This window comes from Mustela putorius, unplaced genomic scaffold (assembly GCF_011764305.1).
Source record: "Mustela putorius furo isolate JIRA1106 unplaced genomic scaffold, ASM1176430v1.1 tig00000407_pilon_pilon_pilon, whole genome shotgun sequence".
Classification (NCBI taxonomy): Eukaryota; Metazoa; Chordata; class Mammalia; order Carnivora; family Mustelidae; genus Mustela; species Mustela putorius.
The window spans coordinates 11,534,552-11,678,730 of record NW_025421373.1 but is presented as its reverse complement, the minus strand read 5'-3'; the positions used below and the strand labels follow the sequence as shown (position 1 = coordinate 11,678,730).

The 144,179-nt window shown below is 42.8% G+C and overlaps 1 protein-coding gene across 2 annotated transcripts; it reads left to right on the top strand.

The window, feature by feature from the left end:
• Positions 1–66,823: 66,823 nt before the first annotated feature.
• Positions 66,824–143,420, top strand: LIFR (LIF receptor subunit alpha). Of its 2 annotated transcripts, none has more exons than XM_004737990.3 (20): positions 66,824–66,939; positions 90,184–90,344; positions 92,357–92,471; positions 94,893–95,032; positions 100,887–101,050; positions 106,195–106,369; positions 108,188–108,442; positions 112,659–112,788; positions 113,227–113,396; positions 115,267–115,412; positions 116,615–116,777; positions 119,340–119,410; positions 121,960–122,173; positions 125,047–125,226; positions 127,921–128,022; positions 128,607–128,774; positions 132,491–132,652; positions 133,747–133,840; positions 135,817–135,895; positions 136,266–143,420. In XM_004737990.3, the coding sequence occupies exons 2-20, from the start codon at positions 90,203–90,205 to the stop codon at positions 136,887–136,889; spliced, it is 3,294 nt and encodes a 1,097-aa protein (XP_004738047.1). In that variant the 5' UTR covers positions 66,824–66,939; positions 90,184–90,202; the 3' UTR covers positions 136,890–143,420. The 2 variants fall into 2 exon arrangements, with proteins under 2 accessions (XP_004738047.1, XP_044935424.1); XM_045079489.1 differs by lacking the exon at positions 66,824–66,939 and adding an exon at positions 67,694–67,822.
• The last annotated feature ends 759 nt before the right edge of the window (positions 143,421–144,179 follow it).

Below are 144,179 nucleotides of genomic sequence, written 5' to 3'. Positions count from 1 at the left end.
TCTGCTTCAGTAGACTAATATTGCAGTGAGGGATTGCTTCTGAAAAAAATACTTCTAATACTTCATTTAAAAATGTGGCTAAGAGAGAAGTGATGGTCCTCAAGTAGTATGGATTCCAACTAGCTCCAAGTTCTAGGCACTGACAGCCCTTTAACCCTTCTCAGACACTGAGTTAAATATTAAAATGACATGAGCATTTGACAGAAGAACTGTTGGTTCAAGACATCTATATCTGTGAAATCTCTTCATAGTAGCTAGTCTCTAAAATGACCCCAACGATCTTGCCTTCTGGTATTCGTACCCTTGTGTAGTGTCTTCCCACAGTAAGCAGGGTCGCCATGCATATATAGAAAGAACAGTGTGTAACTTCTCGGGTTGAGTCATCAAAACATTGCAGCTTCTGCCTTGCCCTCTCTCAGATCACTTGCTCAGGGATCAACCAGCTGCTCTGTTATGAGGATTCTTATAACAGCCCTGTGGCAATGTTCATGTGGCCAGCAACTGAAGCTTCTTGGCAACTGCCGCCACCAACTTGCTAGCAGTATGAGGGGGCCATCTTGAAAGAGGATTGCCCTGCCCCAGTTAAGCCTCCAGATGACTGCAGGCTCAGCCAACATCTTCACTATAGCCTTGCAAGAGACCTTGTGCCAGGCCAACCAGTTAAACTGCTTCTAAATTCCTGATCCACAGAAACTAAGTTTGGGTGGATTTCTTACATAGCAATAAATAAAACTTGAACCTGAATTAGAACAAACTGATGATCTAACGCTCTAGTGGATACTGTGGTACACTTCTGAGATTACTTCCTCAGGACTGACATAGCCATAGCCCAGCTCCTAGAAATTTTGTATCTTGACAACACACAGTTGTATCCCTCACTAGAAACTGCCTTCCCCCGAAAGTATGTCTCATCCCAGCCCTTGCCTGGGATAGTTGTGGCCAATGACTAACTGATGTGGGTGTAAGCCTACTAGCCCCCTTGCTTCTTTCTCCTCAGTCTTGTTTCCTTCAATTCTTTAACGATGTATCTCCTGAATGCACTCGAAAATAAATCTTTCACGTGCACCTCTGTATCTTAGAATCTGGTTTCCAGGGCACCAAACCTGAAATAGTTGGCAACTGGGTTAGTCCTTGGAAGTAGAGCCTATGGCAGGTGGCCTGGTTGGGTTGCTGGGGCCCGCAAAGAGAACAGTTAAAAGATTGGGGGCAAGTATATCTGGGGAAGAGGCTCATGGGTGGGCATGACCAGATAGCCTACACTACAGAAGACTTAGTAACTATCTGCTAGTAGGTGTCAACCAGCCTCTGTCCCCTTCAACCCCAGTGCTTATACAGTGGATTCATAAGCAGAGCAGCTATGATGGTAAAGGTGAAGCCTTATCCACTGGCCAACAAAATGCTCACAAAGGCTGATTGGTCAACAACATGACACAAAGGCTAATGATGCTATTGAATGCCCATCCAACCTGCCAGTAACGAAGAATAACGCTATTGTCTCCAACATGGCACCCTTACCAGTAATCTGGTAGCAAATCAATTCTTTTTTTAATCATTCCAATCCTGGGAGGAGCAGTTTACCATGACTAGGATTAATATACATTCTAGGTATATGGGTTTGCCTTTCCCGCCCGCAGGGACTTGACTGGACGTCTTCTGGTGCTTGTATTCTGGACATAGTGGTTTATGCACAAGCATGGCAGCCATGGCCTGAGAGGGAAAGAGGGTCTAGGTCACCCCCCGAAGCTAGCTATTTCGATCAATAGATCTGCTGGTTGAGGCTGAGAGAAATCTAGGTTGAGAAGCAGAGAATAAGGACGTCCTTGTCCCGAGCATCAATTATAAATGCAAGGTCAAGTACAACAGAAGGGCTACAATTCATCTCACTAGCACTTCTATCACAAGAAACGAGACTAGCCAGGACCCTGGAGAAGCCGTTTCCAGATAGGGCAAAACTACCATTGGGTGCAAGGGGATGTGAGGAGCTCACCGTGGCTGCTGCGGAGCTCTGTGGAGGTTTCCCCCTTCAGGAACACGTACTCATACCTCGCCTGCTGGGACTAGCAGCCGATGCCAGCTTGTAGCTACATGGCTCTCTGGGAATTGCCCTTGGCTACAGAGAACTGCTTCACCCAGGGTAACACTTTCAGGGACAGCCGGTAACTGGCTGATGCGAGGATACGAGGATACGAGCACATTTGCCTCAATTAGGACCTCTCTGAAGGGACTGCTCAGCTCCTGAGCCTCCCACAGGAATGCCTGAGGCCTCTGTTGCAACTGCCCTGTGGATTGGCTCCTGCTTTTTCCCCAGTCCTGCCTTCCTCAGGTCCTTATAAGTACATCTCCCAGGACACTCTCCCAGTAACCTCCATACAATTCTCTGTCTCCAAGTCTGTTTCCAGGGAAGCTAACCTAACAGAAACTTCCATGTAGGGATTTTAGTCTTTTTTTTTTTTTTTTTAAGATTTTAGTTATTTATTTGACAGACAGAGATCATAAGCAGGCAGAGAGGCAGGCAGAGAGAGAGAGAGGAGGAAGTGGGCTCCCTGCTGAGCAGAGAGCCCGATGTGGGGCTCCATCCCAGGACCCTGGGATCATGACCTGAGCTGAAGGCAGAGGCTTTAACCCACTGAGCCACCCAGGTGCCCCGGGATTTTAGTCTTAAATCAACTCTGCTCCCCAAAAAAGCCAGAGGGGAGTCCATGCTCTTTATTGTTAACCCCATTGATAGAAAAGCTAAAAATTATAAATTTTGAGGTAGGAAGTTAAGAAAAAAGCTTGAGTAAAAAAGATACCACAGAACGTACTCTTGGTTCTAAAATCTTGCTTACGAATTAGTTTAGTAGTTTCCCAGAGGAACATGGTCTCTGGGTAAGTAAGTTTTGATGAAGGCAAAAAGGAGACAAGTCTGGTGTCAGTGAGTCTGACTGACTTGCCAGGGGCTGCAAAGAGAAGCTGAACGTGTAGTGAAAGCATTTAGTAGCTGCGAGATGGTGTCTGTTTCCTTTGTGGATGGGCGTCAAGAGGAATAAGGTGTTGAGTTTTCTGTATCTCAGTTTTCTTAGGTTTTCTAAGTTTAAGTTTTCTATCTAAGTTTTCTTTGCTTCTGCAACTTGGCTCTGATCGCTGTGCAGAGTTTTGTTGGTTGTGATTACTCTGCTTTAACTATTTCTTATTTGTAATTTTCATAATGTATTACTAAACAACTGGTAGCTTCTTTAAAAAGAAGAAATCGTTCCATGGAAATTTGCTGTTTTGCTCTGAGGCAGAGAGAGAGAGAGAGAGAGTGAGGTGGGGGGCAGGGAGAGAAGTTAGTAACAATTAGTAGGTTGTAGGCTGTGAGGGTGAGGCCTCACCTATCTGGGTTTCTAGAGCTTCCATGGGCCATCATCGGTGCCATCCAACTGTGTGTTCCTGGTTTTTCTCCCCAGACGGTCTTGTATTCGATTCGCCGGAAGTTCTCTTCCCCCTTCTTTGTCCTGCTCTCTGCCCCGGGAGGGAAGGCCGAGCAGAGGGGATTACCACAGGGGTCTCATGCCCTCCAGCTTCTGGGTGGTTCAGCCAGTGGGGAGCAGGGCCCGGGCAGGAGACATGAGGAGGGAGGAGAGTGAGGGGGGTATTTTCTGTGAGGTTGCCACAGGCTGGATGCAAGCATCCTTAGCTCCCATCAGAGAGTCCTTCTGCAAGGTTCTTGGAATCCATTTTCTAGAAACAGCCCCCTCACCTGGCCCCTTTAGGCTTAGGGGTGTGAGCTTACCCCCACCCCCCACACACACCTTTCCTTTCGGGCTTCCACACCATCCCTTCTGGCTTCCCTACACCCTGCCCACGTCTTTGCTGATAGTCCGCTCCCCAAGCCCTCACGTCCATTGCCAGCGCACCACGGCTTACTCTCCTGCCCCTGATAGGATTCTCCTTCTATTTCTTTCCTGGTTAGGAGACCAAATCTAGACCTGGTTCTCACAGAAATAAGCTAAGCACCCATGTGCCAACTGCTTCATCAGTCTAGGCTAGGAAATCCCTGGGAACTGGCCTTCAACCATTTACAACGTAACTCTAAGTGGAATGAGGAAACTCCTGCCTCATGTCAGTATAATGGCGTTGTTTTCTTGAGGGAAGGGGCAAGGCAGGAGACGGGAGCAGAGAAGGATTAAAAATACTAAGCTGCCATGAAGAGAGGGTGGTGAACACTAAGACTTGGCATCAGAATGGCAGCAGGTAGGAGCAGGCCCGGGCTGAGAGGAGATTGAAACCAGAGGCTTCGGCAGAGCGATGCCAGGAAAACAATTGTATGTAAACTCGGGCTCCCGAGAAGCCATGGCAGGGGGGCCAACGAACTGCCATTTCTACCATCATCTGCCATGTCTGTGTCCATTGCTCTAGTGACAGCCTCACTGATGACATCTCTCCCGTGTCCCAGGCAGGATGCTTTAGACTCATTTGGATGTCACAGGACGGACACAGCTGGTGTGGGAAAATAGACTGAACCCAGGGACCCAGGGCTTCCAAATGCCAGAGCCAGGATTCCAGTCCTAGAATTTAGCCACCCATTCAATCACCTTCTTCTAGAACAGATTCGGCCTGGTTTTAAAGATGCACATCAGGCCAGAGTAGAGACTGGGGAGGTTCAGCACACCTCATTTTACCTCTTGGAGATCATTGAAGCAGACTTAAATTCATGGTGAATCTGGTACCCATCCACTCTGTGGGAGTCAAAAATTCTGCAGAACCGGAAGAAGCCTAGGGTGGTCTGTCCTGGATCCCGGAGCCTGTTTCCTTCACCACCTCTCCTTCTACCTCGCCCGCCTGCCCAGGTGTGGCTCCTCACTTCCACCGGGCCAGGTCCAAGCTCTGGGAAGCAGGGAAATGGGACATAGAAAGGTATTTGTGTTTGTGGATTCTCCTCCGTGTGTGGGATTGCCCTGGGAGAGCAGGGTGGAGGAAGGCATTCCTCGTGCAGTAAACAACCCAGACCAATTTGCACCCCAGCCGCTGAGCTGTAATCTTTTCATTATGCTTTGCATATTTATAACCAGGAGTTCTATTGCTCTGGTACAAACAAGATTGCAATCAGCCTGCCAAAGGATTTTCTTTAAACATCAGTCTTTATGGGAGAAAAATTGGTCGGCCACATTGGATGCCCCTTTAAAAAGCAAACCCCCTCCATCTCTTTATATGGAAGACAGTGTGCAAGCGTGGTTCTAAGCAAAGGCGACTTGCTTCCTTTAAACTACAGTGGCACCCCCTCGTCTGCAGGGATACCTTCCAAGACTCCCCAGGAGATGCATGAAATCGCGGACGGTACTGAACCCCCCATGTTTCTTCCTATACGTACATACTTACGATAAAGTTTAATTTATAAATCAGGCATGCCAGAAATGAACAATAACTAGGAATAAAATAGAACAATTAGAGCGATATCCTGTAACAAAAGTGAGGTGAATGTGGTCTTTTTCTTAAAATATCTAACTGCACCATCCTCTCCCTTCTTCCGTGATGATGTGAGATGAGAGACTGCGTGAAGGCGTGCGGTGAGGGGACCCACAGAAGCATGAGCCTAAGGATGTAGCCTTAGGCTCCCATGGACGGGACTATAGGTCAGAGGGAGGATCCTCTGTTTCCAGCCCCCCGCTGACCGTGGGTACAGCTGAAACTGCAGAAAGCCAAACTGCCGAGGAGGGAGGACTCCCGTGCCCTCGCCACGTGTTCTTAAGTTGGGACAGAGCAGTCTCGACTCGTTCTAGATGCTTTGCCTGGTGGATGCCAGCCCGATTGAGCTGCTCCTGAAGACGCCAGCCTTTCGTTTGAAATCTGAATCTGAAACAAGCGGCCCTACTTCAAGTGCATGTCCTGAGGGCCTCTAGTGCTTTTCCCCATTCTCTTCAGCGAATAAAAGTAACCAAGCAGCAGAGTGCCTCGGCAGAGTGGTGCATAAGGGAGCAGACTCCCAATATGGGTTCAGGTCCTGATCTCGGGGTGGGGAGATCGAGTCCCTGCCTGGGGCTCTGTGCTCAGCAGGGAGTCTGCTGGGGATTCTTTCCCTCTGCCCCTCCCCCTGCTCTCTCTCTTTCAAATAAAAAATTAAATCTTGAAAAAGAAAAGCAACTCAGTAGCTTAGACCGCTGACCCCATTCCAGGGAGCGATCTTTTGCTACAAATATGCTTGCCCATGTCCAGACCCATTTGTTTTAAGGAGAAAATGGAACAGAAAGGGGGTACCTCCTACCTCTCCTATCTCCTCTCTCCTATCACGGCCAGACACGTGTGCCGCGCCGGAAGCGTGCCCCACTTCCATTCCAGTGTGAGAGGAGCAAGTGAAAGAAGAAAAACCCAACTGTTGCGGGTAGATTCCTTACTCAGCTTGGCAGTGCACATCCTGGGGTCTTACCAGCACCAGCGATGCCCACTGAAATCATAGGAACAGTGTTGCCGCATTGTCGCCGGTGGAAGAAGCATCTGGAATGTTGAACTGGATTGGAAAATCCTAGGCTCTACGGGGTCTTTCCTAAGTGTGAAAGAAGGCTACTCTGAGACGGGAGGGTCCTTGAGTATCCCTACATTATCCCCAGAGAGGCCCTGCGGGGGGGGTTCCTGCCCTGGCCCTCTGTAGGTCTGAGACTGTGCGAAGCCCAGCCATGAACATTGAGATCCCTTCTGTGGTTCCTTTAGAGCCTGTTTTGGGGAGAAGCAAGTCAAAGAGTGCATTTCTGCTACTATTCTTGCTCCTTCACTCAGCCAACCCTCAGTCACCAGTGTTTCTCAAACCATAGTTTAGCTGTGAATACCCGAGATTTTCTTCCTGTGCTGACCACAGTCGCCCTGGTGGTCATGCCACTTTCTGGCATAGCCTGGCAGAGGACCAGCCGCCTCAGAGCCTCTGAGAGGGAGGGAGAGGAAGGATGCTTTCCCTTCACGGCCCAGAGGGACTGTGGGTCCCAACCATCCGACGCTCAGGGTAGAATCAAGCTGAACAAATTATAGGGAGTAATTTAGGGAAGGGGAGGGGGGTGGGGCCAAGGAATGCGCCTTCATCCAGGCCAGTGTTTTCAAAGGTCTCTCTTTTGGGAAGGTGTTGAAACCAAAACTTGGCTTTCTCTTTGTGAATGAACCCATTTGTGAAAAATTCTGAAAAAAGCAGCAGCGGCAGGGGAGGAGGGAAGAGAAGGAGGGGGTGGAGGAGAGAAAGAGAGACGAAATGGATCTTTTCAATGCTAGCTACTGAAAATACCCGACAATTTCAGAGCTTTAATCTCCCCTGAGTATTCTTTTGCAGTTTTAAGCAACTTTGGTTCCCCCACATCTTTTTACCAGATCACTGAGATGGCAATCATGAAACTCTCCGGTCCCAGAGACTTGCTGTGGAGGGAAAGAAATTCAAGCCCAGCCACTGGGTAACATTTACTGAGCAAGGAATCGACCTGATAAACTTCCATATTTGAGACATTAGACATGACCTTACGTCCATCTATTAGTAAGGCTGGTGGATACAAGATAGAAGAGGGAATTTAAAGCTAACAAAAGACAACTATGAGGTGAGGCTTGAGAGAGAAGGGAAGTTAGGCAGAGGATTGAGAGAAACATCGTGTGAGGTTAAAGATTTTGAGTGAATAGCACGTACTTTACTTATCAGCATCTGCTTGCCCTTCAGTCTCCTTCCCCCCAGATACACACACATACATACACACACACACACCCCTTCCCAATGTTCTTCCTTTGTTCCTTCTTTTACTGAACTCTTATTCATCCTTCATAGCCTGCTTACTCTCTATCTTCTTTACCTAGACCTCTCCACCATCACCAACCACCACTGGTTCCCCTTTCTAGAAACTCATCTTCCCCTTATTGGCTAATATCATCCAAGTTATTCAGTTTCTATTTATTTCAAGTCTGTGTTTTGTCAGTCTTGATAAATGGTAAAGTCCTCGAGGACCAGAATCATGTCTTCCCGTGGGATCAGACATAGGAGGGAACAGTGGGACCACATCACATATGATGGTTTGACCGATGAAAGGCTCAGAACCTTTTGTTTCTCCGGGAACATGATCATGCCAAGCCTCCCCTTCCGGACCAGTTTTCCACGTCTTGGCCATGTCATCGGCACCACCGCACAGCCTGCCTTAGACTTCTTAATAGCTCTTCCGTTTCTCTTTCCAGCCCAGGATTGGGAGCACACTGGTTCCCTGTAAAACATTTGAGAAGAAGAGTTGCATTGTTCTTAAAAGACTAGAGGAGAGCAATTGCCTGCTTTTTGTACTTAATACGCAAACATTTGTTTAAGCTGTGATAAAAAGCCAGACTTGAGGACTGCCACTACATACTCATCTTGGAAAGGAGGGCAGGTCAGATGGTGATATTTTTCAGCTAATACTGAAGCATCAATTGCCATTTCAAGAATAGCCAAACTTAGTTAATCAGTATGCGGGTGATCCAAGACCTTTGCTCTGGCTCAGATCCCTCCTGACCTCTTTTTAGAATTTTGAGTTTCTAAGATTTCTTCCCCAGGGGCATGAATGATAGGGAAGAAGAACAGGGAAGACAATTAACAAAGGCAATGTTGTTAGTGGTTACACAAACCCTGCTTGGAGACTGGCTGGAGAGAGGGCTGAAGGCTGATGCTCAAAAGTTTGAGGGTTTGGATCATCCCAAGACTTAGGAGATAGAGGCCGGCCATGTCCTTATTGCGCTGGAAATACACAAGGATAGTCTCAAGGTAAAGTGGGTCATGTGCAGTATTTAGAATGTGCGTCATAGCTTTGCCTTTTGTTTTAATTTTATTCCAAGATGTGATCATTAATGCTATCATTGAATGAATATGGATTAAATGCCTGACTCTTCATGTACAAGATGATCTCATTAGTAAAACAACTTTTCGTGGTGAAAATAATCGCCTCATTTATACAGATCAGGAAACCGAGGCTCAAAGAAGTTAAGTAAATTTCATCTGTTCAACAAATATTGATTGTGAGTCTTTCATGTGCCCGGACTTAGAAACTAAAAGTGGCAGAACTAGGGCCCAGGGGTGAATATATCTCGATTCTAAGCCTGTGTTCTGTCCCTGGAACTGTGTTGCTTCCCTTAAGGAGGAATGTCTCCAAAGGGCCTTCTCTTTCACCCTCATTTTAAAAATATTCTCTTTGCTATCTGGAAGCTCTTAGAGTACGAAGTAAGGACTATTAACTATGTTCACCCAATGGTAGTGTTGATACTGGAATATGTCTGCTTTATTTGTTGTTGTTTCTTAAAAAGAGAGGTAGACAGAGACAGTTTGGGGACTAATTTTGTGCTTCTTAATTTACGAGTAGATTAGGGAAAGAATATGAGAGCCAGTATCTCCTAAAAGCAGTATTTTGGCTGTGGGAGCTTCTGGAATCTAATCAACTAAGCGGAAGGAATCAAGGATGGTTTCATTAAAGGGACTCAGAGTGACACTTAAATTACATTCCACTCCTCCTTCCTCTAGGCTCTGCCTCAGAGATTCTAGCCAGTTCTCGAAGCCATGTATTATAGTCAATGTGGCCTCCCCCAACCTGGTCTTACTGAGGGGGTCTACCTCTTCAGTATGGCCACCTCCTCTGTCCACACTGCCCTTCACAATCCAGATCACAATTGTCTCTTGCCTACATTTCTCCCGCTAATTGATCTCCAAAGCTCTGGTCTTATTTCCCTCAAATCCATTTCCTGCATAGCTGCTGGGGAACTTTTCTGACATGGAAATCTCTAATGTGTAAATTTGATCCTATTTCTTCCCATTGCTCTTAGATAAAGTCCAAACATTTGGGCAGGGCAAATAAGCTCCCCCATAATCTAGCCCAGCACTGTTCACTGCGATGTGAGCCACATACAGAATTTGGAATTTTCTGGTATCCTTTTTTTTTTTTTTTTTAAAGATTTTATTTATTTATTTGACAGAGAGAAATCACAAGTAGGCAGAGAGGCAGGCAGAGAGAGAGAGAGAGGAGGAAGCAGGCTCCCTGCTGAGCAGAGAGCCCGATGCGGGACTCGAGCCCAGGACCCTGAGACCATGACCCGAGCTGAAGGCAGTGGCTTAACCCACTGAGCCACCCAGGCGCCCCTCTGGTATCCTTTTTTAAAAACTAAAAAGAGGTAAGGGAAAACAATTTTAATATATTTTACTTAACATAATAGATCCAAAATACTATCATTTTGATATCCAGTCAATATTTTTCAAATAGCGATGAGATATTTTGCCGTCTTCTTTTCTTATGCTTTATCTGCAAAATCTAGACACCAAATTTTTATCTGAAATATTTACCTGTATTCAGATTTCATAAAATTTACCCTTTAAAGAATAAATTCACATATCCAAATTGTTCCAAGCATACTTAACATTATTCTGATAATTAAGTCAAGTGTGGGTTTAAATTAAATTAATTAAAATTAAACAAATTTAAAATTTAAACTTAAAATCAAGTTATTCTGTCCCATTGAGCCCACTTGAAGCCCTTCATAGCTGCATGTGCCTGGTGGCTACCATACTGAATGGCACAGATCTAACTCCTGGTTCAATCTCTCAAAAAGACCTTGAGGACATAATGTTCAGTGAGATAGTCAGAGACAGAGACAAATACTGTATGATTTCACTTATATGCAGAATTTTAAAAAGTCAAACTTGTCAAAGCCGAGAGCAAAATGCAGACTACCAGGGGCTAGGGAGTAGGGGAATAGGAGAAAAGCTATTTAAGGGCACAAGCCTGCAACTCGTAGTCAAATATGTCTAGGAGATCTAAGGTACACTATAGTGATTATAGACTCCACATTGTATTATAATCATCAAACTTGCTGGAGACTACATCTTAATTATCCCCCCACAAAAAATAAATGATAATTACACAACATGAGGGTGTGTTAACTATCTTACACTGGCAGTCCTATTACAATATAAAAAAGGTATCATATTAACATGTTGTACACCTTAAGTTTACACAGTGTTGCACGTCAAACATATTTCAATTAATAAAGAAGGAATAATAGTAACCAAGACAGGTGTATGCCAGGCACCGTTCTAAGCGTTTCCGTATATTAACTTATTTTAATTGAGTTGTCACAGGACCATAATCCTGTGACATAGATACGATTTTGTCTCCATCTCACAGAAGACAAAATGGAGGCACGGAGAAGCTGAGTCATTTGCCCAAGTTCACACAGCTAAGAGTAGCAGAACTGAAGTTGGAATTGAAAGTCATGCCCTAGAACTTGTGTTCTTAAGCCAAAACAATCTTGACTGCCTCAACTTCCGGGAGCAGCAAGAAGCTGCCTCTCACCTCAAGGCTGTGGCATCTGTTTTTGCCTCATACTCTTAGTGATTCTGCAGTCAAGGCTAGGGGGATGCACACTGGCTCCTTCAGACTGGGTGGGCGCCATTTCCCACACTGCAGCATTATTTTTCTAGCACTTATCTGTGTGGACTGTGGCAGTCAGGATACTACTAAGACAAATGTCAGCGTTCATAACATATTCCCAAGCAGAAAATATTTAAGCAAATGTTCTTATCAGCTCTTGTCCCCCCTTCAGAAATGTCCAAGCTGCTCTTCAGCCAATACTGTCCTCCTGTCCCGACCAAAGCATTCGGTGGAGACAGCGGTTCTCCGAGCACTGACACGAACATTTCCTGTCCTTCCTGGCTAATGAAGAACAGCCTTTCCAGGAAACATGGGCTTTGTGAAGTCTGACATTAACAGTGCGCTGAGATAGCCTAAAATGGGGTGCAGTTAAATATGATTAAAAGTAGAAGATTGAAGATATTATAAAAATATTACAACAGGAAATGGAAAAGAAGGAGAATTATGAGCAAGGCAGCTCTTACAGCACTTTGACCTCAAGAAGTTACCTACTTCTATGGGAAGGTAAAGGGATGCTGTTACCATAAATCACTCTTAAGAGTCACATTAACAAAATTACATTTAAGAAATTAGATGAGAAAAGAGAAAGCTAATTGGATTCTGGTTTAGGCAAACTGATCAGTATTCTTTTCACAGGCGGAAGATAGGATTCACACAGAGGTGCCTCTGACATATTAATGGCCACTGGTGAGAAGCACCAAATGGTTTGGTGTAACTGCTAGATAAGAATCAGCTCCTTAATTTCCCTCATAGATATGAACCTAGAAAGATGATCTTCTAAGGTACTTGTAGCCAGAGTGCGGCCTTCACTTAACGCCAGGTTCTAAGCAAAAGATTTGAACATCTGTGGGCCTCAAAACCGTGGGTGGATAGCCCATGACAGAAATCCAGTGACAGAATGAGAGATAGAAGAGTTTTGTAAAAATAATGTGTGGGTGGGGTTGTGAGAAGCAGCTTCTAAACTTGGAGAGAAAACCGATCCTTTCCTTCTCTCTTAACCTGTCTCCAGCCACACTAGGGTTTCTCCCATGTCCCTAAGCCACTATAAAGAAAGAATAAATAAATACTGGTGTGCTGTTTCAGCAAGGGTGCTGATGTCCACTCAGAATGTTTTCCCTGGAGATCAGATCTTTGCTTCTAGCCAAATGGAGTTACAAGGACAAGAATTACCCTCCCTCTTGAAACAATCAAGAACCTAAAGTGTATATGAAACAGTGGTGTTGAAGACACTGAGTATCAAGCAAAAAAAGGATAGTGATCCTCTCTGAAGGCCAGAAGAAGCAGCCTTCAAAAAGATATGAGGGATGATGCCCAGCTCACATTGTAGGGCCAGGAATAATGCCTATTTTTACATTATAGACTGAATACCATTGTGATTTGCAGAGAACTGCGTGGGGTACACAATTGGCTCTTGCCTCAGTACCGGGGAATAATTAGCCCTAATTATCGAACACTGAACATTTTTTCCATTTCTACCTAACAAAACTTAAAGCATACCTAAAAAGATTGAACCCTTTCCAAGTAACTTAGCTCTATTCCAAAACAACAGGTGTGGCTGCTGTTTATAGGAATACAAAAATATCCACTATCCAACAAAGTAAAATTCCATGTGTAGCATCTAGTAAAAAAGTACCAAAAGACAGGAAAATATGGGGAGAAAAATAATCAATTGCAACTGACCCAGAATTGAGATAGGTGTTAGCAGCAGCAGCAAAGAACATTGAAACAGTGATAACTTATTCCATATGCTTGAAAAGTTAAGCAGAGATTTGGAAGATATAATGCAGACCCAAATTGAACTTCTACAGAGGAGAAGTATAATGCCTGAGATGAAAAATGTACCAGATTGGATTCACAGCTGATGAGACATTTTAGAAGATTAATAAACTTGAAGACATTGCAAGAAAAATGATCTACAGTGAAGTACAGAGAGAAAACTGGATTGAAACAGCAACAACAACCAGAGCACAATTGAGCTGTGACGACTTCAAGGAGCCTAACAGATGTGTAACTGTTCTTCCCAAAAGAGGGGTGGGAATAGCATGCAGCCTCTAAGGTGGTCCCACCCCCCATGGTCTTTGCCTGCTGGAATTCATGATCTTCTTTAAGCTCTGTGTCTCAAGTGTGGGATTAATTTATTGACTCATTTCTAATGAGGAAAGTATGGCAGAAGTGACGAAATATAACTTCCAAAATTAGATTATAGAGAGATTCTGGTTTCTGTCTTGGATGATTTTTCTCTCACTCTCTCCTGGATCTCTTTTCTCTGGGGAAGAGATGCCATGCCCTGATGTAGTCCTGTAGAGAGGTCTGTCTGGGAAGGAACCAAGACTGCCAACAAGCATGTGAATGAGCTTGGAACTGGATCTTCTGAGATCTACCAGTAGCTATAAGCCAACACCTACCCTGCAACCTCGTGAGAGCTTCAAGCTAGAGGCCCCTAGCTAAGCTATGCTTAGATTTCTGACCCACAGAAAGTGTGAGACAATAAGTGTATGTTGTCTTCAGCTGCTAAATTTTGGGGTAATTTTTTACACAGCAATAAATAATTCAGAAAAAATATTTGTAGATATAATGGCCAGAAAATTTCCAACTTTGATGAAAACCATAAACCCACAAGAAACTCAATGAATTCCAGGCACAAGAACAATGATGAAAATCACACTTAGACACATTATAATAAAGTTATTATAAACCAGTGACAATGAGAAAATCTTAAAAGCAGTCAGTTTAAAAAAAAAAGATACTGTAACAAAGCTAAGGATGAGAGCAAATTTCTTGGAAAAAATGGTAAGCAAGAAGACATTGGAACAATACCTTAATGTTTGGAAGAACAAAAGCTGTCAATGGCAAAATTGTCTTTCCCAAACAAAGGTGAAATAAAGACTTTTTCAGACATAGAAAAGTTGGAAGAATACATCACCAGCAGACTAGAACTTCACTACAAGAAGGGCTAACAGAAGTCCTTCAAGCAGAAGGAAAATGATACCAGGTAGAAATATGCATCTACACAAAGAATAAAGAGAACTGGAAATGGTGACTACCTGGGTAAATTTTTCAGATTTTAAAAAATATTTAAAACATTTAAAAAGATAATTGACTATTTAAATAAAAAGACTAACAATGTAGTAGGGGGGTTTATAACATATGTAAAGGTAAAATGTATGACAACAGCAGCACAATAGCACAAAGGGTGGTAAGGGAGAAAGGATCAATTAACATTAATATAAAAGGATTAATATATGGATTAATATAAAGATTCTTATACTATTCATGAAATTGTATCATATCTTTAAGATAGACTGTGTTAAAGATGTATACTATAAACCCTGAACCAACTACTAAAATGACAAAAGGAAGAGTTAGTTATTCAGCCAGCAAAGAAGAATACATGTAATTATAAAAAATACTCAGTCTAAAAGGTGGCAGAATGGAGATGAGGGACACAAAGAACAGATAGGACAAAATATAAAAGAAACAGTAAGATTAATGATTTAAATCTAGATATGTCAGTAATCATATACAATATAAATGATCTACATGCCCCAATAAAAAGACAGAGATTGTATAAAAAAGTAAGATTCAACTATATGTTGACTATAAGAAACCCACTTTACCTTTTTTTAAGATTTTTTTTTTTTAATTTCTTCATTTGAGACCGAGAGAGACAGAGAGAGAGAGAGCACATGCCCATGCATGAGCAGGGGAGAGAGGCAGAAAGAGAAGGAGTAGCAGACTCCCTGCTGAGCAGGGAGCCTGATGTGGGTGGGGCTCTATCCCAGGATCCAGAGACCATGACCTGAGCTGAAGGCAGATGCTTAACCATCTGAGCCACCCAGGCACCCCAAGAAAATCACTTTAATTAGAAAGATAAAAATTGATTAAAAATAAAAGAATAGGATAAGATATACCAGGCTAATACTAATCAAAAGAAGGCTGGGGCATATCAATATCAGACAAAGTAGATTTGGAGCAAAGAATATCTCCTGGGACAAGGAGACTCATTTCATAAACATAAAGAGGTCAGCTCACCAAGAAGACATAACAATCCTAAACTTTATACATCAGAATTTATGAAGCAAAAACTGATTGAGGCCCAAGGAGAAATATTAGCTAAATATTTTAGTATTCCTGTCTCAATTATTGATACAAGTAGACAGGGGACTTCAAGACATGAATAATACTATCAAATAACTTGATGTAACTGATATTTGAAGAATACTCAAATGTGATAATGGAAGATACATTTTTTTCAACAGCATACAAATCCTTTACTCAAGACAGATTATATTCTGGGACATAAAGCAAGTATCCACAAGTTGTATATTCTATGACCACAGTGGAATTAAATTAAATTAAATTCACTTAAATATTAGTTGAGTAGTAATGGAACACCTTTGGAAAATCCCCCTAAGTATTTTGAAATTATATAACACACACACATATATGTGTAATACATGGTACAAGAAGAAATCAAAAGCATTAGAAAGTATTTTTTGAAGTGAGTCAAAATATAAAAACAGCATATCAAAATGTGTGGGACATATCTGAAGCAGTACTTAGAGATATTTTTATAGCACAAAAATACCTGCATTAGAAAAGAAGAGGTCTCAAATAAGTGATCTCTATTTCTACCTTGAGAAACTGAAAAACAGGAGAGCAAATTAAAATTAAAACCAAAACCAAAAACCTTGAAAACTTTGAAAATTTCAAGACTTAAAGCTACAGTAACTAAGATAGTGTGGTGTTGCTACAAAGATAGACAAAACAGGTCAATGGAATAGACCAGAGAGTCCAAAACAGATCCTTACATATATGGATAACTGATTTTTGACAAAGTTGCAAAGGCAAGTCGCTAAAGAAAAGCTAATCTTTTCAACAAATGGCACTGGAACAATAGGATATTCACATGCAAAAACAAAAAAAAAATTAAACAGTATGATCCATATCTCACAAACCACAATTCTCACTTCAACTACCTATCTCCAAAATTACCTCAAAATCACAGACCTAAATGATAACACTTCTAGAAGAAAACACAGGGAAAAATCTTCCTAGCCTGGGCTTAGGCAAAGATTTCCTAGATACAATACCAACATCATTATCTATAAAAGAAAAAAATTAATAAATTAGACTTCATCAAAATTAAGAACTTCTGCTTTTTGAGAGAGACACTGTTAAGGGGATGAAAAGACAAACCCATGCTTTGGAAGAAAATATTTACAAGGCATACATCGGAATCTGCATCCAGAATACATAGAAAACTCTTAGGACTCAATAAAAAGCACACAGTTTAAAAAAAAGTGAACAAAAGATTTTGGTGACACCTCACCAGAAAGGAAGTACATGTATGGCCCAGAAGAGCATGAAATGATGCTCAACTTCATGTGTCATCAGGGAAAGCAAACAAAAACCATGATGAGCTACCTCAGAACACTGATTCAAATGGCAGAGGTGAAAAAGACTGATTAAAGCATCCACCGAGCAGGATGTGGAGAAGCTGGGACCCTCATACACTGCTCTTCGGGATGCAAAATGATACAAACGCTTGGGGAAATGGTCTGGCAATTTCTTTCTCTCTCTCTCTCTTTTTTTTAATGTGTAGTTTTTTCGACTTACGGAGATAAAACTGACCTACAACACTATGTAAGTTTAAGGCACTGATTTGGTGCACTTAACAGGTTGATTTGATATGCTCACTGGCAGGTTCCTGTGTTGTTAATTTTAACCATTCTGACAGGTGGTATCTCATCGTGGTTTTGGTTTATATTTCCCTGCTGATGAGTGATGTGGAGCATCTTTTCATGTGTCTGATGGCCATCTGGATGTAGGAACATTTAAGATCTACTCTTTTCAGTTTTCAAATATATAGTATATTATTGTTAACCACAGTCATCATGCTATACAATAGATTACCAGAATGTATTTATCTCATAACCGGAATTTTGGATTTTGGACTAACATTTCCGCATTTTCCTCACCTCTCAGCCTCTGGTAACTACCATTCTATTTCTCCATATCCATGAGTTCAGCTTTTTTTAGATCCCACCCATAAATGATCCCATACAATATTTATCCTTCTCTGACTTCCTTTGCTTAGCATAACGCCTTCAAGGTCCATCCATGGTGTCACAAATGGCTGGATTTCCTTCTTTCTCATGGTTGAATAATATTCCGCTCCATATTCTGCATCTTCTGTATTCTTTCATCCATCAGTGGACACTGAGGGTGTTTCCTATCAGGGCTAGTGTGAATAATGCTGCAGTAATCAAGGGAGAGCAGCTACCTCTTCGCAATTCCTTTCATTTCCTTTTGATATACACCAGGAAGAGGAATTTCTAGATTATATGTAGTTCTATTTTTAATTTTTTGAGTAGCCTCTATGTTGTTCTCTATAGCAGCTGTACCAGCTTATATTCCCACCAGCAGTGCACAAAGGTATATACTCAAGAGAAATGGAAGCATATGTTCATACAAAAACTTGTATACAAATGTTTGTAGCAACTTTAACTGTAATAGGCAAAAGTTAGAAACAATTCAAATATCTATTAACAGTTGAATGGATGCACAGACCTTGGTACAACCATACAACGAAATACTACTCAGCTATAAAAAGAAACGGAGTGTTCATACCGGTGAAGTATGAATGAACTTCAAAATCGTTTTGCTGAGTGAAAGAACACAGACCCCCCCCCCCAAAATGAGTACACAGTCTATGATTCCATTCATCTAAAATTATAGAAAATGCAAACTAATCTATAGTGATAGAAAGTAGACCAGTGGGGCAGGAGTTCGCGGACAACATGGGGCAGGAAGGGCAGGGTTACAAAGGGACACAAGAAAATTTTGGATATGATGGTTTTATGTCCATTATCATGATCATAGTGAGGGTCCCACGGGGATATACATACACCACAGCTCATCAGACTGTCCACCTTAAACTCATGTAGTTTGTCATACATATCCCCTCAAAAAAGCTTAGGTATCACTGAAGCTATTATCAAATTTTGTAAAATAATACTTCAGTGAAGTGTTAATAAAAGAAAAGGAGATCAAACCCAGATGTAGACAAACCCGTTTCTCCCTGTGAAGAGCTGAGATGGTAGCATAGTGACTAACTGACATGATGCCTGCAAAGCAATACAAGTTTCCTTTAAGTTATCATTGTTTCTTTGTCACCCAGGAGGGCCAAGGCCATACTGTGCTCATCACAGATGTTGCATTTGCAGGGTCCTTGAGGCGCTGCTATCACATGTCCCGGTGCTCTTGGTGTTAGAAGAATCTCTCTAGTCTTTGGAATCTCTCCATTTCACTACCTTCCTTGATTCTTTGGGCATGGAGGTTATTAGGGAGAACATTTGTCATTAAAGTCAAGCTTTAGGCCAATTTCTGGACCACGGACCCATGCTATATACCATGTCTGGTTCTTTTCAGCATTCCCTATGAGGTGCAATTTAAAGAAAACAGACAAGAACTTTATCGAGATTTAGGATCATACTGTGTCTACCAGTCTTGGAATGACATTGGATGTGGCACCACTCCTGGTGGCAGCGAGCAGGAGAGATAAATGACAGGTTTCCATGAGGTAGAAACATGACATGAGAGGAGAAATGTTGCCCAAACCTGGGTTGGCTGGTTTACAGCCATTGGGTGGGAGAAGGCACCCACCTCAGCAGGGAATTACTCCTCTGCGCTGGGCCTCTGCTAGTATTTCCTTACTCTTGATATCTACGTATACATCACTATTCCTGGATTCTTTGTGCAAGGCTCTGGACTAGGCACTTGACATCATATTCTTCACACCAACCTTGTAGTGGCTCAGTTAGGGTTGCATTTGGCTTCATGTGGCTTAGCTTTGCAGGCTGCTGCTTCCTGTCCCTCTTATCCGTTCTCTTATCACAAGGAATCCAGGGGTGGACAGTCCAGATATGTGTGACCATTCAGGGAGAAATGGTTCTTCACTTTTTAAGTTTTTATTTTTTAAGTCATCACTATATGCAATGTGGGACTCGAACTCATGACCCCAAGATCAAGAGTCACATGCTCTACCAACTGAGCCAGCCAGGCGCCCCCAAGGAGTAATGCCTCTTAATCCTACTTACTCCTTCACTCTTGGGTATGTGGTACATTCTACAGTGGCTGCCCCATCTCTGGGTCCTGGAGCACGTTCTGGGTGGGAACAGGGGGGATGTGAAGAACAAAATCACATGCCTGTGGAATCCATCTCTACCAGGACAGTCCCACCCAATGACATCTGCTTATCGTTTGTTTACCAGAAGCGGGTCCCATGGCCACCCCAGCTCTACCAACATCTGGGAGATGAGTGTTTCTAACTGGAACTATCACAAAACAGAAGAGAGTTATGGTTGTGGGAAAAAGGAAGAAAGGGACCAGACATACTGAGTAGGAAACGAGTGGCCCGTTTCGAGGATAATATTAATAACCCTAGTTTACAGATGAGGAGACTGATGCTGGGGAGTTAGCAAAACTAGAAACTAAGAGATGAGATTTGAGCCGGCTGCCCAGTTCCAGCCCCTGTGCCCTTTCTTGCCAGAGCAGAAGCCACCTGCTCTGAGAATAGTGTCCTTGCATCACGTCATCAGTAGTGACATTCCCCATCAACAGACGTGAGAAGGCTATTCTGGCCTGCTTTTTTTTTTTTTTTTTCAAGATCCATGAAGACTTTCTTCCAGCAATTTCCTTCCTGTAGGTAAGTCTGCAAACTGATCTTCATACTATATATAAACTCTAAGAAATGGATGCAAGATTTACTGAAATAAATATTGAGCTTTGTTTATGTCTGGTGTGTGTGGTGTGTACTATTTGCTTAAGAAATGCAGGCTTTCCATGCATTTCTGAAATTAGGAACAAGATCTCAGTTGTGTCTTATTCCTGCAGTGGGCCAGAACACATCAGCCGGCTGTGAGAGTAACCTAAATTCCATGTTCACCGAACACGGCACACCTGCTCTTTCCCCACTGATGGTGGGCGGTTTCCTCACCTCAAGTGACCGAATTTGTAGACGTGCTTGCTGCTTTCAGATAGGGTGATGCGTGAAAGAGAAGATGCCAGTTTCCACCTCCTCCATTCTCAGGAAAGGTACCAGAACCATGATCCCATAAGCTCTCCTGTTAGTGGAAGCCCTGAGTTTCGTGTATGTAGATCAAAGCAAGTGACAAACCCGTTTCGCCAGTTTCAAGGGCCACGGAGTTGGCACAGGCGCAATGCGGGCTCAATTCCAGTTCTGGGTATTGATATAGCGCCATGTCTCCTTGGTGATAATCACGCCAGATCCACACATACTTTAGAATTCACATATCTGTTATCTCTGGGACACGGGAGTATGCAGGTCCTACTCTTACTCTCCTTACTTAAACATCATAAAGACTCAGAACACCTCAGTGGTTGAAACTTCTGTTTGCTTAAAGTCCAATAAATAATTTGCTTTTTAATAAAAGGATTCTTAATTGTGCTTTATAAAATATGTAAATAGACAAGCATGAATGATGATAAGACAGCGTTTAAGGGACTCTGAAGACTACTGGCAAATCACAAGCTAATTCTTATCCCTTACTGGATTTTTTTTTCTTGGCCTCATTTGTAATGTGGGTGTCCACTGTGCTCAAATTAGATAAGTAGCAAATCTCCCTTAACTTCGTGTCTCCCAAGTTAGACACTTCCTTTCATGTTAAGGAACAACATGAAATCAGTATTTGACTGAGTCTGGTCTTAAATTTCAGGATTTCCTTTCCTCTATTGAAGATGCCATGTGGACGAACTGTACCCTTTCAGCTGAGGAGATATTTCTTGTCTCTGGTTTGGTTTGTTTGGATATTTTTGGCAGTGAACACTCGTGTTTGTTTGCATGTTTATAAAGAGTCCTTTATTTCACCCTGTGTGAACTTGACATTTCACTTTTAATATAAATAAATTACAAATAAAGCAGTAGTCATTTAACCCCGTGCCAACCGGAGTAGCTAAATACAAAAACCGAAAAGTCTAGAAGCTTCCAGAGCTGTCTGCTTTGGTTGGAATGACAACCTCCCTGAGGCGGCACAAGGCTAAATAGCTCAAGGAAATGGTAAGGAACAGAAGTGTTTTCAGTTTCCTATTCACCCTCAGCTGTGCAACAGCAACAGTAATGAAGCCATTTTAACATTCTGGCTTTATCAGATGAACTTAACGATGGAAGCCCAGTGTTCCTGCCTCTGACAGATACTTACTTGTGCAATAACCTCTGGTCTCTTCCTCCCCAGAGCCCACACACATATACCTGTATGTCTCTGTGAGAATAAACTAAGCTTTTTGAGAATTTTTTGCACCTGTGAAATGTCGATAATGCTATTTCTCTCACAGAGTTATTTTGAAGGTAAAATGAATTGTGAATGGATTGTACCCTGTATTTGGAATATAGTATGCCTAGTGGATGTTGAGACCCCTGGCCCTAAGTTTTCTCCTATCCCCAGGACTGACTTCATGGGGTGCAACTGGTGGAGCCTGAGAGGGCCCCATGCTTAGAAGAGTCCCCACTCTTGGTCTCACATCCTGCAGGCACCATCTTGAAATTGTTGATACTTTTTACATGAAGGACACATCCACATTTCCAATTTGCACGGGGCCCTACGTATCACGCAACCAATGTTCCTATCCATTTTTACTCTTTTGCTTCTTCCTCAGACTTTTTGGGTTTGAAGAACCAAAGGTTCTCTTGGTCAGCCAGGTGGTTCATTCTGTCGGATGTGTACAAGGTGTTGTGGTGGCCAGAGTGATGCCTGTGGCTGAGCTCCAGTTTCTCAGTCTTGACCTAGGCCTTACCCTTCTCCTGTACGGTGTTGCCACCATGCTTCTGGTTAAAGGGCATGTGAATAGATCAGGACATAGCTGTGAAGGATAAAGCTTTCCTTGTAAGAGTATGTCTGCTCACAACTTCTAGTTGACCCAGCACAGAAGTCATTCAAAGAGGCCCATTGGCAGCCAAAGTGTCAGGTCATTGGTGGGTTTTGATTTTATGATCTGTTTCTTAATTTTCCCCTCTAGGAGCAGACCCAGATTTTATGAGACCTGAACTTGTCTCATTTGGGGCCCTGTTTTGAAAGAGAAGTACAAAATTAGAAAAACACCATTATACTCAATGCCTTTCCAGGGCCCATGCTAGTGAAGGAGACCAAACGAAGTCTGTGATTACTTAATTTCCCAGCAGACCTGCCACTTCCTCCCCCTTTAGAGCAAGGAGCTTTCCGCTTTCTACTCCTCTGCTTATGAAAACAGAAAATGATCCCTCCAATACCCTGGCCCATTCTTTCATACCACGTTGCTTTCTGTACATGGGTGGTAAGAAACTGTGTAGGGGATCTTGAGGTTAACATTGTTTAGTTCCTGTGAATGGTGGACTTACTCAGGACAGGGCCCCTCTCTGTTTAATTCTGTGAGCGTCTTCATCCATTCCTGTCCTTTGATAATACACAGTTGCCAGAGGCTTGTTGACTTCTGTTCCCAGCCCTGAAGTCTTCCCTGAACTTGTGTGTACAGTGGCCTCTTAGACACTTTCCTGGGGGTCTTCTCTTCCCTCATTCTCCCCCATCTGTCATAGCCCTATTGCTTCTTTCTCCAAAGTAAACCTCAAATTCAGCCCCTCCTCCTTTTTTAAAAAAATTTTTTTTTTTTTTGCATTTTCACTGCCAACAGCCTAATCCAGCTCACCTCAGGCTCCTATATGGTCTCCCCAGAAGCACAAATATTCTGCTCCAATACAGTCTCTATTCAGCATCCAAAATAATGTTCCAAAAACTTAATCAGATACATGGAAAAACCACCTGTAACCTGCCTAAACCATTGCCATTCCCAATTTAATATCCCTTAATGGCTTCTCGTTAGGTTTTAAAGAAAATTCCTGATTGTGGTCCATACAGTCCTACATGATCTGCCTCCAGCCTCATCTCCACCACACTCCTCTTTTAACAATAGTGCCTGTTGCAACCCCCCCCCCCGCCCCGTCTCCAAGCCTTAGCCCATTCTTTGTCCCCTTACCCGGGTGCCCTCACCTCTGCTGTTTGTACTCTGGATCTTCAGTTTATCTCGCCACTAAGACACCAAGAAAGCTTTCCAGGCCACTTCAGGAGTGGAAGTCCACCCCTTCCATTGTCTCTATGCCCTATTTGCTTCCTTTAGAGTCAGAACCTAGTATTTTTGGAAATGACATACTGTTTCGTTGTTTGTTTGTTAATTTGTTCAATGTCTATTCTTCCATAAAGCTGCAAGCTCATGACAAGGGTAAGGACTGTGTCTGTTTTCTTCCCTGATGTCTATTACATGCCTTTGGATAGTGACCAGGGAAACTGGCACTAAACCCGCAGCTGTTAAATGAATGAATGAATGAGCTGCCTCCAAACATGGAATGAATGTTATTAAATTTGTCACAGTAAATTTAACTATTTCTATGTATTTTTTCCTGCTTGACTATGAACTCTATAGGAAGGTTATAAATAATAGCTATTTCCTGGATGTATTGCCAACATTTAACACAGTGCTCATGATGCACACATCCTACTAAGTACTCAATTAACGCATATTTAATTGAATTAGCTACCAAATTATTGATGACCACCAGCTCTCCACTTAAAATATTCAGTGGAACACAAGAGAGATGATCATCTCAGCTGAAGGAGCAGATCATAGGGAGAAAATTTTTAGAATTACTAAGGAATCAGATAAATAAATGTTAATTTCATAGTAATAAGTGTGAGAGGTACCTGAGATAGTAGATAACACCATGCCCGTAGCTGAAGTGTTAATGTAGGTGTATTACTGAAGTTTGTATAAAGGAAGAAAAGTCACAACCCTTCCCTGAGCATATCAGCATGATTTTCTGTGATAGTCATTATTAGATTAAGGTCTGACTCACCCAAGAGTTGTCCAAAAAATATTTGTGTATTTAATGAAATGCCAGTGGTCACTTTTGATATGATGAAACTGTTTATCTGTCCAACTAAATCATAACCTTACTGAAAGTAAAACCTTGGAGATAGAATTGCTATTTCTTTGAGTCTTCCATAACAATGCCCCATAGTTTTTGCAGAGAGAATGCTCAGTAAATGTTTGTTGGGCTAATACATACTGTATTTCCACTTTTTATGCCAGAGCATAAAACCAGGTTCCTCACTGCTACTTAGGGGTATCAAAGTAATAACCTGCCTTCTTGATAAGTCTCAGACCAGAAGGGGATCTTAGGTGTCACTTGGTGACATCTTCACTTTCCCCGCAAGGAAGCAGTCTAGAGAAGATAAGTGTCTTTTTGAAGTGGTACCAGGGCAGGAACTAGACTCTGGGCTTCTGAACTTGGGAGCCATACTTATTCCACGGTACCATGCTGAGGGTGTGGCTACAGAAGGATAAGAAAAGAAATGGAGGGGCGCCTGGGTGGCTCAGTGGGTTAAGCCGCTGCCTTCGGCTCAGGTCATGATCTCAGGGCCCTGGGATTGAGTCCCGCATCGGGCTCTCTGCTCAGCAGGGAGCCTGCTTCCTTCTCTCTCTCTCTCTGCCTGCCTCTCTGCCTACTTGTGATCTCTCAATGTCAAATAAATAAATAAAATCTTTAAAAAAAAAAAGAAAGAAAAGAAATGGAAATTAGATACGATTTACTTAAGTTACAGATTATTTAATGAGATTCTTGAGCATTGAAAAGTATATTTATTTTATCACTGTCATCAGTGAAAAGCACAGTGACAGTTCCAAGGTTAATGGTAAATTAATTTGCCTCATAAAGACTCTATTGTATTGAAACAGGGAGGAAATGTACAGAATTAGACTGGTCATATTTCATAGAGACAATGTTTGTGATTTATGATACTGTCCCATTATTTTTCATCAGACATAATTCATCTCAAAGCTTTAATTTACAATTATTTTATCTTTCTATGATAGGAAAAAGGCATTTCCCCCCAAGACAAATAAATAGCTAGCAGAAAGTGCTTAATTATAAAGATAGCTTTTAACCCTTGATTTACCCTTTTTTCTTGATATTGATAAATATTAAAAATTAGTGTAAGCCCCAGATCAAGGTACGGAAAGACTGAACAAGGACCCTCAAATAATTTGAATTTTCCCAGATGACCCAGACTGGCCACACAGTTAAAAGACTTCTCTCCTACTGGAAAGTTGCATGTCTTACAGTGCTAAAGGGTCCCCCAAAAGTAATATCCTACAGCTCTTTGGGGAGATCTCTTCTCCCCCCCACCACCGATCAGGCTGCTAGAATAGGGTGTGATTAACTCTTGCTGATGTTATCAGCTGAGACTTTCACAAACATATCACCCAGACCTCACCCCAGACCAATCCAGTTTGAATTCTGAGTATTTGTATTCTAGGTATTCTACGTATTTTAAATATTTGAAATGACATGATCGTGATGTGTAGCCAGGGTGGAAAAACCACTGGTCTGAATGGGTTCTTCTGCCTGGATGGAACCGCTCTGTCCCAGCCCCGCCGCACAGGGAATGACAAGGCTGGTTCTACCAGATGCCATGTGTGTTTTCCAGTCCTGAGCTGAGGAGTGGGGAAGAGAGTGGCAGCTCCAGGTGTATGCCTGGAGGACAGATCTTGTTTAGTTCTAGTCTTTCTGCCAAAGATGAAGGAAAAAAAGAGAAACAAAAGCCTCCACTCTCCCTGAGAGCAGAGTTTTTTTCACCTCAGCTGTATCAGCATGCGGGGCAGGAGACTTCTCTGTTGTGGAGGGTGCCCTGTGTGGCAGCCGCCGCCGGCCTTTGCCCATTAGATGCCAGTTGCTCTCCCGGCCCGGAGCTGCGACAACTAGAAAATGTCTCCAGATGCCCTCTGACAGTTTGGGGAATTGCCCCTGGTGAGGGAGCCTAGACCCACCCAAAAGCAGAAGCTCTGTTGGAGGATTTGGTGGTGATTCTGTGGGCGTGGCTTCTGTTCCTGTTGGCAGCGGAAGGCAAGTATGGCTTCCTGCTGAAGACACTGGTGGAGATAGTGGTTTTGGCCAAGGTAGCAAGGAAAACCCTGAAGGTTGTCATAATGCCCATGACTGTAGGCCAGCAATGGGTGGCAAGAGGGACTTCAGCTGGTCATGCTAGGCTCCAGAAAAAGGGAGCCAGGAGGTAGGGGAGCAGTTGCAGACTCTTCAAGAAGAGGTAAAGTGTTGGTTGAATTTTGGGTCTGGTGGAGGGAAACATGAAAGGTGTGTAGAAGTATAGGCAGGGGACTCGAATGCCACTTTTGAAGGACTAGCATGTCCCATTTGGGTCAGACTCTTGAGAATAGCCAATGAGAAGCAGCTATTCTTGATAAGGTAAGCCTCCCAGGTGGTAAGTCAATGGATTGAAAAGAAGACTTGGCTTTGAAATGTTCTCAAGATTTATTTGACACCATAATTAATGTCTCATTAGTCATAGGTATTGAAGTAGGACCTGAGAAGTTACACTACGTTTCCTTCTACTCTCATAAATTCAGTCAGATTTACCTACTCGCTCTCCCTCCTTTGATGAAAGAGGAAAGGGAGGTTAGAGAGGACCAAAGGGAGCAACTTCCAAAGCCTGTGATTAGCCCTGACTCCATAATTTAAGTCATGTAGTTCTACCATTTAGGCTCAGAAGGGAACATCATTATATCACATACTTTTCTGGGATGTTCTTCCACAAAGGATCCCTCCTTATGTCTATGCTGACAAAAACAGTTATAGCTTTTGATAAAACAATGGATAACACTATATATATATATTTTTAAAACTATATGTTATTATATATGTTTATGTATGTGTTATATATATATACACTATATATGTATTTTATATATTTACAGTAAATTCTTTTTTTTAAAAGATTTTATTTATTTATTTGACAGAGATCACAAGTAGGGAGAAGCAGGCAGAGAGAAAGGAAGGGAAGCAGGCTCCCTGCTGAGCAAAGAGCTCGATGTGGGGCTCGATCCCAGGACGCTTGGATCATGACCTGAGCTGAAGGCAGAGGCCCCAACCCATTGAGCCACCCAGGTGCCCCTGTACAGTAAATTATTGAAACAAACAGAAGACAATTCAGAAACATTTTCCAGAGTCAGTTCACATAATTCATCAGGTTTTTCTGGGTTTAGGGAGCATATGACTTTCCTTTTGTAGAGAATTATAAATTTTAAAGCAGAAAGTGATGTTAGAGGTTACGGTTCATCAAATAGCAGTCTTTTTTTTTTTTTTAAGATTTTATTTATTTATTTGACAGGCAGAGATCACAAGTAGGCGGAGAGGCAGGCAGAGAGAGAGGAGGAAGCAGGCTCCCTGCCGAGCAGAGAGCCTGATGCAGGGCTCTATCCCAGGACCCTGGGATCATAACCTGAGCCGAAGGCAGAGGCTTTCACCCACTGAGCCACCCAGGTGCCCCCAAATAGCAGTCTTAATAAAAACTATGGACTATGAAAATGTTGTACGAACTGATTCTAACTTTGAAAATGCATTTGGCTGAATGCTAGAAATGTTAAATAGAACTCAAGGTTCAAAGTAAAAAAAAATATATATATATATATGTATATATATATATATTTCCCCTTCAGACTTAGAAACTGCCCTTTTACCACCACTTATTCAATAGTTTAGGAAATGTACTGTTAATTCGGCATCTTCAAGTGTTTCAGTGGAAATAAACTACTTGCCATTTGGAAAAATTGTTGAAATGTGTTTGGAGAACACTACACCAAGGTTTAGCTGGTCACAATCCAGGTTCCATATCACATTGCAAACAGGCTGCTTTTAGACCAGCTCAGCCTGTGCTTACTTTTTTTTTTTAAGGTCATGGAAGCTGAAGGTTGAAAAGCAAACAGAAAAAAAAAAAAAAAGAACACATTTTCTTCAGCTCAGAGATAAGCAGGAAACCCAAAGAACATGTTCGTAACAATAAGACCTCAGTAATAATACTGAATAGAAAGTCAACCAAGTAGATCTGACAGAAGTCCAGGCAGATATCCAAGAGATTCTTGTGGTGAGCTGCTGAGTCATTCCCCAGGCCTCTCTGCCTCATCTGTACATTGGGGATATAAGCCATGAAGCTTGTATCACTATGAAAAGTCTGATCTCATTGGTTTGTTTTGAAAAAAAAAAAAAGTTTACAAATGCATAGATCATTTCTGAAAGACTCCTCCTCTTGAGACAGTTAAGAGGTAGAGTTAACACACAGTCCCATATTCTGAATGATGCATTGAAACATGCTGTTGGGATCATCATGATCACCTCCAAGTTCATTACACTTATAATCTATACTACTGCATATAGCCCCATGCACCTGACTTTACCTCTCTTCAGATAGTCCTGGTTCTGTCACTGGCCTGCTGTGGGCATTAGGGGCAGTTACTAACCCTCTCTGAGCATTGCTTTCCTTGTCTGTCAAATGGAGAGGGAGCAGTAGGTTCATCTCCGGGGCCTCCCACTCTCCCATTCAAGATGAGTTGGCTGTCGTGTCCTGATGCCTTGCTCCACTCATTCTTCTGTGAGAGTTTCTACCCTGCTAGAAGTAAGAACTTATGGGAATTTCCCATGCAGTTGGGAGAAAGGAGAGGCTCTAAACTGGAGTGTGTGTGTGTGTGTGTGTGTGTGTGTGTGTGTGTGTGTCAGTTCCCAGGTGATAACAGAAGAAGGCCAGGAGGACTTGGGAAAGACATTTTGAACGCTGAAGCTCCCATGCTCTAGAAAAGCCTTGTTGCTGAGAACGACAAGGCGCAGTTTCATTCAGCACACGCCCCTGCTCTGATGAGGTGCACAAAGAACACTGGAAGATCCCGTCTTGGACGGGACGTGAGGCCTGGGGCAACTGCAGGATCTGTGTCCCCGGCTGGGACGCCGAGCTCTAAGAGTCACAGGTAGATCTGCAACAAAAACATCTGAACAAGTGCAAGAAGATTCTACAAACAGGAGGATTTGGATTTAAAATGTTAACTAGCCAACGGAAGACACCTGTGTATGTGGTAGGGCCTCATTTCTACGTATGAGAAAGAAGATGTTTACAAAACACAGATGCTTGGAAATGGTATCCCGAGACTTTAGGGCACAGGACTGGTGGGGCTAGGGAAGGTGAAGGTGGAAAGAGCCTTGCTTTTTTTGTAGTATGTGAAAGAAGGAAAGAAAGAAAGAGAGGGAGAGAGAGAGAGGAGGGAGGGAGGGAGGAAGGGTCACGTGCAAGTTTCACTTTTCTAATAAAAGTACGAATTCATTCTAAACATATGGGTGAGATATGACCTGAATTGTGCAAAGTAGGAGGTTTGTGAACCGCTGCCCAAGCAGCAGGTCCTGGGAAGTCCTGGATTGCCTCCAACCCAAACATGCCCCAAGGAGAGAATGTCACGGGATGAGGAGGTTTGGGCTTCAGAGCAAGAGCCCGGCTCCATCACTGGACACAGGGCTTCATGGCCCTGAGCCTGCTACCCTCTGGGCCTCTTTTCTCTATAAAATGTGAAAAGAACACCTGCTTTGTAGATGGTGGGATGGAATTGGGCAATCGAAGAGCTAGCTTTTATTACTATTTTTAAGCGGTCGGTGCTGGCATTATAGGTCATTCGCACCCTGTGACCATTGTTCCTCGTCGACTCCTGGATCAGCCCCAACATAGATTCCGATCTAGAGGGATTGATTTTGCAGACCCTTGCAAAGCACGTGCTCCTGGCTGGGCTCTCCTCTCAATACGTTGGAACTCATTTAGTCCTCAGAAGAATCCCGGGAGGTGGGTACTGTGATTATCATCCCCCATCTTATAGGTGACAAAACAGAGGCCCAGAGAGGTCAAGGAATTCACCCAGAGGCACAGAGGCAGCAAGGGGTGAAGCCAGGATTCCGGCCCATACACTGAGCAGAGGGCCCGCCCGAAACGCAGCTGCACTGCTGCCAGTGTGCAAAACGGCAGGTAGAGCCCAAGGCTTTCAAAACAATTGTCTTTCTCAGGAGAATGTGCTAGATATCCAAGTCAGGGATCCCCCTCTGCTCCTTCTTCCCGTCCTCAGGTCTGGGAGTTAAATAAGAACTTGCAGATTCATTTGGCTTCCAGGTAGAAGCAGCAGAAGAAAAGTCCTGTGCGCCCCTCAGCCTCAGCAGCTCTAGGAACTGCCTCCTAGGCCTCCCTGAACCCAAGCTTGGGCTCCACATTATCACACCCATGTCTCTGCTGCCTCCAGGCAAACACACGCACGGTTGAATTTCCCGGTGCTTACTGCCCTCAATGAGCATGTACTGGGTGCCCAGGATGCGCGCGAGACTGTCAGAGTCTAGGGGAAAGCAGGCTGAATGACCAGCTCCTGCCCTCAGGAAGCCTAAGGACTGTGACGGGAGGGCACTGGGAACAGGGAGGGCACAGGGGGATAGAAGCTGCAGTAGGAGAACAGAAGGACAGTGCTGAGTGAGTTGAGGTGCGGGGTGTGATTTAGGCTGGGGCAGGCCAGTTCCCAGTGGGGTCTGTCCACAGGAATGGATATGAGAAGAGGATACCCCGAAACCCAGACTTTCATCACCCGATCCTAAATCTCACCCAGCATCCACATCCGGTCCTAAAGTTCACTCTCTGCAAGTGTTAGGATACCTGAGCGTGTGCCTCCGGGAGGTTAAACTGGGGGCTTTCCTGTTGTGAAAGATGGAGACCACCTCCTCCAGAAATCCTTCCAGAGCCCCTTGAGCCCGAGTTAGCCCCTTCTGGATCCCTTCTGGGTGCGTCCCCAGCTTTGCCCCTTGGGCCAGTGTCATAAGGATCTACTTCAACCAGATGGGACAGGTTTGTGCTGGAGACTTCCCAGAGCACCTGTGTTGTCAGTGTGCAGCCTTCCTCCGACATAGTTGCCTGTAGATGCTTGTTTGAAGAAAACCTGTTAATGAGAACTCCAAGAAGCGTGATCTGCAAGGGCAGGGCTAGCTGCGGAGGAGAGAGAACTCCCAGGACCAGGCCCCATCCTGGAGGACTCGGACTGTAATGGGGAAGACAAAAGCCTACATAAGGAATTATGGTGTAGTCTGCGAAGGGCTAGATTGTGGGTACGTACAGGGGGTGAGGGAGCGGAAGGGCTCAGACAGAGAAAGGCTCAGAGAAGCCTTCGAGGAGCAGCTGATGCAGAGCTGAGTTTTCCAGGGCAAGCTGGCATCCACCGGGAAAAAGGGAAAGTGTGCCCAGGTAGAGGGCCCTCGGGCATAGAATTAGGAATAGCACCAGTCTTCAGGAGGTGGCAAGAGAAGCAGTGTGTATTACTGGGAAAATGGCTGTAAATGAGCCTAGAAAAAAAAAAAAAAAAAAGAGGGCAAATCAGGAAGGTTGCATGTCAGACATTGTGTTTAAATACTATCTGGTGGTGGGTAATGAGAAGTCTTTGAACCATGGAGTAAGATCAGCAGCTTCCCACCGTGTGAGGACAATTAGAGAGTGGCATGGAGGATGGATTGAGAGGTTGTAAACCCGGATACAAGTGTCTGATGGAAACTGCTAGAATGTCCAGGTGAGAGATGCTAGGGATAAGCAAGAAATTAACAATGGGGAAGGAAAGTATGAACCAGTGAACAATGGATTAGAGGCAAAATTGACTTATGGGAGGAAAAAGATGAATGAGTCAAAGATGATTCTCTGGCTTCTGGCTTGGGTCACCAGTTGGCTGGTTGTATCACTGTCCGGAGAGAGAACCAGGCAGGGGGACAGAGTCCTGCATGGAGGGGAAGAGAACAGCTTCATTTTGATACATGTTTATTTTTAGTTTTTTATGGAATCTTTAGGTAGAATTACAGGTCTGGAAATATGTATTTTGGGAGTTGTCGTCCTAAAAATAGTACCTCAAGCCACAGGAGTGGGGGCAATCACCCAGCAAAGAGAAAAGAAGCCAGCCAAATGCAGAATCTTGCAGAACAAATGCCAGGTGGGTATAGAGGTGGGAGCCAGGAGGTCCCAGTGGAGTAATGTGGCAAAGCCTCATGGAAATACAGCCCAGAAATCACTATCTGTGTGTTGTTCCTGCTCCTACAGGAAGTACACAAACCCATGTCTGAACCATGCTGTGGTCAGAACTCAGGGTCCATGAGAGAAATCATGAACTGACACAGGCCCTCTGACTGTACCTTGCATCTCTCCCTCTTCCCATCTTTGCTCTGGTCCTTCAAGTTTGTGTGCAGGATGGCTGGCCCACCAAGGTCAACCTTCCTGCTAAGGTCAACCTTCCTGCTGCATTCCTTGCACTGCTTCTGTCCTTTTCAACTCTATCACACCAACTCTGGCTTCCAGCATCAACCCAGAGCTGCTGGTCTTTTTGTTAAAGGGTGCCTACACTCACTCCTTCCCTCAGTTCCAGAGGACCAGACCCAGGATGATCAGGAAAGACATCAGAGCTTAATCTAGAAGTCATCTTCAAAGAAGCTGGAGATGAGACCATGGATGAGACTATCAAGGTAGAATTTGAGAAAGGAGAGGAGAGGGACAAAAAGAAATTTGAGCAATGATCTGCTTTCAGGGGGCTAAGAGAGAGACCGGGCCAACAAGGGAGGCTACAAAGTAATATTCAAGAAGACTGAAAAAGAACCAAGAGAACACAGTGATATGGAAACCATGGCTGGCGACTGGTATATGAAGGAGGGGTGTTCATGGTGCCGAATCCCGCAGAGATAAAAGAAGGTAACTTGAGAACGGGCCAGTGGACTTGGCCGTGCAGAAATCAGACAACTTTAAAAGAGACATTTCCATCATGGGATGGGGCAGAGCACAGACAGGTAAAGGAAGTGGAGGCAAAAGGAAATCTCTTTGCAGAGGTATAACAGTGGAGGAAACAAGTTTAACTAGTCAATGTAATTCATTTACTTCTTAAGCATCTATTCTGTCCAATATTTAAAAAATAAGTGTCTAAAGCCGCCCCAATACCAAGTCTAGTTGAGAAGGTGAGCTACGCGGAAGATGTTGACTGAAAATATGAGACATTGCACGATTGTTTGCCATTTGTGATACCAAGTACTGTTCTCATGCCACACTTCCATCAATCTCGAATTTCCCCCAGTCCCACAGCTTCAGAGACCACCCGTGACATACGCCCCATGTACTAATGATGACTCCAAGATGTGCCCTGCCTCCCGACCTGCCCCCCCCCGCCCCCAGTCTCCAGATCTGTGGTTTTCCCATCTCCACTCTCATGATTTTACCCCACGGTTCTAGAGCTGGGCTCCTGGCCCATTTAGTATGGGTACCATGACATGTGAGGTCAAATTTGGGATCACTCTACTGAAAACACTTACCTTGGCTTTAGGACTTTAAGGCAGTGGTTTAAATAAACTGTGTTTCCTGGAGACCTAGACGTGACCCCTGGCTGAGCTCTAGACAAGAGCACGGAGAGGCCTTGTATATATAACACCCTTACCCTTGATTCACTTTCTGTTTCTACTCTTTGTTTTTTCTGTGACCCGTTTCTAAGTCATACTCTTGTGGGAAGCGCTGCTCTTGGAGGAAGGCTGCTTGTCCTGTCTTTCCTGGCCATGGGCCTGGGGGAGGTTGAGGACCCAGAAAGGCTACTGTGGGGGGCTGTCCTGTGTAAGGCAGGATGTGGAGCGGCATCTCTGGCCTTTGCTCCTTGGTGCCAGGAGTATCCTCCTACCCAGCTGTGACAACCAAGGAAGTCTCCAGACCTTGCCGATGTCCCCTGATTGAGAACCACCACTCCTGGTTCTTCTGCTCCTGCAAAGCCGTGTCTACAATTACAATGACTCCTTTTTCAGCAGGAGACACCGCAACCCAGGGCCAGAAGGAGGCAGGAGGGGAAAGCCCTCAACCTGGGTTTGTAATCTCTCACCTATCCACCACTTGAGTGTCTTTTCTTCCTGCAACACTGAACTCTCCAGCTCTGACCTCCAGGTCCTGAGTTGATAATCTCATTACAACTAATCCTGTTTACGGCCACTCTCTTGGCAGAACAGTCCTGTCGGACCTTTCCTCGCCACCCACTGTTCTCTCTGCTCCATTGTTATTGGGGACTGTGGCCTGGCTGTGTATAAGCTTTCATTGATAGGGCTTATCCTGTTTACCGGGAGTCTGCAAGAACGGCCTCATCAAATACTTCCATGCCTTCCTTCAATAAATGGCTCCCTTTGATCTGTATGAGGCAAAATAGTGTTTATCAGAAGCTGGGCTTCCTCTAGCTGATGGTGGGGACATCCTGTCCCAGAAAGCGCCCCAAAATAACACTTTCTGAATTTCAGAATATTTCCAGGTTTCTCTTTTTTTGTGTGAGTTTTTTTTTTTTTTTTTCTTTCCCCCCACAGGGTATCTCTTTCTGGCAAGTGAAGAAAGGGACTGATTATAGTTTTTTGGAGCCCAAGGCAATGCAAAGCTGAATGGTTTTCTGCAGGTCACCACCAGACAGGGGAGAAAGAAAAGATAGGATTGATGACAGCATAAACATTGGAATTAAGACAACATACAAGATTAGGGCTGGCCAGGTGAGATGCCTTTGTGTTGTTAATTTAAAATTTAAGTTATCTAACAAGGTGAAAAAGAGGTCATGGGTGTTAGTCACCTGAATAACAGAATAGTAGAAGCTAGTTCAATTAGGTATATGAATAATAAATGGAATATTACAACCTTTTTAGATGTCAGGAAACTGCCAGGTGAAGGCAGGTTCACCGTCTACACCAGTGGTTCTCAAAGTGGGGTCCCTAAATGCAGCAACATCGCAGGGGAACTTGTTAAAAATGTCAATTCTCAGGCCCCACCCCTGATACTAAATTGACTGACAGCTCTGGAGGCGGGGCCAGCAATAGGTGCACAAACGTGTCCTCCCAGTGTTTCCGAAGCAGGGCTAAGCTTGAAAGCTACCGATGGACAGGAATTACTGTTAAACTGCTGGGTGCATAGGAATGACTTGGGAAACTGAAATGCAGATTCCCGGACCTCATCCCTGATTTCCTTGGTCTAGGGTGAGCCCTAGAAATGGGCCTTGTTCAGGAGCATTCCAGCTTGATTTGGAGACGAGGGTCCAAGGCTCACACTGAAGGTAGCACTGACCTAGATACGCAGGAGCAGTAGAAATTTTCCACAGTGCTTGAGTCGCGTTCTGAAGGGACTCCCTTCTCAGCTAAGAATGAGCAGGTATCACAATTCACACAGTTCAGCACCCCACCTCACCCCACCCCACCCCACCAGCGTCACCCCAGTCGTCCGGTGAAGCTGGCTGCTAGGATTACCTATTGTAGCAGGTGGTTCTTTTCAGGATTACTCGATACTAGAAGGTAGACCAGCCCCATCAGTTCCTTTCACGCTGACATCTGAAGCACTGGGCTAACTCCTAACCTGGGTTGGGCTCACACCACCGGCGTGGAAGAGAAAGCTTTTTATCCCATTACGTGTTCCTTGAACCACAGTCCAAGATGTGGCTAGGTTTTCCCAGGAGTTTCATTTTGCACAGCTGATGCATTCCAGTCATCGCTGGGATGCATTTCCTTCTCCTCTTTCCTTGGACTTCGCCATATGTGCATATACAGGCTCCTAGGATGAACATCCTCGTATCCTAACCCCTCTCCCAGAAGGTGGGCCTCCCACCAGCCCAGGCTCTTCTCTCTGTAAAACTGCGTTTGCAAGACTGCTCTCAACTGAATCCCAGCTCAGAGAGGCAGCTGCTGGGTGACACACGTCAGCTTCTACGTAGAATATGGCTGTGATTTGCCTCCTGCCTTCCCAGCTTTATCTCCCATGCCCCTTTAGATTTCTTTAGGTCTCTCAGGGCTCTGTTCTTGGCTCTCCATTAATGCAAAAGAGTATTTTTCATATGGCTTAATGTGATCTGTTCTCAACAGACTCTTTTTTAGTCAGTCTTTGGCACTCTACAGAGATGGCCATCCCTTGTCCCCACTCACTACACCCTCTGTTTGGAACCCCATGTCGTAATGGACGGGGTTCCAGTAGAACCACTGTGTACAGTTGTGTGGTTTGTGCATTGCACAAAGACACCTAAGGGGGCAAGTATAGACCAAAATCTAGCTTGCACTCTGCTTACCAAGATGAATGCCTGACACTGCACTGTGGGCCTCTGGAAGACAGTCCACTGTTTGTTTGATTTTTTTCAACTGACAAATATTTATATAAATACATAATTACATAAGATTATCAGTTGAGACTAATGTGTTTGCTGTCATCTCATTGTTTATGTGAAAACGAAAACTTTTTGAATGCTTAAACATATTTTATAGGAACTAGTTAACGCACAGATTTTATTTCTTAGAGCAGTTTTAGGTTTACAGAAAAACTGAGCAGAAAGCACAGAGATTTTCCAAGTACCCCTACCCATCCCTCCCATCCCCCCACTGGTTTCCCCTGTTATAGTATCTTGCAGTCCTGTGGTCCATGTGTCACAACTGATGAACTATATTGATAGATTATTATGAACTAAAGTCCATTGTTTATATGGTTCACTCTGTACTGTAGAGCCTCCGGTTCTGAGGAATGTAAAGTAACGTGTATTCACCATTTTCATATCCTATAGAATCTTTTTATCAAAAATTCCCCCAAACACCCCTCCTCCCCCCCTCCCTTTTCTTCCCCAGTCCTGGGAAATCACTGAGCTTTTTTTTTTTTTTCCCCATAGTTTGGCAGAAGGTATATTTTTCTCTTTGTATAGAAGAGTACCTACCAGCCAAAAGCATAGGGATACTTCTACCCAGAAGCGCATCATACTTAAAACTTAGCCACTGCCTTGCATCTATGATCAAATCCCTTTCAAGATCTTTCTCTGGGTCACTTCAGGGTGTCTTGTTTCCCTTGAGTCTCATACGCTAGTACAACCTTTTCCTGGTCAGCCTTACCTTGCGCTCCCCTTTCCCCCATTCATCCGTCCCTCCCCTTGGCTGACCCGGTGCCATGTCAGTGCTATCTAAAAGAACTTTCTGCAGTGATGAAAATGTTCTGCATCTATGTGGGTCAAGGCAATAACCACTAGATTCGTGTGGCCATTGAGCACTTGAGATGTGGCTAGTGAGATGGAGGAACCGAATGTTAAAATTCTATTTAATTTTAATAATTTCAACAGAAGGGACACCTGGGTGGCTCAGTGGGTTAAAGCCTCTGCCTTCGGCTCGGGTCATGGTACCAGGGTCCTGGGATCCAGCCCCGCATCAGGCTCTCTGCTCAGGCGAGGAGCCTGCTTCCCCACCCCACTCTGTCTGCCTCTCTGCCTACTTGTGGTCTCTGTCTGTCAAATAAATAAATTTTTTTTTAATTTTTTAAAAAAAGATTTAAATAATTTCAACAGAACTAGCCCCGTGTGGCTAGTGGCTATGGTATCAGACAGCCCAGGTCAACATGTTTGCCTCCTCCAGATCACCCTCTATGAGAGCATTCATAAAATTTCCCCCCACATTCTACATGAAGTCTTTGCAGTCCCCCTCGAATCTTCCCTGGTTAGGAAAGAAACAGAATCCTTCCTGACCCCTTGCTGAAACACAGAGCTCCCGTGTTCCTCACACCAACTTTGTGTATATTCTGCTCTTAAAACATCACAATAAGATAGCTTACAAAATTTATTTAATTTATGAGGCCCTTCCATATTCCTTGTCCATACAGGTGAACATCTCCCTCTGTTAAATGTTTTCTGTTCCAAACTCTCTACTCCCGGAAACCAGAGTAGAACTACATACCTCGTATTTTAGTTGGCAATAACTACAAGCTGTTGTTAGTGTTGATCCGTGTCATTGTAGATAATTGTGGCACAGTATTTAAGGCATGAAAAAAGGAGAAGATATGACAACATCCAAAAGGACATGAAGACTTTCAGTTCCGGAGTCAGCACCAGGTGAGTAAGGATCTCCAGGCTGAGGCTCTGGGGAGGCTGGAGTTCTCAGGGCATTTGTGCCACCAGCGGGCCCATGACATTAGTCATATGGCTTCATCTCTCAGGGACTCAGCTTTCTCCTGCATGCTATGCAGGCTTCTCACCAGATGCTCCAATTTAAGGTCTCTCCCAGATGAAAACACTCCGTGGGTCAGAAGTCGTCTGGGACTCCCTGGGAAAGTTAAAACAAGAATAGTTCACAAAATCCCACCTCCACTGCCCCCTCCCCCATGTTCGGGATGAGCCCATCAACTTTGCTAAGGACTAGACCAAAACAATATTTCAAGAGCCCACAAAACCCAGGTCAGAGTGAGTCATTGGTCCTGACGACGGCGGCGAAACTGACCGCAAAATTTTGTGTATATTCTATATGGTATCCTTAAAACAGCTGCACAAACCTTTTATTGCCAGTGCTTTGAACAGAAATCAACATAGTCTTTAATCCAATTTCTACATTCCACAGATGAAAAGTGGAAGTAGAGAAACGGAAGCCCTGGCCGAGGAGCTCGTACCTACGTGCCCATGTGAGTGGTCAGTTAGATGCCTGGCCTCGGTTACATAAGCAGAGGAAATCTCTGCATATAAAAATAGGGTGAGTTGTGCTGAAGTGAAGTCTGTGTTCTGGAACTCTGTGCATGTAATTACTGCTTAGGCTTCCAAGCGAAATGATTTGCTAATGGCCATTGAAATGTGACAGGCCCCAGAGTGAAATAATTGATTGATTCATAACTTGGGAAGATCTGAGGAGATTGTCCTCAGCCAAACACCTCACCATTTTCCCTTTCTGTCCTGACACTGCATGCCTGCTGCCCCGTGGGTACAAAAGGACAGTGTGGGACCAGTGACAGGAGGACAGAGCCCCACAAACCCTTCCGTCCTCCAGAATCCTTGCCACCATTGCCATTAGACATTTGTGTATATCCCCACTCGTTCGCGGTCTCTTTTGGCTAGACTGAAAGTTCCAGAAAGGGGGTTGTTCCTGAAAGTTCCAGGGGTCGTGTCCATTTCTGCTCAGAGCCTGGCGTGCAGTAGGGAGTCAACAAAAATCTTTTGAAGAAATCCAGTAAGCCATTTGCAGTCCCTGCAGTCAGATCCTGGCCTTGGAGCCGGTATTCTCAGACAAGCGGCTTTCCTGTCTATGCCTTAGTTTTCCTCTTCTGTAAATGAGCATAATAATGGCATCGACTTGATTGAAGAACTGTGAGAATTAAGTGAGATAATACATACAAAGAGCCCAGAACGGTGTCTGAGACGTAGTGAGGACTCCATACGTGTTCATGATCTTTAATGATGATGGTGATGACGATAAGTGATGTGTAACAAGCACTTCATAAATGATAGTCCTCCTTCTTATTATTACTACTGTTCTTGAAAGAGTATTTGCCCATTGGAATATCAGTTATCCAGAGGCCTTCAAGTATATATACGATAATGGGACCACTGCATTTCCCTTTAAAGGCAATGCCAGGCACAGGGGCAGACACAGTGTGTCAAAGTAGACACCAAGATAATGTTCACAATAGTGCGTGAGTATCTAGGGCCCAAGGGGAGTTACAGAACCTTTTACCCCCTCCCTACATACATCCTTCTCTCATCAGCGTGTTCCCTCCGCCCTCTAGTCATCTCCATGTGTCCAATTCTCCCCGAAAGTCCCAGCTTCAAATGAGCCTCCCTTCTAGGATCTCGCTTCTCATCATGGTTAAAAGATGCTTTTCAGGGCACCTGGATGGCTCAGTGGGTTAAAGCCTCTGCCTTCTGCTCCAGTCATGATCCCAGGGTCCTGGGATCGAGCCCCCGCGTCAGACTCTCTGCTCAGCGGGGAGCCTGCTTCCCTTCCTCTCTCTCTGCCTGCCTCTCTGCCTACTTGTGATCTCTGTCTGTTAAGTAAATAAATAAAATCTTTAAAAAAACAAGATTTTTTTTTTTAAAAAGATGCTTTTCAGTAATCTGTTCTCTTGCGGAAATAATTTATTGCCAGAAAGTAAACAATAGAAGCCTATATTCCTTTATTCAGGAAAGGAAGGGAAATCAAGAGAAAAGGCTTGAGGCTAATTCCAGGTCCTACATTTACTAACTGAGTCACCTCTGGTAAGTTACTGGATTAACTGTGTCTCAGAATAATATCAGGTGGGAATCCTAAGATGTGCTCTACCTCCTGGGCTTATGAACATTAAATGAGTAGGTAAAGGGCCTAGTTCCAATGAAAATAAGAGAGTTTCTAAAATGTGAAACAGAAATTTTTGCCATGCCCCCCACCCCACCCCCACAACTCTAGCTATTCTGAGCTTCCAAACTCATCTGGGAGATTCGGCTAAGGGCTTCGGCTAAGGGCTTTTTCCTTTCTCCCCGACTCCCTCTCTGAAGGGTGGGGCTACTTCCTGTTGGAGGACAAAGAACAAGGGAGCACACACAACACACACACTTTCTTCTTTGCCTTCTGACTCCTTTTCTAATTTGTAAATAAAACTGGAATAATGCTGTAATTTAATTTCAATATTTCTCATATGCTGTTCTTTAATGGAATGAGGTCATTAAAATCTTCTCCTTACCCACTACCCAAATTTCTGGATTTAATGACACTAGATTTGAATATTATGGTGTTTTAAGGAACAAGATTTGGCCCGTATAATTTGGGATTTGATTTCATTTATTTGAGAACTGTTATTAAAATCAAATTTATCTTTAAGCAAACCTACTTTGATCCTTTTTATTCTTTTTCTTTTTACAATTAAGAAACATTCACTTTAATATTCATCTTTCTTTGAACTATGCATTATTAGTTCTTGTTTGAACATGACCTAGCAAGATCAGTAGTTAGCTTATAAAAAAAATAAATTCAGGACGGGGTTAGCATGATGCTTAAAGAAGAAAGTATCCCAAAGAACATAATTATAAAAAGCTCCTCTGTGCAAAAGTAAAATTAATACTAAGAAATGGTGCATGAGCTGATCCGTTTTTTTTTTTTTTTTTTGATGGATAGGATATATAAAAACTTTGCTAAGCTGCAGATTCATGGTTTAGACAGATGATTGGATAGATGATTTGGAAAGTCAAATACAAAGCCCAGAGCATTTCATAAACCTTACTAGAGCAAACTGACTTCTAGAGAAAATTTTGAGGCAAATTCCCAAGTTCAAGTCATAATGTAGCTTTCAACTTATGAGAAGACTTTCCTGAGCATTGAAAGGACTCAGTGTGGCAGGTGCTTGATTCGTTTATAGGGCTTTGAGGCCTTTTTAAAAAGGTACTCAAAGACCAAAGCAAATATAGCCTCTGAATTTTATAAATATTTTATTTTTTTACTTGTCTGTCTGAGAAAAATCAGATATACTGCGGATAACTCTAACTACATACAACTTTTAACCTAAAGAAGGGGGGGGTACAGAGAAAAAACATGCTTTGAGATTTAGTTAGAATTGAAAATTCATTACCTTTCTAAGCGGCAATGACTTCTGTGGAGCTTGTCAACAATGAGGCTGGTTAAATATGTTTAAAGCTGTGGGGAACAATTGGGTAGTCTCCTATTGTGTCACACACCTTGTTCTTAGTTTCCAGATCATTTCCCTCAAACCCCTTCGCCTTCCCTGCTTCTCCCTCTGCCTTTGCCAGGAGCATCTCCCCACTCAGAGAGAAACTGCTCTGATGCATGGCCCCAAGAGCTTGGTTCCCAGGACAGATGCCGGTCTCACAGTTTTACCTGTGTGATCTTCAGCTAGTGGCTTAACCTTTTAACCCCAGTCTACTGATCTGCAATAGCGGACTCACTCCGCAAGGTTGTTGTTAGAAGCGAATCATACAGTGGGGACTTTGCTGGCAGGACAATGTTTTCCCCAGGGTCCCCAGTTGCAATGAACTTTCACTTTGACATAATAGTGCAATAGGTCAAAAATCAAGTGGCCTCTGGGACATGTTTTAATAGATGGGGTCAAAAATAGATTTCAGATTCTAGCCTCTGAGAAGGAACAGAAAAGAAGTTATACCTCCAAAGGCAAGAGCTTTTGAATCCCTAATGTGGGTCCTGGTACATAGGAAGCACTAGACACATGTGTTTTGAGTATTGTTTAGTGGAGTTGATAGAGATAAGGTACCCAGACTAGAATGAAGCTGGTAAAACTAGAAGATAGTAGAGAATGATGGGTTGAGAATAAAGAATGGGAGTCAAGCACATTCGGTTCGAATTCTAGCTCAGGAGTGACTTAAGACAAAGGTGCTTAATTTTTCTGAATCTGAGTTTAAATCTTCTTCCTATTCCACACCCCCAAACACGCATGCATACATGCACACACACGCACACACACACACAGACAGGCACACAGAGACATACACAGACACACATGCACATACACATGCACAGACACACATACAGATGTACATACAGACAGATACGCACAGGCACACACACACACACACACACACACACACACAGAGCAATGACAACACCCCCACTCTGAATGGCTTCATACCGCATCCAGGACAATGTCCTGGCCACCAGGTCCTCTTGTCGTTCTCTCCCTGGTTGTCTCAGCTCCAGCAATAGTGGCCTATCTTCCAGCAATAACCGCCCAGGGCTCTCGGGCACCTTCGTGCCCTGGGCTCTCCAACAACATCTTGTCTCATCTGTCCAGAATGATTTGTACGCCCAGCACCAGGACCACGTCTCCCATTACCTGAATAACCCTGAATGTCTGACCGTAAACATCATTTTCCCAGTGAGCCTTTCCCTTCCTTTTCCATGTCTTGATTAGGGCCCCTGTTACATGCTCCATATTGCCTCTTCCTGAGCCATCGCCACACGGCAATGTCTCTTCCCCCAGGAGACTCCAGGAGCTATAAGTGTGTGTGTAAAAGACAGCCCTGGTTGGAGGGGTAGGTGCGTCATGACTGCTACAGTCCCAGGGTCCAGCCCAGTGGCTGCTCGGAACCCTCACTGACTGGATGCGTGAAGGACGATGCCATCAGGACCCTGCCATCTGCTACAGGCTGTGGGGGCCCAAGGAGAGCACGTCCGTGGAGAGTTTAGAATAACTCTTGGCACGTGGCAAATGTCTCAGTCAATGGTGGCTGTCATCATTAAAAAGAATGTGTAAGCGATGAATTTGTCTCATTTCTAAATGCTTTGGTGGGCATGTCTTCAGTAAGAGAGTTGAAGGAAGATAAGCAAGCTGCCCTTTTGTGCCCAAGCTTCGGATTCCTATTTGAGAGTTTTAGGATAGAATGAGATGAAACAATGAGCCAAACCCAAAATTGGAGCCAGGACAGAAACGGCTTTGAAGTGATAGATCTACGGTGATTATAGGTTAGCATGGGTTTCAGGTCTGGCTATGCTCCAGGTGCAAACATCTATGACCCAGTCCATCAACCAGATGTTACCATTTGGGGGAAGGTTTTTTTTGTTTTTTGTTTTGTTTTGTTTTTTTAATAGAAATGTGATCTATGCCTATAGAACCCTCCCTGTTGGCACTTGCAAAATGACTGCAGTGAATATTGTAAAAATACAATTTGCAGAAGATAATTATGGAATCCACATGAAAGCCTGATACTTGAATAATAAAATGTGGATACTGTAGCTACAACTGGAATTTTATGACAGAGACAAGACAGGATTATGTAAAATTTAGTGTGATAAAGTCACATCTTTTTTATTAAAAGACTATAAATAAGTGTGAGACTTCTTTTATTTTCAGCTGACCAGGTTTCTCTTTCTCTCTCTCTTTTTTAAAAGATTTTATTTATTTGTCAGAGAGAGAGAGAGAGAGAGAGCGCACAAGCAGGGGGAGCAGCAGGCAGAGGGAGAAACAGGCGAGCCTGATGCTTGAAGTGTTTGTAGCTCATAATGCCATGAGGGACCCAGGTCATTCTATCTTTCTGATCTGCTATCCCTAGTGCTTCATGTTCCAGGATGTTCCAAGATGTTTGCAATAGTTTGGACATCACATCTGCTTGGAGAAAAGGTAGAGAGGGTCATGTATCTGTCTCCTTTTAACAGGAAATTCAAAGGCTTCACCAGAACTCTCAGGCAAACATCTACTTATTTCTCATTGCATGGGAAAGTGAATATTTAGCTGGACGAGTGTTTAGTGATGAAAAAGAGGGAAATGTGTCTTAGATAAACAGCTACTAGTGATGCTACTCTTGGCTTAGTCTTCATGCTATCCTAGTTGCTATTGGGAAGTGGGGAAGGGGGTCGACATATGCATGACTGGTCATGCTCCCTTGGTAGGAAGTAGGTGAGTAAGTGAAGATTTGACAGACCATTTCTGGTCCATCAGAGCTCAGCTAGCAAGGGAATTCATTAATAATATTTTGCCATTAACTTATACTCTAACAACTATGATGTTAGCTAGAATAAGGGATCTAGCCATTCTGAGCTGAACTACGTGCTGTCCTACACAAGATGAGTGACTAAGTAACCACTTGCAATGGTTCGTAGGTGACCCTGTATGACTGTGTGTCCCTCCCTGCTGGAAATAGCTGGGCCTCCCGATGTCCAGGCTGGCACCCAGCCTTCTTGCCAAGTCGGAAAGAGATCTGAAAAGTCCCATTCCATTCCATTTGCAGAAGCCACCACAGCATTTCTTCTTCTGACCGTAATGGGAAGCACATGGAGATCATTGAACGTTGGGAGCCCTTCTATGCTCAAATTATGTTTTTCAAACAAGGGCTATGATAAAGTAACCTCCAAACATGACCCTGGCAAAAGTCAGTAGCCTTTGCTTATTCTGGCCACGTTCCTGGTGCAATCCAGGGTTCTGGGAAGATTTACTTTAATTACAACCTTTTTTGCCCTCTTTTTCTCCCGCTTACACTCATGATTTCTTACATAACATGTGTTTGAGTTAGCAAAACTGAAAATTTTTATTCTTGAGCTAATTAAATAGATGTAATATGCACTTGGCCTTCTTTTTGTTAGAAGATCTGGCCAAATTAGCATGTTGTACTGTTTTCCTAAGGCACATGAAACTTCAATTCCCTTTAATTCTTTAGTTTTTATGTCGCAGTGAAACTTTCGTTTTTGTTTTCCATGGCAAAGACAATAAAAAAAATTATAGTATCTTTTAAATTTTCTTTAGCCAAATAATACCCTATGAAGAATATTTCCTCTAAAGCCTTTTTCTTAATTTACCAAATGGTTCTCTTGAGAATTGGATGGTTTCCAAAAAAGTTTTTGCATGGAGCTTATATATGAAAGTTAAAATTCACATTAATTAACTCAGAATTTATTGGCTAATACTAGAAATACTACATTCTCCATGAGTCATGAAAAGAGTAGGATGCATTAAAATACCAGATTTTAAAAGTATTTTCAATTGTACCACTTTGTTTACCACAAAATGTGTGAGTCACGATTTTTGCCTTCTGTTCAACAGCAGCTCAACGTAACCAGCATTCATTGAGCACCTTATGTATGTGCAAAGGCCGTCTGCTCAAGGAGAGAAACTGGACAACACAACAGCTGCTCTCACAGGATTCTTACTCCATTAAGAGGAAAGAGGCATGTAAGCAAATAATTACAATACTATGTGATAAAACACAACAATAAAAAGATATACGGGGACAGGATATTAACTCTGTTAGAGGATGGTAAAGAGAAGGCAGTGGAGAGAGTTCAAAAGGAAGGTGACATCTGATTAGAAGCTTTTCTTGATTGGAGGGGGGCTGAGGGAGTGCCCAGAACATTCTGGGCAGATGGAAAGCAAGGAGGGGTGTGTAAGTGCGGCTGAAGTGCAGGTAGGGAGTAACCTGGAGAGCCTGAACTAAGTGCTGGTGACGGGATGACAGGGGGCACATTTGCAATACTTTGGAGGTAAAACTGAACACCCCAGTCATTTGTTTAATTAGAATCTTCCCAAAATGCTACCAAAGAGGAGACTTTTTGATGGTTCATCAGGATGATTTTTCGCTGGTATTGTCTTTTCAGTAGATAACCCGACCTTAAGGCACAATCTGTTTTCATTTGGATATTACATGCCTATAAACACCCAAGGCTATATGCATCCATAGTATCTTTTCAAGGCATTTATTCCAGTTACGTAGCAATGGACTAATCGCAAAATAAGAAAGTGACATCCTATTTGGTGGGCACAGAGAAAACACCAAACTGGCTTTCTCACTGGTCTCCTTTCTGCCTGCATGAAGGAGTTACTTGGTCACCTCCCACTGCATATTAACAGAAAAGTGTTCCCAACCTGGCCTATAAAAGGCTAAGCAAAACAGCTCCATTCATTCATGCTGTTGACCCGTTCTGAGCGCTAGGGTGCTTGGAACCAGGAATAGAGACATCCAGAAGTTGTGGTCATGGCTGCTGAGAGAAAGGGGGATGTGGACAGATATTCTCAGTGCAGCAGGACAAACACCTTATTAGAAGTGCAGCCAGAGTCCTGAGGGAATGAAGCAATGTGACCAGACTGCCTGGTGACAACGGAAAAATTTCACAAACGAGGTGACGGTAAAGCTTTGAAAGCTTTGAAGAATGGGGAAAAGGAGGGACGTGGGATGGCCTTTCAAATGTAAGGAACCATGGAAGACCTTATTATTGTTTCTAATTACTTGTTCCATCTCCCTGGGAGAGGTTTTTATTTCTCTGCCCCAGTTAAGGTCAAGTGTGGCCAAGAAAATGTGAGTGGAAGTGTTTGGTACCCCTTCCGAGTAAAACCTTAAAGAGCCGTCATGACATTAAAGACTTACTCTTTTCCCTCTATTGCATGAGAAAACCATTTCCAGAAAGGGGCTGCTCATTCAGGGTGGGTCTCTGAGCCAAAGAACACTCTTGGTGTAGAATGGACCTTCAAACAAGTAATACAAGCAAAAAAGAAAACTGTGTTGTTGAAAACTACTGAGTCCTGGGGGTGGTTGTTATAGGAGCATAACTAAGGAAAGCTGACCAACACGGGAGCATTACAGGCAAAGGCAAGGAACTAGGAATGAGTATGGAGTGTCTGAGAAATGATGGTGAGTTTAGCACACCCCAGAGCGTAGACTCGGGGTTTAGAGCCTGTGTGGCCAAAATAGGACCCAGAAAGGGAGTTGGGAACAGATTTTTGAATGGTCTTGTGTCCTTCTGAGAAAGCTGAACTTTCATCTTTAAGGCTAAGAAGCCAGTCAAGCTGAGGAGTGACATGATAAAATTTGCTTCTTGGAAAGATGATTCTAATGGGAGTGGAAGGGGACTAGTACCAGCAGAATCAGCTAAAAAGCTGTTGTAATGCAAATAACTAACACTGCACATTTCCAACGTGCCAGGCATTTTGAAGGTATTTATCAAAGTAATCCTCATAATAACCTTACTTGGTAGGTATTATAATGATTCTTGTTTTATATATAAAGGAGGAAACTGAGGCACAGAGTGGTTAACTAACTTGGGTCACTCACTCCATAAGAAGCGGTAGAATTGGAATTCCATTCCCTGCCGACCCGGTGCCCAAGCCCACACGCTTCACGGCCACACCACCCTCTCAGAATCCAGACAGATGATCCCAGCATCTGAACTGAGGCAGTGTGCGCAGATAGTGGGAGAAGGTATCAAGTCTCCTATTTCTGAGAGTGTCCAGACGTGGGCGTGAGTTGGAGCCTGTGGATGAGAGACATGGAGGGGCCAGAAAAAATGTCTCCCTCCCTTTTTTTTTTTTTTTAAGATTTATTTATTTATTGGACAGAGAGTTCACAAGTAGGCAGAGAGGCAGGCAGAGAGAGAGGAGGAAGCAGGCTCCCCGCTGAGCAGAGAGCCCGATGCGGGGCTCGATCCCAGCACCGTGGGATCATGACCTGAGCTGAAGGCAGAGGCTTAACCCACTGAACCCACTGAGCCACCCAGGAGCCCCAATTTTTTTTTTTTTTTAAACTTAGGAGATCAAATAGGTGGTAAGATAATGAAGAGAAACAGAAAATGAAAATGAAGAGTTTTGCTTGGGATACACTAAATATGCAGCACCAGGTAGAGATGACCCATTGGCATTAAATATGATCCTGAAGCTCAGGAATGTTGGGGGTGGGGGGTCGGGGGACAGACCCAGGCTGGGCAGAAGGCCGGAGGGCAGAGCAGAGAGTGAGTTGAGAAGAGGACCAAGGGCAGAATAGGGAGAAACCCATTCTGTAAGGAGTAGATCTAGGAGGAAGAGCCAGGCAAAGATTGAGAGGCAGTGGTAAGGGAAAAAACGGTGTCCCAGAACAGAGGCTTAAAAATGACTTAACACTGGAAAAATTGGAAGCCGACTGTGGCCACTTCTGTGGTATCATGGCCACATGACGCGTCCGCTTACACAGGGACACAAACATTGTGCATCACCGGCGTCCTAGCACAGGTACTAGAATGCATCGGGTGGGGGCAGAGAAGTGGAAAACAGCTTCCCCAGCCAGGACTCTCATAGCCTTGACCACATTTATACTTATTATAACTACAGAGCTGCTAATGAACTTTTGAAATACCAGCTTCCCATCAGTGGAAAGAAATAGTACATTGCTTCAATTTACAGGAATTGCCTAACTCCAAACATGGTAATGAGAAAGATTTAAAAGTAAAATCCTTTTCTGGAACACTCTAGTACCTGGAAGAACTGGCTTATTAGAGTCACTTCTTATGTGATCCCAAGTATTATTAAATTTCATCAACCTAAAATAGTTAGAATAATATCAAAGATATTTGCATAGAATTCTCCAGGTTTGGGGGTGGCTTGGTACCATATCATAATTTTTTTTAACACATGAAAAGCTTGAAGCCACACAGAATTTATTATGCAGTCGTCTCTTAGGAATGGCACACATGCATGCTTTGTAGTAGGGGAAGAAGAGAATATTATTTCATCCACAACACAAATGATGTCCAAGACCCCTGAAATTGTTACAGCCTGTTGAGATGGTGTTTGAAAAGGGTTCCATGGAAACAAAGCTTGGGAACACGGGGTTAAACAATCTTTCCTTTTCCCCATTGCAGGGCTCTAGGAGCCCTGAATATGTTGGTTTGCCCTGTGTAGCTCTAGAGATGGAGGTAGTATACAGCAGCCCCCAAACTTATCTGACCATAGGGTCCCCATTTTTTTCCAAGAACACATGACCTATTATATTGAATGTCCTATTGATAGATTATATTTCTGTTCAGAGTGTTTGCTGCTCCTTCCTACAGTGTCTTTTCTTTATAGGCCCATCCTTCCCTACTTCACCGAATACAGGAGCAGCTTTGGGACCTGCTTTAGCTGTATAATCTGGCTATAAGTAACATGGGTCCCTTTTGAGCAGGCACTTTAAGAACTGGCCTACAGTACACATACGCTTTTTACCCTCTGCTATAACACCAGCTATGAGCCACATAAAGACTGTTTCAAAAGCCCAGAGTTCTGGAGTGTCCTGTGATGGAAATGTAATAATATAAGGAACAAACTGTTGACACTGTAAGCCATTCATATTTTAGGTCCTTTGTCACCACAGCTAGCTTAGCCTACACCAACTCCATCCTTCCTGTAAGCATTTCTAGATTACATGGACCTTATGCTTTTTATAGGTACACGCATTCAGTTTCAATTTTATAAATGATGAGATATTCTTAGAATTTCTCTCTTGGTTCAGCCAATAACACTTGAAAGTGAATTAAAATATATATATATATAATGCTCAAACTCTTGTATGCCTAGGAAATTACCTGGAATTACCAAAATGGACATTCCCAGGCCCAGTTGTCAGAAACTCTGATTCAGTGGGCTTGGAGTAGACCCAAGAAATCTGAATTTTATGCCAGTCTCCCAAGATATTACTAATACAAATGGTCTATCAACCACACTGTGGGGGGAGGGGTATTGCTCTAAAGTTACTCATCCGAGTATCAGTTATAGGTAGCATGCATTTAAATAAATGCCATTTCCATTTAAGGAGGCACAATAGAGACTCCTCTTTTGAATGACTAGGGGGCACGTGTGAAATCAGTTACATCGCATTTTTGTTTATATTCATTATATTTCATTGTATTTTACTGGAAAATATTTTATACACAAAATGGTACTCATGTTTGAATGCCTTCTTATTCAGAAAGCCTGACTCTAGGTGACCCTTGGCTCATAAAAAAAAAAAAATCAATCTTCTCTAAAAAAAATTTTTATTATTGATGAAGATCAAGGGCTGTTTCTATTGTAAGTGACTTAAACCTAATTCAAACCACCTTAAGCAAAACAAATGTATTGGTTACAGATCTAAAATGCACATAGTTTTGAGAGAATGAAGTTTGTTGCTGGTTAAGCAGGCAGGACACATTAGAGCTAGTGACCAGAACTGCCTTTGGGAAGGTGCTGGGAGTGGGGGATGTGATTAAGAACAGGGCCACATGAAGATTCTGGTGGGAGAAAGACCTGGCAAACAAGGCACCACCTAGAGAGCGAGGGGACAAGTGAAGGGATAGTCTATGTAGGTGATTTGCACCAGGGAAGTTTGGCAAGTTATGACCAGGCAGAAGTCTTGGTGGCTGGTTTAGAAACTAGGGAGGTAGACAGAATGTCTACAGAGTATCAGTTAGTTGGAATCAAGGTTTTACTTACATTTGGATCTGGATGTTCAAAAGTTGGCTTCAAGTATCTGTATTTTTCCATCTCTCAGTTCTGCTTTCCTCCTGTTACTTCACTCTCAGGAAGACTCTCCCATGAGGAACAAGATGGGGACCCTTAATTTAGTAATCCCCAAGCTGGGTCTTGTTGGTCTGGCTTGGGTCAAGGCCAATCTTTGGCTCAATCATTGTGGCCAGAGATGCCCGTTTGGCCAGAATTGGGCCATGCGCCCATCTCTGCAGACAAAGATGAAGTTACAGTTATCTAAATCACAAAGGTTTCCCAAAAGGATATTGGGCCACTGTTCCCATCAGCCAGGGGGCAATGAAGACTGTGCAGGGAAAATTCAATCTGTCCACTGTAGACCTCATGATACTGTTCCTACTCTGAATTCTCAATCTGACAGGAAAGGGAACTTGCACAATGGATTTTTCCCCTCCAGGGGGAAATGAATGAATGAATGAATGAATGAATAAAGCAAGCAATTTCAAAACAAGCAAGCAAGCAAGCAAAGCAAAATGTTTGAAGTAAGCAAACCATATCTCTTTCTTTCTGGGAAAATATCAGAGACCACAGTTATAGACCACAGTTAGGTCTAATTGCAGTTATAAGAACCTGTGTTTTCTACTCCAAGGCTGCCTATTAGAAAAAAGAAAGAAGAAAACAAAATCCTTGCTTCCTTAATAAAACTTTTACAATAGATGTGTTGAACCTACATACTTAAAAACCTTGCTTTAAATTCACTATTGTGTAGTTTTCATGGAAGCCAGATTTTCTACACATGCACCCATTTTTTTTTTTTTTTATGTGAGAGAGAGAGAACATGAGAAGGGAGAAGGTCAGAGGAAGAAACAGACTCCCTGCTGAGCCCACAGCCTGATGTGGGGCTCGATCTTGGGACTCCAGGATCATAACCTGAGCCAAAAGCAGTCACTTAACCAACTGAGCCACCCAGGCACCCCACACACATTCATGTTTAAGGGGGAAAATGCTGGCAACTTCTTGTCCTATTAAATCAATTACTATTGGCAAGAATCAGAGCCATTTTCTACAGAGTTCTCAAAGTACCATGGAGAAAAGTAGTTCAGTCTTCATTATCACTTCTATTAACTCACTCATGATCTTTGACCAAGAAGATCTGCATCAAGTCTCTTTACAGAAAAAGGTTTTGGACTCTGCTGTGCCTTTCTATTTACAGCTAATATTTTCATTTGTTTAGTATTATTGAACCATTTTAGGGTAAGGAAGTTTGTAAGCAAAGTTATTTCTCCATTGACCTATTCTTTTACCTAAAGAAAACTTCCTCTCCTTGTCCCTCTGGTATAATGAGATTCCCATTCTTGTATTTTTGTTTGTATACGCGGTTAGTATGATGCCTTGCATACAACGAGTGTTCAATAAATGTCACTAATTAATGACTCAGCCCAAGATTATGCCACCATTCACTGAAGCATTGTGGAGACATTTCTGAGACAACTCAGAGCTCTGCCAAGCTCTAGATATTTGGACATTTTACCAGACTTGGAAAATTCCAAAAATGAGATTTTTTTTTTAAGCGCGGTTCTTTTATAGATAATCAAAACACAACAGCTAACTTTTATTTGTTAATGCTCAGAATAAAAAGTGAAGCACAATTGATAAAGTGAGGTTTATTTGGGAAAACTACTAACTCCTATCTGGTGGTTGACAGCTTTGGCAGTCAAGAGTTCAACATCTGACTGCAGAGAAATAGCTCTGATGCACGTAATCCATATGTAACTTATGTAATCATGCAGATCGAGCAGTGTCTGCCCTTTCTCACTTCACAGTTCCTCTTCTGAAGAGCTGTTACAGTAACAAGTGTATTTATCATTTTCAGACCATTGTGGAAAGCACAGAACCAGCCGGGAAGTCAGACTCCTGTCCTGCCCCGGCAGCCCATGGGCCATGGCCATGGGGATAAATGGCTGCTATCCCACATGGCATTTGGGAACTGAGAAGTTCAAGGGCACGGAGGGCTTATCTGTGTCAGCCCCTTCCTTTCATAGCTCGTAGGGAAGCTGCTGGAAGCCAGAGTGGGGAGAGAGAGGAGGGAGGAGGGTGAGTTGGCCGCATCCCATGGCCAGATGTCCAGAAACCAAATCATAATAGTCTTTTCAAATGGTGTCCTTGAATTCCTTGAGCTATTCATGAAATTCTTATAACCTCAAATATTTGTTTCTATCATCAGTATCAGTTCAAGTCATGGACTCCACGGACAGTTTGGGAGACAATCTTCAATTTTATCATAGACGAAGGCATTATGGTCCAATCAATCATTCTGCTTTGGTGAGCACTTTGGGATTGTGTCCATAGGCCTATTTCCAGTAAAAAATTTAGTTCTCAGAATGCTGCTTTACCGATTTTCACAAGTTTTTGCTTTGGATGGATCTGGACTTTTCCCCAAATGCCTTCCCACAACAGGCATGTGAGCACAACTGAGGTAGAAATGTCATGTGCTTGGTTACTCGATTCTCTCTTATCACAGGCAACTAACTACTGTATCCAGAGAAGTCCCCACTAACATGAGTGTGATTCCTGCCAAAGAAACTGTCTAGTGTCATGTGGACACGGTGAAAATGATGACCAACCCGCCTGCAAGGCCTCCTGCATGGGAGGCTCTCGCAGCTTGTTGACTTTTGGCATTTACAGTTGTTTGCTTGTTGGACGGTGTCAGGTTTCTATGGCTCCGAGTGCTGGCTGGCATTACAGTCAAGGGGAAAGAGGAAAATTCAGACAAGCCTTTCATGGAAACATAGGCCTGCCACAATGTCAGGTTTCTTGGTAAATGAACAGAGAGAAGCGAGATGCAATCTCTCTTGACCTTCCCAAGATTTTGACAGAAGGAAGTTGTGGGCTTGGAGACATGGGTGGGTCACGTTACAGATGGGAGATCAGACCTGCCTCTGTCTCTGAGAAGGTTGTGTGTGAGAAGGTTGCTGGTAGGGTAGGAGGAGAGGGATAAGGTCAGGGTGCAAGCCCAGTGTGGAGGAAGGAGAGAGAGCAGACGGTCACAGAACCTGCAGCATCTAGGGTCAAAAAGGTGGCAATCCAGACAGGTAATCTGCACTAGGAAGGATAGATGAGATGTGATCAAGTGAACATCCTGGCAGGTGGGCTAAGCATGCCTAGGAGCGGTAGGAATGGGGCAGTCAGGATCAAGAACAACTAGTCAGCCAAAATCATGGCACCTTCTGGGATGAAGGGATAGACCCTAATCTTGAGGAGGATGCTGGAGGTCACAAGGAGAGCAGTAAAACAGAAAAAGCAGTGGGTAAATCCTGAAAAATCCCGTTATAACAGTGGCTTGGGCACAAAAGAGTGAAGAAAAGGGAACAGATATTCATTGATTGTGTATCAGACACTGAACTGGGCTATAGATTTTAGTCATCATTTATTCAGCAAGTTTTATTGAGCATCGACTACATGCCAGACACTGTTCTAGGCACAGGGAATAGAGCAGTGAACAAAATAAAATCCTTGCTTCCTTAGTTCTTACCTTTTCACAGGGAAGACAGACAACAAACAAAATAAATAAAGGTTATAGTAGATTAGAGTGTAATGAATGCTCTGAAGAAAAAATAAAGCCAGGTAGAGGTAGGAAGTATGGAGGATTAAAATTTTCAATAAGGAGGCCAGGGAAAGCCTCGCAGAGAAGGTGAGCTTTGGGCAAATCCTTGGAGGAGGAGAGGGTGTGAGCCATGCAGATGGCTGAAAAAGAGCTTTACAGGCAGAAGAAAGAACAGGTGCAGAAGTGAGGGGCCCGGGCATTCAAAGAACAGCAAGGAGGCCAGGCAGCTGGATTTGTGCGAGCAGGAGGCCCCACAGAAGGAGCGAGGGAGCAAGCAGAGGTGGGGGGTGAGGGGGGTGAAGGTGAGGAAACTATGTAAGCCCTTTTAGGCCAGTGGTTCTCAACTGGGATCATTTCGTTTTTGAGGGGATGTTGGGCAACATCTGGAGACATTTTGGGTTGTCACAGCTGGAGGCTGCTTGTCCTGATTAAGACTTTAAACACTCCAAAGTGGCATCTTTACATGCATAGGAAGCCCCCATATAGCCAAATAGTGGGTGGTTCGTACGCCGGACAGCGGCATTGGATTTCTTTTTCTTTTTTTTTTCTAATTTTTAATTTTTTTATAAACATGTATTTTTATCCCCAGGGGTACAGGTCGTGGCATTGGATTTCAAACCAATCTCTGCATATCGACGTTATCAGAAACAGAGAGGCGGGTGTTTTGCACAAACTATTACTGATGCATAATATACAAAAAGAGCACTATATGTGCCACAAATGTACATACTGATGGGCTTTCACAAGCAAAACACCAGTACATAACTAGCACCCAGATCAAGAAACGGAACATGATCTGCACCCAGAAAATCCCTCCACCCCTTCCTCTCGCCCCTCCAATTCACCACTCTTCCAAGAGTAGCCGCTCCTCAACCTTTAATACCATGAGTTTGTTAGTTTTGAAACTTTTAACAAATGGAACCATCTAGCACATACTTGACTTCTTTCTGTTAACAAGATGTCTGTGAGAGTCATCCATGTTGTCTTGTTATGTTCTAGACCATTCATTCTCATTGCTCTATAATATGCCACAGTGTGAACAGAAATAGTTGATCTATTCTACTTAGATGGGCATTTGGAGAGTTTCCAGTTGAGTGCTGCTGTGAAAGTTCTAGTACGTGCTTTTGATAAACAGGTACACATTTGTGTTGGGTGAACACGTAAGAGTGGAATTGTAGGGTTATAGGAGGGAAAGAAATCTTAAGGAGATGAAATGTAGCATGTTGTAGGGAGGGCAGTAAAAATAGAGCTACCGATATGAAAGGCAGGTGTGGCTAGGTTCAAAAATGAAAGAAGTCTGGAGCTCAGGAAAGAAAAGGCAATGGCATGAGATAGGGTTTAAACTGATGGTGTGTGCAGGGTGGCAGGTAGCTTGTGGAAATCGAGTGGCAGCCTTGTGGGGCAGTATAGGGCTTGGGTAGGAGGCAAACAGGCCTGAGTTAGAAGCTTGCTCTTCTAGATGTGACGGTGTGTCCCTTAACAGCTCAGAGCTTTGGCTTTCCATTGCAGGAAAAAGAGGTTGTGGAAAGATGAAATCCATTCATTCCACAACTATTGATTGACTGTCTACTTGTGTGCAGGGTCCTGGGGATTCAGTGGGGAACAACAACAAAAAAGAGAGAGTTCTTGACCTCGTTGATTTTGCCAGGAATCAAGACAGTAAACAATGATAATTTAATTATAATTATGGTAAATATGATGAAGGAATGTAGCCCAAACTGGGGGGTCAGGGATGCTTCTCTGAGTCTAAGTAGACATGAGTCTGGCCAGGAGTTGGGGGTGAGAAATTCCAGGCAGATTCAAAAAGCACCGAGGGAAATCTAAGGGGGAAGAGTGTGGCATGTGTGAGGAAAAGAGAGAGTGAGTGTGCAAACAGAATGCAAATGGAAAAGCAGGGACAGATTTAATGGGAAGGGCCGAGGAGCCTTTAAGGGATGAGCTTCACATGAATTATGAAGTGCTTAAAACTGAAAATAAAGAGAGGGCTGGAGGAAGGAGCAGGAGTGATTGCAGAATCACCTAAGTGCAAAGATAGAGGTTGACTCATGAATTTGCAGTTCAGTACTCATCCATGATTTCAGATACATTTGTGGGATGAGGAACTATCGAGTGAATCAGGTCATGCATGAAACTATTTGGGTATCAATACCTAGTGACTGGATGAATATACAAATAACAGTTTGTGAGACTGCCATAATCTACAAAAAATGTCTTTAAGATGATTTCATTCCCTTTCCTCTGATATTAACTTAGTTCTATAGTAGATTTCCATTCTGAGAACCGTAGCTCAGATTTATGGTGTTACTATGCCTCGACTTCCCTTCTAAGCAATGCCTAAGAGGTATATATATCTCCTCTCATTTAATCCTTACCACAACAACTCAGGGAGGTGCATTATTATTCTCATTTTACCGATGGGGAAGCAGTCACCAGAAAGTTCACTGGTCCACTCGCCCAAGATCACCCAGTTAGTAAACACACATTCGGAAACCCCTCTAGCAGTCTCATCCCAGCCCCCAAGCTCTCAATGACTACTCTTTACAGCCTCCAGAAAGAGGTCACAAACAAGCCAACACCAATCTCTGGTTGGTTTGATTGCTCTATTTCTCATTTTAAATCAACACATTAGCAGTGTGCATTACACAATGATCTGTTGGGAGTTGATTAGCCTGATTCAGTTCTCAGGAGCTCCATCCCTTCATAGCACACTACGAAGGCTGAGCTTCCAAACCTGCACATCCAGCTGGAGATCCATGACTGGACCCCAGGAGAGGGATGCATGCAGAGCTGGGGAGGTAGGCGGGTTCCAAATCCTGCAAGCCTGTGGACCATGGAAGTGTTTCGGATTGTTCTCTTAGTGCAGAGGGAAGGGATGTGATTGGTTAGGAGGCAATCACAACAGTCTGGGTGAGGGATGCTGGCAGCTTAGACAGTACAATGACAGTTAACGTGGAGATGAAATGAGAGAATCTAAATAAAAGGCCTTGTAAAATGCTTGGCATAGAGTGGGCATATGGTAAGAGATAGCTATTGTTAACCGTGAACGCATGTTCATTTCAACCTAGCAGGGCAGATTTCATGGCTTGGAATCTGCCACATAAAGCATGACGTCAAGAAAAGTACTGAACGGGGCGCTTGGGTGGCTCAGTGAGTTAAAGCCTCTGCCTTCAACTCGGGTCATGATCTCAGGGTCCTGGGATCGAGCCCCAAGTCAGGCTGTTGAATAACTTTGTCTTTAATAACTTGGATAAGTGCGTATGAATTAGACAAGTCACACGATCTCCTTGTTTTTTTGTCTTCAGGACGAGGTGATCTCTGCGGTCCCTTTTCAGTTCAAAAGTGTCTGTAAATCTATTCGCTCATAAATGCAATGCGTTGTGCTTGTTTTTTTCTTGCAACATTGAAAAAGTGCATAATCTTCATTATAAAACCAGGTCTGAGTCCAGATTGAAAGAGCCCAAGGAAAGCACAGAATTCCAGATTGTTTTGCAAGAATATCCTCACTCATTAAAGGAATGCTATTAAGAGGAAAACAAGAGTGCTATTAACAGATATCCCTACAGAAGAGCTGTATGAAGGCCCCTTCATTGAGTGTATGAATCTCAGCAAGAAGCAGTTTCCTCTGGGGCAGTCTTGACGAGCACGAGTGAGCACGGGTCAGCATGGGGACTGGTGACTCAGGCAGGTACCCAATAACCTCTAGGCACGATTATGAGCCAACATGTATATGTGCTCATGAAGTGGCAGACACTATTCTAAAGGCTGTACTTACACTAGTTCTTTTAATCTTGAAAATGACCTTATGAAGTAGTCATCATCATCATCCTCATTTTCGAGATGGGCAAGCTGAAGCATAAAACATGAAATGGACCTAGCAAGTGGCGGGGCCAAATTTGGACCTTGGTAGAATGAATGGAGAAGCCTGCTCTTTTTTTTTTTTTTTTTAGGATTTTATTTATTTATTTGACAGAGATCACAGGTAGGCAGAGAGGCAGGCAGAGAGAGAGAGAGAGACAGAGAAGCAGGCTCCCTGCTGAGCAGAGAGCCCAATGTGGGGCTTGATCCCAGGACCTCAGGACCATGACCCAAGCCGAAGGCAGAGGCTTTAACTCACTGAGCCACCCAGGTGCCCTGAGAAGCCTGCTCTTAACCATTCTGCATGCGGCCATCTTAAGATATAGCCTGACCACTGGTGAAAGCTGACGGAGACCAAGTCACCCACCATTACTGGGTGCCCACGATGCTAAAGGCTGGTAGGGACCGGTGGGGGTGAAATGCGGAGGGTCTCATTGCTGCTCCTGCTCCGCTAACAAAGAAACACCTCACTCCAGGCAGAATGGAAGGAGTTTTGGAATAGAGGTTCTGAGGAAAGAGGAAGGTAGAACTCAGCTAGCCTTGAAGAATAGGATTTTGACAGACAAAGGGAAAGGCATTTCTGATCCAAGCAACAGTGTGGATTTTAGGGTATACCAAAGAGGCTTGTCTGCATAGATTGTGAGACGTACGGCGGGGAGATGATGTTTGGCTCTTAGAAGGTTCTGTGCTGTGCTCATGTCTAAATGTAATTCTATAGGTAATAGGAGCAATTGGGCCTTTACTTAGAATATAATTCTGGAGATAGCATAGCAGGGTGTAGTCTTAGCAGGAGGAAGGGGGAATTAAATCAGGGCCATTTCAGTGATGAATGTAAAGAGGGATGGGGTGTTGGGTGTTGGGAAGTGGTTCTCAGACCTTCTGAAAGAATAAAGATCTTATTATCCAAGTCACTGAGAATGCTGCCAACTGAGAGCCCTCAGATATCAAGCCCTATTACTTACAAAGGCGTACCTTCTTCCTGGGATGGTTGGTGTCCAATGACTGATTCCTGCAGGGGCGTAAAGGCACCACCTCTCACCGTAGCTCAGACAGCTCTGAACAGTCATCCTGGCCTCAGAAGCCTGCATACTGCAGTTGAAGTTCTTTCTCTGCCCAGTCTGCTGGCTTCCTTCCCTTCTCAACAGGCTGTTTGTTACCTAAAAACACTTCCTAATAAACCTTCTCCATGCTCATCTCTTAAGATCCATACCTTGGAAACTTAACCAGCTTCCAGTGGCTTTAAAGTGCATTGTAGAAACAAAACCCACAGTGGGGCATCTATGCAGAAACAGCAAATGGAAGAGAGGGACACGTTAAAGAAGGTGGCCAGCCAAAGTAGCTAGAAGGATGATGGTCTAAGCTAGCCTGGTCTTTCCCCAGGATAACTGTCATGGGCCCCTTGAGAATATCCCTCTTTCTCTTCCTGACCCCTAAAATCTGCTCTTCACCTATAAGCTAGAGGGATCACATAAAGAAGAAAATTAAAAGTCTTGATCATACTTCTCTCTAGTCGTTCTCTGCTCCTTGCAGTTCTGGGCCATGTTAGCCACACACCTGTTGCTCTCCGGATATTAGCATCTCTCATTTCAATTATATCTCTCTGCTCAAGAACTCCTTCTCAGGGAGGCCTCCCCAGTCACCCCCATTTAGAAGAGCGGCCCCTGGGGGTGTCTGGTTGGCTTGGTCAGTTAGGCATCTAACTTTTGATTTCGGCTCAGGTCATAATTTCAGGGTCGTGAGATCAAGCCCCTCATCGAGCCCCACATTATGCATTGCATCGGGCTCAGCACTGGGCATGGAGCTTGCTTGGGATTCTCTCTCTCCCTATCCCTCTGCCTCTCCTCCTCACCCACCCAAAAAAGAAAAGCAATCCCTAGAAGGGAGTTGGGGGAAAATGGAGGGGGAGACAAACCACGAGAGACTGTGGACGCTGAAAAACAATCTGAGGGGTTTGGAGGGGCAGAGGGTGGCAGGTTGGGTGAGCCTGGTGGTGGGTATTATGGAGGGCACGGATTGCATGGAGCACTGGGTGTGGTGCATAAACAATGATTTCCGGAACACTGAGAAGAAATTTTAAAAAAATAAATAAAAATTAAAAACAAAGAAAAAAAAAAAGAAAAGAAAAGAAAAGCAACCCCTGTCAATTTCTATCACTTAAACCTACTTTATTTTTTTTCCAAAGTATGTATTTCAAGCAGATGCTGACATTATATTACTTAGCTATTTGTTGTGTTCATTGTCTGTTTTTCTCTCTAGAATTAGGCAAGAACTTTATGTCCTTCACAGTTATATCCCTGGTCAGGAATGTAATTAGTGCATAAGTTCATGAAAATTGGGGACCTAGGAGGAGTATACTTGCAGCAGGAAATATGAGTTTCATTTCTGTGGAGTCTGAAGAGCCTTTAGAATTTTAGAGGATAGTTAGCAATTCAGATTTCTAGGTAAAGACAGAGAAGAGGAAGTTCCTCAGAGTGTCCAGTACCCCATGAAGTGAATGGGAGAGTGAGCTAGAACACCAGTTCCCAAGCTGCTTTGGGGAACATTCAGAGCATTCCTTCAGGCTGGGAAGGGTTTTGCATGGTGCTTGGTCAAAACCCAAATGAGTCAAAGCATCACCTACCCTGGCAACAAGTTGTAGGCAAGAGCCCAGGGCAGCTCCTGAAGCCAGAAGTGGCAAAGGTTTACCAGGCAGCACTGATGATGGACCGGAGTCCGGGAAGTAGGAGTATGGATTTTGGAGACAGTCATCCGTGGTTTGAATTGCATTGTTGTTGATAGCTGCGTGGGCCTCCTTTGTAAAGGGGTTGCAACTCACAGGATTGCAGAGGGTGGACGAGTTGGTGTGCAGTGCCCAGCACGCTCTAAGTGCTCAATAAACGTTTGTTGCCATTAACTACCGGCTAAATACTTTGACCTCTGCTTTTTAATCAGTATCTTCAAAATCATTAAAATAACCTCCAAATTAGATGGGTATGTTCAAATCTTTGTTATTTTACTTCGTTGAACTTTGGTTTGTTCATCTGTAGAGTGGGACTGATACCTAGAACACCGAGAAAGTGCCCGTCACTGAGGCTGTTTATACTTATTAACTTGTTAATAACCAATTCATATTAACCTGCCCATCTCAGGAACATTCGTAGGACAGTTTCTCCTTCCGAGAGTTAAGAAAAACATCTAGCAAGCTTAGACTAATTGTATAGTCCAGGATCGGCCTACCTCGGTGAGCAGAATGAGATTCCATGAGCCCTTGACTTTGAGCTGGATTTGGGTGGTGGTCAAGTTTGTCTGCCTTTTGAGCATAAGATTCCATGTGATTAAACAGATGAGCCAGAAACCCCAGATTTCTTGGGCATGTCACAGAGAAGAATCTCAGGGTTGTTCAGTTTTCCTTTGAGAGTGTTGTCCTCAGTTACCTCAAGTTCCATGGGCAAATCATCAACAGAAATGTCCCTGCTGACCAGAGCTGCCATACTGATGGCCACTTTTGTTTTCCTATATGAGACCCAGGCAGTGCACCAGTTTAGGTATCTGAAGGAAACCCCAGGGACGTGGCTGAAATTAATTATTTAACTGACTCATTATCTTCCAGTGTGTTAGAGACCTTGAATTAAGTCCGTTGGCAAATGTGTAACCATTGAAAATTCTTCACAGTCAGAAACTGGAAACAAAAACTTTCTTTTGGTTTTATGTTTTTGGTCTTGCACAGACCATTGAAGTCTGTGGATTAAGTGCATTAGTTAGAATAATATATTCAAGGATTTAAGGAATTTGGGTCCAATTTCGAACCACTCCACTACCTCTGGCTTGACCTCAGCTCAATTCCTTAATCTTTTGGCTTCTTTCTCCATCTGTGCAAGAGGCCTCTGGCAACACACTGAGTGCAGTAGCTGTAGGAAGAAATTAAATAATGGGCTTAATATCACCACTGAGAATGGAGTAAATTGCTCTTTTGTGGGATCCATTAGCTCAACTGAGAATGTGAGCACAGGATTCTGGGACAATGATGGACTATATGGAATAAGGTAGCATCAATTTTAATGTCTCGCTTTGCCCCACAATGACTCAAGACAACAGATAAAGAATACAGAGGGGAAAGAGAAAAACAGGGCCAGAGGAGAGGGTTTGGTGTGGCAGGAAGAAGAGATAAAAGGTAGAGGGGTGGAGGACGACAAGATAAGATGTGAGATGACAATAAGATAAGATGTGCGTAGAGACAGGGAAAGAGAAGATCAGAGGGGCAGGAGGGGGGATGAGCTTGCTGAGAGGAAGTGCAAGGATTAGAAAGGAAGATTCTAATCAATCAGCTGTTCCTTCGGGTCAAATGGGAGGTCTGGAGAAGGGCACGGGAGGGAGGCAGGCAGGGTTTGTTCCAGAAAGAAGGGTTTGTTCGTGGTGCCCCCTTTTCCCTGCAGAAGCTCTCTCCATTCCTGGGACTTGCCCCTCTTTAGCCTTGGGCTCAGCCTCTGGGCTCAGCCTGAGGGACTTGATCTCTCAGGAGCTTAAGAAATTTCACATGAGTCTTGAAGATGAGAGGTCTTAAGATCTAGGGAATTAACTAAATGTGAGTCTACTGGAGACAGGACCCTTACTCAGTGCTCCCCAAATCAACTAGTTAAGTCACGTAGGAGGGGAGATGATGGGCAAACAATAAAAGGGAATAAAAGAGAACAGAGATGATTTTAGGGACATCATAGTAATACCTAACATAGTAACCCCTCCTCACCCTCTAAGCGTTACCCACTAAGTTAAAGATTTTATAACCACCTCACAACCACACTTAGCCCCAGAACAGGCTCTTTTATCTGCTTTATAGATGTAGGAGGAATAAAAGAAATCACAATAATGAGAATATTCACAGCTAATATTCATTGCTTACTGTGGGTCAGGCACATACTTCTTCCAAAAGGGACTTGAGGCTGTTCACAATATGGGACAAGCTCTAAAAGGGGAGGAGGAAGTACACAACGCACTCGTTGGCTGAGGAAAACTAGCAAAAGTAACAAAAGTAAGTGGTTTTTATAGACGATAATTCAGTTGTTCTCTCTACCACCCCATGAGGTAGGTACTTTTAATAACTCCTTTTTATAAAGAAGGAAACTGGGAAAACCAAGATTTGATATTACGTCCTTGGCTTGCCTTCAAAGGACAGTATAAAAAATTATAACTCTGTGGGCGTCTTGCTACTTACTTTCAACAATAGCAATTTCAAAGCTATTCACCAGGAAAAAAAAAAAAACATATTAGCTCTGCTTGCCACCCAAAGGGGTCTAAAACCATTGGTGTGTAGTAGCCTTCTTAATTTAGATTTTTAAATATCCCTTATATAAAGACCCTTATAACAAATTCCTCTCAGAACTTGGACCAGGAGAGACTTTCTTCTCAATAAACTGTACGATTTCTTCCACTTGACAAAGGGAGTTATGAAAATCTTCATTTCCCTGTTTCACTTGGCTATGAGAAAACTTGGAGCTAAGTGTTGTGCTCAAATGCTATTGTCTGTCTCAGCCAGAATTTTTTGACTTGTTTTTTTTTTTTTTTTTTTAATATTTGCCTTTCATTGTAAACCACCTTAAGACTCTTTGGAAGAAGGCACAGTATAAATAAACAAAAGACAAAATGTAATCCTGTTGGGGCTATGCTAGGGATATAATAATTTACCAAAATAGTTTATATAACACCCCTGAGATCTTTTTTTATCCGAAAGAGAATATTCTAAACAGAATCCTGGGCAGATACTATCTTTCACGGTGTTTATCGCATTTTTCATGCCCCTCAAATAGCATTCCAGACCACTTTGGGAAAAGAACATAACATCTAGAGAAAATTAGCCGATTGGTCTCGTATGTCTTCTTGTTACAGGGATCTCATTAAAGTTAAAGATCTAATTAAAGATCTAATTAAGGTCCAAAACTGCGCTCTAAAATAAACCAATTTAAATCTACATTTATCAGGCTGACTTAAAACAAAGAATAGTTTCACTCATTTCTACTATTCACCGGTTAATAACTATACTGAATTTGTATATTTTTATTTAGTTCCAAAATTTCTTTCAGGAACACAGCCAAGTCTCAGCCCGCTGATTGATAAACACTATACACATTGCATCACACATCCCCAAAAGCCAGCTTAAGGGCCAAAAGGGAAATAGTTTAATAATAAAACCTTATCATATCAAGGTTGTTCCTTTTGTGGGTGATCAATCCTTTCAAAGAATAAAGCCTTTTGTTTCAGGAACTTCATTACAGGTGTGATTATGATTTTTGTTACACTTAGAGATCATTTTATATTTTAAGCATTTCAAATGAAATCTTATTTATAAAAAAAGAGAAATGAACAAAACAGGAAAACGGAGAATTGCAGAAAGTTGGAAAGAAGAGCACAAATCTTGGTCACAAAATTAACTGAGAAGCTAAATTCTGCTCTCCAGCAAGACGTTCAAGTTTAACAATTTGCTGCTTCATTCCCATTTAATTTTAGCTTGTGATAATAACCTACCCTTTTACTTCTCATTAAGTGATCTTTTCTCTTTCATTCTTTGTTTCAGAGGAACATTAATGAGAACTATGTGTAGGGCTCTTCATAGTAGGAGGTCTAAGCAGAGACCAAAACAAATTCTTGTTCTGATATTTATTTTGCAACATCTCAGGAAATTGTAAAAAAGTAAATACTACATAAAACAATATTTACAGATTGACTAGCCTATGACCCTTGAAGTTGAGTGAAATCCATGGCACTTGAAATTAAGCTGAGATTCCTTTAAAAATCCCCAGCGGTTAATACACCTTTTCACACAGTAGTTAAGAAAAATTTACTCCTGTCAGCACAGATAACAGGATCATATCAAGTGCTGCAAATTGAATTTTGGCCTAGTCATATTCAGAACATTGCTAACGTATTTTTAAAGCCCTTGCCTTGTTACAGAAATACAAAATCTATTATTTCTCGTGAGAAGTGTGTACACCCCCTCTCTTCAAACCAGACCTGGGTGTAGGGGAGTGGGGGGCACTATGGTGGCCCTTAGGAGCTGCAGCAAGTCCCCAAGTTTCCTGACCTATGAATTGGGTATACATCAGAGGCAGTTTTCTGTGAAGCTAATTAAAGCTAAGCTTCAAGGCATCTTTTCCAAGCCCCCATTCAAGGCCCTGGCAGTACCTTGGCAATATATTCACGTGGTTGTACATTTTTATACAGTTGGCAAAAGTAAGATATTTTAGCCATGGTCAGATGAGATTGAGGTCCTTTTCCACGTGGATGTTCGCTTTGTCATTGTCCCTTGTATTGTGTGTTGCTGGGATAGCATGAGTATGCTGCGTTTATTATTCCTTTTTCTTTTCTTTCTTTCTTTCTTTTTTTTATGCCTTTTTCTTTAAGAGGACTACCCAATTTTCAGGCCTCACCAAAAACTGCATCAGTGCCTGGGTGTGATAATAGTACCTATTTTACAGGTGAGTTGGGAGTATTAAAGGAGTAATAGACAGTTCTGGGTACATGGTATGTAACCAATGGATGCTAGGCTAGGCAGTATTCCCCCAAATGTTCTCCTTTCTCTTTTTTCTTCCTTTCTATCTGGAAAACAAAGTCATAAAAGTTAGCATTTGATGTGCTTAAAACTGCAAATTTGTTTCATAAAAAGGAACTTTTCAATCCCAGGAAACAAGGCCACATGATTTGGGGGGCTCTAGGCCTCTGTTGAATACCTTCCTCCATTTAAAAAAAATTTAAAATTATATTTTAGCATTGTATTAGTATAAAGACAAATTCTTTAAAATATATTAAAACACTTTCTTAAATCTTAATGTTAATTTTTTCCCTTTGAAACTGCACCCTAAACTATTATGGAACCTAGGTACTGTGCCTACTGGAAAAGACAGTTGTAGGAGTCCCCAATACGAATAATGATAAATTTCCCAAACCATCATGGACTCAAGAACAGGGATAAACAAAAAGCAACGTGGTACATCCTAAACAGAGCTTCAGGTACATTTAATAGAAGCATGTTTTCCAAACAAGATCTTAGGGACAATAGGCAGCATTTAGTTTTGGTGTTCGAAATACGCGCATGGAATAAAAAAGTAAAATAAAATATGCACATGGATGGAGTTGGCCCTTAGGATACTAGCAGGGACCATGTCTTACTGTGAAACCCATATTATTGTCTCTAAAGCTTACTTTTTCCATGAACATTCTTGCAGGTGTTTTGTTGCCCATTTTAGTTACATTATCAACAAGGAAATGTTATTTCAGAAAATAAGCTTCATTTTGCCAATTTAAAAACTGTGAGAATTTCACCCAAAGTTCTCTAGCACCGGCCTTGGTGCTGGTGTAGCAAATAAATTACAAATGAAAACAAACAAGCTGGTTTCCTATCGAAGGTGTGTCTGCAGAGCCCTGTGACTCTGCGTGCCAAGGGCTCTATCTGGCACATTTCTGAACTTTGCAAAATTAACTGTGCCGAAGAGAACACCATCAAACGCGTCCGGCATTGAGTGTAAACATCTTCAAACCATGATTCTGCGCCATCAAGCGTTCTCCAGCTAATTTCATTTGGTGCATTACTCTGGAAGAAAATCCAGGCCAAGTGAAACTACGGAAATGGGAACAATGCATGGAGGAAAAAATCTCACCCCATTAAGGGATCCGTTTCTTCCCTGTACAAATAAGCCCACCACGCCTTGGAGGCAAGGCTAGATGGCTCCAGGATATTATCAGAATACCCCCGCGGGCCCTCCAGGACGGAGGGAGCCCTGCACCACCGAGAAGGAAGGTGTTGAGCAGCAGGGCCCCAGCGCTGGGCGCATTTTAGGTAACTCAAAAAAGCTAAGCGATCGCCCCCCCCCCCCCAACCGCCACCCCCGAGGAGGCGCAGAAGCTGGTTTTCATGGGTTTTTACAGGGAAGGCGAAAACACGGCCCCACACTTTCCAATCCTCTAGGCAATGTTGGGCAATGGGCACTGACAGCATTTGGGGGGCCACTCTCCTTCCCCGCAGGGCCGCCGCGCGCTCGGCCGGCCGGCCTTCCGTAAGGCTTTACACCGGCCCCGTCCGCTTCGCTCTCTCCAGCTCCTCCACGACCTTCCGAGATCGGCCTCCCTCCCGCCAGGACTCTCCGCGGAAGCGTCACCCTTGGCGCTCTGGCTCCGCGCGCCGCCGCACTCCTCCATCTCCCAGGGGCGGCCCCGCAGGCGAGCGCCGGACGCGCGCGGCCGGGCGCGGGAGAGTATAGGGGGGTTGTGGCGGCGGGGGCGCGCGGGCGGCTTCCGGCGGGGGCGCGCGGGGCGCGGGCGGCGGGGCGGGGCGGTTCTGGGGGCGGGGCCGGGACAGCAGCGCCCCCCGCCGAGCGGCGTGCAGGCACCGCCCCCGCGCGCCGCAGTCCCGGCTGAAGCGTCTTGGCCGTGGCCGTGGCCGTTAGCGTTGCCTCCAGCAGGCTCTGGCGGCGGAGGCGATTCCCCGGGCTCGCGGAAGGCAGCGGGCGGCCCCAAGCCCGTGGCCGCCTGGAGCAGCCCGGCGCTGGGGCAGGGGAGGCGAGGCGACGGCGGCGGCGGCGGCGGCGGCGGGTTGTGCCCGGCCCCCCTCCTCCTCGCCTCCAGTCCCCGGGCGACTGCGGACTCCGGGCAGCCCCCGGGCGGCGGCCGACGCGGCCGAGCGGACGGCGGGGGATGGCGAGATAGCGGCGCGGCAGCGGCCCGTGAGTGCCGGAGGCGGGTGGGCGCGGCGCGGGGCGTGGGGAGCGGGAGCCAGGGAGCCCGGAGCCCGGTCCCGTGGGCGCGTCGCCGCGAGCGCCTGGCGGCTCGGGCGGGGTGGAGGGCAGCGCTGCGGTCGGCTCTGGTCTGGGGGCGTCCGCGAGGAGGGACGGGGGGAGGGGGAGCGCTCCGGGTCGCACCGCTCTCCGCGCGCCCTTGGGCCACCTCGCGTCCCGGAGGGCGCCTACTCCGCGGTCGCGAACTTCTGCCCCACATAGGGCAGTAAGTTCTGAGACCATAGGCTACCTGGGGGATGGGAGGGAGCTTTAATATTTATTTAACTTTGGAGATGGAATCAACCGATTGATTTCGTGACCCCGTACTTCAGCTCTTCATGAAACCACTTCTTCCTCCCTTCTTCCCTTATTTATACTGTATTTGACCTACCTGTATTTTTGTGTGTTTATATCCGAAGGCACTAGACTCAAAAAACCCAGAGTTAAAGCGTTAGTGATCAAAGTTGGGTTTCATGAAAGATGCGGCTTCTGATAACATTGTCTGAAAGTGGGGAGCTGGAATCTTGAATCCTTACCCCGACAGAAAACTGCATTTCTAGTGGTTGTGCATTTACGTCTGGGCTTGAATAATGTGATTCTGGTCCCCATCTTCCGCTACCGAAGTATATATATATAAGGTCTTTTATTCTTAGTTGGGTATCTTAGTGTGCCTTTTTGTGGAGGGTGTTTAATGCAGGCAAATATTGATACAACGTGTACGATTATAGAGTAGCATTTGTATAGAAATTAATTTTTTGCATTTCTTTTTATGTGTTCTTTTAACAAATTTTTCAGCAGAAGGGTTTCAGTTTAAGGTTTGTCTTCTGACATGTTCATTTTCAGTTTCAGATTTGTCTTTCATTTAAAAGTTTTGCTTGGAGTAAAATTAATGTTGATATAGTACTATCCTTTAGTCAGGGGTCCACAAATGAATCCTAACTTGAGTTTTAAGCAAATTTCCATCCCTTACAAATGAAAAATTAAAGCGTTTGTACAGTGCAAATGATGCTTGCCCCTCCCCTTAAAATTATTATTTTGCCACAGATGTGAAATCCTCTTTCACTAATATCAGAGGGTTCCTTGTCTAAGCCTGGCAGAAGAGGGGAATAAGTAGTATAGTGTTTTCAGAAACTCCAGACTCTACTCTTGTTTTTTACATTGACTTTCTATTTTATCATTAGGTGGAAACTGTGTTAATTTGGAGGCTTCATTAGGTAGTAACAAGCTCAATTTAAATACGAGGTATGCTTTCAAGGTGAACTTAGCAGCTCTTTCCCTTCCAAGAATTGAATTGAGGCTTATTTGCTTTGTAATAGGTGAGATCACAAGCTAGCCTCTCTAATTAGTGGAGACTTGGATTCTCTTCTGGGAATTAACGATCAGGAACTCTTGCTGTCAAGTGAAACTTCTGTGATTTTTGAAAGCCTGTACTTTTGATGATCATTCCTGAATAATACGTTGGCAATAGTATAAATTATTCTGATACTAAAATTTATTGGATTAATTTGTGCGACGGGCACTCTGTGCCCACTGTAGGAGATTGAATAGACATAAAAAGATCTGGAGCACAAACTATGTATCTCTCTCCCCTCTCTGAAACATAGCACCCTGTTCTCCCCAGGAACCAGGGTTACTAGTTCCTTGTGTATATCTTTCCAGATATAGCTTATGCTAGTATAAACATTTTGTATGTGTTCTTTATATTTGTCTTTCCACAAATGAGGACACATTGTATAAGCTGTTCTGCACCAGCTCCAAGCCCTTCCCTTAGAGTACTAAATCTTGGCAGTCCCTCTATCAGTACTTAAGAGCTGTCTAATTCTGTAAGAGCTGCTGAGAGTACTCCAGTAAGGGTTGAACCATTATTTATTTAATCTCCATTTTATTGAGATATGTGTAGATTGTTTCTAATACCTTGTTATAAAATTTTTGTAAAACAATCGTTTTTAAGGTTTTTAAGTGGATTTTAATTATTCCCAAAGGCCCAGAGGAGCAGTAATTGACTTCTTTGCCTCACATTCCAGGAAACAAATGCCCTTACTCTCCAGTATACACCTCTTGCTTTTGTATAATTTCATAGTGATCCATTAGGATCTTTGGTGTCTTTGTGGGGAAGCCTGATCCATGATGGCCAGGAACTAAAGTCATACACCTTGATTTAACACCCTGCCTCTTTGTTCTGAGGGAAAAAAAAAAAAAAAACCCCAAACCATACATAAACTCTAAAGAAGAATCTGTAAGAAAAATTTAAAAGAGGGTAAATATTTCCAAACCTGGAGAAAAGACTGTGCCTTTGATTAAATTGAAGATGAAGGCAGTTTTGGTTCCATAGGGCTTATTTACCATTAGGCACTAAAATGCCTGCCTTCTGTAGATTATCACTAATATTTCCTATTTAATGTTGTTGACTTAATAAAATAAGTTGTACTGCTGATCCTAGAGATTGTGCCTAATACATCATAAAAGTTGAGCATTAGCCAGTGTTGACCTGTAAATGTTCATTATATTTATTTTTTAGTGTTTTAAGACTCCTGTAAGCTCTAGTTTTTTCCAACTGATCAACTCTTCTAGCATTTAAGGTGTTTTCCCTTTATTAGGTGGCACCTACCATTGTAGTACAAAACTGTTAATATTGCCTAAATATTAAATAAGTATATAGGAGCATCTGTTACATTGCAGACAGCTTGATGGGGACTGCAGATATCGTGGTGCACAGGGTAGACAGACTCGCTGTAAATGAGTTCACATCTTACTGGGGGAGATGAAGAAAAAGCAGAGAAGCAATAAGGGCGGTAATACCAAATAGTGCTATGTACTGGGAGAGTAGTAAGAGTTGCTCTAGTGAAGAGGGGCAGAATGGGGGCCGTTATTTTAGATTGAGCTGCCCTGGAACACTCTAGCTCTTAGGTGGAGAGATTTGAACAGAGTTGAATGAGGGAAGACATCTGTGTTTAGAGGTCTGAAGGAAGAGTGGCTCAGGCAGAAGGAACAGTAAGTGCAAAGGCCCTGCAGGGGGCGGTCTGAGCCCCTCTCTTGGGAGGTACTGGGGCTGTCTCTGTGGCTGGGGTTTATGATGGAAAGGGAATGGGGGCAGGCCGGAGCCATCAGGCACTGCATTTGGTACACTGGGTGTTCACGTGTGTGTGAAGGAATGTTTGCTGACATGGAATAGGCCTTGGATGGTGGTGGTCCTCCACCTGCCGGATGCTCCAGGAGAATGGGCGGGGTTTGATCGCTCCCCATTCTTCCTCACCACCAGGAATAGCTTAGGTTTGGTCAAACTGCTTAGATTCAGGAGTTTCATTTGAGCTTTCCATTTTGGCTCTGGCCCTTGATGTTACCAAATCAGTTACACATATCATCCTCTCAAAGTTAGGTTTTTGTTTTTTTTTTTTTTAAACACTGGTTGCATTTGACTGCTTTTCCATGAAATTAAAGCATGAAGCCTTAAAAACCTACCTAATTTTCCAGGACATTATAGTGATTTCTGAGTGATATAGTCAGAAGTTTCATCTTGATTTCAGTAGATTTGCTAGCTGCTTTAGTATAAAATTTTCAAAGATGCCCCCCCTTTTTTGTATACTGAATACATTAATTCCTTTGGGCAGATGTCAGGCTAATGTGCAAATAACATATATGTGCTCTATGCAGGTACTTTATTCTCACAGGAAGAATGTGTTCATGTTCTATTTTAGGGACTATCAGGAACCGTGGTATTTCCTCTTCCCAACTTCTAATCTGTTTGTCATTCTAAATACATATTCCTTTATATTAATTGAAAGCGTGGGAAATGAGTTTTGAGCCAAATAATTGTTATACATGTCTAATAAGAATCTGTTATCTTTCTCTTGACCGTGACTTTTTGGCTTCTGTCTGCCATTAGGAGTTTTGTCATCTTGTGGAATGAGGGTTCTGAGTTGTTTAATTTGCTGTTCTGATTGGTTGATGCCAGAACCAATAAGTTGTGTCTAGGTTTATCTTTCCAGTTTTTTCTCATAAGCTCTGCGCAAACACTATGTAAAGGATGGCTTCCATGACTCCTCTAAGGCTTAAGGAGAATCAGCTTTGTCCTTTGTCACTGTCCCTGCAGTAAAAGCTCTTCATGTAGCCGAAGCATGTCCACAATCTGTTTTATATGTAACTGGTTGTGGTGACTTAGTGGCTTAGATGGTTGAGTTAAAGTACTTCTACTACTTTCCTTCTGTTTCCTCTGTATACGATAGAGATGCAGGAATTCAGATTTGTCTTACATTATCTAACATTACAGCACATAAACCCTCTCACCAGTCGTTGCTGCTCAGGTCCCTCACTTGAGCAAAGGTGTTTATCAGATACCGTTTTATGGTTTTATGTTGAAAGTTGAGAAAAAATCTCTGGTGGGTGTATTTTTCATGGAATTTTGCATTGAGGTGAGAAAAATCTTGGCTTTTACAACCGTTCTCCTGGTTTCTAGGCCAGGTGCAGAAGAATCTTGGAATCATCCTCTGTGCCGGTCATTGAGATTCTCTCTGGATTATTAAGTGGCAGTATCTGGACAAACCACAAGGAGGCGATATCACTTCCTGAAAGTGTGCGTGTGGCACTTCCCTAAAGGGGGGATTTGGAGGCTGAGGCCCCTTGATGTGCATTTCCTCTGACTGCTGTGCGAAGCAGCCCGCAGGGAGACTGTGGATCTGAGGACACTTTGAAATGGTGGTGGCAGGAACATCTGGTGGAAAATAACAAGTGGTGGCAGAAGAAGTGCTTCCCATTTCTAATATTAGAAATGCTAATGGGGCCGTGAGCTGTAGACGTTCTGCAGACAGAATGCTGTGTGTCCACTGAGTCGAGGGTGGGTGTAAACTGCAAAGGAGTGAGGTCCACCCGTGCTGCAGTCCCTGAGGGCACCAGGGTGCCTCCTGAAAGCGGTGCCAGCCATTCCTGGCCGCAAGCTAGGAGGCTTCTGCGGTACCAGTGAGGTCCTGTTTCACATCTCATTCTCTCAGTATTTATAGTGCCCTACAGAAGGGAAGGAGGCAGGGGCGTTTCAGAAACCTCTTCAAAGAAACCATTAAAGTTGGGAGCTTACATCTTCATCTAATTGGAACCCGTCCTGTGTTGATTTTTTGAAGACACCTGGGTCCACCAGAGTTTTACTGTTTACTGTAGATGTAAAATTATCTTTTTTGGAAATCTATGTTCAGATTTTGTGGTACTATATAGAGCTTAAAATGCAGAGCTCTTGTCAGTAATAAGAACTTAAACATTCAAACAAAACCGAACAAAGTCTGGAATTTGAGAGCCAGAAGTCGTGGGTCATCTGGTAAACGTCTTAGTTCACTGATGAAGATCCAGAGAGGTTACAGTTTGCCCAAGAATCCAGTGGTTCCAGACTGGCACTGTAACCATGATTTGCTGATTCTTCCCTGAAGGGTCCTGAACATCCCCCCCCCCCCCCGCCGGAATAGCTGCTCATTGAATGCAGGGACTTTGTGGGCTCCATCACTGTGTCCTCAATAGAGAACATTGTCCAGCCCATAGTAGGCATTAGGATATTTGTTGATAAATGAATATCTACAGGATTTTAACAACTTCAGATTGCCATATTGACTATAAGATAGTACAGTATTTATAAAGTTTGAAAGAATATACAATTTCATGAGTTTCTGTTTAAAAAATATGGCATATTGCTATTAAACCCTTCAGTATTAAGCCTATTATTAGCCAGATAGGCAAGTGAAGATGTGGGGTTTTACTTAGCAGCGTGGTACCTTACTGAGCCTGATTTCACTAAATTTTCAAATTGTCATTTCGTAAGCTCAGTCGGCTGGGATTTGATGTCATTAATGTCTTTTATTTCCTACTCGAAAACATACGTATTTTAAAATACAGCATTTGTTGTCTGAATTGTTTGCTGTTTTTCTAGATATGTTTTACTAATAGTTTCACTATTTTTAAAACTTGAGGCTATATAGGGATTTGATTGTTTAAAAACCAGTCTAGCCAACTGGTGGGTTTGGGGAATTGTCACTTTCAAATGCTGCTGGTGGGTGTTTCAATTGTCATAACTTTCCAGGAGGGCAATTTTGTATTACTCATGGAAAGCCTCAAAAATGTGCAGTGTCCCTTAGTCAGGCATTTCCATCACGAGCAATTTAAACTAAGGAAAAAGAAATAAGTATGTGTACAGAGACCAATCTGTAGCAGTGGTTCTTACCTACACAGTGTTTACAGATACTGTATTCACATCGGTAGCTTTCTCCCCAGCAGTGACTCTTGGTGGAAGTCTGCTTGGTGGAGCGTCTCAAAATTGGTAAGGGGGTGCTCTCTGAAGTTTGGGAAAAACACATTCCAGATTCTGGTGACTTCCCCACAAAGTACACAGAGAAAAACCCCTCTAATTTGCAAAAATGGTTTTCATAGTTTTGTTTATGATAGTTGTAAATTAGAAACAGTTTAAGTGCTCAATAATAGGGAGATTAGCTACAAATACTGTGGTATGTACATGTAACAGAGAACCCTTTATTTATTAACAGTGAGGTAGGGGAGTAATTTACTGATGTGAAAGAAAATCAGAATTTGCAAACTGAAAAAGCAGATTGCAAAATGGCATGTGTAAATTGACCTAAATTTTTTGGCTATTTGTTTTGGAGGGTAAATACGAGAGAATGAGCGTGTGTGTGTGTGTGTGTGTGTCTGTGTATACAATTTGGTAAAATGCCAGGAAAATTATATACCAAATGTTAGATGAGATTATCTTTGTGTGTTGAAATTGCAGGTGACTATTATATTTTTATTACAATATTCCTGATTTCTTTTATCTAAAGCATGTTACATAGTTAAGAGAATGGGATTAGATGCTGTTTCCCATTTATGGGTTATGTGAACTTGAGCAAGTTGTGTCTTGTGTCTCTGTGCTTGTCTGTAAAATGGGAACAATGCTATCCAACTCAGGTATGTGCAGGTTGTGTTCGATAAATGTTATCTTGACTTCACTAATCTGATATGATTAAGGCCAATATTATGTTCCTATTAATACAGAATTTCTAAGCAGAATAACTTGTTTTACAGGTTCTATCAGACTCTTGTGAAAAGCATTTTGGGACATTCTGACAAAATATTTCATTGCTTCTGGTCACTGGGAAATAATTTTGCTGAATTTTTATTTACTTTAAAACCGAAATTCTTTCCATTGCCAAGAAATTTTATTTTGAATTTAAAGCTTTTTTTTTTCCCCCTCCTCCTTCTGTTTCTGTCTTTAGTAGTCTTGTGTGGTAAGTTCTTGAAGGTCAAGATCGGATCTTTCCTTTTGTAGAGTTGGAATGAAATGTGATGAACTCATTCAGTAACTGTTAGGGGCATTTTTTTTTTTTTTTCAACTCCCCAGGCAGTGGGTAGGCTCAGCTACAGAGCAGAGGCCAGGACAGGTATTCCCCTTCATTCGCAGGACATGGAAAGTGTACAGTATGGTGGCAGGGCCCGGCCAGGAGGTGCACTCACACACACTCAGTAAATGGTATTGCCACAACTGACAGGCAGGCCTTATTTCCTCTCCTGCAGTTCTGAAAGAAACTTTGTTGTGATGTTTCTTTTCAGTGAACACAAACATTGTCTCCTGCTTACTCTACAAATGACATGAGGAGCAGAGAAGGTTATTTCCTTCACTGAGGATTTACTGATGATTTACATGATACACTTGTGAGAAGATCCTAGGCTGATAGTCTTAAAATTGGGACCGTGTTTCTTCTGTGAAGGACATGCCTTTTTGATGTTATCTTTTATAAAATTATTGAGATGGGTTCCTACTAATAAATTCAGGACGAATGGAATTCATGGGCATCCCATTTGAGAAATTCTAGCCTGTGATCTTACTGAGGATGAGGGCAATAAAGCATGCAGCTTAAAATACACCAAACGGCATTAATTTTGGAATTTCCTAATGCGAGGACAGTTCTGAAGTTGGCAGCAGTTGACAAATTCTGACCTAAAGTAGCCGCAGCAGTCACGAAGGAAGCCTCAGAACTTTCATGACAAGCGGTGACCTTGCATTTCATGTTTTCCCTCATCTGGCCCTAATAAAAGAAGATGGTTTCACCAGTCTTTTTTCCTCGTGCCTCTAAAATGCATGGAAGGTTAAGTCATGTCACAGGTCAGAGGCACCAGCAGAACCAACATTTTATTTGTCACTTATCTCATGTTTTTTCTGCCTGCTCTCTTGCTTTCTTTCCATGGTCCACCTTACTCCCTCCTTCCCGCCCCCACTGGAACCAGCAGTAGCTTTCCTTTTTTTTTTTTTTTTTTTTTTTGGTTGAGGGGCGATCGCTTTCCAGAAAGAAGCACTCTTTCTCTCTCTCAGTGGGACGGACTGGGTATGTATTGGCAAGAAGAGAGCAGCCAGGCTGTGTTGACATGCAGACAGGAGGCTGTTGGGTAGACATTGCATTTAGCCCGCTTGCCTTTTCTCAAATGCCAGCTTTGATAAAAGTACAGATGTCTCTGTTTGGGAACTTTTCAGCTCACTGCCGCATAGTCAGGGCTGTGGTTGCTCTTCTCAGATATTCCAAGGGGTGTATTGCTGGGATCAGAAGCTCAAATGCTTACAGGTGCAGTGAAGGTCAGGTGCCTGGCTGAGTGGGTCTGATCTGCCTGCTGTCTTTGTGCTTTTGGGAGAGACAATAAGAAATATCTTTTACTATGAGGTGGGCAACAGTGACAATCTAGATAGTAAATGGCAACTGAAATTTGTCTCTGTTCTGGAGACCAATAATAAAAGACAGTGGGGGACGTTGGATGTGGGGCAGCGCGAGCTTAGTTTGGAAGGGTGTGTTGCTCTTTGTTAAATGGGCAAGGACAGATTCTGGGCAGAGCACACATCATGTGCGGTGACACACAGGACAGCCCAGTCTGGCATATTTGGTGGGACCCGAGCACAGGGGCATTGTGGGCAAAGGTGGGAGGTTAGGTGGCATGAAGCAGTGGAGAGCCTTGTGTCTCAGCTAAAGTTGGCCCCTTTTCCAGTGGGTCAGGAGAGTGATGGAAAATTTCAGGCACATGAGACCAGCATTTCAGAAAGATGACTCCTGGTTGTGCCGTGGAAGGCTTGGGAATCCAGAGCCAGTGAGGAGCCCTGCAGTCGCCTAGGCTGAGGGGAAGAGGTCCCCAGCAGGCCCAGTCCCTCAAGTCTGTCTGGATTTTCCTTCTTAACACCAGCAGCACACACAGTGGGAAGACAGCAAGCTCCTCTCATACCCAGTCTGCCCTGCCCTTTCTTGAAGCTTCTGATTAGACTCAGCAGAAGCATTCTCATGTCCTCAGAGCTCCCGAACACAGTTCTGCTGGTGCCCTACCCTTAGGTTGCTAAGTGTTCAAGAGGTCCCTGAGCGTGGGTGGTATTATAAAATAGGGAGCAGTTGAAGTCTGGAAGATGTTGGCCACAGGGTACAAACTTTGAGTTACAAGATGCGGGAGTTCTGGGGGTCTCATGGACAGCATGGTGCCTGTAGTTAAGTTCGTAATGTATGCTTGAAAATTGCTGTGGGACCAGATCTTAAGCGCGTTTACCCCTTCCACACACAAAAAGGTAACTGTGAGGTGGTAGACATGTCTGTTAACCTGATCGTGTTGTCATTTCATTGTGTATATCATCACATGAGCAGGTTGTACACGTGAGATGTATCCTGTTCGGTCACTTGTCCCTCAGTGAAGGTGAGAAGACAGCTGGGAGCAGGCACACCCACGGAGAGATGGGATAAGACCATGTGGAGTGAGATTTATGTTGAAGCAAGAACTTTAAACGATTTGGGCAGTAGGAAAGACAGTAACCGCTTAGGTTTGGAATGAAGAACACCTTCCTGTTGGATTACCTACTGGCTGATTTTTCAGACTGGAAGTGAATCCTCCCAATTTGCTGCCACTGGAGGACAGGGTCTTAGGCATTGTGGTGAAATGACACACAAGAGCTGTCCTTGTCCCTGTTTCAGCAGTTACATGCCATTGTTGGTCCATTCTACTTGATCCGTCGTCTGTTTTTCCCATGTGTTACTGCTAAATCATGTCTCTCCCGGCCTGTGTTTCACTTTCTGCATGGGATGCTGTCGTCAGCCTCTGCATCATTTGATTTCGGACCCTGAAATGAGCACTGCTAAATTATCTTTTGGACTAGTTGACTGAATTAGTTTATTAGGATCCTCATTTTTAAATGCAACATATTTGCTGTTTTGCCCATTTTTTTATCCTTAGATTTGATGAATGTGATTCCTGTGTCAGCATCCAGTTCATTATTGAAAAGGTCAAGAAAAGCAGAACTGTCATGTCTGTTAATCTTTGTCCAGCATCCAATAATTAGCCCCCCTCCAGTAAGGTTGAGCATGTGGTAGTGAAAAAAACCCTTTACTCTTTCGTCTACAACCTGTATCTCTTGCTCGTAAGGACCCTTCAGGCATTTAGAAGAGATACTCTTCAAATACCTCCTGTTTCTGGTGCTTGATTTCCCAGGTGCGCATCCTCATCAGGTGAGGGGGTGCGGTGGGGCTGAAGTACTTTGGCCTAGGGTCCCTTTTCTGACATGTTCTGTATTTCTTACCCGGGATCAGCGTCAAGCGCACGTGGCTCTCATCTGTAGAATCTGCTTTCTTGATAGTACGGCCCACAGAACATCCCTTTCCCAAACAGTCTGGCCAGAAATCAATTCTGTTGCATTTTTCATTCTCTGTTCCACTCTGTTAGAAGTTTCAAGTGAGTATAAGATGAAGTCCTGGGCTTGTAAAAGCTTTGAAGATGCTGCTGATGGTGGTCAAAAGCTAAAGTTTCTCTTTTCATTCTTTTTTTCCTTTTTTTTTTTTTTTTCTTTTGAGAAGCATTTGCATTCTAAGGTGATGTTTAGCACTTGGAGATCTGGAATGAAATAATACCCTGAAGAACAGAAAAGGACCATTTGAATTCTTTGGGAAAGGAGAGCTTTGAGAGTCCAGCCCCAAAGAATGTTAAGAAAACATTCAGGCGCATTTTCGTCAATATCTGTACACTGAAATACAAATCTTGAAACAGTTTATATTTTAAGATTATTTCAACAGCAAGTCAAGAATTTTTTAATGCCAATACATTTTGAAAACAGGTTGTTAACTGGTGCCCTACGAACTGTACTTGGCCTACAGATGTGTTTTCTTTGGCCCACATAGTGTTTCATAAAGAAGTACTTGCCAGCATTTAAAAATAAGGCGATTTCACATTACAAAACCAAACCAAACCAAACCTGCATCCCTGTCCCTTTTTGAAACCCTTGAAGGTCTCAACTGCACTGGACCCATGTTTCCTACATGGCAGTTGTCTAGAATAAGGCCGCATCTGGGAGCTATCTGCCACAGCTGTGCACTCTGTGTTCGTCCCTGTGGCCGGCCTCACTCACTGCATCGCGCTGGTCCTCCAAGTAGGTTTGAGTTTGCACTTGTCTGCTGAGTTAAAGAGCTAACCAGGTAGGAGCGTACTTCAGAGTTGGGAGGAGAATAGGAAGGTGGTAGCCATTTGCTCTTTTGTTCCCTGAACGTAGGCTGTTTGACCTTGGACATGATGTGATGACTGGCAGTGCTTGGGAGAGCAGGTGGAATTCGCCCCCCAGGAGCAGTGGTCAGCTGGGCAGCGTGGAGGAGAGCAGCGTCCCTCCTGGCATTCCAGATCTGCTAGTTCAAGGTGACAAGGTGTCCCAAGACTAAAACAGCTCTGCATTTCTTAGCATATGGAAAATAGGGAAGGTAGGCCCTGGATCATCATTGTGTGATTTGAGAGGTGAGGAGAGTCATTTAAGGTCACATACCTGCCACCTGGGCCGTGGTGGACTAGGGACTGAAGCCCAGGACTCGCGACTCCGGTTCAGTGAGTTTTCCACACCACGTTTTTCATTTTTGTGTCACCGGTGCAGAGGTGAAGTTGGTAATCAGGCCTGGATTCAGATGCAAGTTCTGCCCCTGAATAGCTGTGTGACCTCAGGCAAGTGTCAAAAACCTCTTTGTGCCTCATTTTCCTTGTTAAAAAGAAGGGGAGAATAATGATACTGACCTCATCGGATGGTTATGGGGCTTCAATCTGATAATTGCATTTAAATAACTTAAAACAGTGACTATAGTAAATAGTGCATTAACAGTGCATGGTGTCTGAAAAATAATATTTGTAAAGTTCTGTATTATCACAGAGGACTTCGCTAAAACCAGCATTTCAACCACACAAAACTATTACATAGTATGTGTTTCCCTTTTAGAATTTAGAAAGGACTTTAAAGATCATTTAACTCTATGTTAGTTTTTTTTTTTTAAAGCCTACAACAATTTGACCCAATTTTATTTTTTTATTCATAAAGTTTTCTGTAGCCGACAGGTGTATTCAAAAGCCTACCGTTCAACTTTCTCTTCAGAATGTTAAAGAAACAATTGGATGTCACCAAAGTATTTTCAGTCCTCCCCAAAGACACTGTGTGGATGGATTTGTTCAATTCACTAAATAGATCTGGAATATATAGTGCATATAAAAAATCCTTTAGATGCAAGAGAGTTGTAAAGATAAGTTCTGCTCTTCAGCAGCTCATAATTAATGGGAAGAGAGGGTGGGGGGAAAGGAGAGAGTAGTGTCCATAGTACCTGGTGTGGGGTGAGAAATGCTTGAACTCAAAACCAAGCGAAGGGCAGCGGGAACACGACGAGATGTCTGCGAGAGGCAGGAGGCAAAGATGCCCCAAGAACAGCCGAAGGGGAGGATCAGACTATGGGGCCAAAGTTTGACTTTGACTTCAGACCTGTAGTCGGAGCTGCTGGTTGGAGCTTGAAGGGACAGTGAGGGTCAGAGACGGAGAAGCTAATCAAAGTCAGGAGAGTCACTGTGGAAGCTGGAGGCCACGGGGTGGGTTAAGCCAGCACTCAGGTTCTTGGGCCAAGATGCTGCTGAGGGCCTGCCAGAGCCAGGGGATGTGGAGAGAGGCGTGAGGGACAGGGAGTGAGACAGGTCGCCTTTAGGAGGGAGAGCTGACCAGTCAGTGGAAGGGCTGGGGAAGGAGGAGGAGTTAGGGTTACTCTCGCTGGGGTGACCCAGGAGAAGACTCGGGCCCTGAAGCAGGACTGAAGAGAGCAGGTCGGGAAGGGAAGGTGAGTGTAATTTGATACCTGTGGAGATTTTGAGGGATCCAAGAGCTATCTAAGTGGATATGTAGCATCAAAAGATTCTGTCACTCCTGCAGGACCTCCTTTGAATTGGGGGTGTATAGACAAGCAAACAGTTGCCTAGTGGGCACGGGGTTAATCTGTAAATGGGAAGAGGCCAGTCCTGGAAGTACAGATGCGGAGATCATGAGTTGTGAACGATGTAAGCGGCAGAATAGGTAATGCAGTTCAGTGAAGAGCGAGCAGTGGGCTAATAAGGGAGTCCCCCCAGGAAGCGGAGGAGAAGCGCTCTCTTCAGGGCATCTCTAGTCCGCGGGGGAAGGAACGGATCATTTAATGGATGGTGTTAGGCTAAGTGTGACCTTTGGGGACTGGGGGGAGCCTGGGTTCCTGACTCTCGTCCTACATCCAAATTAATTTCATATGGATTAAATTTTCACATGTAAAAAGGCTTAAATAGACTGGGAAACTGTATAGGTGACCATTTATACGGCTTTGGCATGAGAAGAGTTCATGGTCAGAAACCATAAAGGATGAAATTGGGAAATCTGACTTAAAGTCGAACAGAAACCTCACTGAAAAGTAAGGAAACAAACTGGAAATATTTGCAATGCTGGTACCAGTTCATATGCATGCTATGGTATGGTGTTAGGGTTTGTTTCTTATCAAGCAGTGAAGAAAAGATTAATGTCTGATTAGAAAAAATGGGCAAAAGACAGAATAAGCATCTTACATATAAAGCATTGAGGATTACCAATAGACCTATGAAACGTACTTCTGACTCCATAGTCAAGGAAATGCCATTTACGGCCTAAGAGTTGGAAGAGATTAAGGAAATAATAATAATCATCTTGCTGTTGGTGAGAGTGTGGGGAACCAGGTAGTGGGGAGCAGAGCTGTTCAGATCCTTTTTTGAAGTTTGGCTGCTCTTCGGCTTTTCCCCCAGCAAGTTAAAGATCCCTCTTGGCAGGAGTGGTGTCCTTCAGCTCCTTTCTTTGGCATAATAATAGGGTGTTTCACCCTGTGGGAGGAGGCAAGAGCAAGTTCATTTTTGTCGCTAGACATCATTAGCATTCATTGACGGCTTGTGCAGGCCCAGTGCAGGCCCAGTGCGCTAACAACCCCAAGGAGGGCAGAGGCGAGCGTGGAGACATCACTGGTCAGCGCGGCGTGGCGGAGCTGCGGGCGGATCCTGGAGCACATGGAGAAGGCCAAGGGGCCCATCCCACAGAGGCAGTGGTTTGAGGGGAGACCCTAAGGCCTGTGGGGAATGTGGGGAGCCGGAGGTAGTCAGCCTGCTGTAGGGTGGAGCGGAGAAGACTGTTGGAGGGGTTTGTCCTTGAGGCTGGCCAGGAGCTTGATGTTGGAGCAGCGGGAAGACTTCAAAGGATTCGAGCACCTCAAAGGATTCGAGCACCCGAGTGAGGTACTCACATTTGTTCTGACTTGCTCAAGTTCATAGTGAGTGGGCTCTTCAGTGAACGGGGACATCTCCCTGGGGTGAAGATCGCCAGAACTGAAGGAGAAGAACTAAGGATCCTGAGAAACAAAGTCACAGACCAAGAAATAACTGTGCTTCTTTTGGGGGAAACATGTTCCCCTGCAGAGTCCACAAAGATCTATAACACAGCAGAAGGTCCGTGGTAGGATTATTTTCCCGCCTGCGGATTCAGATGACAGTAGGATTCCCACGTTTGGGGTTCACAAGGCTCTTGGTGTCTCTTTGTTTTTGCGGCGCTCCCCCCCCCGCCCCCCGGTCAAGAGAAACGCCTCACAGTTCTTAGGAGGTACTAAATTCCAAGCAACCTAGTATTTATGACCTGACACTGGAGTAGCAGTTTGGAAAAATAATGCATAACAATTAAAAAGATAAATCCCATTTTTATTTTTCTTAAAAATCCGATTTTTATTTTTCTTAAAAAGCTGCATGTGTGAACTGTGGAGCACTGCGTAGCTTCTCAAACCTTGGGAACGGGTCGAACACTGTCACCCTTGTTCCCATTTCTACATGAATTTTTGAATGGATGGTGCCTGTGTTTTATTGTAGTAACCAGTGACCCTGTCTTTGCAAAATACAAGATCATTGAGAGAGGGAAGTATGGCCTGGTGTTGAAACTTAACTACCTTGAGCTGAAGGTTCTGACCGTGACGGACAGTGATGTTGCTGTTTTCTTTTGACAGCTTAAAAGTACATCGAGATACCCCAGTTCACTGGCCTCTGTGCCTCGCAGGCACCTCTGGGCCCGGTTTGGGAACCACAGCTCTGCCTTGGGTTCCAGCCTGGGCTGTGCTTGGCTCAGCCGGCAGCCCACTTTGGAGCAGGTCTGCCCAGTGCCAGGCACTGCGCTGGGTCGCAGGGCTCACGGTGAACCCAGAGCAGGCAGCATCCTCTTACCTGCTGCTGGAGGAATGACAGAATCGGGAAGTGCTGCCCTGGTGTGGGGGTCAGCAGGCTTTCTGGAAGGGGCCGGGTAGTACGCGAGTATTTCAGACTCTGCCGGTCCTGCAAGTGTCTGTGGAAGCAGCCGGGGGGGGGGGGGGGGGGGGTGTGTGTGTGGCACGCAGACACATGGGCATGTCTGGGTCCTGGGAAACCTTCATTGACAGCAGGGCTGGCAGCGGGTCACATTGTGAAGGCCCTGGAGTAGGTCATTGACATGTTGTGGAAACAGAAGGAGCAGCTGACCTGCTGGGGAACCCCAGAAGGATCTGAGGCCACCGTGGGCTCTTCCTATCGCCAGGCAGGGTTTCCCTGCGTGAGGGGGCAGAGAGCAGTCCAGAAAGGAAGTCCAGGCAGAAGGAAAATTTGTGCAAATGTAAGGAGTCATAAAGGGATGTGGCAGCTTGGGAGGGCTCGGGGCTACGGTTTTGTGGATTGTTTTTCTCGTTTTCTCATTTTTTTTTTTTTTTGTTTGTTTCCTAACTCACTTTTTTGGTAGAAATTGTATCTTTTGAGCTCTGGCATAGCTTTATAAAATGTGTTTTATCCTCTCAGTTAGTAGCTTGAGTATAGAATTCACGTATGAAAGTCATTTTACCGTGCAATGTTGGAGCTGCTCTCTTTAGCCTTTAGTTCTAGGAAGTCTGCTGTCCCCCTCCAGCCCCCCACTGTGTTTGGGGACCACACACCCCGTGTCTACTCTCTCTGACCCGGCAGCCTACTGTGAAGATAGCACCGGCACTGTCCCTGTGTCGTGGAGGAGGACTTGTTGGGCTCACGGCAGCAAGTCCCACGGTCCTGGGCCAGAGTCCCAGGCTCTCATTTCGGAGTCCGTGTACAGCTGCCCTTCCTCTCCCTGACAGCTCTTAAGATTTTCTTTTATACAGTTACTCTCCATGGCGTCCTTTGGTATAACTGTAAATTCACTCTACTGCGTACTTGGTCGGCTCCTGGAGAACTCAATTTCTTGCAGCTGAGTATATAATTCTTTGTGTCTTTGTTATTGCACTGGTTTCTTAATCCCTTGAAAACACTGCTTCCTTCAAGCTTCTCTCTTCCTGAAAAAACCTTCACTGTCTCCCTACACGTCTAGTCACAGTCGGCTTTCCCAAAATGGCCAGGTTTGTGTTTCTCATTGGTATGTCTCACTCTGCTTAAATCCCGATACTTCACTACAATACAGTCGAGTCTCCCTGACTGCAGTGTGTGTTCCTGAAAAGCTGCCTTCAGAGGCAGTGCTCCAGGAACTGAAGATCGTGTGTGTGTGTGTGTGTGTGTGTGTGTGTGTGTGTGTGGGGGGGGGGGGGGGGGGTGGTGGTTATTGGAAGTGAGGAATGCAGTTAGGAGAGAGGCTGCTGGTCCCAGTTTTTCAACAGTAGTTTTCTCCCCTGATAGAAAAGAGGAAAGAAGGGGTACTAAGAGTATGAATGAGCAATATGGATGCTGTTTACTTTACATTTCAGTCTCCCTCGCTAGGGGTAAACATACCAGCATCTCCTCTCCTGCAGGTTTGGTGATCTGCAGGGACATGTTTATCTTGCCTTGTAGTTAAGTGGCTTTTCTCCCTCCAGCGTGCAGTTCCTTTTGTGAAGCAGTGACAAGGGTCTCATTGGGATGGCAACAGGATAGACTCTTGAGGTAAAAGATGCTCTGGATCCTCTTCATTTTCTGTTTTCCTGACCTCACAGGTGCTTCTCAGGCCTCTTCCTACTGACCTTGGTGCGGGAGAGTCCTGCCGCAGAATGCGCTAGCTCTCCACCACATTTCTCCTTCCCCTCCCCACCCCACCAAAAAGAAAAACACAGACTAAACCAAATCTGCCTGGAGCCCAGTTTCTGGTCCTCCTCTGCCTTTACTTTCCTCTTCCAGCTCTCTTTTCTAACTATCCTGGCCGGAAAAGACCAAAACCTCATGTAGGCTGGAGCCCGAGTACTCAGGGCAGAGGAGAAAGCAAAGCACAGTGCATTTGTGACGTTCCGTTTTCACAAGAGGGGCCAGAAAGCTCTGCACGAGGGGTTGGTCTGTCACAACCTAAGGCTGAGGTCAGGATACAACATAAACAAAATAAGCAAAGAACAGGTTTTTTGTTTTTTTTTTCTTTCCATTCCAACAGTTTTATAAATTGATTCTGCTTGATCAGTTTCCTTAAAAAGAAGGTTTGTTGACATTTTTTTAATCCTTTAACATAATTATGTTGCATAGGATACAGACCAGTGGCCCGTGGGTGGGATACAGTCGGAAGATCTATTTTGTTTGGCTTTTAGAATATTTAAAAACTACAAATTCGTTCCTTAAATACAAATTTGAGGGTTTCATAGAAATTCCCAGGTTTCTACTTTGACTTGAAAAATCAGAAAAATCTGGCAAAACGAGGCCCACTGCTGCCCCCTCTAGGTGAGGCTGACGAGCTCCGGTTTGCATCACCTGTGGGCAGAGTTGCTCTCCTTTTGCCTTCCGGATACTTGGATTCGCCCTCTGCGGCTGCAGCAAGGGACCATGATCCTAATTTCAGAAACTCTCTAAAAATGTGTGCTCCTCTAGGAATAAGGCATCAGTGGGGAAAATAGTAAATTCTGGCAATGTTTCTATTCGAAGGGAGCAGAGACAAGGTTCATTGGTCCTTTTTCCCTTAAAATACTTTAGAACATTCTATTCCTGTACTGTCCTGGCCTCAAGTGAGTCCACTCAAAATTTTTGCTTAGCAGAGAAGTCAGATCGATCACAAGCATAATGTTGTATGACTTAAGTGACACACTCACCATTTTCTACATCAATGTTACCGACAGAAGAGAGTTTTCTCTACATCCTGCCTGTGTTCAGTTAAGCAGATGTTGGTGACACCGTCATTGGTCCTGCTGTCCCCAAGCAGACCCTGCACCCCGTCTGCCCCTCGCTGACCTTCTCAGTGGTGTCGTGTCCTTGATTGGCACCCGCCGCTGGCGCTGACCTTGTGTCAGTCTGTCTGCTTGCTCCTCGCCTGTCAGCGGGAGCGCAGTATTAACACCTTAACTCTGCGAAGTTTCTCCTGTGGACCTGAGCAGAAGTGGCCACTGTGCCCTCGCTCCTGAGCCTGAGGCCAGGAGGGATTGAGGGATTTGCCTCAGTCACGCTGCTCTGTAGCCCTGGAGCCAGCACGAGAGTCCCGTGTCCCCAGGACCTGGTCCAGAGCTCCGCGGCCTCGGACCTGCCCTGTCACTTCATGGGACACACACCTCTCTCCTGGAACAAGTGCAAACCTGTAGTGAGGGGCTGGTTTCATTTCAGGAGGATGTTCAGCCGTGAATATGGTTTGTGATGGTTTCCGTTCTGGTTTGGTCATAGTTGGGGCTCCTTTATTCAGTTATTCCTGCACGTGCCATGGAATTCTATAACTTTAGCAACTGGCATTGTGAATACGTTTTCATTCTACTCTGTAAGCTCAGTGACATTGGAAATGACTAGGGAGTCATTCGGCTAGCAAATAGTTGATTGAATGCTTTTGGAAATATGTGCCTGTTTGGGTTATAATTCTGTAAGCTACTTGAGATTTGTCTCCTGAGACAAATTTTGACAGTACTCAGCAATAGCCAAGAGGAGGTCTTGCCATCTGCTTTTGCTAAGAAAAGTGTTTTCTGAATTATCCTTGTGGGCTCCAGTTGTTACGATGTTGGATCTTTTTTCCAATATCAAGTCCCTGTTCTTAACATCTCTTCTCACATGTTCTGTTTTTGTCTCTTTTTTTCCCCCTGAAAGATTGCTCAATGTTCTGTCTTTAAAAAATTTTTAATATCAACCAATACATTTAACTTGTAAGTTATTTTTATTTCTCGTTATTCCTTTTTCGTTGAATCCTCTTTTAGTTGTTTCTTTTTTTTTTTTTTTTAAAGATTTTATTTATTTATGTGAAGGAGAGAGTGTAAGCAGGGGGAGCGGCAGAAGGAGAGGTGGAAGGAGTAGGCTCTCCCACTGAGCAGGGAGCCCGACTCGGAGCTCGCCATCCAGGGACCTTGCGATTATGACCCAAGCCCAAGGCAGACCCTCCACCAGCTGAGCTAGCTACCCAGGCATCCTCATCCTCTTCGAGTTTTTATGGCTATGCTGTATTCACTTTGGGAGTCTACTCAGAGGTGGTTTTCCTGGTTTTTTTAGGTCTCCTCTTTTCTGCATTATCCCTATTCTCTCCGGGAGTAATTTTTATTTTCCTTCTAGGGAACCTCTTTGTTCTGAATTTGTTTTTATTGTTTTAAGCTTGGCTTGTCTGTTTTATGATCCTTTGTTGTCTGTTCCAGCATAAAAACAAGGCCCTGCTCAGTCTGACCTGGAGTTCTCAGTGCATTGGGAGGACTTGTCAGCTGGCGGCCTCGTTCAGCGAGAGTGGATAGGAGCATCATTGCTCTGAGGAATCCCTCAGTGTCAGATGTGGAAGCCCTTTTTCTTGGACATCTGTGTCTTTGTTAGTTGCTCTCAAATCCTGGGCAGTTCTTTCACATTCTATAGAGGATGTCTCCGTTTCAGGAGTAGGAACATGTCAAGGTTGAAGTCCTTAAACAGATCTCTGATACAAACAGACGGTCTGTAAACAGCCTGTGAACAGTAAGTCACTGCCGTCTCCTCTGTGTACCTGCAGAGCATTTATATGGCACCACCAGCCATCCGTCGTTGTGTTTCCACCAAATCCATAGCCGTCTTTGCTTCCTCTCCTCTCCCTGTATGTCCCACAGCACACTAAATAAACTTACACCACCTGGTGCATGTGTGGCACTCTAAGTGCCTTACACATTTACTCTTTTAATCTTTACAACAAACTTATGGAAAATACAGTTACTATCCCCACTCCACCCAAGAATCCAGACATGGAGAGGTTAAGGCCATATAATAAGTAGCAGAGTTAGGAGCCCCAGTCCATTTTTTTGTTTTGTTTAGATTTTTATTTAAATTCAAGTCCGTTAACATATATTGCATTATTGGTTTCAGGGTAGAATTTAGTGATGGGACTGTTGCATGTACACCCAGTGCTCATGGTAACAAGTGCCCTCCCTAATGCTCCTCACGCATTTAGCCCGTTCCTCCCACCTCTTCAGCAACCCTCAGTTTTTCCCTCTAGTTAAGTCTCGTATGGTTTGCCTCCCTCTCTGCTTTTATCTCTATTTTTCTTTTCCTTACTCTGTGTTAATGTGTCATCTTTCTTAAATTCCACATAATGAGTGAAGTCATATGGTATTTGTCTTTCTCTGCCTGACTTACTTCGCTTAGCGTTACACCCTCTAGTTCAGGGGTTGTTGGCGGGAATGCAAACTGGTGTAGTCACTCTGGGAAACAGCATGGAGGTTCCTCAGAAAGTTAAAAATAGAGTTACCCTATGACCCAGCAATTGTACTAGTAGATATTTATCCAAATGATACAAAAATAGTAATTTGAAGGGGCACATGCCACCCCAGTGTTTACAGCAGCAATGTCCACAGTAGTAAAAAATATGTATAGAGGTCAGATGTCCAGTTCATGTTCTTAAATCATCACACTGTCCTGCCTCTAGCACAGTGGGAAGACCCTGCCATTTCCAGAACAGATGCTGAATCTGTCTCTTCCACGTCTGCTCTTAGAACCCTAGTCCTCATCACTGGTGGTTTCACCTGGCTCTGGTTTCCCTACCTCTGCTCTTCCCTGGAGTCCACCTCCATGTAGCAGCTACAGAAATATTCCCAAAGTGCAGATCAGATCATGGATTTCCCCCTGATGAAAACAACAGTGCAGGGGCCCCTGGGTGACTCAGTCGTTAAGCGTCTGCGTTCGGCTCAGGGCATGATCCCAGGGTGCTGGGATGGAGCCCCGCATCCGCCTCCCTGCTCAGCAGGAGCCTGCTTCTCCCCCTTTCACTCCCTCTGCTTGTGTTCCTCTCTCACTGTCTCTGTCTGTCAGATAAATAAAATCTTAAAAAAAAAAAATCTTAAATTTCTTAGTAGTTTATATATATGTATTTCCCAGCTAGATTCCAGGCTCCCTGAGGGCTGGGACTTTGGTTCAGTGTGATCCTCCAGTGCCTGAATGGGGACCCAGCACTTGGTAGTCTGTCTCTGGTCATTTGCTGACAAGTGTCTTTCGAGCTCTTAGGCTGAACAGCTCCTGCCTACAAGGCATCCCTTTCCCCATGGCACACTGGCTTCAGTCCTGCTCGTCTGTAGGAGTGGACATCTCTTGTCTACCAGTGGTCCCTTTCCCATGATCGTTGTAATATTTGTTACATCTTAGTCATTTGTGTGTATTGGGTACTGTTTTAGCCACATCTGTGAACTCCCTATACTGTTATTTAACCTGATTTTTTCTTACATGCAATAGAAACTTCACATCATAGTGTAAATGAAAAGAAAGACACTACTTGTCATAAGTGACTATATTAATTGAACTTAAAAATGTCATTCCATAGATAATTGAAAATTGTCAAAACTTCAGTTTCACGTATTGCTTTTCTACAGTGTAGTAGTAGTATTGGAATGGAGAGCTGAGAAATACATTGTTTGGTTATAATCTTGAACTTGAAACCTGCCATTTGAAAACTGACCCTGTGATGGATCACAAAAGCTACAGCTGTGTTCGATTATTGACATCCCCCAAAGCCAAGGCAGCTTGGGTCTAGTTAGTCTGCAAAGTTACTAACGTACAGTACATGTCAGTACCCGTCAGTATCTGTCAGTATCCACTCTCCGTGGTGCTGTGCACAGCCCAAGAGGTGTCTCTGCAGCATTTTGAACACATTTGAAATTCTTCTCGTCCAGGACTGACTGCTTTGCACGGATGATGAACCTTTCCTCACGTTTAAGAAGACCCTCCTGGGTGATGGATAGTAAAAGAATGGGGATGACACCACATTTCCAGTGGCTCTTACTAACATTTATTCTCCTGTACTTAATGAACCAAGTAAATAGCCAGAAGAGAGGTAAGTGCATCTCAGTCTTAGAGAATGAACTGATTGCAATGCCATTGCTATTTTTTGCCATTATTATTTTGATTATGAGGTGATCTTGTGTCTTTATTGACCCCTTCAGGTTTTCTGTGGTTAAAATCCATTTCTCTATCGTCATTTTTTTCCCCAATGTATTCTGTTTCTTCTCTCTTAAAAAGAGGCTTGTAAATACAGACCTAAATAGTCTTTCCCCAGAAAAAAAAAAAATTAAGGTTTAATTTACATACAGTACAGTTCACCCTTTTGGGATAAAATTCTGCGAGTTTTGACAAATGTGTAGTGATGTGACCACCAGCACAAAATAACAGAACACTCCCCATTCCAGAAAATTCTCCATGCTCCTCTGTACTCAGCTCTTTTCTCCTCCCTGCCTCCAGCCAGCACTGGCCTAGTGTCTGTCTATAATTTTGCTTTTCTGAATGTCATATAAATGAAATCTAAATCTCTTTAATAATACATTGTATTCATCTTCCTTAAATATATTAAGAATGTTTGTGTAGATGGTATTCCCTAGCTCATTCCTATAAAGAACATTATCATCCTTTTGCCCCTGTATTTAGTTTGTGTATTATTTCCATAATTAAACAGATAGCCTCTTTTCCCCCGAGATCACTGTTAAATAACTTAAGTATCATTATGATGATTTCTAATGTGAGTGCTTCTAATGTTTTTGTTTTTGTTTTCTGTCACGTATAAGTAGCTTTATAATTTATTGCTACCATAAATGTCATGTCAGTCATGTAAAAATTAAAAAAAACTTTTTCAGAGACATTAACAGAGAAGGTCTGAGATGGAATAATGTTTTTTTACTCTGATTACTTTATTTCCTCCTCCTCTTTGCTCCTCCTTCCTTTTTCCTTTTGTTCTCCCTCTTACATGGTACCACCTCCTCTCTTTTCATTCTAACATGACAAGCTTTTCATTGCGTGGTGCCAATGTAGCCTTCACAGGTATGAATAAATACTATTAGGATTATAATAGGATTATAATATTTTGAGTTAACCAACTGAGTTACTCTTCAGTTGTTTAGGCTTACACAAAAAAATATTTTTCAGAGACTTTGTGAGTTCATTACTGTTTAAATATAATATGCTTCATAAACATTTTTTTTTTAAGATTTTTATTTCTTTATTTGACAGAGAGAGATCACAAGTAGATGGAGAGGCAGGCAGAGAGAGAGAGAGAGAGAGAGAAGCAGGTTCCCTGCCAAGCAGAGAACCCGACGTGGGACTCGATCCCAGGACCCTGAGATCATGACCTGAGCCAAAGGCAGCGGCTTAACCCACTGAGCCACCCAGGCGCCCCGCTTCATAAACATTTTTAAAGATCTTACTTAATTTGAGAGCGAGAGGGGGAGAGGGAGAGGCAGACTCCCTGCTGAGCAGAGAGCCCAACCTAGGGTTAGATCCCAGGACTCCTGAGCCAAGCCGGGAGGGAGATTGTTAACTGACTGAGCCACCCAGGCACCTCTGCTTAGTAAAAATTTAAAGATTGGCTGTGGGGTTTCAATGACGTGGCAGTCTGGTAACATGCAGTGGGGCGGCGGTGGCTAGGAGTGCTTAGAAGCTGTATTTGTGGGCATGGGAAACATGTAATTTTTACTTAGAGTTACTTTATTTGCAGGGAGGGATGGAGGCCCATGGGACTGTTGAAGATAAAATTCTTCCAGGCCCTCTTTGGGTCTCATCCTTGACTCCATTTATCTTAGTGGCGGATGTTGGGACTTTGATGGAGGCTCAGTCCCTAGGTGGTCTAGTGGTTGGCTCACTTCCTTTGGTTTCCTCTCATTTTTTAATCAACAGCTACAAACAAATAGAAAACTAGTCATCTGTGACTGCAGGCTCATCCCTGCACGAAGAACATGGGCCCTGTGCAGACACAGGTGCTCATACTCACGGCTGAAGACGGTTTGATATGTTGGCCTTTCATGTTGCAGTTAAATTATTAAGCATGTTGTGTGTGTGTGTGTGTTTCTCCTTCTCCAGGGGCCCCTCGTGATTTGAAGTGTGTAACTAACAATTTGCGGGTGTGGGACTGTTCTTGGAAAGCACCCTCGGGAGCAGGCCACGGTACTGTTTATGAAGTTTGCATTGAGAACAGGTAAGAGAAATGAAGAGCTGTAACCTAAAGGTCTTCAATATTAGAGCATAGAGATTTTATTTTGGAAATTGTTTAATGAAATTTTAAATCTTAGCTGTCTGTTTCCTAAAAAATCTGAATCTTACATCAGTCAGGATGGAAAAAACCCTTCTCCCAGCCAAAACGGATTGTTGCGTTATCTGAATATTAAGTGTAGGACACCCCTTTCATATGCTCTGGATTCTCATCTACCATAGGGAAGTTTTACTGGTGTGTCCCAAACCATTGGTCTAGATCAGGTGGGTTCTTGTTTTGACTCTGCCCAACAGAAAATGTCTGGTCTGGAGTAGGCAGTTCAAGGCTGGCACAGTTGTGGATGAGAGACCCAGGTCCCTCTTCATCGTGCTGCTGTGCCAGCTTTAGCATGCGATCTCCTGGTTCAAGGATACTTGAGGAGTGGCTGTCCTGTCTGCATTCCAGAAAGCAGTGAGGAAAAGGATGCTTTTCTTTAAGGAGACCTCTAAGGAGTCCCACACACCTCTGCTTGCATCTCAATGGCAGAATATAGTCACATGATGAAGCCTATTTGCATAAGAGGCGGGGCAATGTGCCTGGATAAACCTTGAGTTCCTGTTATTAAGGGAAAGGGGGAAAGGATGTTAGAAGGCCGGCGACTGGTTCTGTCACCCCACCTTCCCCTCTCAGGTAATCTTGGAGAGGGCCAAGAGCTCTGAAGCCTAGAGGTGAGGCGTTTGGGTTCTCTGCAAATGGGAATATTCTTTTCCTTTTCCCCAATGCTAGCCGGACTCTGAATGGTTCAGCAACATCAGTGTAGTTCAGCAGGGCAGCTCCAAGTCCCGTTTTGCGGATGGGTGGCCCTTATATAAATGGTCATAAGTGTGCATTTAAGTATTACTCAGGTGTTGTCTTCCCATTTGGTTTTGGTTCAGTGAACGTGAGTCTAAGCTTTTTGGTATATTTGTCAACCAGGAGGAGTTAGGTTATGTTGTAAAAGTAGCCCTAAAATCTTCTTTCCTTATTTACTGCTGTGAAAATAAAGGATTATTTCCTGCGTGTGTTCAGTGTCCTTCTTGGGTCGGCTGGCATCTCTGCCCCCAGGCTCTACTTGGGACCCCAAACCAGTAGAGGGTCCCTCACCCTCCAGTGCATGGAGACAGGAGGAGAGGAAGCACAGGCTGTGCTTGCTTCCAGAGCTTCCTTCTGGAAGGGACAGATGTGATTTTCACTCACATGTCTCTGCAAATAAAGCCCTACTACCTACCTTGATTCCAAGGAGCCGGAAGTATAGCCCTGCTGTGATTCCAGAAGGGGAGAACCTGAAAAATGGTAAATAGCATGAATGACTACCTTAGGCCACAGAGAGAGGGAGCTGTTGTGACCCTCCGGGAGTTCACAAGAAACAAATAACTGTGGGCGCTGACGGAAATTATAGGTGAAGGGCGCGTTGAGCGGTGTGGGCCTCCAGAGAGGCTGTCCAAGGTGTGATTGTGGAGTGTGAAGACCCAGTTTCTCAGAAAAAGGACAGAAAGCCTGGAGGAAAATATGTATGAAATAGCATGATTTAGCGAATTCCAGGGCTTTTATGTTACTGGCAGCTAAGGAAGCCTCCCTCTGTGAGCATACAGGAGGGGAGCCGCCCTGGTGAAGTCGGGACTCCTGAGTAAAGAATGTGAAGAGGTCTTTGCGGGGTGTGGGGCAGGGTCACCCAAGACACCACAGAGTCCATCTTCTTGAACTCAGATTTATATGGGACGTTAGAAATGTGAATTAAAAAAATACATAAATATGGATGAATAGCCATAAAAATAATGTAAATGTGAATGTAAAAGACCATGGAACCAAGGAGGAAAAAAACCAACTTTCGCTGAAGGGATAATGGGTGGGGAACTGGCAGATTTTTTTGAAAGCTGAGTGGAAGAGAAGGTGTTGTTCCCATTGAAACTTGGGCCAGAACAGAAAGCAGCTGACAGACTGAGGTGGGTGTCTGAGGGGCCACAAGCAGCCAGTTTCGTGCCCGTCCCCAGTACCTGTGGACCTGAGGTACTCAACCTGAGACCGCTTGATGGCCTTGTATAGAAGTGCAGGGCTGTAGTGGGGCGGGCATGTGCGGCGCTGGGTAAGGCTGCAGAGGGAAGGTTGGGGAAGTATGAAGGGCATGCCCAAATCCCAAGTTTCTTGAAATAATCATCCCTTATCACTTATCACTCGGCTTTCTGGTACAGTCTGGTTATTCATCCTCCACATTGATGGACTACATCGACCTCCCCTTTTTCTGTCTTAAAAGGCAGTATAACCTATTGTGTTTTTGTACGAAAGAACAAAGTATTTTCCAGCGCATTTTCTGTTAGTCATGTTTCTATGAAAATTGCACTGTTGGTTTTATCCACTAATTAAAATTGGATTTTTTTTTTTCTGTTGCAGGTCTCATTCTTGTTATCAGTCAGAGAAAACAAATACTAAGCTCCCTGCTCTTCCACCTGGTGATCATGAAATAACAATAAACCGTCTGTATGATTTTGGAAATCTTATAAGTAAATTCACACTAAATGAAAAAAATGTTTGTAAGTATTTGAAAAGAAAATTGACATGAAAATAACTTGGCACGGGGTCCCCTGGGTGGCTCAGTGGGTTAAGCGTCTGCCTTCGGCTCAGGTCACGATCTCAGGGACCTGGGATGGAGCGCCTCATCGGGCTCACTGCTCGTGGTGACTCTACTTCCCGCTCTTCCTCTGTGTTCTCTCTTGCTTTCAGTCCCTCTCAGATATTAATAAATAAAATCTTTAGGGGGGAAGAAAAAGATAAAAGAACTCAGCACAGTGCCTTTGTGCTTAGCATTGCAGTGCTTTAAAAAATGGTCAGAAATTTACTCTTCTTCTGAATTTCAGTTGTTAGACTAACGCTTGCTTTTCCCCAGCAGCCATACTGTGACTTCTAGAGCACAGCCAAGATTGGGAAGGAAGCAGACTGTCGTCTAATCAATCAGAGTAGATGTCACAGAGTTAACGATCTTTTCCACATTTGGCTACTTTCTCGTCACCTGTTCGCCTCATTGATTCCTGCATACCTTCCAGAATTTTTCAGGCGTCCCCTGCCATAGGAGGTAGTCTTTGACCCTGCCCTCCTAGAGGAGACCCTGTTCTTTCTTAACATTCTCTTAGGCAATGTGTCTTCTCCTTTGTGGCATTTTCTCACAGTTGCATTACTAACGTATTATGTGATAAGGCACTTAAGTGGTCACTTCTGCAAGAGAATAGGTTCAGTAGGACAGGAAATTTCTCTTATGTACCTAGTGCCTAGCCACTGACTTACACGTGACAGGCATCTTTTATAGAGATGTTGATTCAGTGCCTATGACATAGGTAACAGGCTGAGTGGAGTCATGAACTAGACCCAGGCTGATGGAGATGGAGATTTGGCTACACAGTGAGACCTTAGAAACCCCAGGAACCTTGACTCTCCCTGGTGGGGGAGGTGGGTTTATTCTCTCCTGACAACTATCATGGCACGGCATAATGACATTATAATGAGACTTAACAAGGATGACTTACTTTGAAACAGGGGAAAAAATACAATTAACTTGGTGACCTGTCCAATTTCATGGATAAGATGCCTGTTTGGCATGGTCTGTGTCTGAGATAGAACAGATTCCAAAAGGATAATAACAAAGCAAGCTTTCCAGGAACTTCCCATCTGTCTCACTGCCTTTCAAGATAAAGAGAGAGGAGCCATGTTGGTTATTTTCTTTCTACAGCTGAATGTGCGATTCACATGAGAATGTACAGATCAGCCATGATCTCAATACCCACAGAGCAATACTGTTAAAACACTTAAATATATTCTCTTTGCATATACATATAAACAGTAAGGTTCATACTACTTGAAAACAGAAGACACAGATTTTTCAGTTTGTTATCTAAATCTGTATTTATAGGCTGCATAATATCCCATTGAATGCCATAATTATGTTACGTGATTGATAATTAACATTGAGATTTTGATTTCTGGTTTTTTTAGTATTAACAACCAATGCTTTAATGAGCATGTTTTGCACATGTATGTTTCTAATTTGTGTGATGATTTCATTAGGCTAAATCCCTAAAATTGGGAATCCCCTTGTTAGAACTTTGGATACCCATTGCCAGTTGTTTTCTAAAACTTTGGAGCCTCTTTGCATTTCCACAAACATCGTATTAGAGGGGCACCCTGTTCTTTACTTCTTGCCAAGACTGGGTGTTGTCCATTTCTCTTAGTTTTGCCATTTCAGTCTGATGGCCCCCAGTTATAGCACTTTGTTTTTGCAGATTGTTTTGTGATTACTTAAACGTTACCAGTTGTTTTTATTCTTTTCTGGTCTATATCCTTTCTCAGTTTTTTCTTGTGTTGAACCTCATCGGTTCACAAGAGCTCTCTATATTATGGTTATTAATTCTGTCATATTTGCTACAAATAATTTTCTGAGCTTAAAATTTAAACAACATGGATTTCATTTTTATGTAAGTAGAATCTTCCACTCTTTTTCTCTGAGCTTTTGGTTTTGTTGCCATGCTCAATTTAAATCTTTTACCCATCTGGAATTATTTTGTAGTACGGTATAAAGAATCTAACTTAATTTTATTCCAGGTTTTTAAAAAATTCCCCAGGACTCTGAGAGCCAGTTTGTATTGTCTGATTTTTCAAGAGTTGAGGAGAAGGTTCTGGCAGGGAAGTTACTTGAAGATGATAGTGTTTGACAGAAAGAATTAGAAGGACAAATCAAGACAGATGCTAGATGACTTAATAGATGAGTAGTTCCTTGTTTGGTTTTTTTTTTTTTTTTTACAGAATCATGTAATTTGTTGATAGCAGTTTTAATACTACTGAGTCTGATTCTGATTAGAATATTAGATTAACAGTACCCAAGTAATAAGATATCACTATTACTATTATGATAGTACTGATAAGAAAATTGAAAAGCACACTAGATGAATATAAAAGGGAGGTAGATTTGTCAGCAGGTCTTCGAGTACCTACTATGTTGGGGAGAAGCTAAGAAAGAGAACTGTACCTGTGCGTTAGAGGATCTGGGTTTTTTGGCAGTTCGCTACTGAAGAAAAGTATGAGAAATTAACATTTTCTCCAGATGCTGTCAACACCATGCATATAAAGCAAAGTATTTAATGTATGCACATATATGTAATACTCTTGCAATTGACAAGGGCAAACACAAAAATAAGTCTTCGTAAGACTTACAGTGTTTAAGTTTCTTAAAATAACCTGAAAATATGGATCTGGCTGAGACAAAATCAATAATGTGGATCCTGTAAATGAGCTGGGAAAGCTCCCATCCTCTGATGTTTAAGCAGAGCATGGAGGTTATGGGTAAAGATGTGCCAGCCTTAAAAAATAAACAAACACAAGTGATTAGACTTATTTCCCAGCTGAAAAGTTCCTGTCTTCTAGAAAGCAAGTTAATATTGTCCTCAAGTGTCTATTTTAGCTGGAAAGAAATGCAAATAATAGTTCATGTGATCTTAGAGAAACTTCCCATTTTATTGTGAGGAAGTGTACTATGAAGTAGTGGAAAGTGTGTGTGTGTGTGTGTAATCCTTTCATTTGCATAATTGTGATTGTTACTGTCTTTTAGCTTAAATATTGGCTATGACTTGTGTTTTAAAGAGGAGCCCACTTCTGTTGAGATAAAATGTAAATTATGTGTACTTTCCAGGGAGGGAGCATTTAATAATAGATGAATATTGCCTTCATGTAAGTGCTCCCTTACTTGTAAGTGCTCAAAACACAATTTTGAAGTTACTATATCATGACAGCCTGAAGCATTTGAAAGAACTGTGTTCTTCAAAACCTCTGCTCCGTGGTCACACTGGCACCTTCATCTTTCCCTCTCCTGGCACGAGACCGCTTCTTGATCCTCCTTTTTGTTCCTTCTGTTTTTTGTTTTGTTTTGTTTGATTAAGTTTTTATTTTAATTCCAGTTAGTTAACATGCAGTATTTGTTACACGAGTTTCTGGTGTGTGATACAGTGGCTCCTCCCACTTGAAATCTGTCCTGTGAAGCATCCGCCACTGTCCTCCTGTAGCTATAGAGCCATCCATTGACTGTGCTGTATGGTGCTTAGGTTTTGAAGCCACAGTCCAATTTCCTGTGCAGTTGTAAGTATTTTATACAGATCCAGTGTAGAACGCTGTGGTCAGCACATCTTAGTTAAATTTATGAAGAACTTGGTTTTTTTTTTTTTTTAAGATTTTACTTATTTTTCAGAGAGAGAACACAAGCGGGCAGAGGCAGAGAGAGAAGCAGGCTCCCTGCTGAGCAAGGAGCCCGACACGGGTTCTGTGTGTGTGTGAATATATATAAATAAGTATATATAAATTTATATATATATATATATATGTATATATATGATATATTTTAGGACCCTGGGATCATGACTTGAGCCAAAGGCAGTGGCTTAACCGACTGAGCCACCCAGGTGTCCCAAGAACTTATTTTTAAATTCCAAGACTAATTTATTTTGGTTTGCTCTGCCATTTTTGTTGCTTAGCACACTCAACCACCCCAGCTCTGTGAAGTCCTGCAGTCTGGGCTTGCCAGGACTCCTCTGAGCTGCCCTTGTGCTGCATAGGGCGGTGCTGAAGTAGCGGTGGCCCAGGGGTGCATGTCTCTGGACATCTCTGGTTCACTTACCGGGATCGGAAGAGAGAACGTGGAAGACAGAGTCCCCGCGTTGTCTGCCTTTCATACCACAAAGCCTGCATCTCATAAAATGGAACAGAGTCACATTTTTCATTGATCCAGACTATTGGAGTAATTTACCCATCCTCTGTAGATAGGGAGACTTGGAGATTTTAAAGAATACTTTACTTTCTCTGCCTTTTTTTTTTTTTAATTTACCATTTTAATTTACCATTTTCTGTCTGTGAGCTATTGTATCCTTGAGCATGTGTTTTTTGTTTTTTTTTTTCTTTACCTTTTGTATTTCCCACTAACGACCATACCCTCCCCAATGCTGGTGGCCTTTTCTCACTCTTCCTCTCTGATTTGGCCTAATTGATAACACATATCTTTCAGTTTCAGCTGTGCTGGGTCTTCTCTGGTTTCCTTCTGCTTCTCAGGATTCTTACTGGGGTTCTCTGGTGCCTCAAAGGTGTGACACTTGGTAGCTCTCTGCTCTCGGGCAAGCTTTGGCCCCTTTGAGTCCTGAGTTCAAGTCTTTTTCTTCAGCTGCACTCCGAGAGTCTTGTCCATGGGCCCCATTCTCCCTCGCTGTCAGCAGACCCCTCCACTCACTAAACCTCTCTCTGTCCCTCCCTGACACTTGGTCACCCATAGCCTGTCTCTCTTATTTCTGCACAATGTCTGTGATTCCTTTGCCTGCTTCCTAGGGTGGAAACTTGAGGAAATCTTAGGTGTTTCCCTTTCTTACTATACTAATCCTTCATTTCTTTGAAATGCCCATTGTTTTCCTTTTCCCTATCCCTCATGAACATGACAGTGCTTCATGATCTCTGTCCTTGCTGCTTTGGTCAGCCTTTCCCTAGTGGTCTCCCACTTAATCACCTTATCTTTCTCAGCCCCCTGCACTGCACTGCGTGCCAACAGCTCACCTAGCCTTTCTGGAGGACTTTCTTACCTGCGGAGTATTTCCCACATCTGCACAGTACCCTGTTGGCTCCCCCACTCAGTGCCTTGGTCATTTCTATGGTTTCGCTGCAGTTCACAGCTCCCTAAACCAGTAACGGCTCATAGCATCCCAAAGTGGGTCACTCCCGCCAGCATCAGGGGCTCTGACACTGCCGGGTGAGTGGGAAGGCTGCAGAAAGCTCTATGAGAACAGGCTTTCCATATTCTGTCATTTTCTTAGGCCTAAGGCACAGTCATACAGAGGAAGCCCCTTTACTTCTCTCTGATGTTGCCTCCTTACAGATTCCAGACTGATCACACTAGAGTTTTGTGGGAACGTGATGGTTATTTGTATTAGAAGACATACTAGGATTTGATCATTTTCTCAGATTTGACAGTTGAATCATTAGGAGCTGTTTATGCAAATAAATACTCATTCACTTTTTTCAGCATGCTTTGAGAATTTGCACACACCACCCCCACCCTCCAGCCCAGAGAGCATGAACAGGGCAGAGGGAGGGATGGAAGCAGACAGAATCTTAAGCAGGCTCCATGACCAGCATAGAGCTGGATGCGAGGCTCAGTCTCACAACCCTGTCACAACCTGAACCATAATCAAGGAAGGGTCACATGCTTAACCACCTCAGCCACCCAGGTGCCCCAGGAGTTTGTTTTTTGTTCTTGATATTTTTGGTCAAGAAGGAATGGAGTTTAAAAGTAGTTGATTAATGGAATTACAATGTGAAAAATAATTAACTTGTTTTACTAAGTCGTTTTTGTTTTTTTTTTTTTTGAAGCTTTAATTCCGGACACTCCAGAGATCTTGAATTTGTCTGCTGATTTCTCAACTTCCACATTACACCTAAAGTGGAATGACAGGGGTTCTGTTTTTCCACATCACTCAAATGTCATCTGGGAAATTAAAATTCTACGTAAAGAAAATGAGGAAGTCATAAAATTAGTAAGTTTAAACCAAAATAGATTTTTTTTTTTCCTGTGACATTAAAGAAGCCAAGTAATTTTTAAAAGATTTTAAGGTGATATCAGTGAACTCTTACATTGTTAAGGACATAGATCAGATATCCTTTCAGGGTTCATTAAAAACTATGTGCTGTTACTCAAATCACATACTAAAATAATGTATAACGTAAATGACTTACTAATTATAGTAAATTTAGGAAATCAAGGGAGGAATAATCCATGATTCTACCACTTGACCACAGTAAATGTTATTTTTGTGTTTCTGTCCAGCTTTTTTATGTGCATGTTTTTATGTAAATGAAATAGATACATAAAATGTACTATTTAATTTTGGCTAATACTATAAACATAAAAGTGTTTGAAACATAGTTCTAGTAATTGTTGAGAGATTTTTAAGGTTGAATTTATCTGAATCTGAAATAACATTTTTACATTTAATAATACATACTTTTTTTTCCCTCTTTTTAAAATTTCGTTGGTAAATGGTTTCCTTATATAATCTATCTTGAGTTTCCTCTTAATCTAAAGGAGAATGAGGAATAGTAGTGAGGGTTTTGACAGTGGGTCTATGGGAATTTCTTCTTTTGTCCCTTTTTCCTCAGTGGATTTGAATATGCTTAGTTATAGATTTAAGAATTAGAAGACTAGCTCATGATTTTACAGTTACTTGCCTAAGTACATAGATAGGCTAGATTGTAAAGATAAAGAATTACTCTCTAGTTCATGGTGGTTGTCATGGTGTTCCTTTCCGACTCTGTGTGTATTAGCTCCTAAGTTAGCGGCGGCCATAGCTGTAGCTTCGGGCATTGGTGCCTCCGCGGCTGACAGGACTCTAAATGCTCTGTGTGTGGTTCTCTGCATTCTCACCACGGACCCCTGAGGGAGGCACCCTCAGCATCATCTCCATTTTCAAGATGAAGCTCCAGAGAAACAGGAAGACAGGAAGTAGTGGAGCTGGAACCCAGAGTTACAGTCTGTGCTCTTTCTTAACCACTACAGTTTCTGTTACAAAATAGATACGTTTATTTTTGTATAAGATACCTTCCCTTCCTTCGCACCTGTGCTAATTGAATGTACTTCAAGACTTGAGTCAAATCCTACCCCTCATTTTAAAGCCCATCCTAATTACCTCAGCCTAAAGTGCTCTTTCTTTTCTTGAGTTGTAATGGCAGTTCTTTCCTGTCAGCCTAATTTGCAAGTAGCTTTGATAGAGCTGTACCTTGTTGTCTTGAAACTATTGCTTATCTAAAATTGAACCGTATAGCTCTTTATGATGGCTGACATTTTGTGCTGGGTGAGTTACCTGTTACTGGCTTTGGGTAACTTCCCAAAACCTCCTTTTTCTCATTTATAAAGTATCTACTTCAGTAAATGATAACGGTACCTGTAAAGCTGCTGAATGCCTACTAGTTGTCAGTATTTCCTTTGGGGACTGCTCTCTGAAGTGTAAGTGAAATCTAGCGTAAGGGAATAGAATTTCGTTTTCAGGGTCCTATTAACTCATTGCCACAAGATGCATCACAAGATGGCCACGGCAAAGTAGGCTCCGATCTTTGAAGAAAAATCTTTGTACGGGGAAATACAGCTAAGAGGCCAGAAAAACAGAGATAGAACAAATGAATTTTTAAAAAGGGAAATGTGAGAGGGCAAGTGATGCAGATCTGTAGTAAAATGTGACCCTTCTTTTTATGTTATCGATAACCATTTGAGGAAGAGCTGCTTATGCTGTGTCACTTTGATACTATTTTGTGGTTGTGTAAGATTAAAGAATACTGTACATTGGTGTTTCAATTAGAACATGATGGTTTCTGCTCTTGGCCTCACATACAGTTATGGAAGCTGGGCGCTAGGGGGACCAGGCGGTTGTGATACCCGGGATCTCTGCCGCACCCCCAGCCCCTCCCATTTTACTTTACTTCTCGTAAACAGCAGGTTTCAGTTCTTCTAGCTGATTCTTCTGTTACGTATTTCTGTTGTCCGGGTAGCGTGCTTATGTTGTTCTTAATTTTTCTTTACAGTTTTGAGCAGTGTTTTATTTTAACAGTCGGAGATGAGAATTTCGTCCTGTCACCTCCTGGCCTGGGAGCACACTTGTGCATGCTGGAGTGCTCACTCACTCTCTATCCCTGTCTCTCTCTCTGTCCCTGTCTCTCTCTCACATTTCCGATCCTTTTTCCAGTATTGTTCTATTACACTGTGGTAATGTGTGGCAGACTGGTATTCATTATTTGTGTTACGGTTACATAAACACTATCCACAGCTAAACCAAGCAGCATATACTCCTGTTTTCCTTTTCGGAGGTACAACTTCTTATCATGTCTTGTATTTTCAGTTTAATTTTTGTGCCCCACTAATTTAATCCTTTGTAATCTCCAAGTTGTATGAATCTCCTGCTGAAGTGTTCAGACACACTAGTATTTTATCAGCTGTATGTTTGTGAATAGCTCTCTCAGAGGCCCTCTGACTGACTTCTCAACCCTGCTTACATAGGGTTCACACAGGTACAGTGTTCGTGTAGCAGGAGTGTGGTAGAAGGCTGAGGACACTTGTGGCCAGAGGTTTCTCAGGAGCTGCAGCGCCTTGGTATACCCACAAGTCATTTAGGATAAACCTCTGTGGGGTTTTTTGGCACATTTCTTAGGAAGCTGTTGTCCAAGGGGTCTCCATCATCATCTAGGGGATTCCTTTTACCTTTTCTTGCAATGGATCCCTCCCCTTTTTTTTTTAACCCACTGAGCCACCCAGGTGCCCTCTCTTGTAGTGGATCCCCCTTTTAAAAATTTGTTTCCTCTTCCTCATTTTGGTGGATGCATATATTCCAGTAGGTATTTGCTATTTATTGTCAGTAGTATCTGCTGCCTTTAATGGAGGCTTGCAGATACAATATTTTTTAAATTTAAATTGGTTGCCAGCAAAATTTCTAAGACTGTCGATTGCAGATATTGAGAAGATGCAGAACAATTGGAACTTTCATACATTTCTGATGGGAGTGTAAAATGCCTGATGAATTAATTAAGATATCACATTTCTGAAAGTGTCTATTTTGCACTCAAGCATGATTTCTACTTTAGCTGGTATAGAATTGTAGGTTAGGTGATTTTCTCAAGATTTGGAAGACATTGTTCCATTTGTTTCTTCTTGTGGATCTATCTTTCTTTGTTGTACTAGACAGTCATTGGGCCCCTTTCAGTCTGAAAACAATGTTTCTCAGCTTGGGGAATCTCCTTATTGTAGGTCTTACGGCTTTGATTCTTTCATAACTATTTTCTCCTTTTTTTTCTTAGAAACTCTTTTCTTCAGAAATTGGACCTTCTAGGCTAGTCCTCTAATGTTCTTAATTGTTTCCACTTTCCATCTGTTAATTTTATTTTGCTCTGTTTTCTTAACAGTTTTTCTTAAACATTATCTTGCATTCCTATTGAATTTTTTTGCATTTTTAATTAATAATTTTTTTTTTTTTAAGGTACATGAGATCCCTTTTGTCTCTTCTTTTTGTTCCTTTTATGGATGCAGTATCTCATCTCTAAGGATATCACTTACGTTTTTTTCTTTTAGTGTAGTCAGTTTTTTTGAGTTCCTTTCTTATTTTTAACTCTCATATTAGAACTTTCTCCCCAATTTCTGGTCATCCTGGTTTCTGCTCATATCTGAGTGGCTCTTTTAATTTTTTTTTAAATCTAATTGGAACTTTTGTGTGTCATCCAGGGACTTTAGTTGACTGGGGTTCATCATAGGTGATTAAGATGGCCTATCAAGTTGGCACAACCTTAATATTCTTTTAGATTTTTATCATGACCTGTTCATATGCCCCAGAAAAATCGATTCATATCCCTGCCTTGTAAGTAGCAACTCTGCCATCTGTATCCTGGGGGCTGAGTAGGAGAAGAAGGCAGGAGCACCCCAGCCTTCCTGGTGCATAGGTTAGCAAGTCCCTTGTTTTTGCTGCAGTATTCCCCATTCTCCACTCTTTCTGAGGTTCTTCATTCCAGAGATGTTCTGTTTTACTTTTCAGATCATAAATCTCCATTCTGCCAAGATGAAGAAGGGTGGTCTTTCAGTAGCATAGAATGTGGGAGGGATCTCTGGGTGTCCACTGTCTCTTTGAAAAGCTTTCACGCAGTCTTCTATTCGGTGCCTCACCTTCACCATGCACTTCCAGGGGAGCCTGGTACAGCCTCTTCCTGAGCCCTTCGGCATTTCTGTGATAGAAATCAGATTGTTCCAGCATTTTCCATTGGAGTCTTAAGATTCAGCATTTTCAGGTCTTCAGGATCCATTACTATTGTCTATCAGCTCTCCAGGATCCAGGAATTCATTGATACTGTTTCTTCTTCTTCTTCTTCTTCTTCTTTTTTTTGGGGGGGGGGGGGGGCTCTCGTGTATCTATGCCTTTAAAAAAAAAATCTGTGTACTTCTGTTTTAGAAAGATTTCAGAAGAGAGAAGGAAGTACAGTTATTTAATCTGTTGTCTTTAGCTGGAGCTCCCAAGGTTTCTTTTAGTAGATCCTTGATATTTGATTGAAATCCTTCCATTTTTCACAGTTGAGATTAATATTTTATCCTATTATAAGCTGCATATTTAAAAATAAATTTTTAAACAGTTAACACATAGAAAACCTAATCTTGAAACAGTTACTTCGTTGAAATGCTGCTCCTTTCTTTGACTTTAATTCTTGGGAGTACAAACCCATTAATTACTTCTTCTCGATGAAAAATGAGATCGGTTTTGGCAATGGTTCATTTCTCTCTGAACTGTATTGAATGTTCTGGAGTATTAACATCCTGTATATCAGGGAGCGGAGCCTCAAGCTGAGGAAGGTGGACCGGTCACAGCCAACACTGGTGTATGCAAATGTTGGGTCATTATGTCATACACCTGAAGCTAATAGTACACTGTATTGTAACGACACTGGAATTTTTTAAAAAGAGGTAAACAAATGAGTCACGATTATTGTCCCTGTAACTCTCCTTTTACGCCTAATAGAAAACTGAGATGGTTGTACAAAAAGGCGAGCCTTTATAGCTTAGTGGTTGTAGACTGTGTATTGTGTTCTTTAAATCTAAAGGGAAGCAGAACATATCACTATTTAGAAATATCATTTTGTGTTTGTGTTCATTTTTTAGGTGACCCACAACACAACTGTGAATGGTAAAGATACAGTTCACCACTGGAGTTGGACCTCAGACATGCCCTTGGAGTGCACCACTCATTCTGTGGGAATTAGGTGCTATGTTGATGATCTTCATTTCTCTGGTGGCAAAGAGTGGAGTGACTGGAGCCCACTGAAGAACATTTCTTGTAAGCTACTGTTTAAAAAGCTTTTGTTTCAAAGGAATGAGATTAGTCTTGCTTAAGGGTAAGGTTTTGGTTAAGCTTTCAGTTCTCCAAATGCCATTTGGCTTCATGAAGATCACGTGGGGATCTCCCAGATCCCTGTCCCAGAACATTTTGATTCAAAAACTCTTGAGTTAGGATTCAGGAATCTGTATTTTTAAAGATCTTCCAAAGTGATTACATAACCATCCAGGTTTGAAAATCACTGTGGTAGGCGTTGAAAAAAATTTTATGTAGGTGTTTTTGACATTAAGTCTATATTAAAAAAAAAAAAAAGGCTTCTAGTTTCTTGCCCACAGAACAGATCCCTGTGAGCTGAAGAATTAATTGCAGAGAACATGATGATCTGTAAGGATACCTGAAATCATCTGTACATTGAATGAAATTCATATGCAGGTAGAATGTTGACAACATGAGAGAGGCCTGGAAAATAGTTGACAGTGAAATGAAGTCTTTCAAAAGGTCTATTATCATTATAGATTATCCACTCTAGTGACCGCATGGAGAAATGGATCAGAGGAAGGCGGGAGTGGAAGCATGTGGATAAGCAAAAGGATCTTGTGGTTCAGCAAAAGACAGTGGAAGCATAAAGTAGGGCACTTGGGTCTGGAAATGAAAAGGTGGAAAAGGTGTGAAAACACTGAAGGGACAGAATTAAAATTAAAAGTTAGTTGACTGTGTATTTGGTAACCAAGAAATAGAGTCAAAGAAGACTATTAGTTCGGGCAGCTGAGTGGCTGGTGATGCCTTCCACTGAGACAAGAGATACATGAATAACTCTGGTGGGAAAGATAAATTCATTCTTAACATGTTGAGCATGAGGTATTGTGAAGTATCTGGGTTGGGATGTCTCAGGCAGTGGGAAATACCAGTTTGGTATCCAAGGGATTACTAGGAGCCGGAGATAACATATCTGAGAGCCATCAACATAGATGTATGCGAAATTGTTTCAATCTAGAGGTTACCATACTCAGAGAACGAGAAATGGGGACCAGGGACACAAGTCTTACAAGCTTGTACTGTCTGAGGTTAGGACGGAAGAAAAAAGAGGCAGCAAAGTGGAGGACAGTAGTCAGAGGGTTCAGAATAGCCCAGGAGAGCAGGGTGCTGTAGAACCCAAGAGGAGAAGGGAGTTTTGAGATGTTAGAACTTAGGCAACTTACTCGATGCTGTCGATGTGGGAAGGAAGGGTGGCTGAGAAGTGGCCACTGGACTGAGCAAAGAGGTCAGGAAGCCACTTCGGTAGAATGGTTGGGCTTGAAGCCAGATTGTGGTAGATTAAATAGTAGTAGGTAGAAAACTAGAGATAATGATAAGATCAGCCATACAGGAAAATAAAAGCAGAGGCGTGGCTTTAACCTGCACAGAGTTGGGGTTAAAGAAAAAGTGCTGTTTAGGATGGGAGTACTTAAATATATATTCTGGCTGATGGAAAGTAAGAAGTCTTCCCTAAATACATAGAAGCCATTTCAAAGGAATGGAATTAATGGGTGACTTTTTCTTGGTGTAGATTTTTCACATGTGGCTATAAGCCCATTTAGAGTGAACTTTCAGACTCTTAGATACTAACCTGTGACCTTGGGCATCGGCCTGCAGTCCCCTCCGCTCCCCTATCATCAGCCATAAGTCGATAAAACATACATGGTTTCATTTTATTTATATATGTCTTGCTCCTTTGAAAGCTCCTTTGGGCCACCATTACTATAAAACATTTTATATACACTGGGCTATTTTATGGTAAAAGACTTATAAAATATTTGTGATTTTTTTTGTTCTCTCTAGGGTCACCTGATTCCCAGACTAAGGTTTTTCCTCAAGACAAAGTGATACTTGTAGGCTCAGATATAATATTTTGTTGTGTGACTCAAGAAAAAGTGTTATCAGCACAGATTGGCCAAACAAATTGTCCCCTTATCCATCTTGATGGGGAAAATGTGGCGATCAAGATCCGTAATATTTCTGTTTCTGCTAATAGTGGAACAAATGTGGTTTTTACAACAGAAGATAACATATTTGGGACTGTTATTTTCGCAGGATGTAAGTATTTAATATTAAAGAATCTGTTGATCTGTTTTGCTCCTCTTTAAAAACTTGAGTGCTATTTCTGGGGACTGGGCAGTCTTTTTTTTTCTTTTTAATACGAAATTTTTGCTTGTTTTAAGATGCAATCTAAGCTCATTTTCTATATATTTGTATTTATGTAGCTTGTGTGGTAAGATTGGAAACACCCAGCTGCTTAGTTTTAAGTTCTTAGTTAACAGTTTTGTTGAGTCGGGTAGTTTTTATGTATTTCTTAATCCTACATTGCTTGGGAATTATTTCATACATAGTTGACTCTTGAACGAAAAAAGTTCAAATTGCATGGGTCTGCTTATACATGCATTTTTTCAAAGATTTATTTACTTATTTTAGAGAACCCGTGTACAAGAGGTGGGAGAGGGCCAGAGGAAGAGAACCTTTGAGCAGATTTCTGGCATGGGGCTCGATCTCACGAGTGATGAGAACATGCATCACACAGTTAACTGACTGAGCTACCCAGGCATCCTTACATGGATTTTTTTCAGTAACTACAGTACAGTACTTTAAATGCATTTTCTCTTACAATTTTCTTAACATTTTCTGTAGCTTACTTTACTGTAAATAATACATACAACATACAAAATAATGTGTTAATGTTGTAGGTCAGGCTTCTAGTCAGAGTAAACTACGAGGAGTTAAGTTCTAGGGGAGTCAGAAGTTCTTTGGAATTTTTTTTTTTTTTTTAAGTTTGTTTTAGTAATCTCTACACCCAGCGTGGGGCTCCGACTCACAACCCAGAGATCTAGAGTTGCATGCTCTTTGGACAGAGCGAACCATTTGCCCTGTATGTAGATTTTTGACTTGCATGGGAGGTCAGTACCCCGACCCCTGTGTTCAGGGGCCTACTCAAAAGTCAATTTCCTACCTAAAACACACCTTTTAAAATTAAAATTTTAAAACATCCCACCTAATACAGAAATACCTTTTAAAAACTAAAACATGCCTTTTTAAAAATTCCCCAGTTAATGCAACTGTGATGATTTTACACAAACTCAGTACTGTAGTATATGCTTCTCTAACTTGTAAAGTAATACAGCTGAGAAGAGGGTCCTTAGAGACCAGGCATGTTCTGTGTGTAACATATGCTTCAGAGCACAAGGGCTTCTTTATTAATATGGTCATTGCTACAGTGCTAAAATTCCATGACATTTCCAGAAGTTGTTGTGAGAGACTGCCCTGTTTACATAGCTTGTGTTGAATATCCACAGAGATTTTTGTTTCAAGGGTTTCTGTCCCCTCTCCCATGGTGACTGTCGTGTGGCGCACTGATGGCCTTGCCCGTTCCTCCCTCGAATTCAGAGTCAGAGGCTGAATTTAGTCTAATGGGTCTCGGGATCAGAGTGTGTGGAAGGTAGTGTGAGTGGGTTTTGCAATTTTCTTTTGATCGTGTGGTGGTGATTCTTACTCTTTTTTGGATTCTCCACTTCTCTTTTCCTTCCAGTGAAACTTGGGATGAATTATGTGGCATGGCTGATACAGTCTCAAGGGCATAGCCAGGATTAGATGCACTTCTCAGCTTGATGGCTCTACCCTTACTAACTTTTTGTCTTCCCAGTAATGTATTTTGTAATTGAAGTGAGAGTGAGATTATGTTCAGATTGAAACTTTAGGAAATTTTTTTCCTAAAGGAATTTTAGGAAAGGACTTGGCAGTGTTCCTTACAAATGACCATGGAGTATAAGTTAAGAACCAGTGGTGTATGGAGGAGTGATAAGTGAGATATCCACCTAAAAATACAAAAGACAAAAACTAAAACTCTGAAGATGAGACTGTACGTCAAGTTTTGTTATACATCAAGTTATAAATCAAGCTTTTATTATACATCAAGTTTTTTTGTTATACATCAAGTTATACATCGTTTTTGTTATATATCAGGTTATACATCAAGTTTTTCCAATAGTGTGCTACTCTTCTACCATAATAGAACAGTCCTGTTTAATTCATAATTTAACCTTCATTTATAGCATTTGGAGGTTGAAAAATTGAGTATTTGTTAACTCAATAGCTGCAATAGAATTTGCCTGCAGAGGGATTTCTTTAGTTCATGGTGTGAGTTAGGGATTAAGAGTCATTATTTTCTTTTCCTTATGCATATCCTGTTAACCCACCATATGTTGAAAAGACACAATCAAAACGTGCCAGGATTTTTATTTGAGTTGCATTAGATTTATTAATTTAGGGGATCACTTAGGAGAATTTTCATTCTCACTGTATTGAGTTATCCAAATCAGGAACATGTATATCTTTTCATTTAGTTAGCTCTTCTTTGATTTATTTCAGTGATAGGTGGTCTTACATATCTTTCAGTAAGTTTGTCGCTAAGAATTTGATGTTCAGTGCTAGTAAGAGTAGCTTTTTTCCTCTTCAGTTTATTATTGTGATTGCAAATTCATGTATTATCCAGCAGACAGAATAGTTATTTATCTAGTACTTGTCAGTATTTATGCTTGAACTGATTTAGTTACAGGCAAATCTTTTATAAATACTATGTGTTCAGTAATCACTATTTCATAGATAGTACCACTTCAGCATTATACCTAAGTATTAATCTTTGATCATACTCAAAAACTTCAAAATACTACACTGTGACACTGTGACATAGAATTAGAGCATGTAAATATTTTATGTCACCAGTCAAATTTCGTACTTTCTCATTTGGAAATATTTTAATAAAAAATGGCTTTTTAAAAAAATTGCATTTTCTATTAGCTGGTAATAGAATTGATTATACCTAGTTTTTATCCAGCTTTAGCTGATTCCGTTGTAAGTTAACTTCTTTGAGAAGACGGTCAGTATGTTCCAAATACAGCCTTCTCATATTTTTTCTCCCTGCATCTTTGTTTCCACTTCTTTCTGATTGCTTCTGTTATTTGGGTTTTAACTATTTTGACTTAACATATCTGCCACATACTACAATAATCAGGATTATACTAAAAAATCTAGTATATCATTTTAATAAAATGAAAGTTTAGCCTTAGAACAATTTTTTAAACAAGTATGTCAGTGTTACCTGATTATGCAGTTGTTAGACTTGAAATACTCATGACTTCTCTCAATATTACCTAAAATGTCACTGATGGACATTATTCTACCTTAGGAAGCTATGTGGAATTTTCTGTGTCCTTTAATCTAAAACAGTCTAAGAACAGTTTTTAAAGTTTAGTTTTTTTGTTTTTCTTTTTTTGTTGTTTGTTTGTTTTTTTTAATGTTTTTAAAGATTTTATTTATTTGACAGACAGAGATCACAAGGAGGTAGAGGGAAGCAGGCTTCCTGCCAAGCAGAGAGCCTGACACAGTGCTCGATCCCAGGACCCCAAGACAATGACCTGAGCAGAAGGCGGACGCTTTGACTGAACCACCCAGGCACCCCTTAAAGTTTAGTTTTTAAAAAACTAAATTATTTTACAGAATTTTTCAACAAGTAGATAATCGTTTTAAAAAATCTTACTTAATGAAAGATAATTTAGATAAATATAACAGAGAACACCTGTTTCTATGTATGTTTAATTAAACATGAAATCAGAAATAACAATTTCTATAATTAGTGTCCAACTGCAGAATTTTCCATTATTACTTTAAAAGTCTAAGACACACACAAAAAACCTTTTGTCCCTGCAAAATCACAGTGAATGTTCCAGTCAAGAACAAAAATGAAAGAGCTATAGTCACTTTGAACATTAGGAAGATGCAGAATTTTACCAAGAGATGCTGTGCAGATAATAGTCATTGTAACTCATTTAAGAACTCTGAAACTTGGAATATGGCTTGTGCTGACCTGTGATTTGAATTGGTACTTCCTTTCGAATCACGGTATAGACATGATAGATAATAATACTTTTCACCCTGTAGATTTTTGATTTGTTGGCTACAGCTTCTTTTGAGAGAGTTGGTGGGATTTGAGGGGGAAGAATGTGTTCAGGTTGCTCTTGAGGCGTTTCCAGATGAGCTAGTTGTCATTAAGCAGTACATTTTAGTCCATCATTTCTGACATAATATGGACTGCAGAAAAACATGCTACAGAAAGCATGGCAGTGCTGTATTGTTCAGAAGGTCAAATGTAAATACGTTATTTCATTTCCAAAGGAAATTGTACAAAATGTAATTAACATTTATGAAACATGTTTTCAGGGAAAATGTATGTAACCACTAAGTAACTACATTTTTTTCCTATTAGATCCACCTGATATTCCTCAAAAACTGAATTGTGAGACCTCTGATTTAAAAGAGATTGTCTGTACTTGGAATCCAGGAAGACCAACCGCATTGGTGGGCCCACGCAATACAAGTTACACTTTATTTGAAAGGTAAAACACCAGGGAAAGATGTCAGACGGCAGGGAGTACCCTGGAGGGTATTAAATGACACAGGGAAATGCGGTATCTCATTTCTGTTATGAGTAAGATAAAACCTCAGTACGCTGTATAAAATTGGATATACCATTAATACTGCAAATGACATGCACACAGACTAGATTCATGTGCCTTTTTAAAAAATCCTAGAAGAACCCTCAAATACGAACAGAGACTGTTTCAGGTAGTAGGCTTCTGGCTGGTGATTTTCGTCTATTTTCTGAATCAGACACATTTTCCTAGCCAAGTATGGAGTGCATCTGGAATTAGAAATACAAACTTTTAAAAAAGATTAATTAACAGAAATTTACCCATTTATTTTTTCCCTGAAGTATTTATCTCTTGTGCCATTTTGAAGTGATTTTAATATTTCTTCTTATTCTCTTAATTCAGTTTTTCAGGGAAATATGTTAGATTTAAAAGAGTTGAAGCACCAACAAATGAAAGCTATCAGTTATTCTTTCAAATGCGTCCAAATCAAGAAATATATAATTTTACTTTGAATGCTCGCAATCCTCTGGGTCGATCTGAATCAACTATTTTAGTTAACATAACTGAAAAAGGTAAGCTGCTGTATAAACCAGTATCTTAAAAATAATTTTAGAAGCGATAAAATGTTTTGAAATTAAAGTTCTTTTAGGGCTTACTTTTTATAATTTTCTTTAGAATTATACATAAGTTTTTATTTTAAATCCTTAAAATGTATAATTCCAAGTTTTACCATTTTGTTGATTTCAGATACAAATTTGAATTGGTCATTTACATAGAAACTCTTAAGTGGCTTTAATAGTTTTGATTGTTGAAAAATTTTGTGTCCAGTTCTTAAAAGATTCTTATTTTTTAAAATCTTTCTATTTTAAAATAACTATAGACTCATGAGTGGTTGCAAAAATAATAAAGCCCTGTGACATCTCCCCCAGCTTTCCCCATTTGTGATGTCTTACTAACTATAGTACAGTTTTCAAGTGAGCATTCGACATGGCTACAATACTGTAAACCAGACCGGTGAACTGGACTGCTGACCTTGCTCAGTTCTAATGAGCTTCTTTGTGCATTGAGCGGTGTGTGTGTGCATGGACGTGTTTCTGTGCAGTTGAATCTGTCTAGAGATTCATGGAACCACCAGCATAGTCAAGATAAAGAGCTGTTCTGTCTCCACAGAGACACTCCCTCTTCCTGCCCCATTGGCAAACCTCCCCACACCTCCCTGCTACCCATCCCCTCCCACACACACACACACAAACCATGCTCCTGCAGCCCTGTCCCCAGGCAGCATCTCCTCTGTTCCTCATCTCTGTGTTTTGTGATTTTGAAATGTTGTATAAATGGAATCATCCAGTACTTAACCTTTGGAGATTGGCATTTTTTACTAAGGGTAATGTCCTTGAGCTTCATCCAAGGTGCTGTGTACATCAGTGAGTGGTTCCTTTTTATTGCTGACGATTCTGGAATTTTTACTAGCCCTATTAATACCTAGCTCAAGATAGAAATAAAATATGGTCCGTCATCTTAGCATTCATTCCTGTGGGCATCCCACTGCATCAGTGCCGTAGTGGGCTCTGTGGCCCACGGAGTGTTGGTGTGGAGGCGTGGCCTCCTTCACAGACTCACAGCCAGTGGAGAAGGGCTCAAACCAAATGCATTATGATAGAGACTGGCAAGTGCCCAGTAGCTGAGCTTGTTGCCCTATTCGTAAATGTAAGTAATTTCTATCAGCTGTTCCTTCTCTCACTTTAGTTCTTTCTTGGTTTTCCCTAAGCTCAGAAGAGCTACATTTGGTACATTTGAGGGCTAGTGTTCATGTGTATTTGTCCCCTGCCTTTCCGTATTACTGTCACAGGACTCCTTGCCACTCACGGTGGCCTCTGTGCCATCACCAGCATCGTGTGCGGTTTGGCTCACTGTCGTCCCGTTGTTCTTGCCAAGACCCCAGTTGGAAGTGCTCTTCGGCATCTGTTTTGCCAATTTTAATCAGATTCTTCCTTCAGAGCTCACCTTAAGTCCCATCTTCTCTCTCTGACTTTCCCGACCACACTTGCATCTCCGTGCCTGTGGCCACTAGTAGGTGTACCACGCATTTCCAACTTAGCGTATATACTCTTGTTCATTGTCTCTCTCTCTCTCTCTCTCTCTCTCTCGGTCACTCTCCAAATGAATTTGGCATTCCTTAAAGGTAGAGATTATGATCTTACTACCTTTTAGTATTCCTGTTGCCAGTCAAGGAACCATGAGTGTGGTTGGTCTGGAAACACAGTTGGCACGATTCCAGCAGTAAAAGTGAGGTTTGTGTATGCCACGGGTTGAGTGGAATATTGTTGATCGGTACCAATAATTCCTCTCTTGTTTCTTAGTGGTGTTTTGTTTTGTTTTTAATTGTCATTTGTCCTATTAGAAAGTAACTTTTTAAGTAATCTTTACAAATTATACTTACAGTCTGCCCTCGTATTCCTACTTCAATCAAAGTGAAGGATATTAATTCAACAGCTGTTACACTTTCCTGGCATTTACCAGGCAACTTTGGAAAGATTAAACTTTTATGTCAAATTGAAATTAACAAAACTAACTCAGTCCAAGAATTGGTGAGTAAGATTTTTCTATAAACTTCCTTTGATGTTACTTTGGCTAAAATAGTTTTCAGAATGAATTAAGGAAATTGATATGCAGAAGCTCTCACATGGATTATTATAGAGATTTAGTAAGAAGTAAGACACTATATCAGTGTAATGACAGCATTATATGTAGGCACTTGAAACAGTTGTAATACTGGGTATCATAGAACATGAGTTTGACTTTGACTTCCCAGAATGTTTCCAGGTCTAGTATAGTCCCTGGCACATGGCTGGTGCTCAGCAGATTTGTAAATGAATGGATAGTTGTTGCTATAACCTTTCACATCAGTTAATGGGCTGATAAGCACCAGAGAGGAGATGTGATTTTTAAAATTGCTAAGTGCAGCAGTAGGAACAAGTTCTAAGTCAGGTGGTTGTTACAAGTCAGAACATGACTTTTAAATACATTGTAGATACTTAGCTTGACTTTTGTACTGCACCATCTTGTAATTTGTGCTAAGTCCAAAATGAAAGATAACTGAATGAAAATACTCATTTGGAAATGTACTGATAATTGCTAGAAAATCAGTCAAATGGCAGAATATAACCCAAAAAACTGCTTTGTAATTCGTAATTGGGAGCTCAGAGGATTTCCTAAGATATGCGGATCCTCAGATTTGTTTAAATTGTTTCATTTTAATTTTATATAATTTAAATAAGAGTTTGTTGAAGAATATATTCTACATGTTTAGCACCATACTAGAGGTTCTGAGTACCCTATTAAAAAATGCATAAAATGATGCCTGCCTCAAAGAAGCTTCCAAATACAGCTTACATATTTAATCCTCAAGGTCATCTTAGATTACTAAAGTGTACTAAGGCCTATTGTATTACCATTAGCCATTGGCCAGTGAGCAAGAGTGTATCATCCTCTCTGCATAATTTATCTTACCATTATTACTTAGATCATATTTGAATTAAAATGACACATAAATACTGTTTATTGTTACTATAGAGCATAATTTCATGAGTTTTGTATTTATGTAAAAATTAAAATATTTTGGTGGATGAACTGTCTTTAGTTTTATTAAGGTAAACTCCTATGGACATTTAGTCTATGATACAAATTTGGAAGGGCTTTCTTATTAAAATGTGTATGTGTGTGTATCTATATGAGAATTCTTACATGGTGTTACATGTACATACATATACTTACTGATTGTCTTTAATAGCGGAATGTCACAATCAAAGGAGTAGAAAATTCAAGTTATCTTGTAGCTGTGGACAAGTTAAATCCGTATACCATATATACTTTCCGGATTCGCTGTTCTACTGAAACTTTCTGGAAATGGAGCAAATGGAGCAATGAAAAAAAATACTTAACCACAGAAGCCAGTAAGTTCACTAAATGATTTATAGCTGATTATTTCTGTGGGTCTTGAATTTTACAACTTACTTTTAAAGAAAATGTCACTAAAGTGAGTAAAAGAATAACGCTTGAATTGGTAATTGTGTAATAATATCTGCTAGTAAAATATCATCCGCACATCTTAAGTGGTGGCTCTAAGGTTTGTGATAATACGGACAGCTGCTGGCTGTGCTGTGTGGAAAGACTAGGCCTGTCTGCAGGATGTTTGCAGCTGTCCTAAGATGATGTAGAGGAAATAGACTTGAGACTGTGGTAAGATTATGGGTGATTTTTCTGACACTCTGTCCTCCTTCCCTATAATTTTAATAATCTATTTAGATATTAACAAAGAGAATTTGTTGGAACTTTATTGTGACCTTGGCCTGAGAAATGGATGGGGCCAGAGGTCTTGAACTTCATTTTCTGTAGTACACAGAGGCCAAAATAAGTACAAAATTAGGTAACTGGTTTTCTGAGTATGGTAATTTCCAAAGATGAAACGAGAGATTCTATCCTTGAATAGTCAGATGTCAGCTTTAAAAGTCAAAAACAAAAAACTTGGGAATAGGTATACTTTTTAGGAGTCATTCAACAAAAGATAGCAAATGCTTTATTTGTACTAGATAATATAGAAAATATAAAACTTCTTCCAGGGGCGCTTGGGTGGCTTAGTTGGTTAAACATCTGACTCTTGATTTCAGCTCAGGTCATGATCTTGGGGTCCTGGGATCAAGCCCCACATCAGGCTCCACATTCAGCAGGGAGTCTGCTTGAGGATTTTCTCTCTCTTCCTCCTTTTGCCCCTCCCCCAGCTTATGTGTGTGTTTCTCTCTCTCTCTCTCTCAGATAAATGAATCCTTTAAAAAATCTCTTCCAAAATATTAATGCACAGTAAGACAAAAAATGATTGATGTTAATTCAGATTTTTGCCTCTCCACATGAAGGAAGGTTAGAGAGATGAGAGAAGCTTTGTGATAAATGTAAAAAAACTCTCTGGATCGTCAAAACTGAACGCCGTGTATGAGGCCAGAAAGGGGAGTGTATTTAGTTACCCATTGCTACCTGACGAATTACCCTAAAATTCAGTGACTTAAAACAGTAAACATATATTCTCTCACAGTGAGTATAGGTCAGAAACTGAGAAGCAGCTTAGCTGAGTAGCTCTGGCTTACAGTCTCTCGTGAGGCCACAGCGTGGACAGAGATGGCGGCTGCAGGCTTGCCCAGGGCTAGAGAATCAGCTTTCAGGATGGCTCGCGCCGAGGCTAGCCATGTAGGTCTCTCCGTGGTGCTATGTAGGTCTCTCCGTGTTATGGTATCCTCATAACATGGCAGCTAGCTGCTCCTAGACTTAGTGAGTAGAGGGAGAACATGGCGGCCTCCACAATGCCTCTTATGACCTGGGCTTAGAAGGGAGCTACCATCATATCTATCATACTCTGTTGGTCACCCAGGCCAGTGCTGTGACAGTGTGGGAGAGGACCACACCCAGGTGGGCATACCAGCAGCTGTGACCAGTATCACTGATCATTTGGAAACTGGCTACTACAGGACCTTTGGCGTTCAGTTGATGAACTGTTGTTGCCACAAGAAACCATTTTATGTATACCTCACTGAGATGATAGCACGAATTCACTAAACAGATACTTCCTGAGGGGCACCTGGGTGGCTCAGTCGGTCGAGGGGCTGACTGTTGGTTTTAGCTCAGGTCATGATCTCATGGGTCATGGGTTGAGCCCCATGTCAGGCTCTGCACTCAGCAGGGAGTCTGCTTCAGGATTCTCTTCCCCCCACCCCATTCACATGCATCCTCGCTTGCTCTCTCTCAAATAAATAAATCTTAAAAAGAAAAAAAAAAAAAGAGCATCCACAGTGTGTCAGGAACTGTTGTAGTCACCAAGGATATAGCACTGAATAAAACAGTCTCTGCCCATGGAGTTTATTAGGATAGAGGATTAGAAATCAATTTTTAAAAAATAGTATGTTGGGTAGTGCCACAGAGAAAAATAAAGCCTAGAAAGGGGACTAAGGAAAGAAGGTGATAGGGGAGGAGGGGTTGCAGTTTTTTAAATAGGGTAGCTAGAAAAGACTTCAACTAGGAGAGGAACACCGGAGCTGAGATGGAGGAGGTGAGGTGATCAGGGGAGGAGAGTTTCTGTGCGCGGGGGGAGGGGTCACAGAAAGCGCCGGAAGCCTGAGGCAGGTGTCCTCAGCACATTTGAGGAGCACCAAGAAGCCTGTGCTCAGGGAGAGTCCTCACCACTTGAGTGAGGGGAGGTAGGAGGATGTGAGACGGAGTCAAACATCCCTCAGGGCCTGAGGGGTGATTTTAATCCTTTGTAAGGGGCCTCCTGTTTTGCAGGCCTTGAGCACTCAGCTTTTCCCTTGTTTCATTTCTGAGGGGAAGCCACTGGGCCGCTTTTCACATTTTTATGGAGAATTCCAAAAACCTAGAAAAAAAATCGCAAGTGCCACTGTTTCAATTACTGCTGTTACCAGCTGGCATGTAGTCCACGCCTTCAGCTGCTAACTTTTAAATCTCTTTCCTAGTTCCTTCAAAGGGACCAGATACGTGGAGAGAGTGGAGTTCCGATGGAAAAAATTTGATAATCTACTGGAAGGTAAATACCTGAGAATTTAAACAGTGCTACTGTGCTGAGTTACTTAGCTTACGTGTGGTACTTGGGTGATCGAGGGGCCCGGGTTTCCGAGACTGGCTGTTTGCAGTCCTGCTGCCGGCCCCCACAGTGCCCATCACCCCGTATGCACCGCGGTCAGTTTGGCGGGAATCTTCTCTGACAGATCGTGGTGTTCATTAGTTTGATTTCATGAGGCCTGCAAAGGACCTGAGGATTTCGTGAATTCCCTCTCTCTCACCTGAGTCAGAAACACAGCCAGAAGCTACCCAGAAGCTGCAAGTTAGAATCTCAGTCCTGTTGACATTTTTTTCTTCACTGAATAGGAAATTTCTTACATATCTCATATGTAATTTGTTTTCCCTTAATTGTATTACTGTATGCCACTTAAAAAGGCTTTCATGGTTTTGTAAAATTTTTAGATACACTATAAATTATATTGTGTTTTCACTGGTGTTCCTCTACTGGAGCAGACATTTTTGTAGCATTATATTCTTTATCTGATTTGCAAACGTCAAAAACAAATGGTTGTTTTCGAGTCAGATGTTATAAGAGCAGCCATAATTGGATTCCTTTCAATAGTGAATTTTGTTACTGAAAGTAAAACATTATTTTTAAGAAAATTTGAGGTCAGTTTTGAGGAAAGTTAAGTCTGTGTGCAGATTCACTGTAAGTCCTGTTGCTTTGTGATTGTCTGCGTGTGATCGCGTACCCCTCTGACCCTTGATTAGAAAATCCACTGCTACTCACAGTTGTCTGTCAGATTTCATGACGACGTAGTTACAGTTCCACACCACCTCAGTGGGTCGCTTCTCAGCCTTTCGGCTAGGATCAAGTTCTGTTGATCAACAGATCAAGATCTGTTCTTCATGGTGAAATAGCTGATGCGTCCTCTAGCCAAAGACAATACATCACATGGGTCTTCGGAATTAGGAGATGGAACAGGAGCCTACCGTACCCACTCCACTCATTGGCCTGGTGTTGCAGGACCATTACTTCAGTGTGGAGAATGTCTGGGACGTGCTTCGAACTAGATGAATGCCTAACCAACAGTTAAAAATACTGAAGTGATTGTAACTTAAGAGACTAGGTTAATGGTTCTGCCATTTGCCAAGGAGGAGTGTATTTAGGTGGAAAATTAAGTTGGTTGGGGTTGACTTTTTAAAAACACATTCTGAAAATAGATGCCACTGGGGTATCAAAGTAGAATCTTATAGGTAGTGGTTTAATGTGAGGCTCTGGCGTTCAGGAGGGTGGTCAGAGCTAAAGACATAGCTTTGAGTAGCATGTAAGTGGGATCACTCGGGGAGAACACGCAGGGTGGAAAGAGGCCAAGGAGGGACCCGTAGGTGAGAGCGCATGGAGGAGCCCACGGAGGAGAGCGGGAAGGTTAGAGGACAGGAAGGCCAGAAACTGGTAAAGCAGAAACCCAGGGTGGGGTTCTGTGAAGGAGCGAGCTATCAGTAGCGTCAAAGAAGGCCCATGAGCCTTAGACTAATAAAGGGCCCAGTAGGACAGGCCATCAGAGAGTCCCTGTTCGGAGCACTGTTTTAGCGGAGTATTAATATCAAGGTCATTCTGGATCAGAGTATCCTGTTCGTTGTCGTATAAATTGGAGGAATAGTCTGGAAAAGCAGTTTAATAAGTCTACTTTGGAGATCCACATTAAAGAATTAATCCTAACTTTGAAAGAAAAAAGTGGTACGAAAAGGTACACCAAAGTATAATTTTAGTAATAAGTTAGAAACAACTTGAATATTCCTTATATTATTCACATAACTGGTAAAAATACTACATAAAATATAAAGCCATTCAGTTGTATATATTATAGACAGCTATATTATAAAAAGGTGAAAAAAAGATAAAACCGTGATTAAAACAATTTTAATTAGAAATATCTACATCTTAGAAAAACAACTTGAAGAAAATGCAAAAATGTAAGAGTGTTTAAGAGATGGGAATATGGGAACATTTTACAGGTTTTTTTTTTAACTTTTGTATCATTTCCAAATTTTCTGGTAATGGGCATGTACTATTTTGAGAAAATAATAAATATTTTTTAAAAAACTGTGATGCTGTTTTTTAAAGTTTTATTTATTTAAGTGTTCTCTACCAGTGTGGGGCTCAAACTCATGACCCTGAGATCAAGAATCGCATGCCCCATTGGTTGACCCCTCCAGGCGCTCCAGTGTCGTAATATTTTATGTTTCATTTGGTAGAGCAGTCATTCTTGTTACTTTCTTGTTTGCTTCTGAAAAATGTGAGGCTAAAAACTGGTTTGTATTAGCTTAATTTTTAAATTGCTCTGTGCTCTTAAACTGCTTACAGTAAGTATATTTTTTTCCTCAGCATCACTCCCCTGATCTGTCCTGGCCTCGGTGCCTTCTGAATCTGTTTGACACCATTCGCAGCTTCCTTGATTCTGGTGTTGCCTTGTATGATTGACATGGTGTCTGGTTTACACCTGACGGTCTTGCCTCACCACATGGCCGGTGTTGTAGGTTTCTTGACATTTATTTTTCTGTTTCTCTCAGCCTTTACCCATTAATGAAGCAAATGGGAAAATACTTTCCTATAATGTATCCTGTTTGCTTGATGAGGAGACACAGTCCCTTTCTGAGATCCCTGATCCTCAACACAAGGCAGAACTACAACTTGATAAAAACGACTACATCATCAGTGTGGTGGCAAAAAATTCTGTTGGCTCATCGCCACCTTCTAAAATAGCTAGCATGGAAATTCCAAATGGTGAGTACCTAAGGTAATGCAGAATATAAGAACTGGAAATTACAGAGAAACAATTTAAAGGGTTTTTGCCTGCTCTTACAAGGTCAGCTCTCTCCTCATATCCCCTGCTGCTGCTGATCTGTAAGGAGGATTTAGCCCTTTCCTGTGCAGAATTCTTGGAGAGACAGCAGCCATTAGTCACTCATGGTGACTCCAGACCTCTGTACTGGTGGATAAAATAATTAGTGTTACCCAGTCACATTAAGGCATAACGTTGGAGAGTTACGGTGGTGGACTTTACTCTAGCAAGAAATGTTTTAGACGTTTATTTAAGACCATTTTCAGGTATCTTTCCAAGACCATGGGACCTGTTGCTGTATCAGCTGGGCTGTTCCACAAACTGCCAGGCAGGAAAAAAATACTTACTTTGAATAGCAGCTTTGTTGATAAGACATTTCTTTATTAATAGGAATCCTTTACTGATAAATTCTTCTTAGGGGCACCGAGGTGGTACAATCATTGAGCATCTGCCTTGTGCTCAGGTCGTGATCCCAGGGTCCTAGAATCGAGTCCCGCATCGGACTTCTGCTCAGCGGGAAGCTGGCTTGTCCCTCTCCCACTCCCCCTGCTTGTGTTTGCTCTCTTGGCATCACTCTATCAAATAAAATCTTAAAAAAAAAAAAAGAAAAGAAATTCTTCTTAAAATCTAAATTAGATCTTCAGTGTAAACTTTAAAGAGTCACTCTAGAACAATTTTAAAATTAACTGAGTGCCTTTCTTTAAATGTTACGGATTACCAGTAATTCATAATACTTAACCCATAGCCACTTCTGCCTCTTTTCTCAGTTCATTCCTCTTCAGGTCATTCCCTGCTCCCATCTCCCTTTGCTGTCCTGCCCCAATATGGGGGCGCTGGTCTGTGACCAGCCACTCCTGAAGGAAGAAAAGTTGCTGGTCCAGTTAAAGTTCCTGCAAGTAGCTTTTCAACTCTTGACCAAGGCAGTTTCTTACTCCTTGCACTTAGCTGCTGCTTGGCTTTGTTCAGTGGACCGTAGGCAAGAAGGGACAGGGGAAGCACCGTACCTTTCAGACACGCGGAACACAGAGCCCAGATCGCAGCGCACAGCAGAGGGGAGAGGTCCTCAGGCAGTGCTGAGACAGCAGAAAGAAAAAAAAAAGAGGGGAAGAGCGGTGTGAACATCCTTCAGAAGATAGCCTTCTGGTTTAGATTCTACATTTCATTGCTTTACAGTGATAGGCAATAGCTGTGTTGTCTTTTAATTCACAAATTGTTTTCCTGCCTTTTCCATGTGTCCTTCAGAAGGCAGTAACTTCTGGACTAACAATAGTATAGCATCAGCTCCTAGACAGTTACGGAAGCCTCAGAAGAAATCACCCTTCCTTGAGGATTTCCTGAGTCGGAGGCCCTGTGGCCCCGGAGCAGGTTCATAGTGTGGGGGTTTAATCACATTGAGCCCAAAACACTCCTGTGTCCTGGGTCTTCTGAATTCTAAGCCAAATTTTTGTCTTGTGTCAGGTAGGAATTGCTTTATCAATACCATTTTTTTTCCCCCCAAAACCCTTTCTGTGGCTTTTTACTGAACCCTTGAATAAAAATCAGTTACAGAATTTTCTGCTATTGGGGCACCTTGGTGGCTCAGTGGGTTAAAGCCTCTGCCTTTGGCTCAGGTCAGGATCCCAGGGTCCTGGGATTGAGTCCCACATCAGGCTTTCTGCTCAGCAGGGAGCTGCTTCCTCCTCTCTCTCTGCCTGCCTCTCCGCCTACTTGTGATCACTGTCAAATAAATAAAATTGTAAAAAAAAATAATAATTTCCTGCTATTAACTGTGGAAAATACCCTCTCCCTTTGGGCCTAACCTTCCCAGTCCTCACCCCCCAGCCTAGCCCCCCCCCCCCATCATCTGTAGACTTGAGATCTGACAGCATGGGGAGACAGAACCTCAGCACAGCCCCTGTCCCTCCAACCTCTGCACCTCAGCCCTCTGTCCTGTATGTGTGTGTGGTTCCCTCCCTGTGCGCAAGCTGGCCGTTCCGTCCCACAGTGACCATTCCATCCCATGGCCTTTGATCCCTCTGCATGTCAGCTAATTCCCCATTCCTCAGCCCGTCTCCACAAGCCCCTTCAGCCCACCCAGAGGCTTGAGAGGAAGAGAAGGGCTGGTCGGTCCACTTGTTCACCACGGATGCTCGTGCTCCCGCTATATAGGTCTGGCCCCAGGGCTGGGGTCACAGGCATAGTCACCCCCGTCTGCTCACAGAGCTCACATCCTTAGTGGGTGAGGAGGGGAATGTGTTCTGCCCTCTCCCCACCAAACACTGCCACCCTCCCCAATTGCCTGCATGCCCTCAGCCCCCTCCCCCCCACCCCTCTGCCCTGGTTGACCTTCACACCCTGGCCTGCTGCGCCCCCACCTGTCCTAGGTGCGCTTTCATGACTTTCCAGCTTCCGAATCTATCTGAAGGCCCAGGCAATTAGCTTTTTACAACAAAAGTAGCAGAGTAAGTCCTCTAAACTTTGCTACAGGTCTAGGAAGTTTGAGCACTCTTTCAAAATTCCTGTCCAGTGAAGTAGTTTTTCTAACTCTTGCCCATTTTCATGAGATATACCTTATATTACTGTTCGTTTGTTTTTTTTTTTTTTTTAAGATTTTATTTATTTATTTGACAGAGATCACAAGTAGATGGAGAGGCAGGCAAAGAGAGAGAGAGAGGGAAGCAGGATCCCTGCCGAGCAGAGAGCCCGATGTGGGACTCGATCCCAGGACCCTGAGATCATGACCTGAGCCAGAGGCAGCGACTTAACCCACTGAGCCACCCAGGCGCCTATATTACTGTTTTTAATACAAGTAACATGTACTTCTTTCTTGTTGAAGATGATCTCAAAGTAGAGCAGGCTGTCGGAATGGGAAATGGAATTCTCCTCACTTGGAATTACGATCCCAATATGACTTGTGACTATGTTATTAAATGGTGTAACTCATCTCGGTCTGAACCATGCCTTATGGACTGGAAAAAAGTCCCTTCAAACAGCACTGAAACTGTAATAGAATCTGGTAAGATGAACTCATGCCTCTCCATGAAACTTGTTAAAAATATTTCTAAAAGAGCAATATGTGAGGTGACTGTATATGATGGAGTGGTCCTTTATGCCTTACTACAGGAATGGGTGTGAATTGGTTTGACCTTTCTGGAAAGTGCTTTGTAGTAGTATGCATGGGAAAGGGTTCCTGTCTTTTAATTTAGTCATTATTTGTCGAGGAGTTTATTCTAAGAAATAATCAGAGAGCAACACAGGATTGCATCTAGGAAGGTTCACCATAGTGTTCCTTGTAATCACAAAACTTGAAAACCCAAATAAGAGAATGAGTCAGTTACAGTGTATCTGTAAAGTGGAATGTTAAGTAGCACCACAGATGGCGTCGAAGCCATAACAGCATGGAGGAATGCTCCTGAAGAAAGAAAACCATGGAGCCCTAAGCAGTGTGGTCTCACCCCTCAACCTTTGCCTTCATGTGTCCAAGCGCAGGTTACTGGGCAGAGCCAAGAACAGAGGCCACTGATGGGGATGGGGGGCATCCGTGTGGCAGGGGGCACAGGGTGTGTGGGGCGGGGAGGGGACGGTTCCCGGCGCCTGACTGTTGACAGGCCGGTAGTCCTGTAAGGCATGCTGCTTTTGATAGCACCAGCCTACAGGTCAGCCATGAGGAGAACAACAGGAGCAGGCAAAGCCAGCCTTGCCCTTGGACATTATGGCCCTCTTTCTACCACCATTGTTCCTTCTGAGTAGCTGTGAGTGTTTCGTGCCCCTGCCCTTGGGGATTCTGGATCCTGCAGCCTCGGTGGTGATGCTTCTCGAGGTCATCCCCCTGTCCTGGTTCTTCTCACGTTGAGGGGAAGCCCAGGAGAGTAGGCGGATCCTCTCTCCCAGGAGCCGGTGCTGCCCGCTTGCTTCTTCACCATCAGCTGGTGAAGATGAGTCCCGTCCGCTAGATTACTCCAAGTTGGTTAAGAGTATTTGCCAGTTCTACTTGAAATACTTGATGGTTCCCTTTCTCCTTCCCTGGCGCTCCCCCCCGCCCGCACCTGCCCTCGCACCCTCCCCACCTGGAGCTGCCCAAGCCTTACACCAGCCTAATGTACACCGTGTGGATTCTTGTCCCTCTTCCACCTCTGCACCTGGGCTTTGAGAATAACTAGGGTGGACTGGGGCAGGCTCGGTGGTGTGGAGGGGGTCGTCTTAGAGCATCTAGAGACAGAAGTTGAAGCTGAGACCTGTTAGGGTGAGAGGGAGAAGCTCCCGATTACAGCAGGTGAGCAAAGGCCCCACAGTGGTTGAGAAAGGCTCAGAGAAGTCAGGTGACCACCCAAGGTGACAGAACCAGCTTGTGGCAGCACCAGGATTCAAATTCGAAGCAGAAGGTTCAGTGCCTCGGGAGGCCAGGAATTGTCTCTCTCATTTACTGCTGCCGGGACAACACGGTGGCCACAGGAGGCCGCAGGAGGCCCTTCTTGTCCTTTCCTCAACTGATCATCTCTTCATTCAGCTGTTTCACCACCTCAGAACACAGAACGAAAGCCATAGTCCCCACTTGGACCTTTTTTCTTTTTAAGGTAGCTGAACCCTACAGAATGTTGACACACTAATCATCCTAACACTAGGTACAGTTTACTAACTTACGTGAAGATTAAACTAACCTCAGGCATGCCTGACGCCAAAGAAAAATGTTACAGAACGATCTTAGAGGTTGGCCATCTCACTCTGGAGCTTGCGGAAGCACTGGTGTTCCGTGGGTGCATAGTTACAGAGAACTGGTGCTCTGACCACACCAGAAGAGTTGCTCACCATGAACGCAGCGCAACCCGCACGCTGCCGTTTTCCCCCAGGCGGGATCTTCTTCCTAGACCACCGCTGCTGAGCTCCTAATTACCTTTTAAGACCCTGTTTCAGATGTCACCTCTTGGTGGCTTTTCGTGGTACTCTTAGACTCATTCAGTGGCACGGTAAAGGTGCCCCAGCCTGTGATAGGTCCCTGTAGTCTAGCATGTGGTGTCTTGGTTACCCCCGTTCATCTGTCTCCCCACCACTCTTACCACCTTTCTAGGCCACGGCCCACACAGTGTCTGCCTCTTTGTTCCCAACATTTCACATGTTGCATTGTGCCAAGGCGGTATTTGAAAGGGGGATTTTTGAAGTTAAGATGCTTCTCTTGGATGTTCTGTGACATTAACTCAAGGGCACTAAATAGTGATGCTGTAGAGAGAAACAGACTCTGTGGCCCGGCGTACTTGAAGCAGCAGGGTTGAGAGGAAATGTTAGTATCTGCTTTTCAGGGGTAAGGGGAGAGAGAGAGATCACACTGGGTAGAGCAGGAAGGGCTTTCCAGAGGCTTGACCTGGACCTGGAATTGGCTAATAAACTGACACGGCCCAAATTTGGGGAGAAGTCATCTTTGCTTGGTCTTAAAGAAACAGAATGAAAGCCCTGTTTACTGTTCTCTCCCTTCAAAGTCATGGTATTTTACACTGTTCACTACAACAGAAGTGAATTTGTTTAATTTTTCTTCAGTCATTTTTCACTCTGAATATTTATCAGTTTTGAAAAAATGGATTTTTTTTAATGATAAGAAAATAGCTATTTAAAATTAGCTTTGGAAATTTTGGAATAAATGATTATAGGTTTGATATTTCTAAAATAGATGTTCATAGTAATATTTGCTTAACGAAAGTTAATTGTCTCCATCCTGTAGATCAGTTTCGACCTGGTGTAAGATACAATTTTTTTCTGTATGGGTGCAGAAACCAAGGATATCAGTTACTCCGTTCTATAATTGGATATATAGAAGAACTGGGTAAGTTAAATGGGTAGGTTTTCTTAGAGTCCAAGGTAACATGAGAAATTGGAAATAAATAGCGATTGCAAGATTGAATTCTAAAAACAAATTGAGATGTTTAAGGAAGGAAGAATAATTTGTATGATAAATTGAAAATTGTGATTACTTAATCTTCATTTCGTTAATGTTTATATTTCACAGTTTTACTGTTGTCATTGAGAAATGAAATCTCAATTTTGATGTCAGAGAGACTTAATTTGCACTTAAACACGTTTAATAAAACCATTAACTTCAAGACTATGTACAGAGGGGAAACACAGTTCTGTTTGCATAGCTGCTCCCGGATTTTGCCGAGGGAGCACCCTCTCCCTCCGCTGCCGGGTGTGTGCGCTGTGAGAAACCCCCTTGTGTCTCCAGTCAGTAGTGCACGAGCTACATGGGAGCAGTGCTTGTGCTAGTATCTCTGAAAGTGGGACTTCGTAGAGAATAAAGTTCTAATTTCAGATTCAGTGATTCTTGAGGATAGAAATCTCATCAAATGTTGCGGTCTTCCTCTGTGTCCCTCAACTCTGCTCTAGCCGCAGATGTTTTTCTCTTTACAGCCCCAACTGTTGCGCCCAATTTCACTGTTGAGGACACATCTGCAGATTCGATACTAGTAAAATGGGAAGATATTCCCGTGGAAGAGCTCAGAGGCTTTTTAAGAGGATATTTATTTTACTTTGAAAAAGGAGAGAGAGACACGTCTAAAATAAGGAGTTTGGGATCCGGTAAGTCACTTAACTACAGCGGGAAGTTCTCTTTAACCACAGAAAATTAAAAAAAATTAAAAAAAACCAAGGAAAGAGAAAGAAGTGCTGCTGAGTAATACTGGTTTCCAAAACTGACAAAGAGATAAAGGAAAATGGATAAATATGAGACTTCCAGGATTTTAGTATGTGATAAATGACATGTACCATTTTTCATTTAAATTATTCTGCAGACTTTGATTATAAGCCCCGTAGGACAGAGATCATCTCTTAGCAATCTTGTATCATGCATAACAAACATAGCATCTTACCTAGGTTATTTAAATTTTTTTTTAAAAAGTCTTTCTATAATTCTAATAATGGAGGAGAAAAGTTCAGGAACCCAGAGAAGGGCTCCAGAGCCTCTGCTGTTACCTGACAGAGAGCCGTCCGCACAGTTAGTCGTGGCCTTGGTGAGCTGGCAGGCTTAATTGACTTGACTGGGGACAAGAGCATCCGTTAGATCTTTAAAGGTTCAGTCAGTCCTTGACAGTTGGTAAGTGGATGTCCAGAGTCCATAGAGAATTTTTAAATTTATAAATACAGAGATGTTTATGCAGACTTCTGGCTTCTCCCTAAATTATATTTCTGTTGGGAGTCAGATGTTTCCTCTTCATAGCCACATAACACAAGGCTATCATCTTTTCAGTTTGAGAGCTCTCATTTCCCTTAATGACCTCTCCTCAGAAGAAAACCACTTGAATTATTTAATGCCCGTCCAGCAAGTAGAGAACAGCAGTGCTGCATGGCGGTGCTGCCCGGGCATCAGCTAAAGCACTTCCCAGAGCAGCTGTGCTAGCTGTGCACCGCCCCCTCACCACTAAGGTCTGTGTTTCCAGAACCTTCGCAGTTGCCTGTGAATGAGAAAAACCCCACATACAAAGTTCTACAAATACCTAGAGTCTGGTGAAATTTTTCTCAAATGTTCAGAAATTTTACGCTGTACCAATTAAAATTTTAGCACCTAGACTTCCATTTAGACATGGAGCATTGGTCACTGAAGTTGAAGAGGAAAAGAAAAAGCATAAAGCCAAAAAAAAACAGAGACAGGCAAGAGTACACCAAATTTGGACACTGTCAGGCTGATGGGAGTAGGACAGATCGCCTGGAGGATGGAGGATGGTGAAATCCAGGTGGACGTTCAGGCTTCGGCGAAAAATAATTTGACTCATCCTTTGGGTCGGGATTGGAGGCAGGTGGTTAGGATGGATAGGAGCTGAACCGTGAGGACTCACTGAAAGTCTCTAAGGAGCAGTGAGAACCCCCAGAGTTGTACACCGACTTCATTCAGCTAACGTGAGTGCCTGTTCCCCTGCCCGAAGATGAGGGCTTTATTCTTTGGAGAAACAGCCAGAGAACCCCCATAGAGAGGGACACCCTAGTGAGCAGTGTGACCTTTCCTGTTCTCCTTCCCCTAATAGGAAGCTAATAGGACATCTTCAGCTAGGCCTATTTCCCTGGATGAGATAAGAGGATCTTTCTTTGGAAAAAGGAAATGGTTCTTGGGGCAAGACACAAAAGGTGCTGGTATTGGGGGGCTGTCCCAGTGAAAAGCCAGAAATTGACCTGGTCATTCCCCACCAGTGGGAAGTGAAGCCCACCAACCAGTAAGCTCCACCCATTCACAGTGACCTTCCAGGGGCTCACTCTAACTGTGACCAGCAGCCAGGGATAACCAGATGGTTGAGAAAGATTCTAACATTTCTTCTGGTTTCTAACAGAAGAAATTAGAGAAACAAATTAGAGAAATTAGAGAAAACAAATTCAGAGTAGGGAAACAGAATTTTAAAACAAAAACCAAAACTATCCTTGCATAGTTGAGATACCCTCCCTGTATTTATTGCAAGGACCTGGTGTTAATTAAAAAAGAATGGTCCGAAGATAGGTAAGAACTCATCAAAATTAAAAATGTAATCAAAGAAAATTTTAAAGAATTAAATAATAGCGAAATTACATGGGAGATAGAGAAATTCTTCCCCAAGTTAGACGAATGCAGAGGAGAAAACTTGGAGTAAAACGATGAGGAAGTTGGAGCACGCAGAGACCTGTGCTGTCATGCTTTATAGGAGTTCTGTCGGGGGGAGGGGGTGCGGAGGGGGGCGCAATAGAAGGAAATGACCAAAGAGCAGAAGAACGTTTCCCAGATAAAAGCACTCAGTAAGTACACAGTAAGATAGGTAGAAAAAAATCTACACCAGGGTAGGCTGTCATGAATTTTCCAAGCACCTGTTACAAGTCCTAGAAACAGAAAAGATTGGCTCAGGTGTGAGTCCTCAGGAATGAAAGTGGCCTCGGATTTCTCAGCAGCACAGCAGATGCTAGAAGATAGCACAGCTGTGTCTCCAAGATACTGAGAGCAAATTTTTTTCAACCTTGAAGTCTGTACTCCGTCAGCGGCAGCCAGTGTGAGAGCTGAGGGAAGGCATCTTCAGACCCGTAGAGCTGCAAATACTTCTTCCCCATGTCCCCTTCTCAGGCAGTGGTTCTAGAACAGTGGGTCAGCCTGAGGAAGCAAGTGGGACAAGGTGGTTCAAGATGGCGGGAGCTGGGAAGGCCTGGGTCTGGAGCAGATATACTGGGAAGGGGGCCTTGGATGGGGGGATGTGGGAAGGGGGGCGTAAGCAGGGGTAGGACAGCCAGTCATGGCGCTGGGATTTTGTTGCGTTGGGCCATGTGGAAAATTGGATTGAATATTCACAGGAGGGTGTGGGAGGAATTAGGAATTGGGACATTAAGCAAATGAGGAAAAAGCATTAAAACAGCAGAAAAGTAAGGGAAACATGAGCAGACCAAGCAATTTTTCTAGCAGGAATCCGTACTTAAACGATCGCAGTAATGTAAATGGTGAATTTCCCAAACATTGTGGTGTGTGTGAATGACGTGGGATGTGAGGGAGACAGAGTGCTGAGAACTCAACTTCACCTTCTTTGTGGGACATGCATATGTAATGCCTACAAGTCGTCTTAAAGTGCCGCCAGCATGATTTTATTTCAAAATACAGAAGTAAATATCCAAAGAAACAGGTGACGTGGTTTTGGCAGGGAAGGTGTGAGCAGAAGACTGCTGCCTTTTGTTGTTACCATTTAGTCCTGTTCAGTTTTTCAAACTCATCATCCATTACTTTGATTAAAACTTTAAAACAATAGTTGAAGCAGTTCTTCATCCTTCTTCTGAAATGATCCTGTGAAGATTCAAGGCTTCCTGGCTAACGGCTCACGTGAGAGCTCAGTGTGCTGCCTCCTCCCAGGCAGTTGGGAGCGAGCATGGTAGCGAGGGGACTCTGGCACCACTCATTAGGGTGGCCCCAGCCACAGCGACCCTGCCCCAGCAGGTGGAGGTACACTTTCCTGCTCTGAGGAAGAGAAGGGACTTCTATTGATTACCTGCCATATGCCAGGATTATTCTAGAGAATGTATGACAACTTCTCACAGCGCTCGGTGGTAGGTTGTGATTGTTGTTTCATGAATTAGAGAAACTCAAGGTTGGGGTAGTTTCAATACCAGGTCTGGACCGCATAGCTGCTAACGGCAGAGGGAGAACTTGAACTCGGGTCTGGCTGACTCCACAGGCGCTGGCCTCAAGGGCAGCCGGCAACCACTCACTCGAGACAGAGGTGTGGGTCAAACAGGTATGAGTAGCTAGGTGTTTTAAAAAATGGTGTAGAGATCAGTAATAATAATCTTCCCTTTGAAAATAGGTCGGTCAGACATAAAGATTAAGAACATTACTGACCTATCCCAGAAGACACTGAGAATTGCTGATCTTCAGGGTAAAACAAGTTACCATCTGGTCCTGCGAGCCTACACAGATGGTGGCATGGGCCCAGAGAAGAGCATGTTTGTGGTGACGAAGGAAAATTGTAAGTTAATTATTGCTGTTGAGGTGCTTTCCGTACCCAAATGCATAAGTTTTCAGCAAGTTTTGTTCATGTAGGAACCCCCTTTTTAAAAATTGCATGTATTGTTGCTTGTTTGTCGTGGGTAGCCAGCAGTGTTCAAAGTCCACAGGATGACTTCATATCTATTCTTGTCAGTTATTTGAAGCTCTTTTCCTAAGAATACTTAAGAAATTAATGTATGAAGGATACATCTCAAATCTGGAGTTATAAATTCTTGCTAAATCTATATAAAGCTGACCCACTTTAACATTTTTTAAAGATTATATTTATTTGAGAGAACACACATGTGTGCAAGTAGGGGGAGGTGCAGGGGGAGAGGGAGAGAAAGACTCTCTGGCAGATGCCCCGCTGAGCTGGGAGCCCCACGCAGGGCTCAATCTCACGTCCCTGAGATCGTAACCTGAGTTGGAATCAAGAGTTGGACACTCAGCTGACTGAGCCACCCAGGTGTCCCCCATTTAACACCTTTTGCCCGATTCCAAATGTGATTTTTAACATACCCAGGGAAGAGCTAAAAAAAACTGTAGACCCCAGCACTCACCAGTTTGAGATGGAGACTAGGGAAGATGGGCTTGACTGTCTGCAGTGAAGAGCTTGAGTTGGAAGGTGGCATCTTCTGGAGTTAGAGTTCACACACTTTTAAATAAAGCACCGTGAGGACATGGTTCTCAGCTGGGGGCCATTTTGCCTCCTGGGGGATACTTGGTGGCATCTGGTGTCAGGATTGGATCTCAGAGCTGTGGGGTGCTATATTGGGATCTAGTGGGTGGAAACCCAGGGGGCGCTGCTAAGGTCCCTGTAGTGTGAACGGTAGTCCCACAGGGAAGATCCAGCCTCATGCGCAGTGGCACTCACTCCTGTTCTAAAGAATTTACGTATTAGTGTAAAAATTACTAAAATGCTTGAAGGTCGTATTTTAATAATTTTTTGGTGTCTCTGGATCAGGTAGGATTTTTTTTCTTTAATCTCTCAACTTAAGTATCTTATAATACGAATGTCTTCTATGCATCCTGCTTAAAGTGGTGATTTGAATATATCCAATATTCTTTTTTCAGCTGTGGGGTTAATAATCGCCATTCTCATCCCAGTGGCCGTGGCTGTCATCGTGGGAGTGGTCACGAGCATCCTTTGCTATCGGAAACGAGAATGGTAATGGTACCTGCATTTCTGCTTGCTGTTGTTTCTGAAGAGCGTGATAATTCAGTTCATGTGTTAAGAAATAAGTACTTGGTTGAAACTGATTGGTAAAAAATGTTGGTTTAGTTTGAATTAATATTGGATTTAATATTAAGCAAGAATTACTGAAAGGTTTTTAAAGTAATAATATAAAAGGTAAACTTCCTCTTAACTATTTACTAATGATTTAAAGTAATAGTTGCACTAAACATACGTATAGGTGTAGATATGGCAATAGCTGTATGTGGGATTAATGATTAGATCACACTTGTCCTGGTGACCCATTTAGAAAATACTGTCATTTACTCATATATTTGGCAAATATGAATGCCTCCTCCCACATGAAGAGTGATAACAGTGGGGAACTAAATAAGCTTGATCCTTACAGACTTAGAGCCCAGTCTTAATCATCCAGTAAACACATGCTTATAAAGGACGTGTGTACTGGGAAGGTCACGGGGTACCATGAGGGGAAGAACGGGGCAACCACTCACTGGAGGTGGTCAGCCACGACTTCCCAAGGGGAGTTCCATCAGGGTAAGGAGGGGAGAAAGAGTATGCCGGGAGGAGAGAAGAATCCTGTGAGGGCCCAGAACCCGGAAAGAACTTGGTCATCAGGAGGCAGTGAGAACTGGGTGTCTGAGTGAAGCTAGAGAGGCAGGAGGGGAGGGGAGGGGAGGTGAGGAGGTGAGTGGGGACTCGGGGTCAGCTGGCAGGAGGCGTCCTGGGCGGGGCTTGGGGCAGATGCTGGTGTTCAGCATAGACGGCCCTCCCTGGTACTAAAAATGCCATCCTTGGGGCACCTGGGTGGCTCAGTGGGTTTAAAGCCTCTGCTCTCGGCTCAGGTCATGATCCCAGGGTCCTGGGATCGAGACCCACATCGGGCTCTTTGCTCAGCAGGGAGCCTGCTTCCTCCTCTCTCTCTGCCTGCCTCTCTGCCTGCTTGTGAGGTCTGTCTGTCAGATATTTTGAAAAAAAAAAAAAAAAAAATGCCATCCTTTATGATAAAGAAGGGAATGTGTTCTGGTAATCCTGGCTTACAAGTTAACATAGTAATAGTTTAGAGCTGTATAGAATACTGTGTTGTGGGTGACCATATTCTCATTACCAAAAATTACATTTTAAAAACGACTTGAATACAAAAGGTAAAAAGAGTTTAGAAGCTAGGGCATTTTATTTTATTTTATTTTTTTAATTTTTTTTAAGATTTTATTTATTTATTTGACAGAGAGAGATTACAAGTAGGCAGAGAGGCAAGCAGAGAGAGAAGAGAGGAGGAAGCAGGCTCCCTGCTGAGCAGAGAGCCCAATGCGGGACTCGATCCCAGGACCCTGAGATCATGACCTGAGCCGAAGGCAGCGGCTTAACCCACTGAGCCACCCAGGCGCCCAGCTAGGGCATTTTAGATTAATAAAGTTTTGTTTTGTTTTTTTCTGTGGTAATGTCAAATACCAAACTTTTTAACAGGTGTATATATATGACACAGCTCCGAGCCGGTCTCCTTTTTGTTTGCATTTCATTTTTGGTCATGATTAGTGGCCTTCCCCCCCCCCCCCCCAGAGTGCAGACCTTGTTACGTGGGGAACTGCCTCGTGCAGACACGCTCCCCACCAACCAGATGGTGTGTGATCCCACTTGCACTGTAGCCATTGAGTCAGACAAGCGCTGCCTGTGTTGTACTTTTGACCTACGAGCACAGTCACCGTTTGAATCCTTTGCTTTTCCACTTTCATAAGATCCGTAAGATACTGTAGTTCTAGAAACAGAAGTACCGCTTGTAGTTTTCAGACAGGAGCTTTGTGAGCGAGCGCACCTTTGATGCAGTTTCGCTGTCTCAGTTGTTCACTGAAGCGTCCTGTGAAATGTCAAAATAAGCCCAGGGGTTTGCTAACTTACTTGTGGTCTGATAATCCTAATTGTTAAATGCACTTAATCATCTTTATTTAAAGGATCAAAGAAACCTTCTACCCTGATATTCCAAATCCAGAGAATTGTAAAGCTTTGCAGTTTCAGAAGAGTGTCTGTGAGGTAATCCTCTTTTCTTTCATTTATTTGTCAGTACGGGCTGCTTTTTTTAGTCTTTTGTGAGATGTTTGTAGCATGCAGATGTGCACCCAGCAGAAAATGTGTTGAGCAGAGGGCGTCTTGGACATCTGCTGAACTTCTGTGCTGATGCATGTTAACGTGTGTTTTTGCTACTGCTATGAATAGCCGGGAACATATTGATATGTAAAACAGTACCTTTGTTCTCCTATGCAGTACAGAACAGCAGAGACCTATTTCCCTAAGTAGCCACGAGGAACATGAACAAGATAATGCCCCTTTTTGTAGGAAGGGCACTGCAGGAGCTTCTCGTGCCCCTCTTAATCATTGCCTTACCATTATCATTTATTTCTAGGGAAACAATGCTCTCAAAACTTTGGAAATGAATCCTTGTACCCCAAATAATGTTGAGGTTCTGGAAACTCGATCAATGGTTCCGAAAATAGAAGACACGGAAATCATCTCTCCGGTAGCGGAGCGGCAGGAGGAGAGCTGTGATGCAGACGCCGAGAACCACGTGGTCGTGTCCTACTGCCCCCCTGTCATTGAGGAGGAAACGGCGCAGCCGGGTGCAGAGGAGGCCGGAGGGACCTCTCAGGTCGTGTACATCGATATCCAGTCTATGTACCAGCCTCAGGCGAAACCAGAGGAAGATCAAGACAGTGACCCTGTCGGGGGCGCTGGCTATAAGCCCCAGATGCACCTGCCGGTCCCTGCTACTGGGGAAGACCTGGGCGCGGAGGACGACTTAGATAAAACTGCCGGTTACAGACCTCAGGCAAATGTCAGTACTTGGCACTTAGTGTCTCCAGATTCTCCCAGGTCCACAGACAGCACAAGTGAAATGGTCTCTTTCGGAAGCCCCTGCTCCATTAACTCCCGGCAGTTTTTGATCCCTCCTAAAGACGAAGACTCCCCGAAATCGAATGGGGGAGGGTGGTCCTTCACAAACTTTTTTCAGAACAAACCCAACGACTAACAGAGCCACCGCGTCACTTCAGTCTGCCATCTCAGTAAGCTCTCCGTCTGGCGCTCCCAGGCCAGCACTGGGCATCTTGGAGGGATCCTGTGAAGTACTGTTGGCGAGGGGGATCTTCTCGCACGCAAGTCACACTCCAAGCGTCCCTGTGCTTTCAGTGTAGTTACAGCCCAAGTAGAGTCACTCACAGATTCGGTCCATGCAGCTCAAGTCTTGGAGTGGTCCGTGATCGGAGCCAGAGTGTTCCCACGGGCTCTCCCTTCAGGAAGTACTTCCTGGCGGATACTGTCCAGTCCGCACATGCAAAACAAGTCCCCCAGCCGCGTGTTCTGTTCTGCTAGTGGTTTTCTCATATGGATGCTGTGGAATTGCAAGCCGATTCACAGGCACGGGAGAAAGACGTCAGTGTACCAGATGATGTTTATTTGCCTGACACTTGCTCCATTCTAGATGAAAACCAAGCACAGATTTCAGAACTTTCAACATGAGTCTCCTCTGTCCACAGCATTTACAAAAAATTAATATAATTTCTGATGCAGTGACCGCTATGTAGTGTTTCGTTTGATACAAAGTATGCTGATTCTGTGCCTACTGTATAATGGTTTTCAGATAGTTTTCTCAGGGGTACAAACTTTGAAAATGAGCATGACACTGACCAGCCCAAATTACAATCATGTTGTCTTTGCTTTGGGAGGTTTTGCAAATCTTTTCCTTACCCCGTAGCTTGTGTGTGAACTTCCTTTATTGCATTTGGTTGCGCTGACATTTAAGACTGAAATTTCTAAGCCTGGAGACCTGAGGTTTTTTTAAAATTGGTTTTCTTATGACACAGTGACCATGTTACAGGAGCAAATCCAACATTACTGAGAAACAGAATTGCAGTGATTGTTTGAGGGGAAACCTGCGCAGACGCTCGCTGCATTAGCTGTACGGTTCTGACTAGCTTCAGTGCCTCTCCAGGACACCAGGCAGTGGTGACCTTTGACACATCATAGCGAAGGTTCCTTTTGATCAGGCATTTTAGCAGTTTTGCCTTTTGAAATGATCATCAGGCTAGACTGTTTAAACCCAGTCTTAAAATTTTTAAATCTAAAACTTAGAAGGTGATGCCTCCTCCACGGACAGTTCCTCAAGGGCTATGGCGTATGGACTGTGGCCAGGTCCGTTTGAATCAGCGGGTGTACCCGTATCAGCTTTGTGAGCTGTCTGTGACCATGTGTCTTCACAGCTGCCTCTGCCTGTCCTTGCTTTTCCTAAGTAAGGTCTAGAATGAACGTGGTTTTTTGAAAAGCAGAATGAAAAACTAAAAAGTGTATATTACACATTTTCCCTACCCCCATGGATATTTTATTTTTTGGTAGTTAAGGCAAAATATCAGAAAATTGAAATACCTGAATACATCAAGATGTGCTTGTTTTGTTTCGTTTTGTTTCTTTTTTTAATCCTCTGAGGTTCTGTGATGATAATGGATTGGTTATCCTTTTGTCCTAGGTCCTCATGTTTCTTTATAAAAACCACGTCATGGAAAAAAGCCACAAGGCGACAAGGGCCAAAATCCATTTGGGTACTCTCTGAATCCTGATTTTAATTGCTAGAATTCACCTAAATTCTTGAGCTTCATGATATATGGACACATGGAATGAAACAGAAACTGAACTAATTATGTTCACATTTGGTAGACGTTAAAACCATGTCATGGCTCCTAGAGATTTTCAGCGATGAAAAACATCTCAAACCAGATCCGTCCCTGACAGTTTGCTGCTCTCCTCTTTCCTCTCAGGCTTCTGTCCTCAGCCTGCACCCCAGGTGCTCAGACCGGGGGTTCCCTGCATTCCTGCTGAAGCTTGTCTTTTCTCTCCCCTCCTGCCCCAGGCTCCTGCCTCGTTCCCACTTGAAACCAGTGGATCCCGTACTTCATCTCTTGAGGATAAGTGTTAGCTAGAGTAGAAGTTGGTGGGTCTGAGCTACACTAAACCGAGAATGGGAAAGGTCTAGAAGAGAGTATTGGACCTCTGTCTTCAGTATATATTGCATTGCAGCTCCGGTTCCTGTGCCCTTTCTAACCTACAGAATGGCTCATTTGTTTGGCTTATGGTGAATATCACTGGGCTCTTGAGTCCTTTCTCTCCAAGACTCAGTGTCTCTCCTGCATGAAAAAGGGTCGGAGTGCTGCTCACCTCTCTCCCTGCCCCTGGAGTTCGTACACAGTGATTCTCACTTGGTGAATGGGAAGCACAACACTGTTAGTCTGGGCAAGCCCGTTATAACTTGCTGTATACCTGGAAATACATGGCTTAGGGCTGAGGCCAAAGCAGATTGCTTGTCCTTCCCCACTAAATTGAAGACAACTAGACCCACTGTGCAAATCCGAAGTCATTACCTCCCTTCCCACCCCCGTTTCCCACCCTACCTGGGCATGTGGGGGCGGCCTCAACACAGGGAGAGAAGACACTGCCCTTTGTCACATATCCAGTTGTTGGTGGCACTAGAGACCCTGGGTAAATGTGCACTGTTTGTCAACACCAGGACCGTACTCGGATGTGAAAAGCAGTCGGAGTTGGTCATGCTCTGTCCAGTCATTTTAGTTCCTCTGCCTGGGGGAGGGGAAACTAAAGGCTAGTTGGAAGGGGAGGTTAGATGTGTTCCCTTCAGCCCTTCCCGACTGGCAGAGTAATGGGGAGATGCCCCTTTCCTCAACTAAAGCCTAGTCATTGGTTAGAAAACTCCTAAGTATCTGGACTCATCTATGCCTCACCATGTCTGTTGAATTGTAGTCTGTCTCAGGACACGTTTTCCTGTCTCGGATAAGCCAGTTCACTTACAAACCGGTTTCAGATCAAGCTTCCCTTGTGGGAAATGGAGATTCTGGTGGTGATTATGACTGCACTTCTCTTGTGAGTGGCCCTCCTAGACAAACAGTACTATAAAAATCCTCTTAGAAGACTTAGCTAGAATTCTGACATTAGGTAGAGCTTGTGCATTACGTGTGCATGGATTAGTACCCAGATACAGTTGAAGTCATCTGTGTGTTGAACGACGGAAGCCTGGATTTGAGATTGTGGCCCTGGGTATCTGGATAGCTGTGTGCTCACGTGCTTCGGTGACAGAGGTGCTGTGTTCCAACAGCTTAGACTCTGAAGTAGCCATTCACGGAAAAGGTTAAGGGCGGAAGGATCAGCCCTGTTTTCCATACCAGCATTACTTCATGGCTCATGGATCTGAAAGACTGCTTTTAGAACGTCTGGTACTATCGCACTCAGAAACTGTGGTCAAAGTCACATTGTTAAAACTTGAGGCAGCTTGGTATTCTTGTGGGAAATCATTAGTCCTGTAATTCTTAATTGTCTTCATACAGACCATGTATAAAGAACATGACAGTCCTCTCTGAATAATCAGATGTAGGTTAGTGAAGGAGACTAGGGAATATTTTCTTTCAAAAGGAATTTGAAATCAGTTTTATAGTATTTCTTAAAGTACTCCCTAACATACCAAAATGCAGATTTTATCTCAGATTTTTTGACTGCTCAGGCACATAATCTGATAAGGCTCTTTTTTTCTGTTTAAAGTAATTTTTATTATTTTCTGTTTTCAACCATTTAAAGTTTGCATACCTTTTATAAAATGCCCTTTTTTTCTTGAAAGTCTAATATTAGGCATCGCAGAAGTCAGATGTGAGATCATTAGCTAATTCCAAAGACAGCTAGGTACATGGTGGAAATTCAGTGAGTGAGTGTTTATTGACTGAGTCCCATTCCAGAATGTGCAGTTTTCACAAGGGATGTTTTATACTAGCATCTAGCCTGTGTAGAGCTGAGACTATTGACTGAAAAGATTGAATCTACTCAAGAAGTAGCTCCAGTTTGGGTAAGAACTTGGGAGAGATTCCTGCAAAAGCGTCACTAGATTCTTAGTCCTCCCTCATCGAGAGGATCCACAGTGACATTTTATTTAATGTGTACAAAACTTGGGATGTGTCTGTACCAACCACCATTGTTCTAGCAAACCAACCAGACATCGATGTGTGAGCTTAACTATAAGGATTCATGCATTTACTTGATAAACCATTTCTTCAAAGCATTTATTTTAAACTGGTATTTCCCGCTGAAACAAAATTGCAAGGTACCAATGCCCATCCTACCTTTCAGATCCAGAAGAAAATTTTTCATAGAAGAAAATGATTTTCTAAACTTACTGGGAATGCATCCTTTAGACAAGACCTTAGAGAATTGGAAATCACTGGGTTTAAATTTGGTCCATTTAGGTCTTTGTGGATTATGTACCAAGGCTAATATTTAAACCTCTTATTCTGACAGGGTGGTGAGATTTTTCTTTTTCAATTTGTGCCTTTGTCTTAACTATTACATGGTCACATTCATGCCAGTTACAATGCAAATGAGCTATTTTTAGTGCCTATATGGAGGATTAAGAACACTCAGCGAACTAATAGTGCAGGCTTTATTGTGTGTGGTAAAATTGCACAGGCTGTGATTTGATCTAAATATATTCAAATTCTCAAAATTACAATACTGAGTTATGACAGGTTTCTGTTATCCTTAACTATGATTAGTGCTTGTTTCTCCCTGTATTAAGAAAGTTAGTATTTGGGGATTGTAAGTGTCCAAGTTACAGACAGAATTTACCTATGGAAGATAAATTCTAACTGTGCAACATTTTTATGAAAATTTAAAGTGTTTTAAGAGGGAAGCCTTCTGCATGTCTTCATTACAGGTGCCTAGCTGAACTACAGAAACATTCAAAATCTCAAATAAGTAAGCTATCACTGATTAAATATTAACCAAATACAACACAGTAATAACTTATATTACTTTTTGATTGCTATAACTGACTACCTTAAAAACTCAGAGATGTGATGGGGAAAATTAATATTTCACTGATAAGGAAACTAATTTGTATTACACTTACTGTATATCCTTAATATTTCCTTTGTAATAACTAATCAGAACTTTAAAAACCCAAACAGCAGCAGACCTTATGTTGCCCTTAAGCCAAAAATACTTTGTATACTTGGTTGAATGGCTTATTTAAATGTTTAGAATTTCCTTACACATTGAAAATATACTTCCCTTCAGAATTATTCCATTTTAAAGGTAGGTAATTTCCAATTTCTGAACTTACTGTTCCTCCTAAACATTCCATTTCAGAAAGATTTCTAGGTGGTAATACAATTTGCATTGAAACATGGACAATTTGATTGTTATAATCAATTTCCAAAATACTGTTAAACCTAACAGTCAAACTGAACATAGAAAACAATATTTTGTTACTGATTTGATAATGATTTGATAGTGATTTTCATTAAAAAAAAAAAAAGTTTCAAATACTTGGCCCCCAGTTGGATTCCAAAACTTTCTCCCATTATTTATGATACACCCTTCTATTTAATTTTTTCCTTCCAACATAATGTTTTGGAGAAAGGTGAATATGTTGTGAATAGTTGAAGACAAAACGCAGTAACAAACCCTTACTCTGTTTGTTGTTGGGAAAGAGTAGGTATTCTATCCGACCTTGGCATTTGTGCTTTCCTATTATTTTCTCAGAAAAGGAGCATGGCTTTTTCTTAAGTAAATTTCAGTTTAAAATTGCTTGAAAAAGAGTGGCCTGGATAGAAAGACATCCGAAATTTGAGATGGTACCACCTTACAAGTATCCAAAGGTTGAAAATCATTGAAAAATACCCCACTATTCCAAAGGGAGGTGTTGCCTTCTCTTCTCTCTCATTAGTCGGCCCTAAGTCAGAGGTCATCTTCACGTTTAGGAAATTGCCATTTTTTTACTCTCAAAATTGCATTATAGTGAATTACTGTTTACAAAATACACATACTGTGAACAGATAGAAGTTTTGTCTTTTATAAGGTTGTAGAATGAGTGTCTTTTTAAAGGGGTTGTTACATGTTAAATATTTTCATTTTTTTTATAAATACTAGTAACTGTTTACTAACTTTTTGTTTGGTCAGGTGTGTGCAAATGTAGCTGAAAGATAGGGAGAAGCCGCACATCCAAAACCGGTCCCGTTTTCATTTCTTGAAATGTTACCACTAGACTTTTTTTTTAACCCGAATTATCTTCTGTGATGTTGTATACCTAAAATCATGCTTACTCATATAAGGAAACCTTTAAATACACAGGTAGAGGCACCAAACTATATATTGGTGTGATTCACAGAATTTCGAGTTTAATGGAATAAAATAACCCCACTTAACAGAGATGACAACTGAAGTATTTTCCACCTTGTGAAAACTGGGGAGATTATGTTGGTGTTAGAAGGAAAAATTTGAATATTTTATATCCTCGTATAATTTCAGAATTTAGTTTCCATATCTTTTGGAGAACATGGTTATATCAAGAACATGAAATATAAGTAACCTATTACTAAGACACCTTAAACATAAAACTAGTATGCTTGGCTGTTAACTCTAAAGATGTTACTTATGTTTGTTTTTAAAATGCATGTATTTAACAGTTTTATCATAGTATTGTCATGGAAAAATAAATATATTTTCTTACAACTTACACTGGCGGATTTGGACATTGCTGTTTTGTTTTTTTCCCCTGTTTTAAACACTTAGGAAAAAGTTAATACTTTTATTAATTCCCAAAAGAATTGCACTGGTTTATGAAACAGTCACACAGAGCTCTAACTAAATTTTTAACATTTTAATATATTGGTATGCCCTTGACATAATCTTCCATATGTTCCACTAAATCTATATTCCGTGTCCCAGGGAAGTTAGTATAAAAATATTCAAAAAGTGGAAATCCAACATCATGAAACAAAAAATGAATACTGGTCCTAAAAGTATGGTTTTTAATTTTTTTTTTTTTTAACTCTGAAGACAACCTAAACATTTCTGGAAATTCTGGGAATATAGCAAAATCAGTTTAATTTTGAGGCACTGAATTTGGAAATACTGTCATTGGTTCAGCAAAAAACCTCAGTAATTTCAAAAAGTATGAAGTGATCTTAAGTAGCATATCATAAGGGGAGAAATGAAATCTTCAAGGCCTCTGTAGCCTGTGCTTTACCCAGAGTCACAACTAAAATATGAATGGCGACAATTTAACCTGAAGAAACCATAGACCAATTTAGAATTAGTTGTAAAACACGTTTGTATTTAAGTCCTAGAAGAGTGCATACATATGGTTTGTCCTTCAGGGAGATGTCCGTGCATAATTAGTTTCCCAGATGGTGGATTCTTGAGCCAAAATATATTAGCATCATGCACCCCAGGAACTTTGAAAAGGTCAGAGTAACGGTATAAGTATTAGGGG

What these genes read in the sequence shown, in the direction of transcription:
- LIFR (XM_004737990.3), top strand. Translation starts at nt 90,203, where the DNA reads ATGATGAACCTTTCCTCACGTTTAAGAAGACCCTCCTGGGTGATGGAT. An exon ending in ATGAGGAAGTCATAAAATTA is followed by an intron (nt 101,051 to 106,194) that starts GTAAGTTTAAAC and finishes TTCATTTTTTAG; the next exon opens with GTGACCCACAACACAACTGT. An exon ending in GACTGTTATTTTCGCAGGAT is followed by an intron (nt 108,443 to 112,658) that starts GTAAGTATTTAA and finishes TTTTCCTATTAG; the next exon opens with ATCCACCTGATATTCCTCAA.